Source organism: Rhododendron vialii, chromosome 4a, assembly GCF_030253575.1.
Source record: "Rhododendron vialii isolate Sample 1 chromosome 4a, ASM3025357v1".
Classification (NCBI taxonomy): domain Eukaryota; kingdom Viridiplantae; phylum Streptophyta; class Magnoliopsida; order Ericales; family Ericaceae; genus Rhododendron; species Rhododendron vialii.
Window position 1 is genome coordinate 7502423 of NC_080560.1, and position 112578 is coordinate 7615000.

Here is a 112578-nt window from a genome sequence, read left to right on the forward strand (position 1 = left end):
TCCTTTTAGAAGAGGTAGCCGAGGTTGTCTTGGCCTTGGAAATGCCCTTTTTCTATTCAGGAGGAGGTGGGAGAGCAAGGTCTTTCAAAACTTTTCCCACAGGCTTGGACAGAAGAGGCTTGATGTAGCCCTTACACCAGGTAGCAAATTCATTTGATTTTTCAGGAAATTCGGAGTAAGGCTTGAAATCAAAATCAGCTTTGGCTTTGTCAGAATCGTTTTTCACCTTCTCCAGGAGTTTCAGGTCAATAACAGGCCTCGATGTGAAGTTGGCGTTAAGTGATTTGTAAGGAGGGAGGGGGATGAGTTGAAGTAGGCCGAACTGTCGTGCAAATTGGGCAGCATTATAGAATTCAACTCCAACCTTATCATTCCTTGATTGGGCACTCAAACCAAACAATAGGTCTCTAGAAGTTAAAAAGCTTGCCCAAATCTCCTTATGATCATTGTCCCCTTCCTCGGCCTTTCCTGGGGAGGCCTTCAGCCAAGCAGGGACCGTGTCCCTCTCAAAGGGCATCCAGCCCTCACCCATCGAAACAAAGTCAGAATAAAAGTACTTAAAGCAGGCCTCAAAAGTATGGTCTCGGGGGGACAGGTCACGATAGTGAAGGCCATAACAGGTGTTATCGGGAATCTTGTCCAAGATAGGGCCTAGGGACGGAAAGTAGGCCCACAACCACAAGGTCATGACCCATAGAGGCCCGGCAGCAAAAACATATTGATTTTCTAGAAGGTCATGCATGCCTCTATAAACATAGGCCAACACCAAGGGGGCCATGGCTACCTCTTTGCCCGAGGCCAAGGCTTTGGCCAAATCCGTAAAGTCTTTAGTGATTCGACTCGAAGAGACACATAAGATAAATTTATTGAGCCAATAAATTAGGAAGGCTGCATGCTCCTCGTCAGTAACTTCCCCTTTTCCGTGGAAGAGAGAAACGAAGCGGGTGTAGGCCAAGTATTCTGATGCAGGGTAATCAAAGACAGGAGTCGCTTGGCTCAAGAAACAATCAGCCTCGACACCGTGAACGCGGACGCCGGTAAGGAAACAAACATCTTATAGAGTTGGACCCATCATCCCAACTCTAAAGTGAAAGCTATTAGAAGTTATGGACCAAAACTGGGCCGCGGCAAAGAAAAGGGCTTTGTCCATATTTATAGAACACCTACTGAGCATAATGGCATCATGGATACCTATTATTTCCCACAAATCGCCCTTGGCCTCGGCAACTCGGTCCAACAAAGCAATGTATTCTTTATCAGGCCGAGGCCATAGCCGATTAGGGTTTGGTTTGTGATAACAGCCCCAGAGGGGTTCCACCGAGTCAAAAGGCAAAGAGTCCTCAGCGAGGGGATAGTAAGCAAATAGAGAAGGAGGAAACTCACTGTCAAGAGCAGGACCGAAGGTCATTCCCGATTTTGCTTCCTCTTGCGGAATCAGGACCTCGGTATGAACAAGGGTTTCTTCTCCTTCGAGGATCTGCGCCACTTGGGTAGCGAGACTCGCTGCTTTTGGGCTTTTCTTGGGAGCCATGGAAAGCTTAGCAAAGAGTTAGGATTCTTGTTTTTCTCACAGTATAATGAAGAAGACAAAGGAGAAGAGGGGACTACGGAAGGACTATACCTGCTCTCAGTCGTGGGGAAGAAGAGGGTGAGTTGGTTTTTTGTGAAAATAAAAGACATGGAGTTATGGAAGGAGTTAGTGGGAAGGAGTTCATAACCGCCCATTACTCCTTCATCCTCTGGAAAAGGGAAGGCCCATGTGGGTAATCATCATCCCTCTTTTATAGGGTATATTTCTCTCTCTCTCTCTCTCTTTGATTCTAAGATGAAAGTTGTGCCTAGGAAAGACAAGAGTTAAAAAGGGCGGCTGATTTAAAAATTGAGAGTTACAAGACTCCTTGGAAATTAATCAGGCGCGACGGGAACACCAGAATTGCCACTGTTGTGTCTAGGTTTTTCCAGGCAGCTATTAGGGGGCCAAAATGGAACAAGCACACGCCTTAAATTTTTAAACAAAATCAAGGCGTGGAGGGGCAATGTTTACACCCATTTTTGGCCAAAAATCAAGAAGTGGATTTACTGGTTAAAAGGTGGCCTTGAAGGTTGCGGCTCTAGCCTTGAAAGGCCCTACGACCGGCCACTCACGAATTAAGATTGTCTCTTAAAAAATGATGGGCCTCCCATCATGGCCCAAATCAGTTAAAAGGCCCAAGGATTAAATTAATCCACTTGCTTAAATGTTTCATCCAGGCCTAATCCAAGTGCCTAAGAGTAGCAAAGCCCACGAATAAGCCCGAATTGATAGAAACCCTGGTTCATGCTCGCCAGACTTGGGCTCAGAAGGCTTACAATGGGCAAAAAGCCCATGACTCACCAAACAAGTTCAAGCTTGACCAGGAAATAGGCCCATTATTTTAAGAAAACATCTTTAAAAGCCCTTAACAAGCGGCTTGAAGGCCTCGAAGCTGCTCACAAGCAGCTCAAAGGCCTCGAAGCTGCTCACAAGCAGCTCAAAGGCCTCGAAACTCACAAGCAGCTCAAAGGCCTCGAAGCTGATTACAAGCAGCTCAAAGGCCTCAAGCTGCTCACAAGCAGCTCAAAGGCCTCGAAGCTGCTCACAAGCAACTCAAAGGCCTAGAATATTCTTGTTGGACAAGGCTGGGTAAGCTGCTCACAAGCAGTTCAAGGTCTGTAGTGGCGGGACCCCATTCTTCAGGATAATGCAGAGGCCAGTAACAGGTGGCAAGCATGCAGCCCATGGAGATTCTAGTGAATGACTCCTGCAGACCTAAGCAAGCTGCTCACAAGCAGCTCTCCCAGGCCTGCTTGATCTTTTTCTCGATCCTTCTTCCGTAAAGAATTAAGCTCAAAGGGTTTTTGGGACCCACAAGGAGTTGAAGGCCCAATAAAATGATGGGAAGGCCTGGGGTATTTTTAGCCTACAGCTATGGTGGGCCCGGAAGATGGCCATGCAAGCAATAGCTTGAGTATTGAAGCAGCTCAAAATGGTTTGGGTGCTGCAGGGCCTGAGATTCTTTATGCCCTTTTCCAGAGATTTGCACAGAAAAGGAGGACTTCTCAGGCCTTTGCCATACTCTTGGAGTATAAGGCACGTTTTGTTCAGGAAGAAGCCCCTCATTGGAGCATTTTGGAGCTACTCAAGCCCAAGCCTTTGCTAGAAGGCCACTTGGCAGCCATGCATTGGAGCATTTTGAAGCAGCTCAAGGCCTGTAGTCCCTATAATTCTCAGTTTTGGAGGCCTTGGAAATGGTCCACGACCTCAAAGCTCACAGCTTAAGCACTTACATTCCCATTTCTTTCAAATATTACATGTATTCACTTCGAAGTAGTCAAAGGTTTATCACATTTCTTGTATCCAAGCTTCATTGAATCGATTAATGAAGTTTGTTTGATCCTTTCTTACTGCATTGTCTTTCTTTCCATTGTTCTAACAACGAGTGGGAAATACTTCAAGTCCTTAGCCCGACAAGGCAACCAACGAATCATCACGAGGCCTTACCCTTTAGGCCGAGCGCAATCACTCGATAGAAGTCAGACTTTGAGGCACGAAGGCCTTAAAAGCAATTCGGACAGACTTGTCCTGGCACGCCCTCGCATTCCAAGCCAATTTGGTTTTTGCACTTTTTGTGGAGAAACAGGGAGATGTATGGTACTTTTGCTTTATAACGTATCAACCATTCAGTCAGAACATGGGCTTGATAAGCAACAACACATGGCAGCCGTGCGAGTTGCATCTCCACAGCCACTGTCCCAGAAGTACATAAAGCAACCTTGCTCGCCTGCATGCCATTTAATTTAGCTATGTAAGAATTATGAGTTTTCACCTAGAACAATTCTAGGGTTAATACACGTTAAATGCACTGTAATATATCCTTAAACACAAGCCTAACAGAGGATCCTAGCAGGGGCTTAACTTCTTATATTTATAGTCTATGCACATGAAAAAGAGTAGGCACCTAATGACGGATTGTACACAGAAGGCCTTGTCACATGAGAAACATAAGATAGTGGTACCAAAAAGGCGACAATCACCTAAACAAAGGTGATATGAAGCTTCCGGCTCAATTAGAAGCTTTCATATCACTTGGCATACACCTTTGGAGATTGGTTTATTTTTTGCATGCTTCCTTTGCTTTTACCCATAATATTCCACAAGGACATGCATTCCATGCAATTAGTTGTTCCCCTACTTCTGTTAGTCTAGATGTGATCGAAGCAGTTTCAAGTGCTCGAAAAATGAACCGAAACAAACATGGTTATTACGGAATCTGTTTTATACATACTGTCAAGAGTATCTTACCGTGCATTGTTACAGAATCTGTTTAATACTCCCTCTGTCCCTTTTTTTGTGTCCAGTATTCCATTTTGAGCTGTCCATTAATAGGTGTCAATTTTGTAAAGTTACAGGGTAAAAGTTGGTGTATTGTCTATTTTGTCCCTAAAAGTAAATTTTATTTTGAAAAGTTAGTGAGTAAAAGTGTAATAATGATAGGTAAGTAGGAAAAGTGGAGGAAAAAGTTGATGTGAAAGGTGTAATAATGATATCTTTTTAATAAGTTGGAGTTACGAAGCAGGACATTTAAAAATGGACGGAAGGAGTATGAAGTATGAACTATCAAGAGTGCATTGGCAAAAGAAGCCATAGATCTTACACTTGGCGCATCATACTTCATGTGAGCTGATCCCCCTGGAATCAGAATCACAGGTATAGGTGCCGCATGGATCACCATAATCAACTCTGAGAAATAGTCTTTTAATAGCTTCATAGCGCTGAAGAAGATTGGAAGCATGCGGTTTACCTCTTGTAATCTGCTTCCAGGGAGCAAGGAAATAATTGTGACTCCTTCAAAAGATAGAAAAAGAAAATCAGAAAGACATAATGAGGTTCAAGTATTTACTGGATAAGCTACCACAGTAAATTTTTTCCCAATGGGAGACATTTCCTAAACAACACTTACAAGAGTTAAAAATGGAGAAAGTACATAAACACACACCAAAAAGCGTGGGGAAGAAAGGAAAAGAGAAAATAAAACTGGTGATGGTGGCCAAATTATTTTGCATAAAATCCACCGGGAAAATTGAGGATTACCAAAAATCCAAGCTTCATACCAATACGCTCTTCTGTGGAAGCCTTGGTACAGGGAAATATAAATTACGAGAAACACCGAAGACTACGTAGGTGAAGTAGCCCACCTTTTAGAGAGAAATCTGAGAGTTGGCTCCATTCCAAAAAGGGCTTAGAATTTCCTTACCTGAAGATATTTCATGTTTACTTTGAAATTTGTCAAAACTTCCTTGCACCTTCCATCCTTTTTCTACATTATTCGTCCCCTGAAGATGAAATCCATCCACAAATAAGTATTTGGACTACTACACAGGACATTAGGACAACGTCAACAGGACAAATATTAACATTAAAAAGCAAGTTAAATGACTGCACAATCCTGATCTCGTAATATAGGAACCGAATTAACGAAGATCAATAATTGTGATGTCAGAACATTGCAGAAGTACCAAATTCAACTCCAAAACATCTTCAAGTATGGGGTGGCCCACAAAGGTCGCAGCTAGTCCATTCAATCTGCAAACTTCGGTCTCAAATGGCAGTATGCACAAGACATGATCCACGAACTCAGATAGCCCTTTGAGCCTTGCTTCACCCCCTTTCCATGCCCAAAAAGACGGCGCTACATAGTGAAAGTGTGGAGGACTAACCATCCCCTGCTGACTGTATTTAGCTGCAAAAAGTGTTTCCCCAATTTCCTATACCATGCTTTGGTATTCATAAGTGAAATCCTTATCACTCCTTTTCAAATCCAACAATTACATATAAAATTACCGCACAGCTGCTTTAGGAGACTAAAGGAGAACCCCTTCGAGTCCACAGTAACCACAACATGAGGCTGGAACAAAAGGGCTGCCTGTGCTGTTTCCTTCAACTTAACCTATCATTTCAAAACCCAATGTAACAATCACATTCAAAAAATGCAATGCTTGCATCAAGACTCCTATTTAGAGAACAAAAAACAAAAAATCAACACCCAAATATGGAAGCGCACAAAATAGTACTCTCGCTTAGTACTCACTCTGAACAACTCCCAGATCCCCATTACCGCAATATCTTCCATTGGGAACAAAGATTTTAACCCATGGTCAGACATCATGGACCTGAACAATGCGGCAAAATCAAACTAACCTTAATAACTTCCAGTCCCTTCAAGCTAGAAAAAAAAATTTCAAAAAGAACCCAGAAAGGAAATATGATCTAAATAACTTAGCTCATGTAACAAACAGAGAGAATCTTGCACATGCATGAAAGAAAAAAATATTTGGAGCTAAGAAAATGGTGACGAAAAAAAATTAAAATCTCAGAGCTCCTATATCCAAATGTTTGGGTCTTAAAAAAGGTCAAGCCGCCATCCACAATATAGAGACATAGACAGCGGTATGGACAAAACTGGAGCTTTAATTCCAAAAACAATGACAAACAGAATATCGATCCTGTTGAAGCAGTACTACTTAATAACAACAGTTATGGAAACAGACAAACCAGAGAAATAAATATTGGCAATTGGACATGCATATTCATGATATTATTGTCTCGGGAAATTAGAGAGCTAACCTGCCCACACCAGCAAACCAGATAGGAAATGGAGAGAGCTTTCTCATAGAAGCCATGAGACGGGAACCAATAGTGTCCCCAGAAACCTCTCCTGCAACTACAAAGACCCCGAGTTCCCCATCTTTAGCAGCCACATCTATCGCAGCTATGCTTGAAACTGAAACAGATCTTCTCATTACCAACAGGAAACCCAAATTCACACTCCTATTTAGAGTGAAGACTGTTCTGAGCAACATTCCTAAGATTCCTGCGCATAAGGACCACAAAAGACGAGGTCGTGTTCACAAACTTCAAGTCCACCTGAATTTCATACACAAGACTCAGGGTAATCTAAATGCTACATTCTATCAAGCTATGTGTCACTTTTTGCACATAAACACATGTATGTTTTAGCATCTGCCAATATGTACCATAATGAAACAAGGTATTGCCCAATGCGTAAGATTGTTTACGACTTGTGAATTTGCTTCTATTTGCAGATTTATTATTGTCCATAAACCATGCGAGATTTACAAGGAGTCGTAAGTGTCATTACTAGCTAGGAGTCTTTTTCTTATCATGTTATTTTTTCATTCATTAAATATCTTAAGTAGTGGAGCTTAAATGGAAATTTTGATTCGAGTTTTGTAAGGTCATTAAAATGGCCGCTCAAGGAAGAACAAAATGGCATTTTGCATTTGAAACAAAACTAAATCTTTAGAAGATCTTTTCTCACTGTATATTATGTCTGTGTACTGTGTTGCATGTACTGATGGATCCAAGGGGTGTGTAAAGGGCGATCGCACCTGCAGAAGAATTGGTACCTCCAACCCATAAGAGACCCCACTCCCAAAGCTGGAATTTTGGATTGATTCATATGAGTGGCGTTGCTCTCTCTCTCTCTCAATGTACCCATTATGTACTGAGACACATGTTGATGATGTGTTAACTAACTCTTTAACTATCTCTGTTTCTTTGAGATACAAAATGAAACGATCAGATTTTTAAATTCAGGTAGCATATAAAAAAGCTAAAAAAGACTACTGATTGGTCTAAGCCTACAACAATCATCAAAACCAAGAAAAACTAAAGAGTGCTAATGGGTAAAAATACTTACTGATCAAGACCTAGGGCCCCTAAATGTATGATAGACTTGCGAAATCAAAATGGGAAATGATAATATTTTATTGATAGAACTGCCCAGAATTACGTGAGAAATGCAGGTTACAATTATTGAAGGAGTTCAGAAGAGGGAGAAGAGAGAGAAAGAAAGAGCAATGCTGGGCATCACACTAAACTCCCTCTCCCACTCAAACACATCAGCTACTATATATCAAACTAACCAACCCTAACTAATTCCCCTAAGGCCCTAACTAACTTCTTACCAACCCTCAGCTTTTGGAAATTTGTTTGGTGGTCCTGGGACACCGCCATGTGGTGCCCCAATACCTTTACTCACCGCTCATTGCTGTGGGGTCAGGTAATAAGTATATCAGTCCCAAAAAAAAAGTGCAGTGGATTAAGGCATTGAGGCAACACGTGGCGGTGCCTGTAGGGGGATGAAAACAATTGATGCTTCAAATCAACTGGATTGCAACGGCTTATTCATGCCTCTTCACCGGAACCCTAACTCATCGTCTGAACCCTAATCTGCAAAATAGACAGGGGGTGAGTGCATCTTTGCCTCTCATGGCAAAGGCCCTCTGATGCCTTTGTTAGTATCACGTACTAGAAATCAAACCCTAATTATCAGTAGGAAAGCAATAAGAATGCAGTGTATTGTGTACCCTTTTCCTCTAGGTTTACCTCATATTTATAGATTTGTGTATGCTTGTTGCCCAAGCGTCCCTGTTTCCATAAGACTCCCAGCTCATATAAGAAACCCAAGATATCAAGGATTCTCGTTTCCTTTATCAGTTTAATGGAAAAGAGTCCTTTTAGGATTCTTTTCCTTTACTGGCCGAACATCCCATTCTCATTGGGTATCTTTCTCAGATCCTATATTCTCAGGATCTTATTCCTTAACGGAATACCAACATTCTGGATTCTTCCAGAATGTTCCCCATGCTCCAACAATTGATTTGGGGTTCTTTCCTTGTTCGGCCATCTCGTTGCCGAACAGACTGCCTGGACCAATGACTTCACATGTAACTTGGTCCAAACGTAATGAGAATGTCTCTATCTGCCGAACAGTTTAGTTTTACACCAGTGACTTCTCATGTCATTGGCCTTTTAATCAGCCGAACAGACTGCATGGACCAAGGACTTCCCATATCATTGGTCCATATCGCCGTTCTCCATTCTGCCCGGCGGTAAGTTCAGTCGTATTTACCACGTGCTCCCAAACATCACGTGTTTGGCAACTAAATGTATCTACCCGGGAATACCTCCTTACAATTGCTCCCCAGCTTCATCTATTTTACCACTGTTCGGGGGCAATATATGATGCTTTAGAAACAGAATTTTATTTAGACCAGACTCTTCTGATCCCGTGCAGTCAAAATTTTAATATTTCAATGCTGCCTTTTGGCGCCTTTGTCATTATACCATTTCGGGGTAATGACTCCACGTGGCACGTATCGTATGCTTTATCATTAATTTCGAACTGACGTTCTATGAAACGGCGTCAGAACGGACTCTTCTTTCCGTTACTTTATCCTGTAATGGCGTGAGAGGAGACGTTTCATCTCCGTCTCTTGCCCTTAAACCCCTGAAAGGGCCTCTTTTGGATTTTTCACCCAAAAACTCGATCCTTCAGCCTTTCTCTCTCTAAGCTTCCGCCATAGCCACTGCCTCAAAGCTTTCGGTTGCACTCTATTGCCGCTGCAAAACATCGTAAGATTCCTACTCCTTTCTTGCATCTCGTACTAGGATTTCTCTGTTTTGATTCACCCATTCCCTAGGGCTTCAATCATACCCCCTTTTTTTTTCAGATTTTTCTTTTGAAATCGGATATATCTATGGCGGAGGATGGTGAGAATCCCTTGAGACCCAGTAAATTTAGGAAATTATGTGAAACCCCTACTGCCATGGCGGCATTTAGGACGGAATATAATATTCCAGAAAACGTTGGTCTTGAACTCGCCCCCCTGGGTGCAGATAGAGACGGAGGTTCATGGGATCGAATGTGTATCCCCATAGTGGCCATTGTTGAAGGAGGAGTTCGATTCCCCCTTCACCCATTACTCCGTCAAATCCTGAACTGGTATCGACTCACACCGATGCAGGTTTCGACCAATTTCTTTAGGTTAGTGATAGGAGTAGTGGCTTTAAATAGAATTTTGGGGACCCAACTGGGGATCTGGGACATCCAGTGGTGGTATAGCATCGTGCTAAACCCCGATTACAACACATATTACTTCAAGGTCAGAAGAGCAGACAAACGTTTCGTGCTCAACTTGCCAGACTCTGCTCGTGACCACGAGACTGATTTTCTCTACGTAACGGGAGCATTCGAGCCAATAGGAGAGGACGGCCAGGTGGTGGGCCTTCATTGCCCCCACATATGGGGATACCCACGTATGCTTCTCATATTTTTGATCTTTTGCAATCTTTGTTGTTTATTGCTTTCTCGTAGCTTTTCTAAGTATCTAATTGTGCTGTTTTAATTTCGATCTTGCAGCTGAAAACGCAAACAAGCGTCCTAGATGGGAGCCTAGCTACGTCCGAACAGAAGATATCAACAAGCTTTTGAAGTATAAAGGTGAACCTGGTACCCGAACAGCAGGTCGGGGTCGTAACGCCGAAGTGTTGCTGGAATACGATCCTTCGTATAGAGGGGTTATCGACAGAAGGCTCGCTCACCCCAGCACCAGTACTGCTTCTACCTCCACTGCTCCCCAACCACGCAATTCCAGGCTACAAGCTGGTGTTACTCTTGCCGGTCAATCAGGCGAAGTTGTTATTCCTGAAGGTGTACCTCAAACACGCGTGGTGCTCAGAAGATCTGTGCGTAGGCCAGTCCTTGCCTAACAACAACCATTTCCTCTTTGCATTACCAGTCAGTCGTCCTCCTCCGGCTACTCACGATCCCCCCACACACCAGGTACGATGACTCGTCAACCAGTAGATCTTAGCACTCTGCTCATTGTCACTACACGGGGACGTGGTGGTGCCAGCAGAGTGGCTTCAACTGGTGCTCCCCCCCACGATCACGTCACAATAGGGGGGGATCTGCAAGATCATCAGCTTCTCCTCGGGAATAGGATAGTTCCCTTGAGGCTACAGACGCTCATCGGGATAAACGACCTAGGTCTGAGGACCTGATTGGTACTACTTCTCAAGCAGATACTGAGACTCATCCTCCTATTTTTCCAACTACACAAATGCTTCCCCAGACGTGGACTCCTCCATTCATTAGAGGAGACCGTCCTGTACATGTCGGACATAGTGCCAGTTCATCAGAGACTGCACTAGCCCTGGCTCAAGGGTTGATGCTCCCTGTGGATTTGCAGAAGGAGTCCTCGTCTTCTCCTGATCGACTGGTGTCCACTGGTCTCGTCAGTGGAATTAAGGTAACAAAAACTTCTTCTTTGTTTTTCAAGCCCTCTCTTTGTGTTGGTTAAAAAATTATAACTTACATATGGTACTTCTGCAGTTCATTCAAAATATGGTTACTCTAGGCAAAAAGTACCAAGAAGTTGATACTGAAAGAGTCAAGCTGATGAATGACAACACTCGACTGCTTCGAACAATCACTAGGTTGGAGAGAGAAAGAGACAAAGCCAAGTCTGACTTCGATCAAGCTAAAGGCAAACTCGAAATTGCCGAAGAGAGCCTCAATCATGCTTTGTCAGAAATTGACAGTGCCAAGAAAGCTGCTTATGAAGAAGGGTACCAGAAGGGTTTTGATACTACAACGGCTAACTACGTCGAATAGATGCCTGCCATTCAAGATCAGATCTGGATTGCTTGCTGGGAAACATGTTTAACAAAAGTTGGCGTTGCAGACGACTCCCCTCTCTGGACTGAGAATGAATTACCGAGCAACCAGGCTGCAGCTCCCCAAGAGCACGAAATGCCCCTGGAAGATGATTTTGAACAGCAAATTGAAGATTTTACTAGAGCAGAGGAAGATATTCCATCTGGATCTCAGCCCGTCCAGTCTCCTGCCCGTGATGCAGTTAACGAACCCATAATCCTGGAGGAGAATCCAGTCGATGATGGTGCAGATACTGAGATCAATACTGATGTTCCAGTAGTCCAGAATGTGGACTGAATTTGGTAAGTTGTTTGAACTGTTTGATATTGGTTGCTAGTCCTGCGTGACCATAAACATATTGAGGCCCTGCAAGGCACCAGTACTATCAATACTTTTATTAACACAGGTACTCGGCCCTTTGTGGCATAACTTTTTATGTTTTGTTCGGCTACCCTCATATTTGCATCTGTTCGGATGCAAATAGTTTAATCTTAAGTATTTCATACTTGTTGTTTTGCATAAGTATTTCGTACTCTAACAGATCCTACAAACATGATTTCTTTGTACTGAATCTAAGTTTCACGTACTTAAAAACATTTGTTTCGCAGTTTCTCGTACTGTTTTCAAGTTTAGTACATACAAGTGTATTCATACTTGTATTCGTCTTCAAACCTTTCAAGTGTTTTCATACAAACACTTGTAAGGTTCATATAATCATATAGGTGTTCTTTAAGTTTCACATACTTAAGAACAGAAATTTATAAGTTTCACGTACTTAAAAACATACAAGTGGTTTCGTACTTGTATTCGTTAAGTTTCACGTACTTAAAAATGTTCTAACAGACTTTGTCCCATACAAGTGTTTCGTACTTGTAGTCGTTAAGTTTCACGTACTTAAAAGTTTGAAAAGCACACAAGTGTTTCATACTTGTGTCTAAGTTTCACGTACTTAAAATGTATACCCTTGAAAAGCACACAAGTGTTTCATACTTGTGTCTAAGTTTCACGTACTTAAAATGTATACCCTTGAAAAGCACACAAGTGTTTCATACTTGTGTCTAAGTTTCACGTACTTAAAATGTATACCCTTGAAAAGCACACAAGTGTTTCATACTTGTGTCTAAGTTTCACGTACTTAAAATGTATACCCTGCTCCCCAATACAAATGAGGGAAACTAAACTCGTAGTTCGTATTAAAAACAAATACCACAACAGTTATACTAAGAAGTGATTTTATTCATAATCTGTAAAACGCAAGAGGGCGTTAGTCGTACCCCTTGCAACAAAAATAATCAAAACTAGAACAAGGGAATTATATTCGTAATTCCCACACAATCACGTAGTGCAAATCTAAGACAGATTTTAATACTTCTAAACAAAGAACTTTCGTAAATTATGAACATTCCAAGGCCTTGGAATTGGATCACCATCTAGATCTGCCAATCTATAGGCTCATATGCCTACAATCTCGATTACTCTATACGGGCCTTCCCAATTGGCCCCCAGCTTGCCTTCGTTGGCCACCTTGGTGTTGCCGAGCACTTTTCGTAGCACGAGGTCCCCAACACCAAATTCTCTAGGATGAACGTGTTTGTTGTAGCTTTTCATCAGCTGTTCTTGGTAAGAAGCCAGATGGACCAAGGCCTTCTTTCTCTTATCCTCGGCGAGATCAAGCTCGATTTCAAGGGCTCTGTCATTGCCTCCACTTTCAACCAAAACGGTTCTGTTGGTCGCAACCAAAACGGTTCTGTTGGTCGGCAGACCCACTTCCAGAGGTATGATAGCCTCTGTTCCAAATGCCAATGAATAGGGGGTCTCTCCCGTAGACCTCCTGGGCGTTGTTCGGTGAGCCCACAGAACTAACGGTAGCTCATCAGGCCATTTCCCCTTGGCTTTGTCCAGCCTCTTCTTGATCCCATCAAGGACAGTTTTGTTAGAAGCCTCTGCTTGCCCATTACTCTGAGGGTAGGCCGGGGTGGAATAATAATTTCGTATGCCGTACTGGGCACAAAAAGCCTTGAATTTCTTTTGAAATTGAGATCCATTGTCTGTAATCAATGAGTAAGGGACCCTAAAGCGAGTGATAATGCTTTTCCACATGAACCTTTCTATCATAGGTTCAGTGATTTTGGCCAGTGGTTCTGCCTCAATCCACTTTGTGAAATAGTCAGTTGCTACAAGCAGGAATTTTCGATTCCCAGTTGCTTTGTGCAATGGACCCACGATATCCATCCCCCATTGACCAAATGGCCAGGGACTTGTCAAAGGCACCAGATCCTCGGCGGGTGTTCTAATCATTGGTGAGAATTTTTGACATTTCTCACAAATCTTCACATACACCTTTGCATCTTCTTGAATGTGTGGCCACCAGTAGCCTTGAGTAATTGCTCGGTGGGCAATGGATCTCCCTCCAGCATGGCTCCCACACGTTCCCTCGTGGATTTCATGAAGGAACTTCTGTACCATTTCAGGATGTACGCATAGCAAATATGGGCCTGTAAAGGATTTCCTGTACAACTTACCCTCTGGGGACAGCCAAAACCTAGCAGATTTGACCCTTATCTTGTGGGCCTCCTTTTTGTCAAAAGGGAGTATCTCATCTCGTAAGAACTCCATGATTGGGTCCATCCAACTTGGTCCTTGGTTCACGTCCAAGACTAAGTCTACACTCCTCCCAATGCTCGGCTCATTCAGGTATTCTACTGCCACCTTTCTTTTGAACTCAGTGGGTACAGCTGCAGCCAACCAAGCTAAAGAATCTGCATGAGCATTCTGTCCAGAACTTATTTGCTCAATATATACCCTCTCGAAGGTATCGAGCAAGTCCTTGGCTGCCTGTACGTAGGCCACCATCTTTTCATTCCGAGTTTCATATTCGCCGGACAGCTGATTCACCACAAGCTGGGAATCACAATACACCCTGACCCGTTCTGCTTTAAGGGTCTTTGCACTTCTCAATCCAGCCAAGAGTGCCTCATATTCAGCCACATTATTCGATGCACTGAATCCAAGCCGAACAGATAGTTCAATCAGAACTCCTTGAGGAGGAAAAAGGACAACCCCAATTCCAGAACCAGTATTACATGCTGATCCATCAACGAATAGCTTCCATTCTTTGGGATCCTGTTCGGTTACGGGTTGATCCTTCATGGATGATGTTTTAGCCACCTGTTCCTTTCTCGTAGGAGGCAGGGGAGCAACAGTGGGGGAAAACTCTGCCACAAAATCAGCCAACACTTGGCCTTTGATTGCTGTGCGTGGCTGATATTCAAGATCGTACTGGCTTAACTCCACGGACCATGTCGAGATCCTTCCCGAGAAGTCTGCCTTTCGAAGCAGTGATTTTAATGGAAACTCAGTACAAACCACAACCTTGTGGCTTTAGAAGTAGTGTGGCAGTTTCCTGGTGGCTGTCCTAAGTGCCAGGATAAGTTTTTCTAAAGGCAGATATCTCGTCTCTACATCTAGCATCGTTTTACTAACATAATATATAGGGATTTGTTCGATCCCTAAATCCCTTAGCAGGACTGCACTTACTGCATGCTCGGAAACAGCTAAGTACAGAATTAAAGACTCACCTGGCTGTGGAGTTGACAAAAGTGGGGGTTCGGCCAGGTACTTCTTCAGGTCCTGGAAGGCTTGCTCACATTCTGCTCTCCATTCGAATCCCTCCCTCTTTTTTAGTAACTGAAAAAGGGTCTGCACTTATCACTTGACCTGCTAATGAATCTATTAAGTGCTGCTGCCATTCCAGTCAGCCTCTGGACTTCTTTGGTAGTTTTGGGACTCTGTAGTCTCTGTAGTGCATCAATCTGATCGGGATTTGCCTCTATCCCTCTCATGGCTACCAAATGGCCCAGGAACTTTCCTGAACCAACTCCAAACGCACACTTCGAGGCGTTGTGTTTTAGTTTATACTTCCTTAGAATTTCGAACACTTCTTTAAGTCAGTAATATGCCCTCCTTTTTCTAGACTCTTTACCACCATATCATCTATGTAAACTTCCAAAGTTTTTCCAATGAGCTTCTTGAACATAATGGTTGCAAGTCTTTGGTACGTTGCCCCAGCATTCTTCAGCCCAAACGGCATAACATTGTAGCAGTACAACCCTCGTGGTGTAATAAACGAAGTCTTCTCTTGATCAGATCCAAACATAGCAATCTGATGATATCCTCGATATGCATCGAGAAAACTCATTCGTTCGTAACCAAAGGTTGCATCAACCAATTGGTCAATCCTGGGCAAAGAAAAACTATCCTTAGGGCACGCTTTGTTTAGGTCTGTGAAGTCTACACAGACACGCCACTTTCCATTCTTTTTCTTCACCACAACGGTGTTGGATAACCACTCTGGGTAGTAGACTTCACGTATTGCTTTAGCCTCTAGTAAACGATCGACCTCCTCAATTACTGCATCCACATGCTGCACAGCTGCTTCGTTTTTTCTGAATGATCGGCTTGTGCTGAGGGTCAATGTTTAAATGGTGACATATCACATCTGCATCCACCCCGGGCATTTCCTCTGGCACCCATGTAAAAACATCAATATATTCCTTTAGAAATCTTATCGATTCAGCCTTTTCGTCTGCTGGTAGTGATTCCCCAATTAAAAAATATCTTTCAGGATCAGTCTCGTTGATCTGAATCTTTTCCAAGCCTTCAACCACTTTTTCAGCCGGATTTCTTCCAACATCCTTGATAGTTGGTTGATCTGGTACTTCTAATGTATGAACATGGTGGACCTTTGGGGCTGTTTTGATGATGGAAATCAAACATTGTTGTGCCACCTTCTGGTTGCCTTTAAGTACTTCAATCCCATTTGATCCTGGGAATTTCACCATCTGGTGATAAGTCGAGGAGACTGCTCTCATCTTGTGCAACCATGTCCTCCCTATAATTGCGTTATAGAAAGAAGGGACATCGACCACTAGAAAATCTGTCCTTAACACTACTGATCCAGCCCGGACAGGTAACGTTACCTTTCCAAGGGGCCAGACTGCTCCTGCACCGAATCCAATGAGAGGCGTTGTAGACTGCTCTAAGTCTATTTGGGAGAGTCCCAGTTTCTTGAACGCGTCGTAGTACAATACCTCTGTACAACTCCCTGAGTCTACTAGAATTCTCTCAATGTCATATTCCCCAACTCGTAGGGTTACGACCAATGCATCATTGTGGGGTATTTGAACCTCTCCCAGGTCATCATCAGTGAATGCTATGCTCTTGTTGCACACATCATTCTCTCGTCCTCTCTTATTTCCCAAACGCATCACATGTTGATCGTGTTTGACCTGCCTTTGCAACAGCCTCACCTCATTCCTCGTATAAGGTGTAGCCAACCCATGTATCATATGGATTACGCCTTTAGGGTTTTGTTCGTAACCCAGCTCTATAGCTTTCCCTTTCTCCTTTGGGTCCTCCTGGATAAACTCCTTGAGATAGCCCCGAGAGACCAAATCATCAAGATGCCTCTTGTACATCTCACAATCCTCGGTCATATGACCCCAATCTTTATGATAACTGCAGTGCTGATTCGTAGCACGTTTCGCATCTTTGTCTCCGCCTAGACTTGGTGGCCATTTAAAATATGGCTGATTCTTTATTCGATAAAGAATCCTGTAAATTGGCTCCTTCCAAACTGTAGTGATAGAAAAGAAGGATTTAGGGTCAGGAGCTTACTTATCTTTGTACGGCTCTTTCTTAACCTGCCCATAGTCCCTTCTCTCTTTGTAAGTCTTGGGCTCTGGCTTATCCACTTTTTTGGCAGGTGCCTTCGGCTGTTCGGCAATAGTCCTGCCATCCTCACGGAGTATGTCATCCTCCATCCTAGCGTGTTGCTCTATCCGTTCCATCAGTTTAGCCAGCATGGCTACTGGATGTTTATTCCATGAGCGGCGTAGCTCTCCCCGAACAGGCAAACCAGTTTTGAAGGTTGCAATTGCGTACTCTTCACTGCAACTTTCAATCTCGTTGAAGGTTTCCCAGTACTTCTTTGCGTAATCTCTGATCTACTCGTTCTCCTCCTGTTTCATGGTGGAAAGACTTTCAAAGGTCTTTGGGGCTTTTTTGCTTGTCAAGAACCGAGCAGTGAATTCCTCAGCCAACTGCCTCCATCCTCGTATGGATCGTGGGGCCAGTTTATGAAACCAAGATAAAGCCACCTTGCCAAGACTGGAGGGGAACATCTTGCATAAGATGGAATCATCCCCTTCATGCATAAACATAGCCTGTTGATAATGCTATATGTGAACCACGGGATCCGTATTTGTCTCGTAAAGTACGAACGCACCGTGCTTCACTCTGCTCGGCAACCTCGCTTCTTGTAGCCTCTTTGTAAAGGGGGAGGCTGCAATATTACTCAGGGCCTTGCGTGCTGCTTCTCGTGCAGTCACTGTCCCATCCTCTTGCTCCTTTGACTTGTGGCCCGAAGCTTTGACCCAATCAGCATCAGGTCTCTCATACCTATCTCGATGATGTTTTCTTGTTTCCTCTTCCTCGGGGGTAGAACTTCGGTCTCTGCTCCTCCTTTTTCGTGAAGAAGCCCTTCTCTCTGGTGTTCGGCTTCTACTTCTTCTTCCCCTTTTTCGTGGAGAAGCCTCATGACGCCCTATAGCAGGACTTCTGCTCCCTCTTCTGCGTGAATGAGTCTGCTTATGAACCACCAGAGCCCATCCATCTCTCTGGGAATTCTTTCGAGAGAGTCCAGAATCTTCTAGGTGCTCTCGTACCCGCTGCAGCTCCCGTATCTCGTACTCTCGTTTTCTAATTAAACGAGCATACTCCTCGATTTCTCTTCTCTTTTTATCAAGGACATCATCATCATTGTGTATACTCTTTGAACGAGTAACTGACTCCTCTCTTCGATGAGACCTACTCCTTCTCGTGGAGCCAGTAGCAATTTTGTCTCCTTTTTCTTTGGAGTTATCTCTGTCATGTCTACCAGTGGGCTTTCTCGGAGCGCTTGGTGGCGATTTATCCCTTCCCCCACCCAACTGGTCCTTTGGACTAAACGGAGTGACTGGATTTTCTTCCGTCATGATTACTTTCTCAGAAAAGTTAGTTTGTTTCCCACAGACGGCGCCAATTGTAGGGGGATGAAAACAATTGATGCTTCAAATCAACTGGATTGCAACGGCTTATTCGTGCCTCTTCACCAGAACCCTAACTCGTCGTCTGAACCCTAATCTGCAAAATAGACAGGGGGTGAGTGCACCTTTGCCTCTCGTGGCAAAGGCCCTCCGATGCCTTTGTTAGCATCACGTACTAAAAATCAAACCCTAATTATCAGTAGGAAAGCAATAAGAATGCAGTGTATTGTGTACCCTTTTCCTCTAGGTTTACCTCATATTTATAGATTTGTGTATGCTTGTTGCCCAAGCATCCCTGTTTCCATAGGACTCCCAGCTCGTATAAGAAACCCAAGATATCAAGGATTCTCGTTTCCTTTATCAGTTTAATGGAAAAGAGTCCTTTTAGGATTCTTTTCCTTTACTAGCCGAACATCCCATTCTCATTGGGTATCTTTCTCAGATCCTATATTCTCGGGATCTTATTCCTTAACGGAATACCAACATTCTGGATTCTTCCAGAATGTTCCCCATGCTCCAACAATTGATTTGGGGTTCTTTCTTTGTTCGGCCATCTCGTTGCCGAACAGACTGCCTGGACCAATGACTTCACATGTAACTTGGTCCAAACGTAATAAGAATGTCTCTATCTGCCGAACAATTTAGTTTTACACCAGTGACTTCTCATGTCATTGGCCTTTTAATCAGCCGAACAGACTGCATGGACCAAGGACTTCCCATATCATTGGTCCATATCGCTGTTCTCCATTCTACCCGGCGGTAAGTTCAGTCGTATTTACCACGTGCTCCTAAACATTACGTGTTTGGCAACTAAATGTATCTGCTCGGGAATACCTCCCTACAGTGCCGAAACCATTAATTACACCTGAAGCACTGTCCATTTAAAAGCCAATTGTATTGTCCATTCTCAACTCCTTTCAATGCAAACTACTCCTGTGTAGCAGGCCGAGCAAAATGGCTCGAGCCATTTCCGAACGTGATTCAATATCCCTTTCAACTCCAAGTCATCTTTTTCTCAACGTTCGGAACAACGACCGTAGCCGAGGGTCCCCGTATCCGAAGGTCCTGTTAATTTCTACTTCTTTAAACGCTCCAGTCCCAACACTCGCATGGGCGGGGAATACGATTCGTTTGGGCAGCTACCGAGGTCGCATGACATGCTCGGTCCCGAGCGAAGCATGGCCGACGATCCAGCCCGCCTGTGTTAGAACAGTAACCGTGGCAATGATGATGGTCGTGATGTCATCCAAACGGTTATGAGGATAATGATGGGGGCACGTGAAGATGCCAGCTCACCCTGAAAATGGCTGCAAAACCCTTAACGTGACGTGAGAATGACATCAGCCGACGCGTGTTGAGCGTTGGTGCAATCTTGGAGATCAAGCTAAGAGGCTCCCTATAAATATCCCATTATGCCTACTTGAAAGCGGTATGCACAAAGAAAACCCTAGATCCTAATTCCTAATTTCTCTCTGCAAGTAAACTGACTCTTGCACCGGAGGGCCATCCCGGAGGACCTCCGGTGTGGTCTTTAGTCGTGCTTTGTTTTGCAGGACAGAGAAAGGAATTAAGGGCAAATCTCAAACTCACATTCAGAAAGTATGAATCATTCGGAACGGAGCCCCCACATCCTGCATCTGCGTTTAGCCGGTTCATCGCAGAGAGAGAGAGAGAGAGAGAGAGAGAGAGAGAGAGGGGTACCTGCTCGATTTCCGATTTGAGCTGTTGCTGATTACATTTTTCCTGAAGAGTGTTGCTGATTAGTAATGACAGAGAAAACCCTAGATTGCGCAGGATATCCCCTGTTCATATTGCGAATTCACAAAATTTGTTTTGAACAAGAGATTGCGACAATTACATATGAAAACCCTAGAACTTGATCTTTGTCACGAATTACTTCCCTTAGTTGTACTTTTTCCTTTCAAATGCAACAGACTTTTAATCTAATAACAATGTCACCCCAGCCTGTCCTCACGGACAACGAACCGGACATTTCACAGCGGGTCAGGAGCCCCTATGGGCACGCCTAGATGGTTGCTCTGCTGGTCTCCTCCTCCCACCCATTTTAGTAACCAAAAATTAATAACAATGTCACCCTCGGTATATTATACTCAACTTCTCTACGATGACCTAACGTATTTAACCCTTTGAAATTTTAAATGTTCATTCAACACATCATCTCACAACCCAACCATGTCTATTGTATATATATTTTCGACATCTCCTTTTTGCGTTTAGTGTGTCTAGTGGCTAGCTATAGAACCCAGTTGTGCTTGTTGGGTCTGTGAATTCTGACCCAGACTTGGTTCATATTGTGTTCATTCGGTCACACTAGCTCTCACGACATAATCCAATACAAGATGAATTGCTACTGATCGATTGCTCATGAAGTTTTGTTGATATACTTGGTAATTAATTTTAACAAAAGTAACTAATTAATTGTCCAGTTTCAGTTAATTAATATACTTCTTGTTGTCAATTAATGTGTAACTATTCTCTAACTAATTAATTGTCCAGTTCCAGTTAATTAATATACTTCTTGTTGTCATATAAATGTGTAACTATTTTCTAGCTAATTGCGCAAAAAGAAAAGATCTATCGAGAGAAATTTTTCAGTGCCGGGTGAGTGTACCCCACGTGTTGTCCGCTCGGAACTCCCGAGCCGTCCGATACATTTTTGGATGGCTCAAATTAAAATCTTCTCTCTCCTCTTCCCCCTCCTCTTTCTCCCTCCTTTTTCTCTCTCTAAATCCGAGCCGTCCAAAATTATATCGGACGGCTCGATGTGCCGAGCATGCACCACGTGGTACCCACCCGGCACCGAAAAATTCCTCATCTATCGATCATCTTTTATATATGTCATGGCTGGACAAGTTAAACACCCAGTCTTTTGTCCCCGAAACTCTCTGTAACATGCCAAGAGAATGTACTTTGAAGTACGTCGTTTGCTTTGAGATTTCGATCATATCACATAAGCGCAAGTATTCTTGTGTTACTATGACATTTCTTTTTTTTATAACTCAAGAGTGTTCAGGCTAACTTACTCTCAACTCAAATGAAAGACCAATTCTATCGGTGACTAGCATGGGCCACGTAAAACGGGGAGGGTGGCATCGTTTCTTTGGGCGAATGGAACTTATGACAAAGTAAATTTTCGAATTTAAAATTACATTTTGATTTTACTAGTATATAAGGTCACTGACACTGAGTTATTGATGTCTGATCAACATAATTTTTTTACGGAGATGCTTTTTATTCTTTCTTTAATACATAATGAACGACTAGGATTAAATTTTGGCTAGATTGAAGAGGTGTACATGTAAGACACACCACCATGAAAATGGACGGAATTGAATGTATCTGCACGTTTCCACAAGTATGAATTTGAACCTGGGGGACTGTATCCGCTCATAGCTCAAATCATAGGAGCTATAAGTGGACTTTGCCTGCATTCCTGATTTTTTTTATTCATGTCATCAAAATTGAGCCTAATATCATGGTTCCACTAGTGATCAAATTTGTGGAAATTCTTGGTATATTTTAACCAAAGCATTTTCCACGGGCAAATTGTTATGTGCGGAAAATCCAAACCCTTTTTGACTGACTTGTGGAAATTTATTACATTTGGAAACTCCAAAGCGTTTTTTGATGGACAACCAATAAGAGGGAGGGTAACGTTTACTTTCTTTTGTTTACCATTTCTAAAAGAGGGTGAACATTACCTTCCCTCGTATTAGTTGAAATGATGTAAATTCCACCACAAAGTAATGTCATGCTTATTATGCAATACACTTTTTGATAAATATGACATTACTTTGTGGTGGGATCCATATAATTGTTTTTTGAAAAGAGATTCATATCATTTCAACCAATAAGAAGAAAGATAGTGTTCATCCTCTCGAGGGGTGAAGAAAATTCAACTGCATATAACTTTACGCACCTACCCCATTTACAAATTTACTACTAGTAATATGTATGCATGCCTGCCACTATATATTTCAGTCAACTTCAAAGCGTACTAATATAATTAATAAAGACTGACTAAGCAAAAAATTAATTAATAAAGACTTGCACGTTGAACCGATGAGACGGGTAGAATGAAGTTAGCAAATTAGCAGTCCATAAGACACTTCCTAAGTTACTGTTTTTGGTATATTTTCCCTTCGTCTTTTTCTGAATTTTTTTTTATATACATTTCCGACAAATGTTTTGTCTAGACAAAAGTAGTCTAAAAGGTAAAAACTTACAATCAAAAGTTCACTAAAGACAGAAAAAGTTTGAAACGACAATGTTTTTGGAAACTTTCGTGAGACTAATGATACACTCTTAAAACTTTCGACGAAAGACTAACTGTTTTGTTTATCAAAAATTAAAAATATGAACACAAGCTTCTTTTTTTTTAAATCGAGGAAAAGGACGAAACCAAAATGAAATATCAATACTCCTTACAACTCAAGCTTTGAATTTATCATATTGATAAGGGATAGAATTGTAAAAAAAAATTATGATGTTTTTTACTGAAGTTTTTGGTAAACTCCAGGCACCTTTTTCATCATACATTGATGTGGGTTCTAGGAGCTAACAATCATTCATTTTTAACACTTTTTTTTTTCCACAACATAAGAGGTATTCCACACTCAAACGGGACCAAACTAATCATTCATCTTTTACACAATTAGAGAAGTTTTTATTTCCGAAACTTGTTTGTACTTTTCTTGAAATTACAAGATGCCTCCATCCCACTCTCTGAAACTCGACTTTGAGGGTTTCATACGAGTCCCTAGCTAGCAGCCGGTCATTGTAATTTTATCACAGACGGATCCCCGACTTTAAGAATTACTACAAGTTGTACCACGAAATTAGAAAAACAGAAAACGGCTTGCGCCTAAGTTCAATTTATTTCAAGATCACATAACTTGACTTTGAGGACTTACTGATGGTGCATAATCTCCAAAGGGGAAGGTAAGATATCGACCCTACGTGATGCTTGTAAGTAAATGGTAAGAAGAACCATAAAGATATGCACTCAACATCCAACACAATACTTACAAAAGCAACTTTCTAGAAGTAAAGCGTAGGACCAGACCATAGCATCTAGAGGAAAAACCTCGAATAAAACAAAGCAAAAAAAACCTTAGAATGCCCTTGAAATTCTGTTGGTCCTTTCTTCCCACGTGAAACAGACCATAGCATCTGGAGCTAGCAAGCCTTCTTAGAGTATTAGGTAAATCTCTCTTTTTCGAAATTGGAACAGAACCACAAGCAACTTTCTAGAAGTAAAGCGTAGGACCAGCAGGGATATACTATCTCAACTTTGGAACAATGTTCTACACTTGCTTAGAAAAGGAGCACTAAAAAAGAAGATGATCCAATGATTCGTCAATTGGCTTAAAGAGAGAGAGCAAATAGGAGTATCAATGACACCCCAGCTAGCTATGACCAAATGACATCACGTACAAAAGACCGCATGTACTACTAGTATGCAAGTCTGCCACTAGATATATATTTCCCTCAAACTCTACTCGTCCAAGCAAATTCTACATGTTCATGCTTATATGAAGTTTGAACATACACCAATTGAGAACTCAAACCACACAGGCCAAGATGAGTCTCATAACCAAATCTCTCTCTATTTCGCTCCTACCCTTATTTCTCTCCCTCATCCCATTGCTTCACATCAAAGCCCTTGCCCTTGACACAACATCATCCTTTAGTCTTGTTAACACCATTAATGTTGCTAGCAACGAGACTGATTTCCATGCATTATTAGCCTTCAAGTCAAATATAGTCCTAGAATATCAACAGGCCTTGAGCTCATGGAATGAATCTCTCCATTTATGTGATTGGGAAGGTGTCAAATGCGGCCGCCGACATGAACGAGTCACAATTCTTGACCTCACGGCCAAAGGTCTAACGGGCTCTTTGTCTCCTTACATTGGAAACCTCAGCTTTCTCCGGGAGCTTAGTCTCAGAAACAACACTTTTACAGGTGAAATTCCAATTGAATTAGGTAATCTTTTTAGGTTACAGAAACTAGATCTCTCGAGTAACGATTTTGAAGGGAAAATTCCAACAAGCATATCTCATTGCTCCAATCTTAGGGACCTTAGGGTACACGACAACAATCTAGTCGGAGAGTTCCCAAAAGAACTTGCTTATTCAATGCCAAAACTGGTTACGCTCTATGTTAGCATGAACAATTTGACCGGAGGGATTCCTCCGTCGATTGAGAATCTTACTTCTCTGGTAGAGTTGAGAGCCTCTTACAATCCGTTGGGAGGAAGTATTCCAGATGCTTTGGGTCAATTGAGAAACCTAAAGAAACTTGGATTGGGTGCCACTGAAATTTCAGGTACTATCCCTCCTTCCTTATACAACCTATCATTGCTACAAATATTGTCAGTGCCATCTAATTATCGACTTCGGGGTAGTCTTTTGCCAGAATTCGGTCTCATGTTCCCTCACCTTCAGGTCCTCCAGCTATATGAAAACCAATTTGATGGTCCAATACCGCTTTCAATAGCCAACTCCTCGCAGTTGGTAACACTCGAATTGGATGATAACAATTTCACTGGAAAAGTAAGAAACGATTTCGGAAACTTACAAAATCTCTCCTGGATAAATCTAGGTTATAACAATTTTGAAACTACGGGATCAGATGGACTTGCCTTTCTTAGTTCTCTGACCAATTGTAGCAACTTGGAGAATGTAATATTGGAGAATGGCCAATTCGGAGGGGTATTACCGGACTCTGTGGGCAATCTATCAACCTCTGTCTATTACTTGGCACTAGATATAAATCAGTTGTACGGATCTATTCCTTCAACAATAGGAAACCTTGTGAATCTTGAAGTCTTAGCTTTGAATGATAACCTATTCACAGGCCCGATTCCCAGTAGCATAGGTTATCTATGTAAGTTGCAAATATTGGCATTTTCAAACAATAAAATCTCAGGTGAAATTCCAAAGTCAATTGGAAACTTGTCAATGATGCATAAACTTTACTTGGAGACAAACAGACTAGAGGGAGCCATACCATCGAGTCTTGGGGACTGTCGTAATTTGTTAGAGATACTACTAAATCAAAATAACCTTAATGGAAGCATACCAAGAAAACTTTTGATGGTCTCGTCTCTATCAATTGCGTTGGATCTCTCTCGCAACCGTTTGTCTGGATCCTTGCCACTTGAGATTGAAAACCTCAAAAATTTAGCAAAAATTGATATCTCTGAGAATGATTTGTCTGGTGAAATTCCTGGGACTCTTGGTAGCTGCAGTAGCCTTGAAAACCTATATTTGCATCAAAATTCCTTTCAAGGATCTATTCCTTCCTCAATGGAATCCTTGAGAGGTATTCAGAATTTGGATCTTTCTGACAACAACTTATCCGGTCAAATTCCTAGATTTTTAGGGACATTTGCCCTGAAGAATCTCAATTTGTCTTTCAATAATTTCGAAGGAGAGTTACCAATGAAGGGTGTTTTTACAAATGCAAGTGCAATATCGGTTGCCGGAAACTATAGGCTTTGTGGGGGAATTTTTGAACTTCGACTACCTCGATGCTCCACGAAAAAATCAAGAAATAAGATGTCTCTTTCATGGACGTTAGGAATTGCGGTGTCTTTGATACTCGTTGGTGTAGCCGTAGTGTTGTCTTTCATCATATGTTTGTTCAAGAAGAAAAGAAAGACCAAGCCTATAGTTTCATTTTTGAAAGATCCATTCTTGAAAGTCACTTATGGAGAACTTTTCAAAGCAACTGAAGGTTTCTCTTCGATGAATCTGCTTGGTTTTGGTAGTTTCAGCCGTGTGTATAAAGGTGTTATCAAACAAAACGGGGAGTTAGTTGTTGCGGTCAAAGTACTTGACCTTCAAACTCGTGGCGCTACCAAGAGTTTTATGACAGAGTGTGAAGCCTTAAGGAATATTCGACACCGAAACCTGGTGTCGATCATAACTTCTTGTTCCAGCATGGATTTTCAAGGGAATGAGTTTAAAGCTCTTGTTCACGAGTTCATGCCAAATGGAAATCTAGATAGTTGGTTGCATCCTATTCCGGAAGCAAATAATGGGGAACGTGAGTTTGCGGGACTCGATCTTCTACAAAGAGTAGACATTGCCATAGACGTGGCTTGTGCACTCGATTATCTTCATCACCAATGCGAAATGCCAATTATTCACCGCGATTTAAAACCGAGTAATATCCTTCTCGATGGTGATATGGTTGCCCATGTTGGAGATTTCGGTCTAGCTAGATTTCTTGCAGAGCTCTCCACTCCAAGTACTAGTAGTTCAACTGCAATAAAGGGAACCATTGGCTATGCAGCTCCAGGTAACAAACTTTTTTATCCGTTTTTTTGTTCAAATTTAGCATCTCATAATATCAACTCACTAATTTCAGCACACACGATAATTGAATGACGATGGTATAATATGTAGGTGAATGATGACGTTGTCGTAGAAAACAGTGTCACAGGGTGAATGATGACGTTCTCTTTCTTTTCGTATCGCTTTTGTTGTCCCGAAGTGGATCCTTTGGTGTTAAAGTTTAAATATTACGAATTGCAGAGTACGGTTTGGGAAGCGAGATATCAACTAGAGGAGATGTTTATAGTTATGGGATCTTGTTGTTGGAGATGATAACAAGGAAGAGACCTACTCATAAAATGTTTGAGGCAGACCTTAATCTTCATAAGTTTGCAAGGATTGCCTTGCCTGAACATGTGATAGAGATCGTAGACCCTATGCTCTTAATCGAGGAGACAAATGGCGGCAAAATGATGGAAAATCTGATCTCCCTCATCAAGATAGGATTGGCATGTTCTATAGAGTCCCCAAAAGACCGAATGAACATAAGTACTGCGCTCCATGAGCTTCATCTAGTCAAGAACAATATTTTGAAGGTAAGCAATTGAAGATCTTACTCTATATTTTGTAAATTCATTCTTTTATGGTTTTGAACCTTCTCCTTTTCTCTCATATTGGCTTCAATCCTCCATGGTTTTAATTTTCAAGGGCAACATTGATAGCTAGACATTGTTGATAATCCAGGGTGTCGAAGCCGGCAAACGACGGATTATGAGGACCCGACACTCGTTTGGATTAATTAAATTAGTGATCGAGTTGTTTTAATTAGTTACAAAGGTTAAACATTATTATTTAAAAAAAAATAGTTTGTGTAACTTAAATCTATTTTGACAGAATTAGTTTAAATTTCGATGACGAAATTATGTTAGGGGGATAGATAGTAACACCCTATATTTTATTGCCATAGAAATTCTTAGTATTTCTAAGTTCTAAAATACAAGAGAGAATTTTTTGACTCTATGTGTGTGCGGCTAGGAGGAACGAAATCATATCCTAAACTAGTTGTATAGTCCTCCCTTTTCTGTCGAATCCCTCCATACAATGTTAGGTACGCAAAAAAACATTCTCCGGCCGAAATTACCCCCAAAAGATAAATCAATAGTACATATTCATTTCAGAAGATAAACCAATGGTATAGATTCACTTTTTGGATAATTTCAGGAGTGTACTAATAATTATTGAATCCATCCCCTCCATTTCCCTTCTGGGCATTTGTACCCTTCGAGTTCTTCATGACTTGTCTTTCTAACATCTTTGTCTACGTGCCTGTAAGATTACATTAGTTTCTGAGTTAAATTGACATGGATTTTCATTGGTTTCAAGGGACTGCTCTGTTTTAAAAACTATATATACTGTTCGAGCCTTGCACATTATAGATAAACTACTTGGCGCTTAACGTACTTGTTAGTGTGACGTATCGTGAACCTCATAATAGGTTTGGTTTGATGTGTTTAGGTCCACACATCGGGGACCTGTAGTTCGCATGTTTGACAAATTTGCTCAGCACTGTCACGGTGAGTCTTGTATATGCCTTACTTGAATTTTCGGATGAGAATTGAGCAGCATGCATGCTTTGTTTCGGCTTAGTGGTAGAACTTATTGTTCCACATGTGCTTTTATGTTGCAAATATGGTAAATGTTTACAAGGATTTCGAACCACCTGAAGGAAACAATTGCCATGATTTATATGAAAACGGATAATTTGGGATTCACAACTTTAATGACACGTGGTTCGATCGGTGCCCTGCGCTAGGAAAGTGAATAGTGAGGAGAAGTAATAAGGGGGATCACAGCCAAATGATCATGGATGACGTCACGCCAAATATTTATATTTACGGTCGCTCTCTAACTACTGCTGGCGGTTGAACATTTTGCTTATAAGTCATTAATGAGATGGAACACTTGACAGGTGATTGCCATGAACGGACCTAGTTGAGCCGTTATTTGCTGAATAAAATGTCTACAACATGGGCTTAAAATTTTGGATATAAAGATTTGCGTTTTGAGAAATGAATTCATTGACTTACAATAAATGGGAAACTAGTAAAGTTTGTCATATCCTCTGTCACACTAGCTTAGTGCTGAAAATGTCGTTGTATGTAACATTGCAGGTAATTTATGATTTTGTGGAACACGCTTGATGGCCGCAGAAGCCTGAATGTTGTTTCGTTTCAATTATGTAGTAGCATCGTGTGTACTTGTGATTACGACATGCACTTGTATCTTTTGTTGATGGTTGTGCTGGACTTGTGGCCAAGACCATGGTTATGCTTATGTTTAATTCAGGATGTTTGTAACAACTTTAACCTATCTTACACTAATCTCTGGTTAATTTATCAAGCTTCCACATTTTCTGTTATACTCGAGTAATTTTATTTATTCATAGATTAATAATGAGCGAAAAATTCCTAAACTATTTAATTAGCAGGCCTTAGTGAGTTAACCTCATCGGTCGGTCTTGACCCATATGTTTTGGGGTTGGGTTGCGACATGCACACTTTGATTAAGCCGAGAGACCAAACCCATCTTCCATTCGACAATGTTGAAAGAAAGCAAGAATCGAATCACCTTGGCAATGGCCACCGCATAGCATGACCTTGCAATATGGGTATGTTAAATAAGAATCAATTTGATTAATGGTGTGATGAATAAGGCTTTCATTGTAAACTATGGAATCAATCTTTCACAGTTTTCTAAGCCATGTCTTCGACTTCTCTTGTACTCTTGGGTTTGAGTACTCGTTTACAGCAACCATGGAATCGTGTAAATTCAAGTGCATCGTTTATATAGCAACCATAAAGATATGTACACAACGTCCAACTACAAGACTTACTGATGCAGCGCAGCCTCCTTTTACGAAACTATTTGCAAGAAGACATCATGAACTTGCTTATGTTAAAGATTCTCTCTTTGAAACATAAACACAAATGGGTATGAACTAGACGTACTCCCTCTTCGAACACACGACAATGAAAAAACTCTCAATTTTTCTTTAATTCAATAACAACTCTATTTTAATGTCACCCTACAACTTATTTTATACTAAAATCTAAGACCGAAAAGGAATCAGCAAAATAGGAAGCTGAATCCCGGTGAATCGCTATTTGACTCAATATTACCAAAATCAAAAGATTTGATCTCAAAATACTAAATATTAAAAGAAAACTTGCCAAAACAAATGGCACTCAAAGCGGAATATTCAAAAATAATTTATAACCAAAATAATAAAACTAAATATCTATTTCTTAAATAATAAACCATTTCCATTCTGCATCATTCTCCCCGTCTTGAAGAAACTCGTCCTCGAGTTTATAAAGTTGGATTCGTCGTGACTTGTCTGCATCAATCTTGTACCTCAAATTAATTTTTCGGACCCCAAACTGTAAAGATGAGTCAGGAAAAATAAAAGCAATATTGTCTGCCACAATTTGCTCTAAGTATGCAATCCAAATATTCTTCTTCATAATAGCTTCAGTACATTCCCAAAAAGAATCCTCAAATTGATTACCCTAACCAATCTCACCACCTTCAAGCATGGTAAAAACTTTTTTTTTCAATATTTTTTGATTTTTTCTTTTGTAATTTTCTCCACCGGTTCTTCATCAAAAATTAGTGGTTTACTCCAATCCACTACTGGATTTGAAATAATATTTACTGTGAATGGCCACTCAATAGTAGCTTCATTCACCATTGCCCTCCCCCTCGTCTGATGATTATCAGCCAAAGGTTTGGTGATAGAAACATCATCCGACACCTCCTCCTCTTTCGGAAACTAAGGTTGAACTGGACGATGGCGAGGTGGGATTGCAACTTCAAAAGCCTCTATGTGTTGGGTAAGCAACCCAATAGCCGCCAAGACTTGCTGCAATCTTTCCTCCGTTCGAGCAGCTTGAGCAACCTCATCTCGCTCATAGACTTCATCAACACTAGTTGTATGACCTCCTCTTCCACCTCAACCTCCAGCACGTCCTCCGGCCATAGTCAGGATTGAAACGAGAGCTCTGATACCAACTGATGCAGCGCAGCCTCCTTTTACGAAACTATTTGCAAGAAGACATCATGAACTTGCTTATGTTAAAGATTCTCTCTTTGAAACATAAACACAAATGGGTATGAACTAGACGTACTCCCTCTTCGAACACACGACAATGAAAAAACTCTCAATTTTTCTTTAATTCAATAACAACTCTATTTTAATGTCACCCTACAACTTATTTTATACTAAAAATCTAAGACCGAAAAGGAATCAGCAAAATAGGAAGCTGAATCCCGGTGAATCGCTATTTGACTCAATATTACCAAAATCAAAAGATTTGATCTCAAAATACTAAATATTAAAAAGAAAACTTGCCAAAACAAATGGCACTCAAAGCGGAATATTCAAAAATAATTTATAACCAAAATAATAAAACTAAATATCTATTTCTTAAATAATAAACCATTTCCATTCTGCATCATTCTTTGAGTGCCATTTGTTTTGGCAAGTTTTCTTTTAATATTTAGTATTTTGAGATCAAATCTTTTGATTTTGGTAATATTGAGTCAAATAGCGATTCATCGGGATTCAGCTTCCTATTTTGCTGATTTTCTTTTTTTGAAATTTTCTTCACTAGTTTTTCATCAAAAACTGGTGGCTTATTCCAATCCACTACTGGATCTGGAATAATATTTGATGTGAATGGCACTCAAAGCGGAATATTCAAAAATAATTTATAACCAAAATAATAAAACTAAATATCTATTTCTTAAATAATAAACCATTTCCATTCTGCATCACTTACACAAGTGTGAGATCCACGTGCGGACTCATATGTGGGTTCCAACTGAGAGTATTGTAGTTGGTATTGTTGTTAAATGTTGTTTATGTAGCATTGTTGAAGGAAAACGACGGCATGGGGGAGGGGGACTTGCAGGGATATAGTGACACTCTGATTGAAACTTGTGCAAATGAAGAGGGAAACTGTAGCAGGCCGAGCTCAACTGCGACTCCACCAGGGACCACCTCTACTCCTCTGCCGCCGCCAGCTGCTGCACGGGGCAGTAAGCCCACTCCACCGTGGCTCGGCCTTGGCCGAGCCACGTTGTTCGTCGGTTTTGCCTCCGCCTCGCGTCCGGCGACGGAGAGGATTGTGTCAAGCTCGGCCACCATTTGGGGGCGGCCCCGCAAACGATGTTTGCCTTGCCCGAGTTCCCTTCGGGTTCGGCTTCCCTTCAAGTTCGGCAACCGCCAGGGTCTTCTGGGCTAGGCCACCTGCGCGGGCACGCGCCCACCCACGTGCGGAGATGGTTATGCCAAGGGATAATCATGAGCGCACATGGAGCATGCCAGCTCACGCCAGAGCGGCTACTAGATTTATCCGGTGACGTCGCGATGACAACGCCTGGCTCGTGAAAGGCACGTGTCCGTGCTTGGAGAGCAAGTCAGGGAGGCTCTATAAATATTGAAGGATAACGCCTCTGGAAAGGTACACAAAAAATACCCACTCAAAACCCTAATCTCATTCTCCTCTCTCTGCACATACTTATCCTTTCACCAGAGGGCCTTGCCGGGCAACCCCCAACCTGGTCTTAGTCATGCGTTCATTGTGCAGGCTAGGTGGAGTAGGCTAGGAAGCCACTGAACCAACGGAGGAAGGAACCAGGGCGAGGATCACGGGCCACACAGAAACAAAATTAAATAGAGCTGAGGGAAAAAATATGTACTGCCAAAGAAATTAGAGAATGGAGTACTTCAGAGATCCATTTTTACGAATCCAGAGATGTTTCTCGAGCAAAAAATATCCTGTTTGGAAAATTGGAGAAAAAAATAAGTAGAAAAGAAATTGGAGAAAAAAAAGTAAAGGAGGAAAAACCCCGAAGGATTAGCCTGGTTGTCTTAACTTGAGACTCAGGTGTTTGCTCCATCCCAAAGTCTCTTTTGATCCTCCTTGTCACCAACTCTTGCGGTTACCTCACCCCATGCATAAACCTGTGAAATAGCTGTAGAAGGAGCAGTAGAGATTGGTCCAAGGTGTGTGAAAGCTAACCCGGAACACCGTACATTACCAAAAAAAAGAAAGTAAAAGAGAAAAGCAAGTAATTAAGTGAAAAATATATAGAGAAAGCTTAGAGGAAATATGTTTCTTTGAGTTTTTTTTTTTGCCAAACAATAGGATGTTAGAGATTGGTTGTTAGTGCATGGTTACAACGAGAGTCGAGATCTTCACGAAGACTCGAACTCAGAACCTCTCCATTAAGAGGGAGGAGATCAAAAAACCAACCACACTAGGATAGGATCCTCTTGAATGTCTCCAACAATTAACTGGGGCTAGTTTAGTTGGCCAGGACTCTTGCATCTCACTAGGAGGTCAGGAGTTCGAGTCTTTCCACTTGTGTGGGGGTGTTTTTCCCTTAGAGGGCTAACCTGCGTGTGGGTGTTTTTCCCTTAGAAGTCTTTTCCTTTCTTTCTTTGTTTCTACCCTATAATGGACATATTTCTTGTATTGGTTGTTGAGCTGTTGGGCTTGGTTGCTTCGTAAACTCTCACAATTGATGTAGAGTCACGATTGAGTTTGTACTATATACTTCATATTCGATGTAAAATGATCTTTCTTACACCGTTTGTGTATCGGATAACGTTTTGCCGATGTGCCCCTAATCCGTTAAATCTTTGTAATTCTTTTTAAAGATTCATAAAATTTTCTTTTGGTGATCAAAGAAAAAAAAAAGTTTTGATTCTTATTAGAACGAAAAACTAAAGGAAAACAAAGACCCCAAGGGAATGTCCTCGTGGTCCAAACATGCAAAAACAAAATAGAAACCTGGAAAAGAAACAGGGCAACTGGGCAAACATAGAATCCGCAGAGACAACACACTGAGGCAGAGAAGGATGTGAACCTAGGCAATTGGGCTCCAACCATTCGTTGAGGTTCAAAAATTACAATAATTTAATGAATGAGAAGCGTTTGGGAAAACAATGGAGGCACCAAATGGGGCCAAAACTACGTTCTTTTTGGGCCTTTTTGTTGGTTGGGTGCAAGTATTACTTCATCAGTGTCTAAATAAATATTTGGCACGTAAAATTAGGTCTTTAAAGAGATGAATTTTTTTTTTTTGGTAAAAAGAATCAATTTTTTTTCACAAATCAATACTAGTTCTTTTAAGTTGTCAAAAAAATTAAATTAATTTTTTAACGGAAAAAATCATATTTTTAACAGCTTAATTTTGTGTGCCGAACATTTATTTATGGACGAAAGAAGTATTTTATTGGAAAGAATAGTCCAATTTCGGAAACTAAAAGGAAACTTACCTCCACTGGATTATTGTTGTGCTTTCTCAAAAAAAGGAAAAAAATGGAAAAAAGAAAAGTAAATAGCTGGGCCATGACAAGGAAATTCAATAATAAAGCAAAAAAGCTGGCAATGAACAAGAAAAGTAAAGTCCTCCTCCACCATATACAGTAATTCTTATCCTGGATCTGCGGAAATCACAACACCTCCTCTTTAACCATGTATTATCAACTAATTATACCCTGTAAAACACCTAGGTTCACATCTTTCTCTGTCCTCTTTATACCCCCTTAGGTATCCAGCTGCTTGTGGTGGAAAATCCGGAAATTTCTCTCCCCCAAGATAGTACACTGAGGCAGAGAAATTAAGCTTTAACTGCCTAAAATTAGTCGAGGTATGGAAATTAAACACAGCGAAATTGAGCTAGCTTAAACACGGTGGCTTTAAAGGAGTTCCCTATAGCATTCTGACAGTTCACTGAGTTAAAAGTGAACTTCACTCTATGTCGAAAGCGAAGTCAGAAATTGGTCTAGTTATGCCACATTCTTTCTTTTTTATTGGTGATTGAGAACTTCATTAAAAAACTCTTTCTTTTTTATTGGTGACTGAGAACTTCATTAAAAAACACTATCAAGAGGAAAAACCTCAAATAAAACAGAGCAAAAATAACCTTAGAATGCCGGCCTTGAAATTCTGTTGGTCCTTTCTTCCCAAGTGAAACAGACCATAGCATCCAGAGCTAGCAAGCCTTCTAAGAGTATTAGGTAAATCTCTCTTTTCGAAATTGGAAAAGAACCACAAGCAACTTTCTAGAAGTAAAGCGTAGGACCAGCAGGGATATACTATCTCAACTTAGCAACAAACGTTCTAGACTTGCTTAGTGTTAAGGAAATAGAATCCCACATTGCTTGGAAGTGGAATGGGTGATCACTTAATAACATCTGGGACCTCTTCATTCATTGCCAATTGGTTTTGAGATGGATATAAAGTTTCTACATGGTATCAGAGCAGGGCCCGTTCCCCCCCACATTTTAAAAATTAACAATCCACACCCCACGATGACAGACCAGCAAAAAGGCTGCGCGATGATAGGACCCAAAAGTGGCCACACGTGACAGACCTCAAATGCGGCTGCACGTGAGGGGGGATTTTAAGGAAATAGAATCCCACATTGCTTGAGAGTGGAATGGGTGATCACTTAATAACATCTGGGACCTCTCCACTCATTGCCAATTGGTTTTGAGATGGACATAAAGTTTCTACATGGTATCAGAGCGGGGCCTGTTCCACCCCACATTTTTAAAAATTAACAATCCACACCCCACGATGACAGACCAGCACAAAGGCTGCACGATGATAGGACCCAAAAAGTGGCCACACGTGACAGACCTCAAACGCGGCTGCACGTGAGGGGGGATGTTAAGGAAATAGAATCCCACATTGCTTGGGAGTGGAATGGGTGATCACTTAATAACATCTGGGACCTCTCCATTCATTGCCAATTGGTTTTGAGATGGATATAAAGTTTCTACACTTAGAAAAGGAGCGCTCAAAAAGAAGATGATCCAATGATTCGTCAATTAGCTTAAAGAGAGAGCAAATAGGAGTATCAATGACACCCCAACTAGCTATGACCAAATGACATGATAATTTCACGTACAAAAGACCGCATGTACTACCAGTGTACAAGTCTGCCACTAGATATTTCCCTCAAACTCTACACGTCCAAGCAAACACTTGCACCAATGAGACGACTAGAATTATTTCTCTCCCTAGCCTTATTTCTCTCCCTCATCCCATTGCTTCACATCAAAGCCCTTGCCCTTGACACAACTACAACATCCCTTAGTGGGATCAGTTTATTTCTTGAAAAATATATTGGTATACACACACACGAGTAAATTTATAATCCATGTGTATATGTGCCTGCATAATGCGTTAAATCAACCTTAAACGTTTCTAATTTGTAAAAGAAAATGGTTAATCAATGAATGTTTAGACCAAATTTTATCTCTATGTAGGTGCTTGGCACCACGTCGGTCGGGTGATGTGGTACCCCGAGCACCCAAAAATTTCTCAATATAATGGCCCACCGGTGACAACATTTGTGAAAATTCTTTTGATAACACCAAAATTTTGTTGACTGACTTGTGGAAATTTTGTTTCAGAAAACTCTTAACAATGACAGCCTCTTTGGCACATTTCCGGAAAATTACAATATCACATTCGTCCCACCCTCTCAAACTTGACTTTGTGGGTTTCGAAAAACTCCCAAACTACTTCCAACCGAGTCAAATCAATTTGGTTGAACATCGACAGAAAAATGATAAAGCTAATTCTTAGCTAACATTTTTCTCAATACGACCTCTATAAAATAAACCTAAAGTTACTTGCATTGGCTGTCACTCAAATTTCAGGTACCATCCCTCTTTCCTTATACAACTTATCGTGGCTAGTTAGGTTAAAAGTACGTGTTTCATAACCGACTTTGGGGTAGTCTACAGTAGACATTCGGTTTCATGTTCCCTCACCTTAAGGTCCTTCAACCATGGGGCAACCAATTTAATAGCCGAATTCCGCTTTCAATATCCAACTCTTCACAGTTGGTACAACTAGACTAGCAAATAAATGATTTCACTGGAAAAGTAAGAAACTATTTCAGAAACTTACAAAATCTAAACAATAAGTCTAGCTCATAACAATTTTGAAACTAAGGGATCAGATGGACTTACATTTCTTAGTTCTTTGATCATTTGTAGCAACTTGGGGGTGGTAATTTTGGAGAATGGCCAATTCGGAGGGGTATTACCGGAGTCTGTGGGCAATCTATCAACCTCTGTCTCTTACTTGGTACTAGATATAAATCAATTGTATGGATCTATTCCTTCTACAATAGGAAACTTTGTGAATCTTGAAGTCTTAGCTCTGAATGATAACCTATTCACAGGCTCAATTCCCGGCCACGGTAATTTTTTGATCCTCCCCTTCGATTGCGGCCATACATTTTCAACTGTGTGCAAGTCTATGTCACCGAACGATTTGTTCAACTTCATCAGTATGAGAGAGAAGAAGAAGAGTTCAACTCACGATGTCGCTGTCGGACGATCTGTTCTTTAATGGGACCCTGGTGCCGTTGTGAGATCAAGATGAGAGAGAGAGGATTTGTTATTGTTGGAGAGATGGAGAGACGTAATAAAAAGGCCAAAAAAGTCCTAACATATCCAAGCCTACACAAGTTCGGGAATAATGTTCAAGGTTGGGATCAAACCGAGCCTAAAAAGGGGAACCGGCCTCTAATTTTCTATTGATGCAAATTGTAGTGGGCCATTAGAGGTAAGCAGAACGACAATGATGGAGGAAGGGATCGAAGGGAGAGAGTTGGCACAGGGGGAAGGGAAATTACAAGATAGTGATAGCTAGGAGGTCCGCACCATAAGAAAAATAAGAGATTATTTATAGGATCCGTGGTGTGTGTACATATACAGTAAGAAAAATAAGGGATTCACTATTAATGACACATGGTTCCAACGATGCCCCGACCACTGGGGGAAGTGAATAGCAAGGTGAATAATAACGGGGGATCATAGCCAGATGATCGTGGGTAACGGCAAGCCAAATAGTTATATTTAGGGTCGCTCACTAACTACTGGTGGCCGTTGAACATTTTGCGTGTAAGTCGTTAATGAGATGGAATACTTGACGCGTGATTGTCATGAATAGGCCTAGTTGAGCCGTTATTTGCTGAATGAAATGTTTGCAACATGGACCTAAAATGTTGGATATAAAGATTTACGTTTTGAGAAATAAATTGTACGTTGACTTATCTATCATAGAAACTTGTAAGTTAGCATACCTTATCTCACACCACCGTAGTGTTTAAGATGTCATTGTACGCAACATTGCAGGTAATTTATAATTTTGTGGAATATGCTTGACGGTCAAAAAAACTTGGATGTTATTGTTTTGTTTCAATTATGTAGTAGGATCATGTGAACTTGTAATTTATACTTGTATCTTTTGTTGACGGTTGTGCCGAACTTGTGGCCAAGACCATGGTTATTCTTATGTTTAATTCAAGATATTTGTAATAACTTTAAACTATCTTATACGTAGCTCTGGTTAATTTATCACAGCTTTTGCTTTTCTTTTGTTTTTTTCTTCTGTTATACTGGAGAATTTTTATTTATTTATAAATTAATGAGCAGAAAGTTCGTAAACTATTTAATTCGCATGCCTTGGTGGGTAAACCTATTTTTTATACTTTTCTCTTTATTTCTCGTCAAATTACTTAGTCTTAATGAGTGAATTGGCAAGAAATTCCAATCTTTTTGTTTCTTTTCCATCAAATCCCTAAATTCAAAGAGCCTGGAAGGACTTTTAGACTTTGGGTATCATTTGCCTCGAAAAATCATTGGAGAGATTTGCAAAGAGGTTGAAAATTCTTAGGCCATTAAATGATGGCCCCATCAGTGACCAGATTTGTTATGGCCTAGAATTTTTATTTATCTTATTAGTTATTTTGGCTATTATTAATTGGAAGTATTATGGTCTGGGTTTCAATTAATTATTTTGTTTGTACTATGGGTATTGCTGTCGCGGTTATAATTCTTGGAGCATGAGATTGATTTTAGGTAAAATAGTGGTACTGGATGATAATTCTATAAAATTGTGTTAATTTGGATTGGTTAATAAGTAAATTTGTTTTTCTATTTATCTATCTAAATTTTAATTAATTAGTTAGGTAACATTTAGGGCAACAGGAGTAGTGACCGGTTTTTAAGCGTAATAGTTAGGGTTATATACGTAAGCTGAGGAGGGTTTTGTTTTACATTAGAGATATCATTTTGAGAGAAAAGAGTCACAACAGGCGAAGTCGAAGAGTTTCGAGGAGGTTTTCTTCGGGTTTAACGATCAGAGGTAATATTTTCCTTTTGTTGCGATGTATATTAATTGTTCCACGGATTGGTCAAGCCTTTGGGTTAGAGACTAGTTTAATGGGTTTTGTTTGTGTAGAGAGAGAGAGAGGTGCGGCGCGGTGTGTGTGGCGGTGATCGGTGGTAGTCAATTGGGAACTACTAAAATATTGGATATTTGTGGAATGAATTGAATATAAATAACAGTGGTGGAATTAAATGGTTTCAATGGCGTAAGCTAGATTAATTTGATGCAGGTGGGTATTTGTGGATCGTGCAGGTGGGTTTCGGCACTTGGAGGGTGCATTGGGTTCATGTGTATGTGGAACTTGGACTTGGGAATTAGAGGTTTAGGTCTGCTAGTTGTCTGGTAACTTGGGTAATTAGTCTAGGTTAGTTAAATATTCTTCATTGTTATAGACAATATTATACATGATACAATTAGTGATAAAATTGTAATATGATTCTTTGTTCAGGTTAGGCTTGTTCCGCATTATTCTATTGCATTAGCTTTGGACCCAGGTGAGTGGTTAAGAATGTTACGTATTTGCGAACTTTCCCATATCTCTTTAAATTATTGTTTTAGAAAATTAATGATTGAAATTGGGAACATGTATTTATTTTATTTGGTTCTTGAAATTGGCATGCAGATTGGTGAAACCATTTGTTGATCGAATAATCTTTTGATGAGACTTTGTGGATATTACGGGAACATATTTTGGAAGTCCATGGAAATTAATCTTTTGTGTGCTGGTGACTTTGGCCATTAGGAAAGAAACCGGATTAGGCCGGTGACCTTAATGCTCAACGGTTGTTATTGACCGGATCGTTCTTTGGGAAAAGTTCCACGAGCTGCCTACTCGTGGTGACTCTAAGATTCGATATTGGATCCAATTTTGAGATATTTATTCACTAGCACTTGGTACTATTTATTTTGGTTGTGGTTCCCCATTGTTATTGGAGGTTGTATTGTGATCATCATTAAGACTTATCGGATGAATCGTTCATTGGATTAATTGATTATTTTATTGTTCACCTGTATGCCAAATTTATATATATTGACATGGTAAATTATTTTGATCCTCGTTTCAGAACTTTATTAAGGGTGAGTTTCCCCTAGCCCCCAAAAATACGAATTCAAAATTTGTCATTCTCTTCCGCTTTCAATATCCAACTGTTCACAGTTGGTATTTCTCGAGTTGGAAGAAAACAATTTCAGTGGAAGCCAAAGAAATGATTTCGGAGCCCATCTCCGTTTTATATCTCTATCGGATAACAACTTTAAAACTAGTGGATCTAATGGACTATCCTTTCTTAGTTCTTTCACCAATTGTAGCAATTTAGAATGGATATATGGGTTTGGAAAATAACCAATTTGGAGGTGTATTACCAAATCTTGTGGGCAATCTATCAATTTCTCTTTATCAGTTGGGACTAGGTGGAAATCAAATCTTTGGATCTATTCCTTCAACGATAGGAAACCTTGTGAATATGGAACTCTTAGCGCTGAATGATAACCTATTCACAGGCCAGATTCCCAATAGCATAGGTTATCTTCATAAGTTGCAATACTTTTCATACAATACAATCTCAGGTGAAATTCCAAAGTCTATTGGAAACTTGTCAATGATGAATAAACTTTACTTAGAGAAAAACAGACTAGAGGGAGCCATACCTGCGAGTCTTGGCAACTGTCAGAATTTGTTAATTCTAACACTTTCTGATAATAACCTTAATGGGAGCATACCAAGACAACTTTTGATGGTCTCTTCTCTTTCAATTGCATTGCATCTAGCTCGCAACCGTTTGTCTGGATCCTTGCCACCTGAGGTTGGAAAGCTCAAAAATTTAGCAGAGATCGATATCTCCGAGAATGGTTTGTCTGGTGAAATTCCTAATACTCTTGGTAGTTGTAGTAGCCTTGAAAATCTATTTTTGCAGCAAAATTTCTTTCAATGATCTATTCCTCCATCAATGGAATCCATGAGAGGTATTCAGAGTTTGGACCTCTCCCACAACAACTTATCCGGTCAAATTCCTACATTCTTAGGGACATTTGACTTGAAGAATCTCAATTTGTCTTTCAACAATTTTGAAGGAGAGTTACCAATGAAGGGGGTTTTCACAAATGCAAGTGCAATATCAATTGCCGGAAATCATAGGCTTTGTGGTGGCATTTCTGAACTACAACTACCGCGGTGCACTACAAAAAAATCGAGAAACAAGATGTCTCGTTCTCAGATGTTAGGAATCATGGCAGCTTCGGTACTCGTAGGAGTAACCGTAGTATCATCTTTCCTCACTACAAGAAAAATTGCATTGGGTGACGAATGAAAATCGTCGCAAATTGTATGTTTTTCGTCACAAATAATATAGGTGACGAAAAAAAATTTCTCGACTAAAGGTTGTCGAGGATTCCTACTTGGTGACGAAATCTATTTTTCGTCACCTATAGTGCCTTTTGGTGACGAAAAATTTCGTCACGGAAATATGACTTGGTGACGAAATTTTCTTCGTCACCTATTGTGCTTTTTTGATGACAAAATTTCGTCACAAATTATTTCCTTTGGCTCGTCAAAGGTGACCCATCGGTGACGAAACTTTTCGTCGCGAAAGACATTCTTATATATATATGTGAAAAAAATCTCACTTTCTTGCTCCTGCGGGGTTTCGAACCCGAGTCTCCTAAGTTTTGCACGCAAGCTTTAACCAACTACACCACACAAACTTTTCAGCATATGTTTGAAATATCTAATATATAACACATACATTGAACATTAAAATATATTTTGAACGGCATTTTGAACTATTAAACATTAAAATTAGCAATTTTAATAAACATGAAAGTCGTAGCTCTTTATGTTATTGTTCAAACCCAATTTAAATTATCTAAATCAGAGTTCTGAGCAAAGAGTTATGTCCGAAATATATTTGGTGACAAAGCGTAATTCATAAATTTCGTCACCAAAGGATAAATTTTTCGTCACTGAAAATGTAAAAAGAAGACGAAAATATTTTTCGTCGCCAAATTGGTTCATTTGGCGACAAAATATTTTTTCCGTCACCGAATAGTTATCTTTGGCGACAAAAAATAATTTCGTCTCATTTTTTACTCTTTTGGCGACGAAAATTTAATTTCATCGCCAAATAGGAGCCTTTGGTGACAAAAATATCTTTTTTGTCGCTAAATAGTTATAATTGGTGACAAAATAATTTTGTCAAGAAAGTTATCAAAACAGTGACGAATTTATTTTTTTGTCGCCAAATATACTCATTTAGCGACGAAATTAAATTTTGTCGCCACTTTTTCGTCACTAAACATACTTTTTCTTGTAGTGCCTCATATGTTGGTTCAAGAAGAAAAGAAACACAAAACCTAAGGTTTCATTGTTGAAAGATCCATTATTGAAAGTCTCATATGGACAACTTCTCAAAGCAACTGAAGGTTTCTCTTCAACGAATCTACTTGGTTTTCGTAGTTTCGGCCGTGTGTATAAAGGTGTTATTGAACAAAACGGGGAGTTAGTTGTTGCGGTCAAAGTACTTGACCTTCAAACTTGTCGCGCTACCAAGAGTTTCGTGGCAGAGTGCAAAGCCTTAAGGAATATTTGACACCGAAACTTGGTTTCGATCATAACTTCGTGTTCTAGCATGGATTTTCAAGGTAATGAGTTTAAAGCTCTAGTATACGAGTTCATGCCGAATGGAAGTCTAGATAAATGGTTGCATGCTATTCCGGAAGAAAATAATGGAGAACGTGAGTTCATGGGACTCAATCTTCTACAAAGAGTAGACATTGCCATAGACGTGGCTTGTGCACTTGATTATCTTCATCACCAATATGAAATGCCAATTATTCACCGTGATTTAAAGCCAAGTAACATCCTTCTTGATGATGACATGGTTGCCCATGTTGGAGATTTCGGTCTAGCTAGATTTCGTGCAGAGCTCAACACTCCAAGTACTAGTAGTTCAACTGCAATAAGGGGAACCATTGGATATGCAGCTCCAGGTAACACCAAATTTCAGCACAAGGGTAGTTAGTTAGACACCATGAAAATGTTAAATGGGTTGTGATTTGTCCATGTCATTCAAGATATTGAATTTCGTATTGTCTCATCATGATACAAATCATATTCAATTGTTCAGAGTGAGTTGATTTTTTTTCGGAAACTCTTAAAATATATTTTAAACAAATTGATCGGCTCCGATCATTTGAGTGGAATTCCGATTAATTTTGTGTCAAGTTTTGTGTGAGGGGAACCGGCTCTTACATATTAGTGTAGATGTACTAGTTTTATATTAGAAAACTCAGAGGGTGTATTGAAGCAAGTTTTCTCTTTCTTTTCGTATTGCTTTTGTTATCCAAAAATGGATCCTTTGGAGTTAGAGTTTGAATGGTACCAATTGCAGAGTACGGTCTGGGAAGCGAGATGTCAACTAGTGGAGATGTTTATAGTTATGGGATCTTGTTGTTGGAGATGATAACAAGGAAGAGACCTACCGACAAAATGTTTGAGGCAGACCTTAATCTTCATAACTTTGCAAGGATTGCCTTGCCTCAATGTGTAATGGAGATTGTAGACCCTATGCTCTTAACCGAGGAGACATATGGCAGCAAAATAATGGAAAATCTAATCTCCGTCATCAAGATAGGATTGACATGCTCTACAGAGTCCCCAAAAGACCGAATGAACATAAACATTGCACTCCATGAGCTTCATCTGGTCAAGAACAATATTTTGAAGGTAAGCAGTTGAAGATCTTACTCAATATTTTGTAAATTCGTTCTTTTATAATTTTCTCCTTTTCTCTGATATTGGCATCAATATTCCATGGTTTTGTTTTTCTAGGCCAACATTGATAGCTAGACAATATTGATAATTCAGTGTATCCGAGGCAGCATACACACTGTGAGGACTCGATCCGCATTTGGATTGATTAGATTAGTAACCGAGTTGTTTTAGTTACTTACAAAGGTTGTGTTTTTAAGCATTATTTTTTAAATTCATTCAATATTTTGTAAATTCATTCTTTTATGGTTTTGAACCTTCTCCTTTTCTCCGATATCGGCTTCAATCCTCCATGGTTTTATTTTTCTAGGGCAACATTGATAGCTAGACATTGTTGATAACTTAGGGTGTCCGAGCCAGCATATGCACTATGAGAATCTGACCCGCGTTTGGATTGATTAAATTAGTAACCTAGTCGTTTTGTCAACTACTCCAGTCAAGTCTAGGAGGAACCAAATCATATCGTAAACTAGTTCTATAGCCCTCCCTTTTCCCTCAAATCCCTCCCCTACGTGAACTCCTACTCACCAAAACTTTCCCCATCCTCAATCTTTGTTCAACCACAATCTTTGTTCTTCGAAATTTGGGCAGAGATAGAGAGAGGGGGAAAACAAGTATCTTTGTTCTTCGAAATTTCAACCTCAATCTTGTGTTTGTCATCATATATATATTATTATATTGTGATGCCTCGATATCTATCTTTGAGTAAACTTTAGACTTAGCTTGAAAACCCCATTAATGGTGTCATTTTTTCCCCTCTGTTTGAAGAACAGAACCAATCTGGACGACTGGTACACCTCCGGCGATCAGTAATCTTCTGAAAATTCCCTAGGATAAAACTTTTTTTTGGATGATTCTTGTGCCAAAATTTTCGTTTTTGAATATACTATGTAGGAAAAATATGAACAGTGAATAACACTCAGAATCTGCACCTCGAATTTATTGGAGTTTTTCAAAATAAAATTGGATTTTAGTTTGGAATAAAATTGGATTTTAATTTGGAATTTTCGGAAATGTACTAAGTGAGGATTTTGCGAAAGGTTGCTATAACCGGCCGATATCCGGTACGTATCGGTCTGTAACGGATTTAGTGGGCCGGTTCGGCTCGGGAAGGGGGGAAAAAAAATTTCAGAATGCGTGCGCGAGGCTCAAATCCCAGATTTGCACCCCTCTGCGCGATTAACTCGTGACGCACACCCAGCTAACTGGTTTCCGAATCAATTTTTCAAATTGCCGCCCATTTTCCTGAGCGTGCGAGACCTCTCCTTGAGTCTTCATTTACAAACCCACTAAAGTGCAAATTCATTTAAAGTAGATAGAAGTTTTGTAACTTGTCAATGTGGGACTAGAGAAAAACACCATGTTTTACAAATACACAATAAAGTTCCAACATAAACTAGTTGTGGCTACCGATTATCGGATATTTCACATGAAGAGAATGGGCTATTACATGTCTTAAATTAATTAAAATGTGATAATTTAAGCCAATGTTGGGGGCAAAAGCCGCAAAAGTATATTTTTCAAGTTTTATACATGTTGTTGATGATTTTTAGAATTTCACGACCGCGACACCTGATTCCCGCGACGTATCACCGATATGTCCCGATACCGATATACCGCGACCGATACCGCGACGGTGACCGATACCGTGATTTAAAACTATGGATGTAAATCATAGGGTGTCTCCAAGAGGCATGACCCTTTCTCATTATTTGTTTAAATGGTGCCTACTAGTAGGCATGTTCTTTCCATTAATTGTCTTCAATAGACATGACCATTTCTTATGGTTGTTTACAAGAGATACAACCTTTCATACCCTTGCTTATAAATCTATAAATAGGTCATTTGTAAAGTCATTCTATGGACCGGAAAATTCCATACTGAATTGCTCTCTTTCTCTCTACACATTCTCTTCCTAGAAATGGCAAACTTATATTCTATTACGGAGTATTTCTCAAAATAGAGTATCAGTTCTTGGTTTTTATACATTTGCTTAGCGGATATTCTGTCAGTCTTCGTTTGTGCAAACGCAGACAGAAAGAACCTAAAGTTCGGATTCGATTTATCTTGAAGCGGATTTGCTGTAATTTGGCGCACACCTTTTGGTGAGGGCAAATTCTGTCTTTAGGAAAGTGTTCTCCTAACGTAACTCGAATGCTTCTACCATTCCAAGTTTAAAGAGACGACGCCATCACTTTCATCATATTGAAGACCGGATTTCCAACAGAATTCGTCCGTTTTCCATCCTTGTCCAGTTCTGACCACATTTGGTGTGTTGAGTTTTCACCCTATATACTTCTGGGCACTTCTAGCCTTTGAGTTCTTCACAACTTGTCTTCCTAACATCTTTGTCTATGTCCCTGTAATATATTACATAAATTTCTGAGTTAAATGGATATGGGTTTTCATCGGTTTCCAGGACTGATCTGCTTAGAAATCATACTGTATAGCTCAAGCCTTACACGTTATTGATCTTGTCGCTTAACGTACTTGTGCATGTGTGACGTATCATAACCTTAATGGGTTTGGTTTGATGTGTTTAGGTCCAAACATCGGGGACCCATAGCTCGCACGTTTGACAAATTTGCTCAGCACGCTCTCGGTGAGTCTTGTAGTCTTGTATATGCCTTACTTGAATTTTCGGATGAGAAGCATGCGTGCTTTGTTTTGGCTTAACGGTAGAACTTATTGTTTCACATGTGTTACTATGTTGCAAATATGGTGTGTGCAAGGATTTCGAACTACGTGAAGGAAAAAAAGAAACGCATGCTATCTTTTAAAATTTCCATGATTTTTATGAAAACGGATAAATTGGGATTCATAACTACATTAATGACATGTGGTTCGAATGGTATCCGGCAACTAGTGGAAGTGAATAGTGAGGCAAAGTAATAAGGGGGATTATAGCCAGATTATCGTAGTGTGATGTCACACCAAATATTTATATTTAGGGTGGCTGCTTCACTACTGGTGGCCGTTGAACATTTTTGCATAGTAGTCGTTAATGAGACGGAACACTTGACATGCAATTGTCGTGAACGGCCTAGTTGAGCCATTATTTGCTGAACGAAATATTTGCAACATGGGCCTTAAACGTTGGATATAAAATTTACATTTTGAAAAATAAATACGTTGACTTGTAAATTCATGGAAACTTGTAAGATTTGTCACACATTAGCATAGTGCTTCAACGTCGTTGTATATAACGTTGCAGGTAATTCATGACTTTGTGGAACATGCTTGATGGCCGAAGAAGCCTGGATGTTGTTGTTTTGTTTCAATTATGTAGTAGGATTGTGTTTACTTGTAACTCAAACTTGTATCTTTTGTTGACGGTTGTGCCGGACTTGTGGCTAGAACCGTGGTCATGCTTATGTTTAATTTAATCTAGGATGTTTGTAATAACTTCAACCTATCTTACACTTAGATCTTGTTAATTTATGATGCTTCCGCATTTTCTGTTATACTCGAGTATTTTTATTTATTTATTTATAGATTCATGAGCAGAAAATCCCTAAACTATTTAATTAGCAAGCCTTAGTGAGTTAACCTCATTAGCCGGTTATGACTCGTGTTTTTGGGTTGGGTTGTGACACGGACACTTGGATTAAGCAGGGAGACCAAATCCATCTTCCATTCGATAATGTTGGAAGAAAGCAAGAATCGAATCACCTTGGCGTGCCCAACATGAACTTGCAACACTAATTAACTATTTACATCAGTGCAAGTAATCTCTAGATGACCAATACCAGGTTCATTAGCGCGGGTCATTTCAAGCCAGCGAAGGCAACGGGTAATGCAGGATCAAATGACATGATTCTAGCTAGTTCTTGGCACCTTCAGATTTTGATTATATTGAGTTAGTGTAATTATTCAAGTGTTGTGAGTCATGTAGGTGACATGATTTCTTTTTTGATCACTTAGGGAGTTGCAGTCAATTTATGCTCATCTCGACTAATCTCTGAAATACCAATAACACCGTTAGCTAACCCCGGCCATTCAAGCCGGAGAAGGCGGTGGGCCAGTGGCCTTTCTTTGGGTCAGGCATGACCAAATGAGATGATTCTATTGCTTGGGAACAAGTGAATGATTTATATCTCCATTATCAAGAAACATTCAGGGGATTCAGAGAAGAAATATCTGAAGGCAAAAGAGGCAACAACCCCACGCCTCCATTTCCGCTGGAGAGCTTTCAATGCATTGTTGAAAACTGTTACTACCATTTTTGCTTAGCCAGAGCAACCACAATAAAATGTCTCCCCCAAATCCTGATTTATTTTTCTTATTCTTTCGGTGGGAAAGTGGAGACGATGATTTGATCCCCAAAATCTTGAGTATTAGGTATGGTAGTGATTAAACCCTATGTCGAGGGCCTAGAGGCTTAGATATTTGGAGTACAATTTGATGAATTGTATCTCCATCTGATTTCAATTGCCTTTCCGAACCCAACTACTTTCATCATTCGCGTTGATGAGAGGGAGGGGAGGGGGCCGGCCTTGCAGGATAGTGACAGGGAGGTTTAGAGAGAGAATTTTGGTTTATAACGCAGCGGAAAAAAATATCTCAATAAAAAGGGCCATACCTCGGCCACTAGGAGAAGTGAATAGTGACGTGAAGTAATAAGAAGGGAACATAGCTAGCCAGATGATTGTGGGTGACGTCACGCCAAATATTTATATTCAGGGTGGCTCCCTAACTACATTGAACATTTTGCGTATAACTCGTTAATGAGATGGAACACTTGACACGTGATTGTCATGAACGGGCCTAGTTGAGCCGTTATTTGCTAAATAAAATGTTTGCAACATGAATCTAAAATGTAGGATATGAAGATTTATATTTTGAGAAATGAATTCGTTGACTTATAAATTCATGGAAACTAGTAAGTTTCTCATATCTTGTCTCACACTAGCCTAGTGCTTAAGACGCCGTACGTTGTACGTAACGTTGCAGGTAATTTATGATTTTGTGCAACACGCTTGACGGCCGAAGAAGTCTGGATGTTGTACATATATAATTGAATGTCTTGTTCAACGTTTAAAAATCCTATCTTCGATGGAATTCAAACTGTGTAGTAAATTTCGACTTTCGATTTATTTCTCCATGCTAGGGAAGCATATATAGCTAGAAACATTGTTGGTAAGAAACTAATCGTTTTCTCACATTCAGGTGAGAAAGGAGAAGGAGCCAATCAAAAATATATAATTTTTGTACTTTTCTCTTTATTTCTCACCAAATTACTAAATCTTAATTAGTTAATTGGCAAGAAATTCTAATCTTTTAATTTGTTTCTGTTCCATCGAATTCAAAGAGCCTGGAACGACTTTTAGCCCTTAGGTGGCATTTGCCCCGAAAATTCTTAGGCCATTAAATGATGTCACCAGCAGTGACCATCTGACCATCTTGTACCGTCAAATTAAAAACAAGAGCACAGCATAACGAACTTGAAATAGGCATCTCCACTAAGAGGCCATGATAGTGTTGATTTCAGTTGGTCTACCGTGCTATTATAGTCATTAGCATTATCTCAGATAATTTCAAACATCTTATTATGTAGCGGGAGACATATACTATTGAACTAGTTAATGGGGTAGGTGCGTAAAATTATATTCTCCTTTACCCACAAAGGATCAACGTTATTGGGTTCGATTTGTTTTCGACTTGACCTCACTAATCAGTGGTGGTGTAGAATCTCCCAAGTGGCTCCACTTATTAGTTTAGGTCAAATGCAAAAAAATCCAACCCAATAACTTTGATCAGATGTGGGTGAGAGGGAAGATATTGACAGGGTGCGGTGGTGCCTATGGGTGGGTAGTTGTAGCGGCGACTGGCCATTAATATCATGGTCCGAGGGGTGACCAGATTTGTGAAAATTTTTGATGCAATATTCTCGAAGTGTCTTGGACAAAAACTACAAAAAACGGAGTGTCTTAAGCACTGTCACATTGTGCTCCAGAGACTTTTCCCATCATACATGGTGTGTGGGCTCTAAGTACTCTTAATAATCACTCATTTCTGACACTTTTTTTTTACAATATCCCCATCCCACTCTTTCAAACTCGCTTTAGTAAAATTACAAAATCACCCCATCCCACTTCTTCAAACTCGCTTTTGCAGGTTTCATAAGAGTCCCCAGCTAGCCGTCATTGTAATTTTATCACAGACGGATCCCCATAGACTTTTAAGACTAAGCTGTACCACAAAGTAGAAAAACAGAAAACGGCAACAGATGACCCAAAATTGACATGTTCTTACATTAATTTAGAGAAGACCCATATGGTTAGAGACTACGGCGCGTGCCTCAGTTCAATTTATTTCGAAATCACATAACATGACTTTGAGGACTTATTGGTGGATGACTTAGAAAATTGCCATCTACTCTAACAATGTCCCCTTTTTGCATTTCCGTGAAAAAACCCCAACAATGATACTCGACTCCTAATAACTTTTAACACGGACAAAGCCAAGTCTAAACAGGATGTTCATACAAATCTGGAACAAACTAGTGCTCCATGAGCTGAATTAATGGACATGATTCTTGGAGGGACATAATTGAATATGTCTTTTTCAATGTTTAGCCTATCTTCAATGGCATTCATAAAGTGTCGTTTTGACGTTCGGTTTAATTTCTCCTTTGGTTTTACCTTGATAGGGAAGCATAGATAGCCAGAAAACTGTTGGAGCATGCATGAATCCAATCTCCTTGCAATGGCCACCATGATCCCGTACTGTGGGTGTATTTCTCCTTGGTCTTCGTACGTACTCGTATGTTGAATAAGAACCCATCTTGAATAAGCTTTACTTATATCTTCGACTTCTCCATTCATTTCATGCTTAATGTGTCTTGGTGGCTGAAACACAAGCGAAGGCAAGATGAATGTCTTTTACAATAGTAAGGAATTCCTACCACAATGGGTTTTGAGCAAAACCCTAAGTACACCAAGTGCTATGAGCTTGAATCCACCAAAAACAAACTCCATCCAAGCTTCGCTACAAGATCTAGAGAGGATACAACCCAAAAATAAGATAAACAAGTAAGGATCAACAAGAAATTAAGAGGAGAGAGAAAAAAACGTGATTGAGAGTCAAATAGTGAAAGCAAGAACACAACACTTACCCTTTATTCACCAAATGTGAAAATCAAGTGTTCTTGAGGTTGGAAACCTTTGGATCTTGAAGATTTGAGGTTGAAATTAAGAGTTTTGGGTGAGATTAGAGTTGGGTAGATGAGAGGGGGTGTTTCTAGGGTTATTTCGTGGGTTTTGGGTGTGAAAAATGGTAAATGAGGTATTTATAGTGGTCCAAAAAGTGTGTTGAAAATTACAAAAAAACACAGCATGTACCGGTACTGGGCGACTCCCAGTACCGGTACTAGAACCCCAAAAAGGCCAAAAAAGCACAACTTCTGGACACTATGTACCAATACTGGGCAAAAGACAGTACCGGTACAAACTGGGAAGAAAATGAAATTTTTTCGACGGACACCGAATCAAACCCCACTTGCTACCTACACTTCCAAACATCAATACAACTTCAAAATACAATATTCCACATATTTAAACGATTAAAGAAAATAGAATAATTTACGAGTCTCTACAAGAATTGTGCATTCAATATATTTGATATTAAACCAATTTCTCTGTTGAAACTGAATGTACGGTTGGTTTGCAACCGAGACACAATAATGATGATCAAAACCATTGATTTCATTATATTTGTTGATTAAATAATCCACGTAATTTTTTGGCTCGATAGGGTTTAGAAAGCCCTTTCATCGGCACCCGAATTCAATAGTAAGATGATTTTTTTTGTCTGATTAAAAGTCTAATGATAAGCGATCAACTTCATTATTGTATCTGGATACATTAAATTTTTTCGATTACGCAGTTGTCGATATCTAATTTTAGTGACAATGCTGAATATCGAATGACTTGATATTCTAACAGTTATGATCGATCATCCTAAAAATATACTCGCTAACGACGTTTAGTTATGGTATGGTATTTTGCCGATTATAACTATCGTTAATTGAATATTCTGATTGAATTTTTTTATACGACATGTTGTGGGTATGAAAACATTAATTTATAGTGTTGTCATAATAAATTTGGTTATATTATTGAATTTATGGTTTGGTATTTTGTTGATTATAACTATCGTTAACTGAACCTTCCGATTGAATTTTTTTCATACGACACGTTGTGGGTATGAAAATGTCAATTTATGGTATTGTCATAACAAATTTGGTTATTTTACTGAATTTGTAGTATGGTATTTTGTTAATTATAACTATCGTTAATTGAATATTTCGATTGAATTTTTTTATTCAACACGCTGTGGGTATATAAGAAAATGTCAATTATGGTGTTGTCATAACAAATTTGGTTATATTACTGAATTTGTAGTATTTTGGTCTTATTACGAAATATTTTAATCAATTTCCTTTGTTATAACAGTTGTGGGCATGAAAATACCAAATTATGGTATTGTCATAATAATTATGATTTCTAATATAATTTATAGTACTTAAATATGTTTTCTTTTGATACGACATGTTGTGGTAAAAAATGACAATTTCAGGTGTTGTTATGACAAATTTAGTCATTTTACTGAATTTGTGGTATTTTACACATGTATTTTGTTTGGGTATAACAATTGTTGATTCTGGTACGATATATTTTGATTTTGTAACGGAATATCATTCGTGTCAAAGAATTTTTAAACTATGGGTAACCTGCTAATGACCTGTTCAACATGTAAATTTTAAAGTAAAAGTCGTAACTGGTATAAAAAATATGCATTAGAAAACCAAAAATCGTCATAATGAAAACCACAAATTGTCATAATTCTCTAATGTAACTTCAGAGCTTAGAGAGTGACAAACAGGATAGAATCCTCTCGAATCCCTCAAACAGTCCTATTGAGGTCTTTTTGAGCATTTTTTTAAGTTCAATTCAGTGAGTGAAATTAGTCATCATTTAAAGCTGCTGTAGAACATCAATCATGCCCTCAATTACATTGATAAAATATCATTCACTATCATTTCAAAAATGACTTGCACCAATGAGACAACTAGAATTATGTGGTTGGACTTGAACGTCGTTCATGTTCCCTAATCCTTGTATACTAGGTCGAACATAATTGAGAACTCAAACCACACACGAAGTGAGTCTAGTAACCAAATCTCTCTCCATTGATCTTCTACCCTTATTTCTCCTCTCATCCCATTGCTTCAAATCAAAGCCCTTGCCCTTCACACAAGAACATCATCCCTTAGTCTTGTTAACACCATTAATGTTGCTAGCAACGAGACTGATTTCCATGCATTATTGGCCTTCAAGTCCAATATTTCCCCAGAATATCAACAGGCCTTGAGCTCATGGAATGAATCTCTCCATTTCTGTCACTGGGAAGGTGTCAAATGCGGCCGCCGACACAAACGAGTCACCGTTGTGGGCCTCGCGTTCAGAGGTCTAGCAGGTTCTTTGTCTCCTTATATCGGAAACCTCAGTTTTCTCATGAAGCTTAGCCTCGAAAACAACACTTTTACAGGTGAAATTCCAGCTGCACTCGGTAATCTTTTTCGATTGCAGGAACTGTATCTTGGCTTTAACAGTTTTGAAGGGAAAATTCCACCAAGCCTATCTAATTGCTCCAATCTCAGGATCCTTAGTTTAAACAAAAATAAGCTAGTTGGAGAGTTCCCAAAAGAACTTACATATTCAATGCCGAGACTCGTATCACTCAAAATAAGTGAGAACAATTTAACCGGAGGGATTCCTCCACCGATCGGGAATCTTTCTTTTTTGGTAAACTTTACAGCCAACCAAAATCCGTTGGGAGGAAGTATTCCAAATTCTTTGGGTCAATTGAAAATTTTAAAAACACTCTGGTTGGGTTCCACTCAAATTTCAAGTACCATCCCTCCTTGCTTATACAACCTATCGTCGCTAGTTTGGTTATCAGTGTTTCGTAACCGACTTTGGGGTAGTCTACCGCCGACATTCGGTTTCATGTTCCCTCACCTTGTGGTCCTTCAGTTATGGGACAACAAATTTAATGGCCCAATTCCGCTTTCAATATCCAACTGTTCACAGTTGGTACAGCTAGAAATGCAAAGAAACAATTTCACTGGAAAAGTAAGAAACGATTTCGGAAACTTACAAAATCTCCGGTGGATAAATCTAGGTGAGAACAATTTTGGAACTAAGCGATCTGATGGACTTGCCTTTCTTAGTTCTTTGACCAATTGTAGCGATTTGAGGGTGGTAATTTTGCAGGAAGGCCTGTTCGGAGGGGTATTACCTGAATTTATGGGCAATCTATCAACCTATGTCGCTGTGTTGGTACTAGGTGTAAATCAATTGTATGGATCTATTCCTCCAACAATAGGAAACCTTGTGAATCTGGAATTCTTAACTCTGAATGATAACCTATTTGCAATTGTTGGACTTTTCAAACAACAATATGTCAGGTCAAATTCCAGACTATATTGGAAATTCGTCTTTGCTGATTCAACTTTACTTGGGGAATAACAGACTAGAGGGGGCCATACCCTCTAATCTTGGCAAATGTCGAAATTTGTTATTGCTAGATCTTTCTGAAAATAAACTCAATGGTAGCATACCAAGACAACTTTTGACGGTCACTTCTCTGTCAATTAGATTGGATCTATCTCGCAACCGTTTGTCTGGATCATTGCCACTTGAAGTTGGAAACCTCAAAAATTTAGCAGAAATTGATATCTCCAAGAATAATTTGTCTGGTGAAATTCCTGGAACTCTTGGTAGCTGTAGTAGCCTTGAAAATCTTTATATGCATCAAAATTTCTTTCAAGGATCTATTCCTTCCCCAATGGAATCCTTGAGAGGTATTCAGAATTTGGACCTTTCCGACAACAACTTATCTGGTCAAATTCCGAGATTTTTAGGGACATTAGCCTTGAAGAATCTTAATTTGTCTTTCAATAATTTCAAAGGAGAGTTACCGATGAAGGGCATATTTACAAATGCAAGTGCAATATCAGTTGCCGGAAACTATAGGCTTTGTGGTGGCATTTCTGAACTACGACTTCCTCAGTGCACCTCAAACAAATCAAGAAATAGGAAGTTTCTTTCACGGACATTAGGAATCTCAATAGCTTCCATACTCGTTGGTGTAACCGTAGTGTTGTCTTTTATTATATGCTTGTTCAAGATGAAAAGAAAGACCAAACTTACGGTTTCATTGTTGAAAGATCCATTCTTGAAAGTCACTTATGGAGAACTTCTCAAAGCAACTAAAGGTTTTTGTTCGACAAATCTGCTTGGTTTTGGTAGTTTCGGCTGTGTGTATAAAGGTGTTATCAAATGAAACGGGGACTTAGTTGTTGCGGTCAAAGTACTTAACCTTCAAACTCGTGGAGCTACCAAGAGTTTCATGGCAGAGTGCGAAGTCTTAAGGAATATTCGACATCGAAACCTGGTTTCGGTCATAACTTCTTGTTCTAGCATGGATTTTCAAGGGAATGAGTTTAAAGCTCTAGTTTACGAGTTCATGCGAAATGGAAGTCTAGATAATTGGTTGCATCCTATTCCGAATTCAAATAATCATGGGGGACGTGAGTTCGTGGGACTCAATCTTCTGCGAAGAATAGACATTGCCATAGACGTGGCTTGTGCCCTCGATTATCTTCATCACCAAAGCGAAAGGCCAATTATTCACTGCGATCTAAAGCCGAGTAATATTCTTCTTGATGGTGACATGGTTGCCCATGTTGGAGATTTCGGTCTAGCTAGATTTTGTACAGAGCTCACCACTCCAAGTACTAGTAGTTCAACTGCAATAAAGGGAACCATTGGATATGCAGCTCCAGGTAACTAACTTTTTTATCCCCTTTTTTTTTTTTTTTCAAATTTAGCATTTCATAATATCAACTCACCAAATTTCAGCACACACGATAATTGAATGATAATGGTATAATAAGTAGGTGAATAATGACGTTGGCGTAGAAAACTGTCACAGGGTGTGTTGAAGCAAGTTTTCTCTTTCTTTTCGTATCGCTTTTGTTATCCAGAAGTGGATCCTTTGGTGTTAAAGTTTAAATATTACGAATTGCAGAGTACGGTCTGGGAAGCGAGATGTCAACTATGGGAGATGCTTATAGTTATGGAATCTTGTTGTTGGAGATGATAACAAGGAAGAGACCTACTGACAAAATGTTTGAAGCAGACCTTAATCTTCATAAGTTTGCAAGGATTGCCTTGCCTGAACGTGTTATAGAGATCGTAGACCCTATGCTCTTAACCAAGGGGACAAATGGCAGCAAAATGATGGAAAATCTGATCTCCCTCATCAGTATAGGATTGGCATGCTCTACAGAGTCCCCAAAAGACCGAATGAACATAAGTACTGTGCTCCATGAGCTTCATCTAGTCAAGAACAATATTTTGAAGGTAAGCAATTGAAGATTTTACTCAATATTTTGTAAATTCATTCTTTTATGGTTTTGAACCTTCTCCTTTTCTCTCATATTGGCTTCAATCCTCCATGGTTTTAATTTTCAAGGGCAACATTTATAGCTAGACATTGTTGATAATCCAGGGTGTCGGAGCCGGCATACGACGGATTATGAGGACCCGACCCGCGTTTGGATTGATTAAATTAGTAATCAAGTTGTTTTAATTAGTTACAGAGGTTAAGCATTATTATTTTCAAAAAAAATAGTTTGTGCAACTTAAATCTATTTTGACAGAATTAGTTTAAATTCCGATGACAAAATTATGTTAGGGGATAGATAGTAACACCCTATATTTTATTGGCATAGAAATTCTTAGTATTTCTAAGTTCTAAATTATAAGAGAGAATTTCGTGACTGTGTGTGTGCGCTTGGCTAGGAGGAACGAAATCATATCCTAAACTAGTTGTATTCCCTTTTCTCTCGAATCACTCCAAGCAATGTTAGGTACACAAAAAAACGTTTCCCGTCCGAAATTACCCCCAAAAGATAAATCAGTGGTATAGATTCACTTAAGAAGATAAATCAAATGTATAGATCCACTTTTTGGATAATTTCGGGATAGATTTTGTGTACTTAGAATTATTGAATCCGTCCCCTCCATTTCCCTTCTGGGCATTTCTAGCCTTCGAGTTCTTCACGACTTGTTTTCCTAACATCTTTGTCTATGTCCCGGTAAGATTACATTAGTTTCTGAGTTAAATTGATATGGGTTTTCATCGGTTTCCCAGGACTGCTCTGTTTTAGAAATTATCCTATATAGCTCGAGCCTTACACATTATAGATAAACTCTTGGCGCTTACGAACTTGTGTTTGACGTATCGTGAACTCTTGATGTGTTTAGGTTCAAACATTGGGGACCCTTATATAGCTCGCACATTTGACCAGTTTGCTCGGCACGCTTTCGGTGGGTCTTGTATATTTTTGCCTAACTTGAATTTTCGAATGAGAAGCTTTGTTTTGGCTTAGTGGCAGAACTTATTATTTCACATGTGCTATTATGTTGCAAATATGATAAATGTTTACAAGGATTTCGAACCACATGAAAAAGAAGAAGAAAAGAAATGCATGCTATCTTTTACAATTTGGGATAATTTGGGATTCATAACTATTAATGACACGTAGTTCCAACGATGCCCCGGCCACTAGGGGAAGTGAATAGTGACATGAAGTAATGAGAAGGGATAATAGCTAGCCAGATGATCGTGGGTGATGTCACACCAAATATTTATATTCAGGGTGGCTCTCTAACTACATTGAACATTTTGCGTATAAGTCGTTAATGAGATGGAACACTTGACACGTGATTATCATGAACGGGCCTAGTTGAGCCGTTATTTGCTAAATGAAATGTTTGCAACATGGATCTAAAATGTAGGATATAAAGATTTATATTTTGAGAAATGAATTCGTTGACTTATAAATTCATGGAAACTAGTAAGTTGTCATATCTTGTCTCACACTAGCCTAGTGCTTAAGACACCGTTGGACGTAATATTGCAGGTAATTTATGATTTTATGGAACACGCTTGATGGCCGAAGAAGTTTGGATGTTGTTGTTTTGTTTCAATTATGTAGTAGGATCATGTGAACTTGCAACTCATACTTGTATCTTTTATTGACGGTTGTGCTGGACTTGTATCCAGGACCGTGGTTATGCTTATGTTTAATTCAGGATGTTTGTACTTACTTTAACCTATCTTACACTTGGCTCTGGTTCTTAATTTATCGTGCTTCCACTTTTTTCAGTAATAGTAACTTTAAGCTGATGTTTGTACATATATAATTGAATGTCTTGTTCAATGTTTAGAAGTCCTATCTTCGATGGAATTCAAACTGTGTAGTTTCAACTTTCGATTTATTTCTCCTTGGTTTTACCTTGCTGGTGCTAGTCTGCTAGATGAGCAGCCATGAATTCAATCACCTTGAATGCCCACCATGACCCTGGAGTGCGTTACTCATATGTCTACCGAGAAACCCTCTCGAGTGAGCTTTATGCATAAAACTTTTGCTGTCACAGGAATACCAGAAACAATAGCACAATGGTGCCTGTAGTGGTCTATAAGAGGGCTAGTAGGGTGCATGCCAATTGTCATGCCAAAAGAGGGAGAGAAAACATGCAACTTAAGCTTGACAAATGTGGAGCCATGACTGTGACAGCCTCCTTTGTACTGTAAGAAACATTGTTGATAAGTAACGAATCATTTTCTCACATTCGGGTGAGAAAGGAGAAGGAGCCAATCAAAAATATATAATTTTTGTACTTTTCTTTTTATTTCTCATCAAATTACTAAATCTTAATGAGTGAATTGGCAAGAAATTCTAATCTTTTTGTTTCTGTTCCGTCAAATTCAAAGAGCCTGGAACGACTTTTAGCCCTTAGGTAGCATTTGCCCTGAAATATCGTTGGAGAGATTTGCAAAGAGGTTGAAAATTCTTAGGCCATTAAATGATGTCACCACCAGTAACCAAATTTGTTGAAATTCTTGATATTGACTAATCGTTTTCGACAGACTTGTGGAAATTCTTAATAAAGCCAAAATCAACGTCTTCCCATATTACCAAACACCTCATAGACATCCCTCAAACAGTACCCCATGGTTGTTACAAACTTCAAGAGAATCAAAAACCCAAAGTTACAGTTACAGTTTACATTGCCAAACACCTTACGTGTCTTTTCCCCTGTATCTCTGGCTTTCCGCTGTATCTCTGGCGCTTTGTTAATTTGGACTCTCAAGTAGATACCCTTGGTCATTGTTAATGGTTTTGTTAATTAGTCTTTAATGGATTCCAGAACCCCTTGGCGAGTTCGCACGCCCCGGTCCAATAGACCTCTCTGACTTAGGGAACTAGCAATAGAAGTGACAAACAAATAGAGTATCAATAACGTACGACGTCCCCTGGAAGCTAGAAACTCTGGCGTGCCGTCTAAGTTCAGTTATTTCTAAATTCACTTGACTTGACTTGACTTTGAGGACTTATACTGGTGGTGTATAATCGCTGATATTGATCGTGGAGGGGTCGAAGCAATTGATGCAAATTGTAGTGGGCCGTTGAGGTAAGCAGAACGACAACGATGGAGGAAGGGAGCGAGAGAGTTGGCGCGGGGGGAAGGGAAACTACAGGACAGTGACAGCTAGGTGGCCCTCACCATAAGAAAAATAAGGGATCCCCTATAAGACTCAAATGAGGAGCTCTGAAAATACGAACTCTCCTTTTTCGATTGAATTTCGATAATCCAAGCCGTTCAATGTGTTCAGAATGTAATTTTGAGGGTACTCCCAAGAAATCAAAAAAAAAAGACCGAAAATGACTTGATTTAAGCAATTTCTTATTAAACCGTTAAATAAAGGTGAGTTTCCCAAATGAGCTTGACCCCAACAAATACCGATTTTAAGACTATTCATTTTTCTCATATATATCAACTTTGGGACTAAAGGGGCTGACAATTCGACGTATGGTGACTAATTGAATGGCCCACAAGTGACATGATTTGTGGAAATTCTAGATAGTCCCAAAACGTTTTTAACTCACTTGTGGAAATTTTTCTCTCTTAAAGTTCTAAATAATGACAGCCTCTTTCATTGGCACATTTCTAGAAATTGCAAGATCACCTTCGTCCCACCCTTTTCATAAGATTCCAAATCGATGGCCGGAGGCTGCACCACAGCTTCTTCCAACCCCGTAATTCCAATCGCTCATTTCGTAGGCACCTATGAAAAGACTATTTAGTGTCAAAATCAATTTTATATCCTAGACAACAATCACTACGTCACGACCCAACCATGTGTATTATGTACAAAACCCGAATTCGCATTATAATATTTCCATGTGCCTAAATAGTTAAATATGTGAAATCAAACTTTACTAAATTTTTTCGACTGTACACCAATGAAAAACTCCAATTGCGATAAAATTTGGTCGAAAAATTCATTGATTAACCATTTTCTTTTACAAATTAGAAACGTTAAAGGTTGATTTAACTCATTATGCAGGCACAGATACACATGGATTTTAAATTTACTCGTGTGTGTGTGTACCAATATATTTTTCAAGAAATAAACTGATCCCACTAAAACTAATTTGTCTCTGATGTCATGTTCTTGTATATTTACGGAGGAAAAAAAAGCTTACGATGACTTAATTAATCTCAATACGGATGTCTTTTTTTTTTTTTCCCACGGAAGAAGCAAATTCATTAATCAAGCCATACGGCATCTACAGATAATTGCGAATAGAGAATAGAACATATGGCAAGTACAGATTTCCACCAAAATACAGAGAAACAGAGACACAATACAAAAAAAGATTAAGAGACGAAATTAATGTCTAGCGCCTATGCAAGAGCCAAACGCTCACTTCTTCACACCGTCAACATGGCCGGCTAACGTGGAGCTAGTCCCCAGACACCACCGTCTCGGGATGGCGGAGCTCCGAATCAAAGATAACATTAAACTTGTGGAAATCAGTCACCCGATCTGGAAAAACCAGATCAGAACAAAACCACCCGGGAAGACCCACCGGGACAAAAACCGGACCAACATCCGGTCAGAAACCGGCCTCAACAGCCGAACATAACCAGACAAGAGTCCGGACAAAACAAAAACGAAACACAAAATCAAAACCCTAACCTGCCGAAACACTCAAAACAACCACCGCATCACCGCTGCTACAACCACCACACCAACCACAGGAATCACGACAGCCCCTACTGCCGCCATGCCCAATCCCAACACACCATATCCACTCACAGCATCGCCACCAACAACCCAGCAAAATCGCACCATCCACCACCCGAAACGGCTAAAGCGCCGCTAAGCAAGAGACCGGCTATCTCTAACAAGGTAGAAAGGCGGTCCACAACGGGATCCAGAAAGCCGGCGGAACAAGATACACCCAGCAGAATATCCGGCGGGATCTCACCGGAGGGGGGAGGGGGTGGAAACGAGGAAGGTGGTGGGAAGGGGAAGAAGGAGGGGGGAACAACAGCCCACAGAGGAGAGGAGCGGCGGCAAGGGAAGGGGAGAAGAAAAAGGAAGACAAAAAGAGGCGCCCGGGGGAGGAGGCGGCGCCTCCCCCCAAGCAAGCAAACAACGGCGGCTAGGGTTTCTTTAGTAAAAGTTTAGAGAGAGAAAGAAGAGAGAAGGGAGAGAAATCATAGACCGCTAATTAGGATAATACTGAAATCTTAACTGGAGAAGTGATAAAAGCCGACGGAAGAATCTCGAGTGTTCGAAATGCAAAAGAACTTGAGAATTACACAAAATTTATGAGTTGCCAGAATATTTTAATTTGAAGTATCCAACAGAAATATGAATCGATCTAGCTACTACGTACAATCAGGAGAAGAAAAGGGATTCTCAACGTACTATTACATTTTTCTTACAAAATGGATATATTTAGAGAATATAACTACAAGAAAAATTCAATTGGGTGACGAATGAAAATCGTCACAAATTGCATGTTTTTCGTCACAAATAATATAGGTGACCAAAAAAAATTTGTTGACTAAAGGTTGTCGAGGATTCTTACCTGGTGACGAAATCTATTTTTCGTCACCTATAGTGCCTTTTGATGACGAAATGTTTCGTCACCAAAAAGTGAATAATTTGTGACGAAATTTTTTTCCTCGCTTATTGTGCTTTTTGATGACGAAATTTTTTGTCATCAATTATTCCTTTTGGCGACGAAAAAATTCGTCACTGATAAATTTTTCGTTGCGAAAGATGTTTTCATATGGAGAAAAAAATCTTTCTTTCTTGCTCCTACTAGGTTTCGAACCCAAGTCACCTGAGTTTTTCACACAAGTTCTCACCAACTGCACTACACACAATTTTCAATAAATAGTTGAAATATCTAATATATAACACATATGTTTAACATGAAAATATATTTCGAATGTAATTTTGAACCTTTAAACATTAAAATTAGTAATTTTGATAAACATGAAAGTTGTAGGCAATTGAGTTATTGTTCAAACCCAATTTGAATTATTTCAATCAGAGTTTTTAGTAAAGAGTTATGTCCGAAATACATTTAGTGACAGCGCAATTCATAAATTTCGTCACGAAAGGTACCCATTTGATGACGAAATATATTTTTCGTCACTAAAAGAGTTAAAATGGTGACGAAAGCAATTCATAAATTTCGTCACAAAAGGTACCCATTTGATGACGAAATATATTTTTCGTCACTAAAAGAGTTAAAACGGTGACGAAATTATTTTTCGTCACCAAAGTTAAGCATTTGGTGACGAAATAAATATTTCGTTACTAAATTTCTCTCATTTGGCGACGAAATATATTTTTTGTCACCAAATGATTATCTTTGGCGACGAAAAATAATTCTATCACCTTTTTTAAGCTTTCGGCGACGAAAAATATATTTCGTCGCCAAATGGGTACCTTTGGTGACGAAAATATTTTTTTCGTTGCTAAACATGTATAATTGGTGACGAAATTATTTTGTCACGGAAGTTGTCAAAACAGTGAGTTAAATCAACCTTTAATGTTTCTAATTTGTAAAAGAAAATGATTAATCAATGAATTTTTCGTGCAAATTTTATCTCTAGGAGGAAGGGAGAGAGAGAGAGAGAGAGATGCTTTCTTATAAAATCCACCAGATTTTTCGGATTTCAAAAATAATATCCCTGAAATCATGCATAGGGTTTTAGTCCCAAAATCCATTGCTATATATATGGGGGCAAATCTGGGTTTGTGAAAAAAATCGGGATGTATACTTAATCATTCAAAACGCCGAGGATGGAAACATTAAGTCAGCAAGGTGCAGAGGATGAATATTTAAGTCTGCTGACAATTTGTAGGCTATCATGGTAAAAATGCACGTCATAATCTATTCTTCCGGTTATACATCCAAACATTATTCTGTTGGAATATTAATATTTATGCGCATATGATTCAAACACTTTAAAATACTCGGATCATAATCCAAAAATTACAATTCAAAGAATCAAAATCTAGGAAACATCGACTTCCAAAGAAAGGGCAAGTCTCCGGTTTAGACTGTCGGTTCGAACCACCTATCCTATGACACAAGTCCGTCAACCGAGAAGTTGGCTATCATGGAATAGAGTCCAGCATTTTAAAAAAAAAACAGAATAGAGTCCAGGATTCTCCTTCCTCATTATTCATAAATGCCTTCACGCTCCGGTGGGAAAAGCAAAGCCAACTCTCTCTTTTTTGGGTAAGAAAGCAAAATTAACTTTATTAAGGGCAAATTTCACTGACCTCCCCTAGGGTTCCTGACACAAGCACTGACATCCCCTGAGGTTACTGAAATTTCACTGCCCTCCCTTACTTTTTCTGAAATTGTTAAGATTCCCCATCTGTTAATTTTTCCTGAAACGGTGTTAACTTTCTTTATAAAATGACTGACATACCCTTGCCCTTCCATCTCTATGCCTCCAAACACTCTCTCGGCCATTAAAACCTATGCATTTCTTCTCCAATTCTTTTTCTTCTTCTTTTTTTCATACTTCGAAAATTCACTTCTTCTTTTTCTCACTAGTTACCAATGTCGTCCTTTTCTTCTTCTTTTTCTCACTAGTAAAAATAGTAAACATTTGGACGGGTTAAAAAAATGTGATTAAAAAGTTAAGTACTCCAATTTTTCAATCCGTTTGAACCAATGCGAAAATCTTATGATTTTAATTATTTTATTCTAAAAGGTCATAATTAATTTTTGGTTATAGAGCTCTCATATGAGAACCCTAAGAGAGAGTCGTAGAACCAAATAAATTAAAAAGAAGAAGAAAAGGTCAAAAGTTCTGCTACCGTACCATTTGTCATGTTGTACCAAAATATATATATTTTGGCCCTCCAAACTACATTTATTAATCATTCATCTTGGTTAATTGATATTTATTTATGTTATTTTGTGTTTATAGGTTGCTCGAGCTTATTTTCAAGAAATTTGGATAAAAACAGAAGTAAAAGAATGTTTGGAGTTAAAAGTGCAAAGTGCTTTTAAGTTGATTCTATGAATTGTTATTTTACATAGCTAAGGGAGTTTTGTGTAATTAAAGTCTAGCATCTTTGCCCTATATAATATAAGGTACGGATGATGACATGAAGCAGCAGCTTTTGGATAGGTTTTCGCGGACGAAAAAGGAGGAACGGTGGCTGCCGAGATCCCTTTCTGCTCCTATAGGTTTTCTTCGGAGTTTTATTCCTTTTAAATTATTTGAAATTTTGTTCAGTTACTCGCATTTTAGTAATTCGTTTTAATTTATGTTCTTTATTAAAGTTATTTGTTTGAGTTATTTTGGTATTAATCTTTTGTTTATTTTCTTTTCTGCGTAATAGAACCATGTTTCAATTTATGGTTTCTTTTGTTTATTGCATAATGATTAGTAAGTAGTCGTTTAGGTAGGGTCGCGGGGTGATTAGCATGCCGTGGGTAGTTCGGGCACTGCTCCTTTTATCAAACAATGAAAAACCGATGTTAGATTGGAAAATACTTCTCGCGGACGAATTCGGGCATCGTCGGAGCCCATGTGAACGGAGGAATGGGGGTCCAAAACTCATTCTTCGTTGCGCATGGGTATACGGTGACCATAGGGTCTCGCATCTTGCGGGGTATCTTTTTCAATCTAAAATTAAACATTTTTTAAGAACTCCAAACAGAGCAGGTTAATCCGGACTAGTTATAAGTGCTATGAATCCTACGACCGTACCTTCTTTTAATTTTCTGAATTAGTACAATCAATTTCTTGTTTTAGTTAATATCTCAATCAAAACGATAAAGGGTGGCCACCAAGAGCCCGTTTAAATTATAACAACCAGAGTTTTTGTTCAGCACACATTACCGTCTTTGTGGATTCGACTCCGGTCTTACCGGATATTATGCTGCGTCGGTCTCCGCCCTATGCTTGAGGCAACCTATTATTTTAGGTCTAGGAATCGGTCAAACAGTACTTGGCTGGCAACGAGTGACTAGCGAGAGTGGCCTGAGTTATTTTGCTTAGTTGATTGCCATGTGGGTTGGATGAGAAAATAAAACAAAGGCTCGTTACTATTACCAACAAGGGCTCAATTATATTATTGAGCCTATATCAAAAAGCGGTTTAAGGATATAATTAACATGCTCTATAGTAATATAGTGATTTGCAAAATCTAAAATAAGGGAATAAAAAATTCAAATTTAAGAAAAAAATAAAAATGCAAACCCAATGCACAAGGCTCTCGCCATTGCGGTGTCTAGAAAAGGGTTAGTGGAACTCCACCTTCTAATATAATTATCATCTCAAATTAAAAATATATATAGTCATCATCGTCAAGTTTTTTTTGGATACAATAGTCTTATTTGAAATTGGAATTTCAAATATTAGTTTACCAAAATTTTGATGTTACAAGAACAACCAAAAAATTTTATTATAGGAGAATAAAAAATCTTGATTGTATCATAGTTTGGAAAAAAAGAGGTCTACAATAACGAGAGAGGCCAAAAGAGTATTTTGGACACTTTAAAATCATAAAAACATGACATCAGCATTAATCATCTAATTTTGTGAAAATATTTAACAGCCATGTAACGGAAGGGGGCATCTTGATAAAGTCAGAAAAAGCAAGGGAGGACAGTGAAATTTCAGAAATCTCAGGAGAAGGTTAGTGCTTGTGTCAGAAACCTCAGGGGAGGTCAGTGAAATTTACCCCCTTATTAAAGTAAATTTTTCGTTGCGGATGAAAAAAAATTAAGTAAAATTTTCAGACGTGACAAGAAATTTTTTAGTGTTCGGTGGGTACTAGGTGGTGCCTGCTCGGTGCATCCGGACAGTCTATTTTAGTTTTAAACTGCTCAAATTTGGAGAAAGAAAGAGGAGAAAGAAAGATAAGAGAGAGTGATAGGATGAGAGGTGAGAAAGTTTCGATTTGAGCCATTCAATATACTTTTAAATGGCCTGAATGAATTGCTCGGGAACCACGTGATCGTGTTTAACCCATTCAGCACCCAAAAATTTCTCAGATGTGACGTAAAGTGGGAAATTATTGAAAGTACGCAGGAAAAGTTAGTTTTTTTGTTCCAGATTCTCTTTCTGAATTACTCCGTACTTACGAAAGTGTTTGACATGGTTTCTGAGAATGTATTTTGAGAAAAGAAATTGATTTTGCCTAAATCACCTCCCTTTGAGAAATTCTTTTTAATTTTGTTTTAATTTTATTTTCTAATTATTATCTTATTTCATCGATTATTACTTTTATTTATTTCTCTATATCTTTATTCATTACTTCTCTTTCCAATCATTACCCTATTTCTTTCTTTACTCACCACAAAAACTAAAATACTTAAAACTACCAAACGAACAAAGCCGGTCCAGCCTGCCCTTTCAAAACTCTATTTTGTGGGTCTCATAGGAGTCCCAAAATATTGACCCGAACGGTTTATGTCTTGTTCGATTTTAGTTGCTGACGCCTCGGAAAAAAAAAATCACATTTCAACAGTAGAAGTTTATAGGACATCGATTGGAAACCGAAGTTCTGATGTTTTTTTTAGATGGCAAATGTGAGTGTAGACATAACTTGTATAATTGATTAAAAAAAACCATGATCCGTTCGCATTTCTATCCAATTCCAATCAAGTTAATCTATTGCTACGACATTGTTTTTGCATCATCTATAAAATGAACGTTTCGGATTAATGAAAATTTTAATTCTTTTGGGACCTCCAAAATTAAGTTTAGATGGGTATTGAGAGATGGGATACAGAGGTGAGCTGCTCCATTCTAAATAAAGCCAATGAGTGTCCTCTTCTTCAACCCCGCATTACAGGCGGAGACGGATCCGTGAATAGTTTACCCGTTCCACTAACTTCCTTTTTCACTTTTTTCTTTTTCTCTTTATTTAATTTTTTTTTTTTTTGCATTTGTTAGTTTTGTGTCTCATTGTTTTAGTTTTTAGACAAATTCAAAAGCTAAATTTTTTAAACTTTTATACAAATATTTTGAATAAGAATCACTTTTAAGTTTAAAATGAATCAACATTTTTACTTTTTTTTTTACTAAAAGTGGTCCTTATTAAAAATATTTGGGTAAAAGTTAAAAAAAATTATTTTTTTGATTCATCTCGTCTAGAAAAATCAAGAAATTACAAAAGTTGGGTGAAAAACTAACAAATGAAAAAAAAATTCAAATAAAGACAAAACTAAAACTTTTTTCTAAAATTATAATGCCAAAAAATAATTTTTCTAGTTAAGCACAATAAAATCGTACACAATTTAAGGCATTCATTACAAATTACAAAAATTTGTAACATATAATTTTAATTAAAATATGTAAAAATGAGCTTAAATCTTTGACAAAATTTTTAGAGTATGTTTTGCACGGACATCAACAAATTTTCGAACGATCGAGATAGATTTATTAATGACATTGTTTTAAATATTACTCTTACATAGTTAAAAATAAATACAAATAATAAAGAATCATTCTAAATAGACAAATTGTTCGAAAATTAACAAGTACGGTATAAAAACACCATACGACAAAATTGTAACACAAAACTAATTCAATTATGTATATTTACGAAATATATGCAATTGTATGTGTACGAATAGTAGAAAACTTTCATGATTAATTCTATGAAAATGAAATATTCTAAAATTAGCCCATAATAATAAGTGTGTAAATATATATTAAAAAATATAAAAAAATACATATTTTTTTTATTTTCTAATATGTTTATCGTGAATAGACTTTTACAATAACAATATACTACTTGTAAAGATTGGTACAAACCTAGTTAAAGCTCCAGTGACGCATGCAGTACAAAAAACCGGCCCTCACTCTTTATTTTGAATCGGCCCCCCACGTGCCCCATGTCAGTCCTTGCCTAGCTGTTTCCAGGACCCATGTCCTAATACAAAAATTATACAACCACATCCAAAATCACACACCCAAATACACATCCTCTCACAAAATACAAGGATCCCACGTGTGGGACCCTTGTATTTTGTGAGAGGATGTGTATTTGGGTGTGTGATTTTGAGTGTAGTTGTAGAATCTCTCGTCCTAATAATATGAAGACTTGCAAACAAAAGACTTGGACCAATGAGACGACTGGAATCAATTAGATAGATATCATGTGGTTGAACTTGGATCTTTATGTTACATACTCTCCTTCGTCCCTTATTTAAAATTCAGTATTTTATTTTGGGATGTCTTTTAATAAATATCTATTTTATAAAGTTAGTGGGTAAAAATTTGTGCATTGTCTATTTTATCCCTAAAAGTAGATTTCATTTTGAAAAGTTAGTGAGTAAAAGTGTAATAATGATGGGTAAGTAGAAAAAGTGAAAAAAAAGTTGATGTGAAAGGTATAATGATGATATCTTTTTAATAAGTTGAAATTACGAAACATGATACTTAAAAATGAACGGAGAGAGTATAATAGTACGTAGTTCAAACATAATTGAGAACTCAAATTAAACCCCACACACGCGAGTAAATTTATAATCCATGTGTATATGTGCCTGCATAATGAGTTAAATCAACCTTTAACGTTTCTAATTTGTAAAAGAAAATGAGAACTCAAATTAAACCCCACACACGCGAGTAAATTTATAATCCATGTGTATATGTGCCTGCATAATGAGTTAAATCAACCTTTAACGTTTCTAATTTGTAAAAGAAAATGGTAAATCAATGAATGTGTCGACCAAATTTTGTATCTATGTGGGTGCTCGGCACCATGTTGACCGGATGACATGGTACTCATCTGGCATTCAAAAATTTCTCAATATAATGACCCACTGGTGACAAGATTTGTGGAAATTCTTTTGGTAACACCAAAACTTTGTTGACTGACTTGTGGAAATTTTGTTTTAGAAAACTCTTAACAATGACAGCCTCTTTGGCACATTTCTGGAAATTACAATCACCTTGTTTGGTTCCCATCTTATCTCATCTTATTTTTTTTCTACACGTTTCTTAATACCTTTTTCTCTTTATCTCTCTTCACTCATTACCATTCATTACATCAACAATAACTTTTAAAAATGAAAACCAAACAAGATGAATATATCACATTCGTTCCACCCTCTCAAACTCGACTTTGTGGCTTTCGAAACACTCCCAAACTACTTCCAACCGCGTGAAATCAATTTGTGGCTTTCGAAACACTCCCAAACTACTTCCAACCGCGCGAAATCAATTTGGTTGAACATCAAAAGAAAAATGATCACACTAATTCTTAGCTAACATTTTTCTCGATCAATACAACCTCTATAAAATAAACTAGTATTTGTTCAAGAAATATAGTTTCACATTATTTGAGAGTGGAATGAGTAATTGCTTAATAATACTTGGGAGTGCAATGTGAGACTATATTTCCTTCGGGAAGTGCTACAATACGCATCCCTTATTCGGTTGTGTATCATATGCACCTTCATTGAAATACATCAAAATGTTATAAATCTATTGCTAAAAAGTTATGAATCATATTGATGAAAAGTTACAAATTTTCAGTATAAAAGTTACGATACAAAATAAAATGTTATGAATTGAATGACCGGTTCTATAAGTAATTTTTTATGAAGTAACATAATATGAACCACACAATAAGTACATATGGTACACATCTTAAATGAGTGTGTATTGAAGACTTTCCCATTTCCTTAACACTACTCGGAACAATGCTTTAGAACTTTGTTAGAACCTACAAATTTGAGTTTGGAGGAACTTTGAGAGATAGGGGTGGGGAAGTAAATGCCAAAATCTATGTCCTCTTCCGCAACCCCACAGAATTTAAGGGTGAGTTTTCCAAACGGACTGGCCCCAAAAAATACGGATTCCGATATAGGTCTTTCTCCTCACATATATCAACTTTTGGGACTAAAGGATTTTTTTATTTTTTTTAGGAATCAAAGTAGCTATAATAATGTTAAGATGTGGCCTAGGGTATTTTGGGAAACTCAACCTAATTTTCCTTTGATAATTCCACATACCAAAGACCGCATGTACTAGCATACAAGTAAGCCACTAGATATTTCCCTCACACAAAGACTTGCAAGTTGCACCAATTAATGAGACGACTAAGAATTATGTGGTTGGACTTGGACGTTCACCATGTTCCTTAATCCTCATAAAGTTCAAACATACTCCAATTGAGAACTCAAACCACACACCAACATGAGTCTCCTAACCAAATCTCTCTCTATTTCTCTCCTATCCTTGTTTCTCTCCTTCATCCCAATGCTTCACATCGAAGCCCTTGCCCTTGACACAACAACTTCCCTTAGTCTTGTTAACACTATTAATGTTGCTGGCAACGAGACCGATTTCCATGCATTGTTGGCCTTCAAGTCAAACATTTTCCCTGAATACCGACAGGCCTTGAGCTCATGGAATGAATCTCTCTCTTTCTGCCACTGGGAAGGTGTCAAATGCGGTCGTCGACACGAACGAGTCATCGTTATAGACCTCATGTCCAGAGGTCTAGTGGGTTCTTTGTCTCCTTCTATCGGAAACCTCAGCTTTCTACGGGAGCTTAGCCTTAGAAACAATACTTTTACAGGTGCAATTCCAACTAAACTCGGTAATCTTTTTAGGTTACACAAACTGAATTTGGGCATTAACGGTTTTGAAGGAGAAATTCCGACAAGCCTATCTCGTTGCACCAATCTCAGTTTCCTTAGTGTAGGCCAAAATATGCTAGTTGGAGAGCTCCCCAAAGAACTTGCTTACTCAATGCCGAGACTTGTATCACTCTATGTTTCTAGTAACAATTTGACCGGAGGGATTCCTCCGTCGATTGGGAATCTTACTTCTTTGGTAAACTTTCGTGCCGCTTCCAATCCGCTTGGAGGAAGTATTCCAAATGCTTTGGGTCAATTGAACAATTTAAGAGAACTTGGGTTGGGTGGTACTCAAATTTCAAGTACCATACCTCCTTCCTTATACAACCTATCGTTGCTAGTCGTATTATCATTAGCTAAAAATTCACTTTGGGGTAGTCTTCCGCCGAAATTCGGTTTCATGTTTCCTCACCTTGAGGTCCTTCAGCTATGGGGCAACCAATTTAATGGCCCAATTCCGCTTTCAATATCCAACTCTTCGCAGTTGGTACAGATAGAATTGCAAATAAATGATTTCACTGGAAAAGTAAGAAACGATTTCGGAAACTTACAAAATCTCTTCAGGATATGTCTATTTCATAACAATTTTGAAACTAAGGGATCAGATGGACTTGCATTTCTTAGTTCTTTGACCAATTGTAGCGACTTGGCGGTGGTAGAGTTGGGGAATGGCCAATTCAGAGGGGTATTACCGAATTCTGTGGGCAATCTATCAACCTCTGTCTTTTACTTGGCACTAGAAAACAATCAATTGTATGGTTCTATTCCTTCTACAATAGGAAACCTTGTGAATCTTGAAGTCTTAGGTTTGGATGGTAACCTATTCACAGGCTCAATTCCCGGCAACATAGGTCATCTTTGTAAGTTGCAAGTGTTGGGCTTTTCATTCAACAATATGTCGGGTACAATTCCAGACTCTATTGGAAATTTGTCATTGCTGATTAAACTTTACTTGCAACAAAATAGACTAGAGGGAGCCATACCCTTAGATCTTGGCAATTGTCGGAAGTTATTAACGTTGACACTATATGACAATAACCTTAATGGGAGCATACCAAGTAAACTTTTGACAGTCTCTTCTCTATCAATTACATTGGATCTAGCTCGCAATCGTTTGTCTGGATCCTTGCCACTTGAGGTTGGAAACCTAAAAAATGTAGCAGAAATCAATATCTCCGAGAATGGTTTGTCTGGTGAAATTCCTAGGACTCTTGGTCGCTGTAGTAGCCTTGAAAACCTAGATTTGCATCAAAATTTCTTTCAAGGATCTATTCCTTCCTCCATGGAATCCTTGAGAGGTATTCAGAATTTGGACCTTTCCGACAACAACTTATCCGGTCAAATTCCAACATTTTTAGGGACATTTGCCTTGAAGAATCTCAATTTGTCTTTCAATAATTTCGAAGGAGAGTTACCTATGAAGGGTGTTTTTACAAATGCAAGTGCAATATCAGTTGCCGGAAATTATAGGCTGTGTGGTGGCATTCCTGAACTTCGACTACCTCGGTGCACCACAAAAAAATCAAGAAATTGGTGGTTTCTTTCACGGACGTTAGGAATCACAGTAGCTTCCATACTAGTTGGTGTAACTGTAGTGTCGTCTTTCATCATATGTTTGTTCAAGAAGAAAAGAAAGACCAAACCTACAGTTTCGTTGTTCAAAGATCCATTCTTGAAAGTCTCTTATGGAGAACTTTTCAAAGCAACTGAAGGTTTCTCTTCGACGAATCTGCTTGGTTTTGGTAGTTTCGGCCGTGTGTATAAAGGTGTTATTGAACAAAACGGGGAGTTAGTTGTTGCGGTCAAAGTATTCGACCTTCAAACTCACGGCGCTACCAAAAGTTTTATGGCAGAGTGCGAAGCCTTAAGGAATATTCGACACCGAAACTTGGTGTCGATCATAACTGCTTGTTCTAGCATGGATTTTGAAGGGAATGAATTTAAAGCTCTGGTTTACGAGTTTATGCCGAATGGAAGTCTAGATAATTGGTTGCATCCTATTCCAGAAGCAAATAATGGGGAACGGGAGTTCGTGGGACCCGATCTTCTACAAAGAGTAGACATTGCCATAGATGTGGCTTGTGCACTTGATTATCTTCATTACCAATGCGAAACGCCAATTATTCACCGCGATTTAAAGCCCAGTAATATCCTTCTTGATGGTGACATGGTTGCTCATGTTGGAGATTTCGGTCTAGCTAAATTTCGTGCAGAGTTCACCACTCCAAGTACTAGTAGTTCAACTGCAATAAAGGGAACCATTGGATATGCAGCTCCAGGTAAGAACAAACTTTTTTATCCGTATTTTTCTTTAATTCTGCCTCTTATAATATCAATTCACCAGGTTTGAGAGCAAGGGTTAACACCACGAAATGTTAAATGGGTTGCACACACCGTAACTGAATGGTGATGGTAAATTGAGTAGTTGAAGTTAGGGCTATAAACGAGCCGAATCGACCGAAATATTAGAATGTTCAGATTCGTTCATTACGTTTTTTAGCGAATTCGAACTCGAGCTCGAGCCGAATTCAATGAAGATTTTGATAAGCCGAGCTTGGACCAAGCTTGCCTAGGTTTGAGTAGAACTCGAGCTTGTTCACGAGTCTTAATGAGCCAATAGTATCATATATTTATGCTCTCAAACAAGTCTAAAACTGCAAATAAAATTTTTAACATGTAGATAAATATGTTTACATATATATAAAAGGGAAAATTTCAAAAAAACCCCTGAACTTTCTGACAACTCGCAAAAAAACACCTGAACTTTCACTATTAACAAAAAAACACCTGAACTTTTTGACAACTCGCAAAAAAACACCTGAACTTTCACTATTAACAAAAAAACACCTAAACTTAGCATTCCGTTAACAATTAGACCCCTGCCGTCCAATTCCGTTAGTTTGTAACGGATGGAGCTAACGGAAGGCGTTAACTTTTTTTTTTTTACTTTTTACATTAAAAAATTACTTTTAACTCTTTTTTTTTATTGGTATATAAATATGCAATAAAGTTCTTTTTTTATTATTATTTATCGAAAATTACTTTAACCCTATTTTTTATTTTCAAATTTTACCTTTCCCCCCTCTCTCTCTCCCCCTTTTTTTCTTATTAGAATCGACTCCACACCACCAATTAACCCCACAACCAACCGCCTAAGCCTTAGCCACAATTTCAGAAATTCAAAAGTTCTTTTAACCTCCTCTTTGTAACCTTTCGTTTTTTTACTACTTTTACTTCCAAAAATTACTTTAACTCATTCATTTTTTAGTCATAAATAAATATGCAATAAAGTTATTTTTTCCTTTCTCTTTTTCAAAAATTATTCACCCCCATTTTTTAACTATTACGAAAATTATTTTAACACCCCCTGCTTCCCCGCACCCCGCCCCGTTTTTTTTTTTTACTTTCAAATTTAACCCCACAACCAACTGATAGATGAATTTTGGGTTTCTCCAAACTGATTGGTGGAGACAAGAGGAGGGAGGATTTTCATCAGTGGAGAGAGAGAGTATTTGAAAGTAAAAATGGGTCTTAAAGTTATTATTATTAATAGTAAAGATTACAGTTAAAGTAATTCTTGATAAATAATAAGAAAAAAAACTTTATTTCATATTTATTTACTACTAAAAATAAAGAGTTAAAAGTAATTTTGGAAGTAAAAAATATAAAAAACAAGAATGCTGAAAAAAAGGAGGTTAAAAGCAATTTTGAATTTCTGAAATTAGAGCTAGAGTTTTGGCAGTTGATTGGTGGAGTGGGGTTAAAGTTCTAAAAAAAAAAGAGGGAGAGAGAGAGAGAGAGAAGGGGAAAGGTAAAATTTGAAAGTAACAAAAAAGATGGTGGTTAAGGTTATTTTTGTAAATAGTAAAAAATAGAGTTAAAGTAATTTTTGATAAATAGTAAGAAAAAAAAAAGAACTTTATTGCATATTTATTTACCAATAAAAAAAGAAATAGTTAAAAGTAATTTTTTAATGTAAAAAGTAAAAAAAAAAAAGTTAACGCCTTCCGTTAGCTCCATCCATTACAAACTAACGGAATTGGACGGCGGGGGTCTAATTGTTTACGGAATGCTAAGTTCAGGTGTTTTTTTGTTAATAGTGAAAGTTCAGGTGTTTTTTTGCGAGTTGTCAGAAAGTTCAGGTGTTTTTTTGTTAATAGTGAAAGTTCAGGTGTTTTTTTGCGAATTGTCAGAAAGTTCAGGGGTTTTTTTGAAATTTTCCCTATATAAAATGAAAAAAACGGATACATCAGTAAGTTTTTAGCAATGGTAAATGTTTACACTTGTACAAGTTTTAAAATTTTCACTATGTACATGTATAAAATCCCCATGATATGCATATGCCCTAGGTTCGCGAGCCTAATTGAACCAAATACTACTACGTTCATGTTCGGCTCGTTTATGAAACAAGCCTAAAATTAAGGCTCCAATTCGGTTCATTGAGTAGACGAATCAAATTTGAACGAGTCTTTACTGAATCGAACCTCGAATAATTCACAAAAGACTCAATTCATTTATGGCCTTAGTTGAAGGATAACTTTGGCATAGAAAATAGTCACATACACATGAAGAATGAGGGGAGTACCCTTCACATATTACAGTAAACGTACTGGCTAATATTACGAACTCACATTGTGTGTTGAAATCAAGTTTTCTCTTTCTTTTTGTATCAATTTTGTTATCCGAAAAAAAAATCCTTTGGTGTTAAAGTTTGAATTTTGCGAATTGCAGAATATGGTCTCGGAAGTGAGATGTCAGCTGGTGGAGATGTTTATAGTTATGGGATCTTGTTGTTGGAGATGATAACAAGAAAGAGACCTACTGACAAAATATTTGAGGCAGACCTTAATCTTCATAAGTTTGCAAGGATTGCCTTGCCTGAACATGTGATAGAGATCGTAGACCCTATGCTCTTAACTGAGGAGACAAATGGCAGCAAAATGATGGAAAATCTGATCTCCCTCATCAAGATAGGATTGGCATGCTCTACAGAGTCCCCAAAAGACCGAATGAACATAAGCACTGCGCTCCATGAGCTTCATCTAGTCAAGAACAATATTTTGAAGGTAAGCAATTGAAGATCTTACTCAATATTTAGTAAATTCATTCTTTTATGGTTTTTAACCTTCTCCTTTTCTCTCATATTTGCTTCAATCCTCCATGATTTTATTTTTCAAGGGCCACATTGATAGCTAGACATTGTTGATAACCCAGGGTGTCAAAGCCAGAATACGACGCACTATGAGGACCCGACCCCGTTTGGATTGATTAAATTAGTAATCGAGTTGTTTTAATTAGTTACAGAGGTTAAGCATTATTATTTAAAAAAAAAAAATAGTTTGTGTAACTTAAATCTACTTTGACTAAATTAGTTTAAATATTGCGTTTATCATCGAATTGATGTATATGTACAATCTTAAGGTGATCATCGGTCCAGTGTTCACTAAAAATATGTACCACCCTATTAATCAAAACATGCTTCCTAAATCTTACAGAGTTTGCGGTATACAATTCCATAGGAGGTGAGTTAATAAACCAACCATAATATATCCGATGAGATTATGTCACTTCAGCCAAGAGCCAACGGTATCAAGAGTGCACTGGGTGCGAGGAGATAGAAGGTCCGAAGTTTTAACTCTTCAAATTAAAGTGCTAATCAAACTATTCTTTCAATGGTGATTTTGGCCGACAAAGAGAGAGAGAGAGAGAGAAAGCAAAGATTATGTCACTTCTCTGATGGTCCTGCCAAACAAACGAGCCCTCGATGAATAAAGAATGTCTGCATTTTTTTTGTTTCCTCCCTGCGTGCATGTGGTGGTTATGATATCTGCATGGATCGCATGCACATCTTTTAAATTGGCAAAATTGCCATTGTACCTATCTTTAAGTAAACTTTAGACTTAGCTTGAAAACCCCCACTAATGGAGTCATTTTTTCCCTCTCTGTTTGAAGAGCAAAGCTAGTCTGGACGACTGTTACCCGTCCGGCGATCAGTCTTCTTTTCGAAAATTTCCTAGGGCTCTATAAAACTGCTTTTTCGATGATTCTTGCACCACAAGTTCGGTTTTTGAATCTACTATGCACGAAAAATATGAACAGAAAATAACACTCATAATCTGCACCTGGAATTCATCCTTTTTATATCCTGGTCTAGTTCTGACCTGATTTGGTGTGTTGAGTATTCACGCTACTTCTGGGCATTTCTAGCCTTTGAGTTTTTCACGATTTGTCTTCCTAAATTTCTGAGGTGAATTGATATGGGTTTTCATCGGTTTCCTTGGATTGCTCTGTTTTAGAAACTATACCATATAGATCGAGCCTTACACATTATAGATAAACTACTTGGCGCTTAACGTACTTGTTTGTGTGGCGTATCGTGAACCTCTTAATAGGTTTGGTTTGATGTGTTTAGGTCCGAACATCGGGGACCCGTAGCTCACACATTTGACAAATTTGCTCGGCATGCTCTCGGTGAGTGTTGTCTATGCCTTACTTGAATTTTCGGATGAGAAACATGCGTGCTTTGTTTTGGCTTAGTGGTAGAACTTATTGTTCCACATGTGATTTTATGTTGCAAATATGGTACTAAATGTTTACAAGGATTTCGAACTACGTGAAGGAAAAAAAGAAGCTACTTGACGATTTTCTAGTCCTAAATTAACGGGTTGCCTCAAGCGTAGGGTTGATACCGACGTAGCACAATATCCGGAAAGTTCGAAGTCGAATCCACAAAAACGGTAATGTGTGCTGACTTAAAAACTCAGATTCTTATAATTTAAACAGGCTCTTAGGTAGCCACCCCTTGTCGTTTTATTCGGAGATTAATTAAAATCTAGAAATTGATTGTACTTTTCAAATAATTAAAGGAGGTACGGTCGTAGGGTTCATAACACTTGCAACCAGTCCGGATTAACCTGCTCCATAAAGTGTTCTTAAAACATTCGATTTTAGTGAGAAAAAGATACTCCGAAATATGCGAATCCTTATGGCCGCCGTTCACCCGTGTGCAGCGAAGAATGGATTTTGTACCCCCGTTACCCTGTCCACATGGGTTCCAACGATGCCCGGGTTTGTCTAACGAATGTTCTTTATCAATCTAAAATTGCTTTTTTTTTATTGTTTGAAAATAGGAGCAATGCCCAAACTGGTCACGGCATGCTAATCACCCTGCGACCCTACTTACACGACTACTCACTAATCATTGTGCAAGAAATAGAAGAAACCCTAGATTGCATCATGTTCCTATAGCTTAGAATGGAAAACAAACGAAAGATATCGACCAAACAAATTCCAACGAATAACTTTTATAAAGAACGAAAATTAAAACGAGTTACTAGAACGCAAGTACTTAAACAAAACTCTAAAACTTCAAAGGAAATAGCTCTGAAAGAAAAAGAACGTAATTAAAAAAAACCTGCTACTCATAAAATCCGAACTTCTCCTTTTATAAGCCACGTCTGCCGTCCCACTTAAAACCCTATTGGCCCCCATTATTATTAGGCCTAATTAGAAAACCCAGCAGTTTATTCTCAATCCCAGCCGTGTCTTGAATTTGTTTCCTTTATTAATCACCGAGTGCACGATATGGCAATCTAATTATTTCCCTTCCAAAGATGTAATTGATTTGCCCCCATTGGAATTAAAATTCCACCGCTTGATTTGGCTTCTTGATCATGAGCAACTTATAGCCTTGACAACAATTAAATTCCACGGCTTTCGACTTCCTTTGAAACGTCAAGATTAGCATCTACCAAATGAATTTGACAGCTTTAAACGGACCAACTTCCAACACCGTGTAATATTTTAATTTTGCGCTTTTTGTACTAAATCCTTCAAATACCTACAACACACAAATTAAACATAAATCTGCAAGTAATAATATAAAAATAGACTTAGCAAGGATAAATTAAGGGGGTGCGTATGTGAACATTTATGCGTGTCACGCCCTCGATTTTCAGCTAAAATAATAATATATTTTTCACAACAAAAGTCTTCCTCTCAAACTATATTTACCCTTAACTGTCATGCCAATCCAAATAAAGAATTAAAGTCTCTTCTTCTTCTCTCTAAATTTTTATTTCTTTACATAAAGTCTCCCAAACGTTTACAATTAAATGAGTTCCATAATGATCAAGGAGAGGAATTTACACATAGCTTTACATATATTCTAATCAAAAGGTACAACTTTCCATTGCGAGTAAAATACACAACATGAATTAGACTAGATGATAAACACTTCCTTTATGATACCAATGAAGCTCTCAAGAGACGTCTCAATGTGCACTCCATGCAATCCAAGATAAGTGCCATGGCGAGTACCTGAAAGGATAGGATGAGCTACACTAGCTCGTAGAGATATCCATACCTAAATTACATGCAGAAGTGAAGACAGATCACAAGGGAAAACATTTTCCAAAAGCGTACTTGTTTTGTCAAAAGTGAAGCTCAAAGTGTCATACTCACGCTGGAAAATATTTAACTCCATTTCTCAAACGCCAACACTCTCACCCACACACACCAATATTCTTAAAAATCTCAGCTTACCGTTACGGCGTTATCCAAATCAATCCTTACTTTTTCATTTCCATTTCAATGACCTAAAAATTAATCTTAGTTCTTTAACGAAATGTTTTCACTTTCTTTTCTCATACAACTAGCCAACCTCACCCCATAATATACACGCTAGGCATGTAGAGTTAGAACATAAGGTAAGCAATGACAAGTCAAACAATATCGCACCTCAACAAGAAGGAAACTCACCCGTCAACCCCAAATCAATCTTCAAATCTCAAGTTTAACATCTAGTAAAAATCTCTTCACAATAAGATTTCTCTTATGAAACTCTCGCAATGCATAGCCCCACAAGGTACCAAATATGCATTCACACAAAACAAGTTGACCACCACATATCAGGAAAACAAGCCATAATGATTTGGAGGTCTAAAAGAAGGAATATAAAACATGTATTGACATACTGGACAATCCAAGTTACTAACTCAAACTGACATTTCAATCTTAGTATGATGCTAAATACTATGAAGATTCTCCGTTTTCACTGTCACATGTTTCGATTTCATTTCCGGGCATTAAGGATCCCGTGCGTCCTATGTTCATTCCGGCATCACACCTTTCGGTGGATCCGTGGCTTTCTTGTGCACTTCCGGGCATTAGAGACCCCGTGCGTCCATTAAAATCCTTTCATTCAATTCCGGGCTTTTGGGACCCCCGTGCGTCCACTAAAATCCTTTAGATTTAATTCCGGGCTTTTAGGACCCCCGTGCGTCCACTAAAATCCTTTCATTCAATTTCGGGCTTTAAGGACCCCCGTGCGTCCACTAAAATCCTTTTATTCAATTCCGGGCTTTAAGGACCCCCGTGCGTCCACTAAAATCCTTTTGATTCAATTCCAGGCTTTTAGGACCCCTGTGCGTCCACGAAAATCCTTTTATTCAATTCCGGGCTTTAAGGACCCCCGTGCGTCAATTAAAATCATTTTGATTCAATTCCGGGCTTTTAGGACCCCCGTGCGTCCACGAAAATCCTTTTATTCAATTCCGGGCTTTAAGGACCTCCGTGCGTCCATTAAAATCCTTTTGATTCAATTCTGGGCTTTAAGGACCCCCGTACGTCCCATTTTCGGCATCACACCTAATGGACCCCCTTTGTGACATCTCCATTAAGAGTTTAATTTGCAAATACTTATAAAGATCCTCATCTTTGTAGTACCCCATCAATGCTTAACAACCGTGCACTCATGCCAAGTGATTCACCAAATCCTGTTTAACTCACTGCAAGTATCCCGCAAGCCCAAAGACTCAATCTCATGGAAAGACATCGAATAATTTACACATCGCGTCAAACATTCTACAACTTAATTTATCATTGATCGTATCATCCATCCAATCCATTTTCTATTCCAATCGTTTACAAATATTTTAACCCTTATGCTCACTAGTTCTCATATCCCAATAATTAATCATCTAGATCAACTCATCATATCCCCACATATCCAATAGGTGAAGTTAATCATTCACGCTTGAAGTTCTGACTATATCCGATCAAATAACATAAATTTAAGAACGACATTTAAACCATTGAAAAGTAGGCTTCTTCTTCTTCGATCCGAAGGTCATACATCAAAAAGAAACGGAGTTCGGGTAGCCTTACTACGGCCTTATGATTATGGCTCAACGTAACCATGAAACTGGTGCAAAGGCAAAATTTGGGTCAACTTTGGATGCAAATCTGTTATCGCTCGGACATACCCATGATGCATGGCATGTACCGTTGGAAAGCTCTATGTGTCTAGTTTCTAACAAAACAAACGGTGCGTCATTTTGAGTCCTGAGCTAGGAGTTATGGCCATTATACCAAAGTCCGTCTGTGCTGTCAGATTCTACGCGGGAATAAGTAAAATTGATTGAAAAATCATAACTCTTTCATCTTAAACCCAAAAATATTGAAACCAACACCAAAAGTTGCACCACTACAAGCCCTACACTCAGTTAAAATCCCAGGTTCAGAAACAAGAGGAGGTTAACCCAACAATCAAAAGAAAACCGATTCGCAACCATTTTCGCCCCAGTCAACCAACCCTACTTTAGAAATTCACCAAAAATTGTATACTTAACCGAATCACTTGATTCCAACGCCAATCCCTTCTTAACTTAAATATGCAGCTCCTGTAAAAGACCCAAAACCACCAAATTGTTCATCATGCCCAGAAAGTCAAAAGAAGACAGCCACGCACAGATTCGCGTATCCAGGAAACAGCCGATATTCAAAAATTCATAACTAATTGTGTGATTATCGGTTTTTCATGATCTTAGTACCGAAATCTTCGTATTGAAACGCACTTTAACAGTTATGAAGATACCAAAAATTAATTCCTAGCAGAAAGGCTCCAAAAAGACAGATTAGCAGAACCCACGAAATTTCAGCATACAAGATTTATTCAAGACTCAAAATAGATGATCAAACTTGATTCTTGTACATCAAACTAACACTTAGACATGTAAAGAAGGTAGGAGATCCCTACCTCGAGGGTTAGAAGCAAGCCCGAACATGGAGGAAACTTCGAAGTGCTCCGATCGTGAATTTTCTTCGATGGATAAGAAGCTCTCGTCACGTAGAACAACTTTAGTACTTGGGATTTTTCAAAAGTCTCACTCGTGGTCGATGAAATCGAAGAGAGAAGGTGAGAGCCGAGAGAGACGCCGGAGAAGAAGAAAAGAAAGGAAAGAAAAAGAGAAAAATAATCTCCTGCTCCCCTTTTTTTTTTGGGCGCCGCTATTCGCAGCCCTCTATTTACTCCCGTAGCCCACTAAATTTCGGTAAATGATTGTTGAAAATCATAAATAACATTTCGGTAAATTGCTGTTGAAAACAAGATTATATTTCGGTAACTACATGTCGAAAATATGTTCAACTTTCGGTAAACAACTGCCGAACATGCATTTTCGGTAAACATCTGTTGAAAAAAATATTATATTTCGGTAATTGGACGCTGAAAATATATCTCAATTTCGGTAACTAACTGTCGAGTATAATTGAAAATTTTTAACGGGCTATGGGAGTAAATAGAGGGCTGCGAATAGCAGCGCCCTTTTTTTTTTGACTTATATAGCACAAATAACACTTTCACCATTTCACTCCTATTGTATCACGTCAACTCCCACAACTTACAAGTCATCTCACATTGACCCAACTCATATCCACATTGTTATACACACTTTGATAATCCAAATACATATTAAACATTTAAAATTTGAGAAAATAATTATGGGTCTCTACAATGCGCCTATCAAAAGCGCATGCTTCAAAATTGCCATGATTTAGATGAAAACGGATAATTTGAGATTCACAACTTTAATGACACGTGGTTTGAATGGTGCCCCACCGCTAGGGGAGTGAATAGTGAGGCGAAGTAATAAAGGGGGAGGGAGGGGGGGATCACAACCAGATGGTCGTGGATGACGTCATGGCAAATATTTATATTTAAGGTCACTCCCTAATTATTGGTGGCAGTTGAACATTTTGTTTATAAGTCATTAATAAGATGGAACACTTGAAAGGTGATTGCCATGAACAGGCCTAGTTGAGCCGTTATTTGCTGAATGAAATGTCTACAACATGGGCTTAAAATTTTGGACATAAAGATTTTCATTTTGAGAAATGAATTCGTTGATTTACAATAAATGGGAAACTAGCTTGTAAGTTCGTCATATCTTGAGTGTCACAACGTGAAAAATTTGCATGAATTACGAATTTACTTATCGAGAAAGTTATTCAGAAAACCGAGATCGGGATTAGTCTCTGAATAATTTATTAAGGGTACGGTAATTTCTTTAGAATTTTCTGAAACGAGTCCTGAACTGTGCGATTGAAACGGGACTCTTTTTCCCGTCAACGTAGGGATTTTCCCAGCCGTCGGCCTAATAATTTGGAGAGCTTCTAGATATGGAGTTTAGTTTAGTTTAGTTTAATTTTGAAAGTGGGTGGACAGAGAAATAGAGTAATGATTGAAGATAGAGATAATGATTGGAGAGAGATGCGAAAGTAATAATTGGAAAAATATGATAATGATTGGAGAAAGAAGTAAGATAATAATTAGGAACAAAATTAAAACTAAAACTAAGTTGGAGTCCGAACAAAGCCCCCCTCTCTCTCTCTCTCTCTCTCTCTCTCTCTAGATCTCTCTCTCTCTCTCTCTCTCTCTCTCTCTTCTAAATCTATCACACCTCCCCCTCTCTTTTCTCCTCACACCAGTACACCACCACCATCGAGCAAGCCATCAACTCCCGCCGTTGCACGATACCACCACCACCGTGAGCCACCACCACCTCACAGGCCCGTGTTTTGGCTGCCCCGTAACCACCCGAACCCGCCGCTGACGCGGCATAGTGCTGCCGTGCGCAGCATCCCTCACGGCTCACCACCACCACCTCCGGCACCCAAAACCACCTGCACCGAAACCACCCCTTTCTCTCTCTCGGTCCAGATGTTGATCAATAATTTTACTACGGTAAATATTTGCGGTTCTCACTTCCGAGGTTAGTAATTACAAATATACTCTGTTTACATAATTGTGGTTTAGAATGCTGCATACGTGATTATGTGTTTAAAAACATCAAACCTCGCTTGAATTTATTAAAATTGGACAGCTAGCAAGGAAGCGTCACTTTTAATTGAGAAGGAATTCTGATTGTTGATAATCGAGATATTGGATATGATGTTGTGATTGAAGGCAAAGTCTTCAATACACATCCCTTTAAGGTGTGTACTATATGCACATATTGTGGTTCATATTGTGCCACTTCATAAAAAATTACTTGTAGAATCGGTCATTCATAACATTTTATTTCGTATCGTAACTTTTACTAAAAACTCGTAACTTTTGATCAATATGCATCGTAACTTTTTAGCAATAGATTCATAACATTTTGGTGTGTTTCAATGATGGTGCATATAATACACACCCAAATAAGGGGTGTGTATTGTAGCACTTCCTGTGATTGAATTGCTTAAAGAGAAGCAATTAAAGTTAAGGGATGAAATTCCTTTAAAGAGAAAGGAAACCGAGGTTATCGGCATTGAAACATCTGAACATTGAGTTTGGCCATTATGAGGAATATTGCCGGATATATATTCCAGGCTCTTGATATCATTACCTAAATCTTGGGCTAGCTACCCAATCATTGTTAGTGTTCCGTTCATGAAAGATGTTGAAAAGAGATATGTCTGTTCTCCCCCCCTTTCTTTTATTCTCCCTCTGTTCTGTTGAAAAGTGGAAAGAAAATGCATAAAATGACTTTGCAAGCTAAAATTGGCATTCGGTTGTAAAGTGGAAAGGAAATGCATAAAAGCCTTTGCTGCTAAAATTGTGAAAACTTAGTATATCGTAATTCTCACTGAAATATTTTGTGTTTATGAAACATTTCAGGACATGGATAGATAATTGACTAGTCTCTTTAGTCCTTCCTGCAGTTGAAGTTGTTTTCGATTTCGGTATTTCAATGGATTGCAGAAGTTAGTAAAACCCTTGTAAAAGTGTTAGTATTTGGTGCGGCCATTAGTAGTGCCCGGCCACAAGTTGTTATGTAAGCCTATGGGCTAATACTTATGTTTTTGCACTAGACAACTCTGTAAATATTAAAGATGTTGTCAATCGAATAAATGCTTCCGCATTTGTTTTCATAATAAAGAAACTATTGATATTTTAGAAATTAAAAAAATTACAACTAAGATGTAAAGATGGCCTTTGGTGATTTCTTTTCACTAGCCGGTAATGATTTCGGATCGTGTCGGGGGAAGAAGACGATGCTGGTGGGGCTGTTGATCCACGGGTTGTGTCGGGGGAAAAAGACGATGCTGTATAAGATGTGTAGCGTGACGGTGAACAAGGAGAGGGCAGTTGCTCCCTCCTTTGTCGGCTTCGGATTCCGGCCGCGCGTCTTCTAGGCGTGCTGGGTCTCAACGACGAGGGTTTCTGGAGTGGAGGAAATTAGGAAAATATCATTTAAATCCTCAGTTTCCATTTTCCTTGGTTAACCCCTCCCAACTATGCAATCTATCAGTGCAATATTTTTTGTTTTTGCTGTGCTTGATCTGCACTACAGTATATACATATGTATATATATACCCCAAAAGAAAAGGGGTAATAAGGTAACTTCACAACTTCCATTAACGTCATTCGGGCAATTTCAGCCAATGGTAGTTAAAGGGGGTTAAGTGTTGGATTTTATAGTTAAAGGGTGCAATGTGTGGCCGGGTGGTAGTTAAAGGGGGGGTTAATGTAATTTCTCCTATCTTTTTTTGACGGTTGTGCTAGACTTGTGGCCAATACCGTGGTTATGCTTATGTTTAATTGAGCATGTTTCACTACAAGAAAAAACACAATTTCTGACTAACTGTTTAGTTAGCAAATGTGGCCTATTTAGTCGGCAAAAGATTTTCTCGACTTAAAAAATTAGTCGCCAACTTTGTCAATGAAAGAGAGTCAGCAAAGGTTTTTGTCGACTAAAAAAATTTTAGTCGGCTAAAGTATACCTTTACCGACTAGTGTCACACCCCAAATCCGGGAGCATGACCGGCCATGTACCATGAAGCAATCATGGGACACGAAACCTTAAAAAAATATTTTTAGCAACTTGAAACAAATAAAGAAAACTGGATATTTTACTTCAATAAATGTGCGACACGAAACCAATATTTTTCTTAAACAAATGACACGATATCTGATATTCCAATCTCCAAATTCCACAAAGAACTGCCAATAAATAAGGGTGAGGAAGCTAATAAATAAAAGTGCGGAAGTTTTTTGACACGATAAAAGAAATAAAAATGCAAACGCCCTAGAGGTCCAAACACAAGGTCCCGACAACACCGCAGAGTCCACTATAATGCTCCATGAACTAACCTGAAAATAATGTGAAATAAATCCGTCAGCTAACGAGCTCAGTGAGAAGTTAAGCATGCTAAGGGTGATAATATAAAGTGGCATACATTTGAATGAACGATAATGAGGGTTCCAAGAAGTGGCTTCAAATTAATAAGGGAGATAGATAGTTCAACGAATACTAACAGCAAACCAATTATTGAACAAAATGATCAACAACTCAACAAAGAATATCCACCAATTGAATAACAGATTATTGAATAATATGAGCAATCGTCGAATCACGAAAATAATTATACCAACCAATGAGTCCAATAATATCTAAAAGATGAACAGCGATAAACGATAGTCTAAACCAAAGTGGGAACCATATCTTCCAATTACCAAGTACCAAATGCCAAATATTTTCTCAGGGCTTAGCCTGTTGGATCCAACACTGTACTTAGAGTCACCACAGGATGACGCCTGGGACCTTTTCCCTAAGCCGATCCAGAATAGGGTCACAGGGCATTTCACAAGTCTTTTTTCTATCCGTTGAGCACTAGAGTCACAGGGGGATTTCACAAATCTTTTCCCTAGCGGTCAAAGTCACCACGATATATCACCGGTCTTTTCCTTGGACTTAAATAAATATAAACATAGTCCATGGTCCCAAACACAAATAGAACAACGGTGAGCCGGAGGCATTTGCACCAGGATTATTCCCCGTGCCGTTGCAGAGTCACAATAATATTAATGAGTCAACGAACGAACAACAAGAAAAATAAGGGCAATCCAACAATCCTATTAATTTTTATCAATGAACCTTGTATGCCAAAGGGTACGTCAATTGTCAATAATTATGAGAGCAACGAATAAGAATAATTATCGTCGGATCACAACCAATAACGAATTGTCAAAAATTGATAAGCTCAAGAGGATTCCAAAAAAGGGATCACATGCTTAACCACTCACCTTAGATCTGAAATGCGATCACCAAATGCAACGGATGATAAAACACTCTAATCTGAATCACAATGGAAGTAAATGAATAACTATAAGTATTTACATTAGACTGCTAACATGCTACTATACTACTAAATTACTATGGCAATAATAGTTATATATTCATAATTCTACCCTCCATCACCCACGCACACCAACAGCCAACAAGCGCCTCTCCTTCTCTCTCTCTTTGAAGTAGCAAATAAAAACCCAACTAATTAAACTGGTTCCCAAATAATTCTATAAAGATAAGAAGAAAAAGGGATTAATAGTAAAGAATTACCACTTCAGGAAGCCAACTAGAACCCAATTGCCGCAGTTCTCTCGTTAATCTCACTGCCTAGAATTAAAACAACCCTAGTTTTGTATATGTATAAGAATAGAGGGGGCTCTCTCTCTTACGTTAGTTAAATACTATCAAATGACCCGACCCGAGTACACTAAGCGGCCCAATAATATAATACGTACTCACATATAAGATATTTCAGTTCAGATAAATTTTTAAAATACATGAAGTAAATATCAACCGACATTTTTTTTTATTAGAAAGAAGTTTGAAAAAGATAAATGAAAGATTTAATAATTTGGGTCAAAAAGATATTATTATTATTATTATTATTTTTACTGAAAAAGTGGGATGTCACAACTAGCATATCCCGACCCAATACTTAGTCGCCATTTGCATTTAGTCGGTAAAGGTTTGGACTATTGGCGACAAAAAGTTTAGTCGGCGAATGCATGTATAACTATTTGCCGACTAATTGTTTAGTCAGGGAATGTGTGTACCTATTTACCGACTAATTATTTAGTTGGAAAATGTGTATACAATTCAACAAATGAGTGACCTATTGGCTGCCATTTAGGTATACAATTCAACAAAGAAGCCTGAATGTTGTTTTGTTTCAATTATGTAGTAGCATTGTGTGTACTTGTAATTAAGACACTTGTATCTTTTGTTGATGGTTGTGCTAGACTTGTGGCCAAGCCCATGGTTATACTTATATTTAGGGGCTGTTCGGGAATAAAAACGAGCCGGCTTTTCCCGGAAAAATGAGCCAAAAAAGCCACAGTGTGTCAGGAAGCTTATTTTTGCCGGGAAAGCCAATAAGCCATGGAGATTTTTTGTCCGAACACCTCCTTAACTCAAGATGTTTGTAATAACTTTAACCTATCTTAAAAATAACGCAACCCCAATTAATCACATCTTTTGCAATGCAACTCCTCGTGAATGCCTTTTAAAGATAAGTTTCAATATGCACCACAAGCACGCCAGGCCAACTTCCTTGAATCGTACTTGAAAATGATAGGGTGAGCTACATTAGTCCAGTAAAAAAATCTATGCACATGCTATATGAAAATGCGATGAATCATGCATTTAGAGTGAGTGAATATGACGAGATACCACAAAGAAACATGGGTCTTCCACCACAAATGAGCATACTACAACCAGGGGATCATGATTTCATAAAGCTATTCCTAACAGCTCATACGTCAAACTAGAAGCATAAACCAACTCGAATTATCCTAATTAGACCACAACTTGTCCTCAACCGTCATTTGTCCATCGCTATGCAAATACTCCATTCTGCCTCGATCTATACGTATATGTGATGATCAGGCATCAATAGCAATATGTGAACAACAATATATATGTACAACGAACCCCAAATACTAATGACAACGAGTATATCTCTCAACAGAACAATACGAACATATCACTGAATTTCCTTTTAGAACATAATCAATTTATCTGTATTTCTCAAGTATTTCATTCAATTCTTGGCATTTGGGACTCCGTGCGTCCACTAAAATACTTTCATTCAATTTCGGGCATTTGGGACCTCGTGTGTCCACTAAAATCATTTCATTCAATTCCAGCCATTGGGGACCCCGTGCGTCCACTAAAATCCTTTCATTCAATTCCAGGCATTTACTGAAGCAATACGAATCTGTCGAACAACAATGTCACTACAAGAAAAAATATGTTTAGAGATGAAAAAGTGGCGACAAAATTTAATTTCGTCATTAAATGAGTATATTTGGCGACGAAAAAATAAATTCGCCACTGTTTTGACACCTTCCGCGACAAAATTATTTCGTCACCAATTATAACTATTTAGCGACGAAAAAGATATTTTTGTCGCCAAAGGCACCTATTTGGCAATGAAATAAAATTTTCTTCTCTAAAAGAGTTAAAAAGGAGACGAAATTATTTTTTGTCGTCGAAGATAACTATTCGGTGACGAAAAAAATATTTTGTTGCCAAATGAACAAATTTGGCGACGAAAAATATTTTCGTCTACTCTATATGTTTTCAGTGACGAAAAATTTATCATTTGATGACGAAATTTATGAATTACGCTTTGTCACCAAATATATTTCGGGCATAACTCTTTACTCAGAACTCCGATTGAGATAATTTAAATTGGGTTTGAACAATAACATAAAGAGCTACGACTTTAATGTTTATCAAAATTGCTAATTTTAATGTTTAATGGTTCAAAATGCCGTTCAAAATATATTTTAATGTTAAATGTATGTATTATATATTAGATATTTCAAATATTTGTTGAAAAGTTTGTGTGGTGTAGTTGGTTAAAGCTTGCGTGCAAAACCTAGGAGACTCAGGTTCGAAACCCAGAAGGAGCAAGAAAGTGAAATTTTTTTTCATATAAGAATGTCTTTTGCGAAGAAAAATTCCGTCATCGGTGGGTCACCTTTGACGAGCCAAAAGGAATAATTTGTGATGAAATTTTTTGTCGTAAAAAAAGCACAATAGGTGACGAAAAAAATTTCGTCACCAAGTCATTTTTCCGTGACAAAAATTTTCGTCTCCAAAAAGCACTATAGGTGACGAAAAATAGATTTCGTCACCAGGTAGGAATCCTCGACAACCTTTGGTTGACAAATTTTTTTTCGTCACCTATATTATTTGTGAGGAAAAACGTACAATTTGTGACGATTTTCATTCGTCACCCAATGCAATTTTTCTTGTAGTGTGTGACAGATTCATGACCTGATTTCTAAAATCCACCATTAATTCAATTCTCAATGGTTTTGGGTGATTCCAGAGGCATTGGAACGGGCTCTAAGTCTACTCTATTTCATATGTAGGAACCAAAATTCAATTCCAAGTCTAAGAAGACGAAAAACCCCAAAAACTAAGACCCTGTTCTACAGAATTTCAGAAATAAAGGAAACAACCTTCAGCAACGATTTTAAGCACGATCTAAGTACATAAACATCATATAAATGCATAACAAGTGTAAGAATTTCCTACCTCATGGGTTTTGAGCAAAACCCAACTGTTTGGCCAAGTCAACCGAAGCCCACGTGGTCCGATCGTAATTTTTCTTGAATGGATAGGTAGCCCATGTTCTGTAAAGCAACTTTAATTCTTGGACTTTGGCCAGAATCATACTCCATGGAAATAAAATTGAGGAGAGAAGATGGTGAGAGGTAGAGAGAGAGAGAGTGTCGACCGAGAGAGAGAAAGAAGGAATGGGGAGAAATCATTCTCCTGGGGATAATGAGGTGGGAAAAATTATCCCATGCTCTCGCACCACAAACACACACATGCACCACTCACCTATTTACTCTTATATCCTTCCACAAATACGTCACTCCATATATCCACATCGTCTACCTCAACAAGTCGTACGATTAGAAAAGAAAAATACGGCCTCAAAAAAATACTGGTCTCTAGAACCACAAATGACAAAACGGAGGGGAACAAATTAAGACCATGGGAATATCCTTGCAAGTCCAAACAAGCAAAAATAAATAGAAACCAGAAAAGAAAGAAAGAGCAAACATCACGCTACTACAAAATGGTATAAAGATCACGGTCCGAAAACAAAAAAGATCTCACTTTTTGTAAAAGCGTAATAAAATGTTATGGACTATAGTTTTAATCTCAATTATAAGAAAAAACTGAGATGAAAAGATTTTTTAATTTCAGTAATCTAAAAAGTGAGATTGTAACTTGAATCTCATTCTAAAAAAACTGAGATTATATATGAAAGAATATATCTCGTTTCAAAAAAAACTGAGAGAAAAAGATTTTTTAATCTCAATAATCTAAAAGTGAGATTGTAACTTGAAGAATAGATCTCATTCTAAAAAAACTGAGATTATATATGAAAGAATATATCTCGTTTCAAAAAAAACTGAGAGAAAAAGATTTTTTAATCTCAATAATCTAAAAGTGAGATTGTAACTTAAAGAATAGATCTCATTTTTGAAAAACTGAGATTGTATATGAAAGAATATATCTCATTTCGGAAAAACTGAGATAAAAAGAACCTTTAATCTCAATCATCTAGAAACTGAGATCGTAAGTTAGAGAATACATCACATTTTTTTTAAGACTTGAAATGAAAGCTCTTATATAGGAAAAGTTGAAAGTTTCTTACCCCTTAATCGACTCCGCGCGCAATACTCCTAAATAAATGTCACTCTCAACCATTCTACAAAAAAATATTTCGTCAAAAAATGGGATACTTTCGGCGATAAAAATATATTTTGTCACCAAATGGGTACCTTTTTGGTGACAAAATTTATGAATGTTGCGTTTTGTCACCAAATGTATTTCGAGTATAACTCTATGCTCAAAACTCCATTAATTGAGATAATTTAAATTGGGTTTGAACAAAAACACAAAGAGCTACAACTTTCATGTTTATCAAAATTTCTAATTTTAATATTTAAAGGTTCAAAATGATGTTCGAAATATATTTTAATGTTAAACGCATATGTTATATATTAAATATTTCAATTATATATTGAAAAGTTTGCGTGGTGCAATTGGTTGAAGCTTCTATGCAAAACTCAAGAGACTTAGGTTCAAAACCCAACAGGATAAATAAAGTGGGATTTTTTCTCTTAGGAAAACGCCACTTTTTAATCTCGGTTTTTTTAGAAATTGAGATTATTACTCTCTAAACAACCACGGTTTTATAATAAAACTGAGATGTTAAGTTATTAAAGGTCACGATTTTGTCATTTTTAATCACAGTTTTTATGTTTTTAGTTACGGTTTAATGAGTTTTAATCACGGTTTTTATTCTGTGGTTAAAAGATAGAAACTTTTAGTTACACCTTGATAGACCACGGTTTTGAATGCAAGATTAAAAGTGAAAGATCACACCAAATGACTGAAATCTTTATCTATTTTTGTAATAGTGTCAGCTGCTGCCATACCCTTGCTAGCAACTAGAGCATCTATAACAGGACAAGCTAGGCTACTGGGCAAATTAAGGCTGCCTAAAACATCTATTAGACACACACACACATATATCCCGTATATCACCTAGGTTCTTGTTTCTTGCAGAAGAATTAGGCCCCATTCTGCTCTCTTTCTAAACCTTCTTTTTTAAAAAGAAGGTAATTTCAAACTCAAATATAACGAAAATGAAAAATAATATTTAAATTTTTTTCACCATTTAAAATATCTCAATGAGATCTATCAAATAAGATCCATAGAAAAATTATTTGCATAAACACATGATTTTTGAGCTTAAAATTATTTTCCTTTTTTAAAAGTTCTTTTTTTACAAAACTGAAACGGGCTCTGTCTCCATAATGTTGAACAAGCTTTCACATCCTCCTCTATCTTTTCTTTTCATAACTAGGTATCCAGCTATTGTGCTATCTCCGTCTCTCCAGATTAGACATACACTAAGTTATTTTGAAGGGCATGGAGATATCTGAATCACTTGGAAAACTCTGCAATTTCTTCATTGTCATAACCAAGCTACCCAAGCAGTCTTCCTGATTATGTTGCGGAAAGAATTACCACTGAACTTCCCTATGAGCCAGTTAAGCTCATTATCTCATGACTGATGAGCTTTAGAAATGCCATAGAGACACCAAATCTGCTGCTAGACACATCTAGAGAACTGGCAAGAAGAATAGGTGTTGAAGATCCTCAAAAACCATTGCAGAGACGGCAAAGAGGAGAAGTCTGAATAACCCAGCGGTTCTGACACTTACTTATAGCCATCCAAAGAATGACGTAGTCTTGGAATGGCCGTAGGCTTCCAAATAAGATTTTTTTTACTTGGCAACTTTGAGAGTAAGGGAGGAATAGATAGATCGTTGGACCTGATCTGACCTGAGATAGTGGGGTAGGAAATTTGGAAGGAGTGAAGAAGGAAATGGCCACACACCAACACCCATTGATCATTGTAAACAACAATGGAATCTTTTGGCATTTGTAGGAATCCTGAAAACGCCATGACTCTAAGATTTAAAATAAGTACTCGGAGGTTCTTGATGAGTTGGTGTTGGGTGGGGGTGCAATTATCATGGCACGGGAAAGCTCTTTGGCCATCTCCAATGATATCTTTGACGAAAGGTCTAACTAGCGATCTGACATTGAGAAGCTTTCTCCAGGTCCATGAACAACCTGAAGAAGGATTTAGAGTTAGAAAACAGCCATTCTTCATTAAGTACTTGTAGCACCATCGAACCTAAAGTAATTGGTGTCTGGAACATAAAAGAGCAAACATCAGCTGCTGCCATACCCTTGCTAGCAACTAGAGCATATATAACAGGACAAGCTAGGCTACTGGGCAACCGTAGAATCAATAGAGACAAATTAAGGCTTCCTAAAACATCTATTAGACATATATATATCCCGTATATCACCTAAGTTCTTGTTTCTTGCAGAAGGATCAATCTGTCTCTATGATGCCGAACAAGCTCTCACATCCTCCTCTATCTTTTCTTTTTCATAACTAGGTATCCAGCTATTGTGCTATCTCCGTCTCTCCAGATTAGACGTACGCTAAGGCAGAGAAATTAGGCACCCCCGTGGGCTAGTGGATGGTGGAATTAGTCTCCCGGGGATTGGTGAAGGCTAGCGTAGGCTGGTTCGGACACACAGAGATGTGAAAACCTCTCTTTTTGAAATTGGAACAGAACCAGGGAACTTTCTGAAACAGAACTAGGCAACTTTCTGGAACTAAAGAGTAGGACCAGCAGGGATACAGAGAGAGGAAATTGGAGTTCTATATGACACCCCAGCTATGAAGTTAATCTCTAGCTCGATCAAGGCTCCTTCTGACAGCCATCCAAAAGGATAAAACCGTGTCTAGGGATATATATCCAGAGAATCAAACCATGTTATGCCAGGTAACAAGAGGATCAATTCCATATTACCGAGTCCGTTTCATTGGGATTATTAGGTAGAAAGGTAGCACCTGCGAGAGAGAGGAATGTTGAGGAAATGAATCCCACATTGCTTGAGAGTGGAATGGGTGATCACTTAATAACATATGGGACCTCTTCACTCATTGCCAATTGGTTTTGAGATGGATATAAAGTTTCTATATGGTATCAGAGCGGGGCCCTTTCCACCCCACATTTTATAAAATTCACAATCCACACCCCGCGATGACAGACCAGCGAAAAGGCTGCACGATAATAGGACCCAAAAGTGGCCACACGTGACAGACCTCAAATGCGGCTGCACGTGAGGGGGGATGTTGAGGAAATAAATCCCACATTGCTTTGGAGTGGAATGGGTGATCACTTAATAACATATGGGACCTCTTCACTCATTGCCAATTGATTTTGAGATGGATATAAAATTTCTATAAGGAAAGGCCATGAACATTCATCATTAATTATAGATTAAGGATAAAACTTTGCCGTCCATAACAAATTGGTGCCCATAACAAAATATAATATTTGTACTTTTCTCGTCGAGTTACTTAATCTTATTGAGTGAATTGGCTAGAAAACAAAAAGATGGTTTCTTCAAAAAGCTTAAAATAAAAAGTAAAAGAAACGAACAGAAAGAAAAGAAAGAAGATCTCGATTAATTGGTTTTTCCTTTAAGGAATTCCGCAATTTGAGATGACCAAGAGCTTTGGTTTACAAAATAGTTTCATTTGTGTCATAAAGAACAATAATTCAAAAATGCCATACACTGAACTCAATTGTGCTCATCTCCTTATCACAATTCTTTACTGTCTCTTAATGTGTTCAGTGTATGTTTTATGCTTGGTGTATGTCCTATCGTCTTCTTATGATGTATGCTGAAACTGGTTTCCACTGCTGAAACAGGGTTATAAGTTGCTGAAACCGGTATTCTAACTTCAGAAACTGCTATTCTACTTCTGAAATCGGCTTTAAAATTGCCAAAACTGCTTTTGAAACTGCTGGAGCTGGTTTCCCAACCGCTGAAACTGAGTTCTAAGTGCAAAAAACTTTGGTTCCATTTTGTTTCTTTAGAAGAATCTATCTCTTGGTAAATCCTTTGGACAAATTAGAGGATGGACAATTTAGAGGTTGAATGCAAGGTGCCTTTCACGTTGTACGAATGGTGTATATTTTTCACGTTGTACCAATGGTATAAATCCTTTGGCCATGAATGTCCTTGACTTGTTGAGCACTTGCTTATGCTTGCTGCAGTTATGTTTCCCACGTCGACTGAGATAAAGCTAGCGTAACGTTGCTCTCCGATTAACGGTCAATTTGGTTCGCATATTGTTATGCTCATACTATCTGTTGGGAAAAAAAATGCGGAATTTCTCACAAGTAAATCACAAATAATAAAACTGCAGCGAACGTAATCCAAATGCACAAATCACAAACCCAACGAATACAAAGAATTTTTATGTGGTTCCCCAAAAGTGTGAAGTACGTCCACGGAACACGAGTCCGATTCCACTATCAACGAATATCTTACAAATGGGTTTACAAAGAGATTCAAGATCTCACAAACACCCTAAGGTGTATCCAACAATCACAAATACAAAAGAGGAAAGACCTCACCAAATAGATGAACAAAACCCTCCGATAGTTGCTGGAAATGGAGAGCGGGAAACAGAGCACAAACCAGCCCCAAATGTTGATGGAGAGGATGCAGAATATAGCTTCAAGAGAAAGACAGAATGGCTGCCCCAATTGGTTCTCTTAACCACCGAAACACTAACACACAGTGCACTGAGCTTTTCTTTTTCTTTCCAAAGGCTACTAACTTTTCTGATGGATTTTCCCCAAAACAGACAGAAAACAAATTAGCTTCCAGGAGAAGCATTTCTGATCCCAACAAATCATGTGCTCCAAAGTGTGTAGAATATTCCAAAAACTAGCCCACAAAAATTAAAAAATATGACTCTTTTGGGCCAAACAAAATTATTATTGGGTTAACACTAATGAGGGAACCCAATATTATCTTCATGGACATAGGTTCAATTAATCTCGTCATCTTTAAGCTGGAAGATAACTTACTAGGATTAAAAGCCGGACTGTGGCTTCTTTTGCTCGTTGGTATTTTGATGTCATCACCGAGTTTGCCCCAATTTATTCGAGTACGTTTCATGATTCTATTGAATATGTGGCTTGAACCAGTAAAATCACAATCCCGGAATGATTTCTGTTAGATTTCTTGGAGAGTTCCAACCTGAAATCAATTGGCAATCGATGGAATAGCCTCTAGAATATATTAACCAAGTTTGAATGGCTTAGATGAGCAATGTAGGACATAGTCTAACAATTTCTAAGGCACTTAATCTGCTGAGCATTTCATCCAATTAAACATATCAGTTTCTTGTTGCGAAACTTTTTCAAAGGCATTAAGCTTCCAGACAGCTCTGCTCCCGTGTTGCCTCGAAGGCATGGGACGCCCCAAAGCACGTCGGGGTGGAGAGGGGCGATGGTGTTCCCGGAGCGCGTTCATAGTTCTTTCTTGCTTATATATTGATAGAATGCGCTCCAGAGTGCCCTGATAGTGCGCTGGCAGTGCAGAGAACGCCCATCGTGCCCCGACACCTTTCCGAAGCACTTTTATGATTGGCTGATGCCAGGCTGCGTATTTTGGGAGTATATAAGCATGCATTCTTTTCACCATTTTAGCGTAAGGTTGTGACCTCAGCCAACTTTGAGAGGAAAACCCTTTCCCTCTATATGTCTTGTGACCTTAGATAAATTAATTGTTTCTTTGTTCATCATTAGTAGCATTTTAGATTCATATAATATATGTCTATATATCTTGTGAGCTTAGATAAAATAACATGTTTGCACAATTCTACCCCTACATTAAGAGGATGTCTTCATATATAACATCACTCAAGTCAGATACATTACATGTGCACAGGACAGGACCAACGAAGACCATATTTTCAGTTTCGTTTCGAAGTACATAAAATTCCACTTGCTAAGCACGTGCCCAAATACTAGTAGTATATAAGTGTTGCCAAACCACTATGTTTACACCTCGGGTCCATTAAAATAGCTAAAACAAAAATGTCGGGCAAAGGATCAAAATATTTGTCAAATTTGTCCTTCTTGACAGTAACAACTTACAACTAAAATGTCAATATAATTTTCTTGTGGAAGTTATCGTTCAAAAAAACTAACATTATACCGTGTGATTGTTTAGAAAATAAATTTTGGGCTTTCCTTTGTTCAACGCTACGTCTAGCAACGTGTAGATGGCAGCTAATTCCTATATGCAAGGGTAATAATATATCGACCTTACATTTAAATTTTCTTGTCGACATAACTTTTTTTAAACTTTCATTACATTGGCGGACTATGGATCATGGATGTGTGTAATCACATTCCTCATAATAGCTACGGGATTATCATACGTACAGAATTTAACCATCTTGTACCGTCAAATTTAAAACAAGAGCACAGCATAACGAACGTGAAATAGGCATCTCCACTAAGAGGCCATGATCGATAGTGTTGATTTAAGATGGTCTACCGTGCTATTATAGTCATTAGCATTATCTCAGATAATTTCAAACATCTTATTTTTTAGGGGGAGACATATGCTATACTACTAGTTAAAGGGGAAGGTGCGTTATATTATATTCTCCTTTACCCACAAAGGATCAACGTTATTGGGTTATGATTTGCTTTCGATTTGACCTTACTAATCAGTGGTGGTGTAGAATCTCCCAAGTCGTTCCACTTATTGGTTTAGGTCCAATTCCAAAATAATCGAACCCAATAACTTTGATCAAATGTGGGTAGGGGAGGGAGGATATTGACCGCAGTGCCTATTGGTGGGTAGTTGTAGTGGCCACTAATACCATGGCGCGCAACACGGATGACTAGACTTTTGAAAATTCTTGATGCAACATTTTCAAAGTGTCTGCTTTGACGAACTATTAGGGGGATAGATAGTAACACCCTATATTTTATTGGCATAGAAATTCTTAGTATTTATAAGTTCTAAAATATAAGAGAGAATTTCGTGACTGTGTGCGCGCGTGGCTAGGAGGAACAAAATCATATCCTAAACTAGTTGTATAGTCCTCCCTTTTCTCTCGAGCCCAGCAATGTTAGGAACACAAAAAAACGTACCACGAAATTACCCCCAAAAGATAAATCAATAGTACAGATTCACTTCAGAAGATAAATCAACGGTAGAGATTCACTTTTTGGATAATTTCAGGATAGATTTTGTGTACTTAGAATTATTGAATCCGTCCCCTAGCCTCCATTTCCCTTCTGGCCATTTTTAGCCTTCAAGTTCTTCACGACTTGTCTTCCTAACATCTTTGTCTATGTTCCTGTAAGATTACATTAGTTTCTGAGTTAAATTGATATGGGTTTTCATAGGTTTCCCGGGACTGCTCTGTTTTAGAAATTATACTGTATAGCTTGAGCCTTACACATTATAGATAAACTCTTGGCGCTTACGAACTTGTGTTTGACGTATCGTGAGCCTTAATCAGTTTGGTTTGATGTGTTTAGGTTCGAACATCAGGGACCCGTATATAGCTCTCACATTTGACCAGATTGCTTGGCACGGGATGAGAAGCTTTATTTTGGCTTAGTGGTAGAACTTATTGTTTCACATGTGCTATTATGTTTCAAATATGATAAATGTTTACAAGGATTTTGAACCACGTGAAAAAAAAGAAAGAGAAGAAACGCATGCTATCTTTTCCAATTTGGGATAATTTGGGATTCATAACTATTAATTAATGACATGTAGTTCCAATGATGCTCCGGCTACTTGGGGAAGTGAATAGTGACGTGAAGTAATAAGAAGGGATCATAGCTAGCCAGATCATAACTTTGTTATATTTACGGTCGCTCCCTAACTACTAGTGGCCGTTGAACATTTTGCATATAAGTCGTTAATGAGATGGAATACTTGACACGTGATTGTCATGAGCAGACCTAGTTGAGCAGTTATTTGCTGAATGAAATGTTTGCAACATGGCCTAAAATGTTAGATATATATAAAGATTTATGTTTTGACAAATGAATTGTTGACTTATCTATCATGGAAACTTGTAAGTTAGCATACCTTATCTCACACTAGCGTAGTACTTAAGATGTCGTTGTACATAACATTGCAGGTAATTTATAATTTTGTGGAATACGCTTAACAGTAAAAGAAGCTTGGATGTAATTATTTTGTTTTAATTATGTAGTAGGATCATGTGAACTTGTAATTTATACTTGTATCTTTTGTTGATGGTTGTGCCGGACTTGTGGCCAAGACCGTGGTTATTCTTATGTTTAATTCAAGATGTTTGTAATAACTTAACCTATCTTACATCTAGCTCTGGTTAATTTATCACAGCTTTCGCTTTTTTTTCTGTTATACTTGAGTATTTTTATTTATTTATAAATTAATGAGCAGAAAGTTTCTAAACTATTTAATTCGCAGGCCTTGGTGAGTAAACCTATTTTTTATACTTTTCTCTTTATTTCTCCTCAAATTACTTAGTCTTAATAATGCCAAACTTCTTTCCGCATTTTCTTATCGACACAGATATATGAATCATGTTCATTATTAGATAAAGCTCCTGCAATCTACCTTGCAAAAGTCATAGTGCACCTTGCCAAACACCTTACAATACCTTGTCTTTATGGTTTGTTTGGTTTTCCGCTGTATCTCTGGTGCTTTGTTAATGTTAATTTGGGCTCTCAAGGTTATAGATACTCTTGGCCATTGCTTTTGGTTTTTGTTGATTAGTCTTTAATGGATTCCAGAACCCCATAGTACGTACTTTGGGAAACAAATAGAGTATCAATAACGACGTCCCCCGGAGGCTAGAAACTTTGGCATACGTCTAAGTTCAGTTATTTCTAATTAAAATCACTTGACTTTACTTTGGGGACTTCCTGGTGGTGTATAATATTCTCCGATACTGACCGTGGAGGGGCCGAAGCAATTGATGCAAATTGTAGTGGGCCGTTAGAGGTAAGCAGAAGGATAACGATGGAGGAAGGGAGGGCGAGAGTTGGCGCAGGGGGAAGGGAAAATTACAGGATAGTGAGAGCTAGGAGGTTTAGAAAGTTACACTCTTGTTGTGTTGCAATTCAAACGGTACCATGTAGAGAACATGCATTTCAAGCTTTACAATTATGGGGGCATAAATTAGTAAGGACTTTTAGATGGTATTTTATATGGGGAGTGATTTCCACACTCTCTTTTTTCATATGGGGAGTGATAAAATAAGGAGTATAAATATAAAAGAGGGGAGTGTAAAAATCATTTCTCTTTCATATTTGTCCAAACAAATTCTTGAGAGATTTATAAAGGGGCTGACAAACCGACGGCCACTAATATAATGGCCCACCGGCCGGTGACAAGGTTTGTGGAAATTCTTGATAACCCCAAATATTTTTTGACTGGTTTGTGGAAATATTGGTTTCTGAAAACTCTTAATAATGACAGCCTCTTCGGCACATTTCTGGAAATTACAAGATCACCTCCATCCCACCCTCTCAAACTCGACTTTGAGGGTTTCGTAAGACTCCCAAATACCATCAATTCCCACCGTTTATTTCGGAGACGCCTATTAGAAGAACACTTCTGTGTGAAATCAATTTGGTCGTACATTGATAGAAAAATGATCAAGCTAATTCTTAATAAATAGTTATTTCTCAATACAACGTCTATAATGTAAACTACTCTGAACAATGCTTTAGAACTCTGTTTTTTAGAACCTACAAAATTGTGTTTGGAGGAACTTTGAGAGATTTGGGTAGGGAAGTAAATGCCAATATCAATGTCCTCTTCTTCAACCCCACAGAATTTATTAAGGGTGAGTTTCCCCTAGCCCCAAAAAATACGAATTTCAAAACTTGACATTCTCTTCACATGTATCAATTTTTGAGACTAAAGGTTGTTTTTTAGGAATCAAAGTTGCTGATGTCAATAAGATGTAGCCCAAGGTATTTTGGGAAACTCAACCTAATTTTCCTTTGATAATTCCACATACCAAAGACTGCATGTTAGTTAGTATACAAGTCTGCCAATATATATTTCAATCCCTCAAACTCTACAATGCCAAACAAAGACTTTTTTTTTATAATCGGATGTCCGAGCCAGCTTGCGCACCTCAACTAATTCCGAGACCCTGAAAATAACAATTAGGCATAAGTCCCAGTGACCCCAAGGTTTAGAATGTTTGGCCTCCCACACGTCCAAACAAAGACTTGCAAGTTGCACCAATGAGACGACTAGAATTATGTGGTTGGACTTGGACATTCATGTTCCTGCTTATATAACTTCAATTGAACATACTCCGATTGAGAACTCAGACCACACACCAAGATGAGTCTCATAACAAAATTACTCTCAATTTCTGTCCTACCCTTATTTCTCTCTCTCATCCCATTGCTTCAAATCAAAGCCCTTGCCCTTAACCCAACGACATCCCTTAGTCATATTAACCCTATTAATGTTGCTGGCAACGAGACCGATTTCCATGCATTATTGGCCTTCAAGTCGAATATTTTCCCAGAATATCAACAGGCCTTGAGCTCATGGAATGAATCTCTCCATTTCTGTCACTGGAAAGGTGTCAAATGCAGTCGTCGACACGAATGAGTCATCGTTATAGACCTCACATCTAGAGGTCTAATGGGCTTTTTGTCTCATTACATCGGAAACCTTAGCTTTCTCCACGAGCTTAGCCTCAAAAACAATACTTTCATTGGTGAAATTCCAACCGAACTCGGTAATCTTTTTAGGTTACAGAAACTGGATCTGGAGCTTAACGGTTTCAAAGGTACAATTCCAACAAGCCTATTCCGTTGCTCAAATCTAACATACCTTAGTGTATCCACAAACAAGCTAGTTGGAGAGTTCCCGAAAGAACTTGCTTATTTTATGCCGAGACTCGTAACACTCTACATTGATAGAAATAATTTCACAGGAGGCCATGGGATTCCTCCTTCGATTGGGAATCTTACCTCTCTGGAACACTTTGACGCCTGTGACAACCCTTTTGGAGGAAGCATTCCAAATGCTTTGGGTCAATTGAAAAATTTAAGAGAACTTTGGTTGGGTAACACTACAATTTCAGGTACCATCCCTCCTGCCTTATACAACCTATCGTTGCTAATTAGATTATCAGTGCCTCATAATCAACTTTGGGGTAGTCTTCCGCCTTCTTTCGGTTTCATGTTCCCTCACCTTGAGGCCCTTCACCTATTCACCAACAAATTCAATGGACCCATTCCACTTTCAATATCCAACTGTTCACAGTTGGTACTACTCGAGTTGGATGAGAACAATTTCGGTGGAAGCCTAAGAAATGATTTCGGAGCCCTACGAAATCTCCGTTTTATAAGTCTGTCGGATAACAACTTTAAAACTAGGGGATCTAATGGACTATCCTTTCTTAGTTCTTTCACCAATTGTAGCAATTTAGAATCGATGGATTTGGATAATAACGAATTTGGAGGTTTATTACCGGATTCTGTGGGCAATCTATCAATCTCTCTTGATCAGTTGAGAATAAGTGGAAATCAAATCTATGGATCTATTCCATCAACAATAGGAAAACTAGTGAATCTTGAAGTTTTAGAACTAAATGACAACCTATTCACAGGCTCAATTCCTGAGAGCATAGGTTATCTTCATAAGTTGCAATACTTGTCATTTTCATACAATACAATCTCAGGTGAAATTCCAAAGTCTATTGGAAACTTGTCAATGATGAATAAACTTTACTTAGAGAAAAACAGACTAGAGGGAGCCATACCTGCGAGTCTTGGCAACTGTCAGAATTTGTTAATTCTAACACTTTCTGATAATAACCTTAATGGGAGCATACCAAGACAACTTTTGATGGTCTCTTCTCTTTCAATTGCATTGCATCTAGCTCGCAACCGTTTGTCTGGATCCTTGCCACCTGAGGTTGGAAAGCTCAAAAATTTAGCAGAGATTGATATCTCCGAGAATGGTTTGTTTGGTGAAATTCCTAATACTCTTGGTAGTTGCAGTAGCCTTGAAAATCTATTTTTGAAACAAAATTTCTTTCAAGGATCTATTCCTCCATCAATGAAATCTATGAGAGGTATTCAAAATTTGGACCTCTCCCACAACAACTTATCCGGTCAAATTCCTACATTCTTAGGGACATTTGACTTGAAGAATCTCAATTTGTCTTTCAACAATTTTGAAGGAGAGTTACCAATGAATGGGGTTTTCACAAACGCAAGTGCAATATCAATTGCCGGAAATCATAGGCTTTGTGGTGGCATTTCTCAACTACAACTACCGCGGTGCACTACAAAAAAATCGAGAAACAAGATGTCTCGTTCGCAGATGTTAGGAATCATTGCAGCTTCGGTACTTGTAGGAGTAACCGCAGTATCATCTTTCCTCAAATGTTGGTTCAAGAAGAAAAGAAACACAAAACCTAAGGTTTCATTATTGAAAGATCCATTCTTGAAAGTCTCTTATGGAGAACTTCTCAAAGCAACTGAAGGTTTCTCTTCAACGAATCTACTTGGTTTTGGTAGTTTCGGCCGTGTGTATAAAGGTGTTATTAAACAAAACGGGGAGTTAGTTGTTGCGGTCAAAGTACTTGACCTTCAAACTACTGGCGCTACCAAGAGTTTCATGGCAGAGTGCGAAGCCTTAAGGAATATTCGACACCGAAACTTGGTTTCGATCATAACGTCGTGTTCTAGCATGGATTTTCAAGGTAATGAGTTTAAAGCTCTAGTATACAAGTTCATGCCGAATGGAAGTCTAGATAAATGGTTGCATGCTATTCCAGAAGAAAATAATGGAGAACGTGAGTTCGTGGGACTCAATCTTCTACAAAGAGTAGACATTGCCATAGATGTGGCTTGTGCACTTGATTATCTTCATCACCAATGCGAAATGCCAATTATTCACTGCGATTTAAAACCGAGTAATGTCCTTCTTGATGATGACATGGTTGCCCATGTTGGAGATTTCGGTCTAGCTAGATTTCGTGGAAAGCTCAACAGTCCAAGTACTAGTAGTTCAACAGCAATAAGGGGAACCATTGGATATGCAGCTCCAGGTAACACCAAATTTCAGCACAAGAGTAGTTAGTTAGACACCATGAAAATGTTAAATGGGTTGTGATTTGTCCATGTCATTCAAGATATTGAATTGCGTATTGTCTCATCATGATACAAACCATATTCAATTGTTTAGAATGAGTTGATTTTTTTCCGGAAACTCTTAAAACATATTTTAAACAAATTGATCGGCTCCGATCATTTGAGTGTAATTCTAATTAGTTTTGTGTGAAGGGAACCGGCTCTTACATATTAGTGTAGATGTACTAGTTTTATATTAGAAAACTCACAGGGTGTATTGAAGCAAGTTTTCTCTTTCTTTTCGTATTGCTTTGGTTATCCAAAAGTGGATGCTTTGGAGTTAAAGTTTGAATGTTACCAATTGCAGAGTACGGTCTGGGAAGTGAGATGTCAACTAGTGGAGATGTTTATAGCTATGGGATCTTGTTGTTGGAGATGATAACAAGGAAGAGACCTACTGACAAAATGTTTGAGGCAGACCTTAATCTTCATAACTTTGCAAGGATTGCCTTGCCTCAACGTGTGATGGAGATTGTAGACCCTATGCTTTTAACCGAGGAGACATGTGGCAGCAAAATAATGGAAAATCTGATCTCCCTCATCAAGATAGGACTGACATGCTCTACAGAGTCCCCAAAAGACCGAATGAACATAAATATTGCACTCCATGAGCTTCATCTGGTCAAGAACAATATTTTGAATGTAAGCAGTTGAAGATCTTACTCAATATTTTGTAAATTTGTTCTTTTTTGATTTTCTCTATTTCTCTGATATTGGCATCAATACTCCATGGTTTTGTTTTTCTAGGCCAACATTGATAGCTAGACATTGTTGATAATTCAGTGTATCCGACGCAGCATACGCGTATCCGAGGCAGCATACGCACTATGTGGACTCGATCCGCGTTTGGATTGATTAGATTAGTAACAGAGTTGTTTTAGTTACTTACAAAGGTTAAGCATTATATTTTAAATTCATTCAATATTTTGTAAATTCGTTCTTTTATGGTTTTGAACTTTCTCCTTTTCTTCGATATCAGCTTCAAACCTCCATGGTTTTATTTTTCTAGGGCAACATTGATAGCTAGACATTATTGATAACTCAAGGTGTCCGAGCCAGCATATACACTATGAGGACCTGGCCCGCGTTTGGATTGATTAAATTAGTAACCTAGTTGTTTTAATTAGTTAGAGAGGTTAAGCATTATATGTCTTTGGTACATTTTGATATTTTGTAGTTTTGTCAACTACTCCAGTCAAGTCTAGGGGGAGCCAAATCATATCGTAAACTAGTTTTATATTTGGCCAGAGAGAGAGAGGGGGGCAAAACAATTGTCTTTGTTCTTCGAAATTTCAACCTCAATCTTGTGTTTGTGATCATATGTTATTATATTGTGATGCCTCAATATCTATCTTTGAGTAAACTTTAGACTTAGCTTGAAAACCCCCATTAATGGTGCCATTTTTTCCCCTCTCTGGACAACTGGTACACCTCCGGCGATCAGTAATCTTCTGAAAATTCCCTAGGACTCTATAAAACCTGTTTTTGGATGATTCTTGCACCAAATTCTGAATCTGAACTCGAATTCATCCGTTTTCCATCCTGGTCCTGTTCTGACCACATTTGGTGTGTTGAGTTTTCACCCTATATACTTGTGGGCATTTCTAGCCTTTGAGTTCTTGAGGACTTGTCTTCCTGACATTTTTTTCTGTGTCCCTGTAATATTACATAAATTTCTGAGTTAAATGGATATGGGTTTTCATCGGTTTCCGGGACTGCTCTGCTTAGAAACCATATTGTATAGCTCAAGCCTTACACGTTATTGATCTTGTCACTTAACGTACTTGCGCATGTGTGACGTATCATAACCTTAATAGGTTTGGTTTGATGTGTTTAGGTCCAAACATTGGGGACCCATAGCTCGCACATTTGACAAATTTGCTCGGCACGCTCTCGGTGAGTCTTGTATATGCCTTACTTGAATTTTTGAATGAGAAGGATGCGTGCTTTGTTTTGGCTTAACGGTAGAACTTATTGTTTCACATGTGCTACTATGTTGCAAATATGGTGTGTACAAGGATTTTGAACCACGTGAAGGAAAAAAAAAGAAACGCATGCTATCTTTTAAAATTTCCATGATTTTTATGAAAACGGATAATTTGGGATTCATAACTATTAATGACACGTGGTTCGAACGGTGTCCGACAGCTAGCGGAAGTGAATAGTAAGGCAAAGTAATAAGGGAGATCATAGCCAAATGATCGTGGCGTGATGTCACTTCAAAAATTTATAATATTTATATTTAGGGTGGCTCCTTAACTACCGGTGGCTGTTGAACATTTTTGTGTAGAAGTTGTTAATGAGATGGAACACTTGACATGTGATTGTTGTGAACGGGCCTAGTTGAGCCATTATTTGCTAAATGAAATGTTTGCAACATGGGCCTTAAATGTTGGATATAAAGATTTACATTTTGAGAAATGAATACGTTGACTTATTAATTCATGGAAACTAGTAAGATTTGTCACACACTAGCCTAGTGCTTCAGACATCATTGTATGTAACGTTGCAGGTAATTTATGACTTTGTGGATCATGCTTGATGGCCGAAGAAGCCTGGATGTTGTTGTTTTGTTCAATTATGTAGTAGGATTGTGTTTACTTAGACTTGTATCTTTTGTTGACGGTTGTGCCGGATTTGTGGCTAGAACTTTGGTTATGCTTAGGTTTAATCTAGGATGCTTGTAATAACTTCAATCTATCTTGCACTTAGATCTTGTTAATTTATCAGTTGTTAATTTATCACGCTTCCGCATTTTATGTTATACTCGGGTATTTTTTTTATTGATTTATAGATTCATGAGCAGAAAATCCCTAAACTATTTAATTAGCAAGCCTTAGTGAGTTAACCTCATTAGCCAGTCATAACTCATGTGTTTTTGGGTTGGGTCATAACTCATGTATTTTTGGGTTGGGTCGTGACACAGACACTTCGATTAAGCAGGGAGACCAAATCCATCTTCCATTCGACAATGTTGGAAGAAAGCAAGAATCGAATCAAATTGGTAATGCCCAACATGAACATGACCTTGCAACATTAATTATTTACATCAGTGCAAGTAATCTCTAGAAGACCAATACCAGGTTCATTAGCGCTGGTCATTTCAAGCCAGTGAAGGCAACGGGTAATGAAGGATTAAATGACATGATTCTAGTTCTTGGCATCAAAATACCTTCAGATTTTTGATTATATTGCGTTAGTGCAATTATTCGAGCGTTGTGAGTCATATAGGTGACATGATTTCTTTTTTGATCACTTAGGGAGTTGTGGTCAATTTATGCTCATCTCGACTAATCTCTGAAATTTCAATAACACCATTAGCTTGTCCCAGCCATTCAAAGCCGGGGAAGGCGGTGGGCCGGTGGCCTTTCTTTGGGTCAGCCATGACCAAATGAGATGATTCTATTGCTTGGGAACAAGTGAATGATTTATATCTCCATTATTAAGAAACATTCAATGGATTCAGAGAAGAAATATCTGAAGGCAAAAGAGGCAACAACCCCACGCCTCCATTTCTTCGGGAGAGCTTTCAATGCATTTGTTGAAAACTGATACTACCATTTTTGCTTAGCCAGAGCAACCCCAAGAAAATGTCTCCCCCAAATCCTGATTTATTTTTCTTGTTCTTTCGGTGGGAAAGTGGAGACGATGATTTGCTGATCCAAAAAAAAAATTGGAGACGATGATTTGATCCCAAAATCTTGAGTAATTGGTGTGGTAGTGATTAAACCCTTTGGTCGAGGCTTTGATATTTGGAGTACAACTTTGATGAATTGGATCTCCATTTGATTTCAATTGCCTTTCCGACCCAACTACTTTTGAGCATTCGCATTCAAGAGAGGGAAGGGAAGGGGCCGGCCTTGCAAGACAGTGACAGGGATGGTTAGAGAGAGAATTTTGGTTTATAACGCAGCGGAAAAAAATCTATATAATAAGATAGGACTGAATTTGAATCTAAAAGACAACCAACGGTCCAAAATTGTCTCCGGTATAAATCTACACCATCCATTCTACAATGGCACGCCCGTAAATGCTTGATCCATCCAAGGGTTATAATAAATGGCATTTTGGTAAAACTAGGATTAGATTTCCAAAATTTGAAACGTATAAACGCAGACATTTTGTGAAACCCCAGCCATATTCCCTTACCTCACCCTCGCTCTGTCTCCCTCTCTCGACTCTCTCTCTTCGATCACTCTCCTTTACTGTATTTAATCAGAAGACGGAAAATCACTTCCACTCCGGTCATGATTAGTAGGCGGCGGCGGAGGGAGTTCTCCGGCAGCATCAGCAGCCAAGTGGTTGTTTCTTCAGCAGTCGTTGTTTAAGCCCAGAGGTGTTGCCGTGTGGATTTCCGATGGCGAGTCTGAGTGTTTGCACCAAACGGAGCAAGTACTACGATTTTTTCCTGTCATCATCATTTATTTATGGTGTTCAATTCTCGCTTCATGTTTGATTTCATTTGTCTAAATCCTTGGTATTGTGATTCAGTGGTGGGAAACAAGCAAAGGGAACTGCATTTCGATGAGTGGGTGACCCTTCATCGGTGATCGGAGCAAAGGTTTTACGTCTCTCTCTCAACCATCTGTCTGGAACTGCACTTCTAAAATTGTAAAATTCATAGTGCATGCTATAAATCAAACTATTGAAAATTCATAGTGCATTCTAAAATTTATACTGTTCTTATTTGTGGAACTTGACTGACTACTTAGTAGCTATTGTTTCATACTTACATGCTTGATAAGTTATTTTCATGTTCAGACTGGTAAGCCGCGTGGGTCTGGAAAAGATGCATATGTAGTGTTTGTTAAAAAGCCTATATGAAAGAACGCCAAGATAATGGAGATCGAGTAAATTGATTCTTTTGGGAGCAAAATGTTTAGTTAGATTCCAAGCTACTATCAAGTGAGGTTCCTGACTATCCCATTTCCACAATCAATTGTGTTTGACAAACTGGTATTTGGATGCCATCCAAAGAAGTGCGTTCTGGATTCTATAGTTTCAGTGATTTGTTTTTTCTTTCGAATTGTTCATATAAACTGCAATTGGACAACTGTTAAAAATGTGCTCCCATCTCCACTTGCATGCACTTTGTTCGACAAAATGTGGGAGAAATACATGTATGGCATATGGGTTTTGCAGATTTTTCTTAGACTTTCAGGATATTGTTCTTCCATCACTCTTATATTTACATGTAGTTTGTGTTTTCTCAGCTTTTGATTTCAGCCTTTGATTCATTCCTTAGCCATGATTTCGGTTGCTGAAACTGATTTGCCTTTGTGCTATTCTCAGGTAACTCTGGTAACATGTCCCTTTCATAAGCATTCCAAGTATTCGAAGAAATGATTTCAATTTTTGAAGATAATTTCGGGCTCCGATTCATTCCTTAGCCATGATTTATCCGAAGTTCAACAAAATGGAAAAGACATTCCCCATGTATTTTCATTCCCTTAGCATAGAGGTTGCCTTTAACTTTTACCATACACGCCAATTATGTTAGTGTCTCACCATTTTTTCCCAAGCTAACTGCCACCATTAAATTTCTGCCCCCTATTCTAACGTTGAAATTTATGCCCCCCATTCTAACGTTTACATCCCACATGTGGGTCAGAGGTGGCCTTTTTTCCTTTAGAGGGTCCTTGGATTAAAGTAAATTGTGCCTTCTTTGTATTCTATGTTTTGCTTCATCGCTTTCCTAATTTTGGCTTTACTGCCTTCTTTGCTTCACTCAATTTTCAACGCAGCCCTCACAATTACACGAATACACATTTTAGCTGAAACTGCAGCAATGCTGTGGTTTTGAAAGGAAAATTAGTTAAGGAAATGGTAGTTCCATGTTAGTTGCGCAGAAGTTTAAGTTAAACTGCTTTATTTGATTTGGAACTCTGTTATTGAGGAACTCAAAATTTCAGTAAGATTAGTATGCTTTAATTGATGGTAGTAATCTTGAGGGTAGTAATTTCAGTAAGATTGGTATGCTTTAAAATGCCTCAACTAGATTTCACCAGTTTTAGTGTACTGTGACTACTGTCTCACCATTTTTTTTCCCTTGCTAACTGCCACCCGAAAACCAATTCCCATTAGAAATTAAAAATCACAACAGGTAATCTTGGCATCTTCACTTCACTGTTAGGATGTGGTTAGTGGCGAAAGTTGTGATGGCAATACCAATTTAGTTCCAAGACATGAGCCTCAAAACTATTATTCAATGATGCAGTTTTTGCGGTTTTTATGGATGAGAAATGTTAAAAGCTGAAAACTATGACCACGTTTAGATATGCATATTAGATATGTGGTTCATGTATTGTAATTGGTTCTCCTTCATTCATTTTGTGACAGATTTGTAGATGGATGATTTCTACATTGAACCCAAAATTTTATCTTTTGTGCAGGAAGCGACTTTTTAACACATCTCCCCCATCCTCCACCCACACCACCGCTCACCTTGCCCCTACTCAAAGACAAAGAACCTCCCCTCGCAGCAGTAGGCCCTTCCGCCAATGACCACCGGCATCCTCCCATCACCACCATGGAGTGATTCGGCCCCTCTTCTTTTCTATCCTCCATCTCCTCTAGCGAAATCACAGCAAACGATAACAACTAGGGGTAAAAACGTGTACTCATTCAGTACCTTTCTTATTCTTTTGGTCAATCCTTAACTTGGTTTTCTAACATGATTTTTTATCTTCATAAGTAGAATCCATGTTTTTGTTAAACTTTGCATTCATGGTGTACAGATGAAAACTGAATAATTAAGATAAGGGCCGTTCCTTCTTCTTCTTTTTATTTTTATTTTTTATTCTTTACGTGGCTTTTAGTTCACTGTCAAAGGACATGAACAATTAACAAAAAGAATTATGGGCGAAATTTATTTGGTTTGTTATTGACTTTTATTAAGGAGTTTTACTGATAGTTTCTCTGCTTTATTTAATCCCTTTTGAATACCTTGCCTTCCAGCATTAGTATCAAGTGTGGCATGCATAATGGCCTTTGTAATGACCATTGGGTTGAATAGTTGTGTGAATTGAAGCAGCTATTTGTTTCGAGAGAGTATTAACTGAGTTACTCAAAAACTTAATGTATATGAGAAAACTTGAAATGGACGAGGAAATAGAATAAATCATTTCTCAAGTTCTTAATGTGTACAATTTCATTTGGGCAAAATTTTGATTTGGTTTTAATTGTTTCAGGTGTGAATAAATCATTTCTCAAGTTCTGAACTTAATTGCATAATGTAGTTCAACGTTTTTTATTTTGCAGATAAGGAGATATGGAAGGTTTCGAATGGGGAAGGCATGTATGGGTATATTGGCGCCGAGGCTGCCCCTTTTATGGCACTTAAAAAATGCTTTTTGAGAAACTGGTGATTCTACATTCCAATAATTGCATATTGTGGTTTAATGTGAAATTGAGTACTTGCGATGCTCCAAGGGTAATCAAGAAGCTACTGGCTTTGGTGGTGTGCTTATGGATGACAAAGGAGCATGGATTTCAGGAATGCATCCTCGGACAAGGAGAGACTCAAGTAGAAATGGAGATGGATTTGCTGCAAGTAGTGAATCTAACCAAAGAGATGGATTTGCTGCAAGTAGTGAATAGGACCAAAGAAAATCCAGCTTCTCATCGCCCTCATAGGAATCTAATTGAGGATTGTCAGATTTGTAGTAAGAGCTCTATGAATCACACTCCACGAGAGGGGAACAAATTAAGTGACTTATGTTCTGGATTATATTGGCGAGACTCAGTGGTGGTGTTAATATGAAACACCTTTTGGAAATCTTTTTG

The 112578-nt window shown here is 38.5% G+C and overlaps 5 protein-coding genes, 2 long non-coding RNA genes and 1 pseudogene across 7 annotated transcripts; 6 read left to right on the forward strand and 2 right to left on the reverse strand.

Annotated features, from left to right (window-relative positions):
* Window positions 1–2220: 2220 nt before the first annotated feature.
* On the reverse strand, window positions 2221–20825 carry LOC131323613 (probable lipid-A-disaccharide synthase, mitochondrial). The gene is made up of 9 exons (XM_058355464.1): window positions 20330–20825; window positions 6644–6890; window positions 6108–6189; window positions 5861–5966; window positions 5536–5759; window positions 5274–5352; window positions 4674–4864; window positions 3597–3800; window positions 2221–2265 (listed from the first exon to the last, which is right to left on the reverse strand). Exons 2-9 carry the CDS (start codon window positions 6877–6879, stop codon window positions 2221–2223), a joined length of 1167 nt encoding a protein of 388 aa, XP_058211447.1. The 5' UTR covers window positions 6880–6890; window positions 20330–20825.
* Window positions 20826–24232: 3407 nt separating this feature from the next.
* LOC131323614 (probable LRR receptor-like serine/threonine-protein kinase At3g47570) lies at window positions 24233–85882 on the forward strand. The gene is made up of 3 exons (XM_058355465.1): window positions 24233–26960; window positions 27197–27531; window positions 84997–85882. Exons 1-3 carry the CDS (start codon window positions 24233–24235, stop codon window positions 85009–85011), a joined length of 3078 nt encoding a protein of 1025 aa, XP_058211448.1. The 3' UTR covers window positions 85012–85882.
* On the forward strand, window positions 54427–58274 carry LOC131322990 (probable LRR receptor-like serine/threonine-protein kinase At3g47570; annotated as a pseudogene).
* LOC131322993 (uncharacterized) lies at window positions 60654–61609 on the forward strand. The gene is made up of 2 exons (XM_058354604.1): window positions 60654–60835; window positions 61048–61609. The coding sequence occupies exons 1-2, from the start codon at window positions 60804–60806 to the stop codon at window positions 61589–61591; spliced, it is 576 nt and encodes a 191-aa protein (XP_058210587.1). The 5' UTR covers window positions 60654–60803; the 3' UTR covers window positions 61592–61609.
* On the forward strand, window positions 70565–78575 carry LOC131322988 (receptor kinase-like protein Xa21). Its single transcript, XM_058354601.1, has 3 exons — window positions 70565–73333; window positions 75786–76120; window positions 77467–78575. The coding sequence occupies exons 1-3, from the start codon at window positions 70609–70611 to the stop codon at window positions 77500–77502; spliced, it is 3096 nt and encodes a 1031-aa protein (XP_058210584.1). The 5' UTR covers window positions 70565–70608; the 3' UTR covers window positions 77503–78575.
* On the reverse strand, window positions 79115–82317 carry LOC131322996 (uncharacterized). Its single transcript, XR_009199049.1, has 2 exons — window positions 82093–82317; window positions 79115–79373 (listed from the first exon to the last, which is right to left on the reverse strand). It is a non-coding gene; the product is annotated as an uncharacterized LOC131322996 (long non-coding RNA).
* Window positions 85883–101840: 15958 nt separating the features above from the next.
* On the forward strand, window positions 101841–107537 carry LOC131322989 (receptor kinase-like protein Xa21). Its single transcript, XM_058354602.1, has 4 exons — window positions 101841–104711; window positions 105101–105435; window positions 106631–106689; window positions 107306–107537. Exons 1-3 carry the CDS (start codon window positions 102290–102292, stop codon window positions 106664–106666), a joined length of 2793 nt encoding a protein of 930 aa, XP_058210585.1. The 5' UTR covers window positions 101841–102289; the 3' UTR covers window positions 106667–106689; window positions 107306–107537.
* A 1288-nt stretch (window positions 107538–108825) lies between these two features.
* LOC131322995 (uncharacterized) lies at window positions 108826–111568 on the forward strand. Its single transcript, XR_009199048.1, has 3 exons — window positions 108826–109185; window positions 109285–109354; window positions 110007–111568. It is a non-coding gene; the product is annotated as an uncharacterized LOC131322995 (long non-coding RNA).
* Window positions 111569–112578: the final 1010 nt, after the last annotated feature.

Bases quoted from the DNA above. Each gene is read 5' to 3' on its own strand.
- LOC131323613 (XM_058355464.1), bottom strand. From the start codon at position 6,879: ATGTTGCTCAGAACAGTCTTCACTCTAAATAGGAGTGTGAATTTGGGT. The intron at 5,353-5,535 runs GTACTTCTGCAA...TTTCATCTTCAG, and splicing joins ATGTTTTGGAGTTGAATTTG to GGGACGAATAATGTAGAAAA. The intron at 3,801-4,673 runs GTAAGATCTATG...AATGGCATGCAG, and splicing joins TGAAGTATGATGCGCCAAGT to GCGAGCAAGGTTGCTTTATG.
- LOC131323614 (XM_058355465.1), top strand. From the start codon at position 24,233: ATGAGTCTCATAACCAAATCTCTCTCTATTTCGCTCCTACCCTTATTT. The intron at 26,961-27,196 runs GTAACAAACTTT...TACGAATTGCAG, and splicing joins CATTGGCTATGCAGCTCCAG to AGTACGGTTTGGGAAGCGAG.
- LOC131322993 (XM_058354604.1), top strand. From the start codon at position 60,804: ATGCAAGAGCCAAACGCTCACTTCTTCACACC. The intron at 60,836-61,047 runs GTCAACATGGCC...GAACATAACCAG, and splicing joins AACGCTCACTTCTTCACACC to ACAAGAGTCCGGACAAAACA.
- LOC131322988 (XM_058354601.1), top strand. From the start codon at position 70,609: ATGAGTCTCCTAACCAAATCTCTCTCTATTTCTCTCCTATCCTTGTTT. The intron at 73,334-75,785 runs GTAAGAACAAAC...TGCGAATTGCAG, and splicing joins CATTGGATATGCAGCTCCAG to AATATGGTCTCGGAAGTGAG. The intron at 76,121-77,466 runs GTAAGCAATTGA...TGATGTGTTTAG, and splicing joins TCAAGAACAATATTTTGAAG to GTCCGAACATCGGGGACCCG.
- LOC131322989 (XM_058354602.1), top strand. From the start codon at position 102,290: ATGGGCTTTTTGTCTCATTACATCGGAAACCTTAGCTTTCTCCACGAG. The intron at 104,712-105,100 runs GTAACACCAAAT...TACCAATTGCAG, and splicing joins CATTGGATATGCAGCTCCAG to AGTACGGTCTGGGAAGTGAG. The intron at 105,436-106,630 runs GTAAGCAGTTGA...TGATGTGTTTAG, and splicing joins TCAAGAACAATATTTTGAAT to GTCCAAACATTGGGGACCCA.